We start from the raw sequence: 139,123 nt of genomic DNA on the forward strand, positions 1-139,123 counted from the left end.
ACTCTAGCTAGCAAATGACTGCAAAAAAAGTAAACTAGACTAGGTTGTCTGGTCTAGAGTTGAACTTACAATCTTACAGTTATTAAGTCAACAGTCTGACCAACTTGGTTAAGGTTGTTCCTTATTAAAATATATAAAACAATTAATTTTAGGGCACTATGATTTGGGTATTTGATGAATTATATTAGAGTGTATTGTGTAATGAGAAAACTGTTTATTCAATTAATATAACACCAGATATGATTAGGCTGTTAAGTTAAGAAGATAAGAAACATTAATAATGTAAAAACATTTGACTCAATCTTGTATCGAATTTTGTCAACAGAGCAGGTGGTTGTCGATTTGTTTAATGTTTCCGCGTGCTTGGGTCACAAGCCAATATGAAAATATGACTGACCAAATCAAGCCTCCCGCCGACTCGTTATTATTGCTTGTACTGTCCTTGTCGGGAGCTATACGAAGTTTCTATTGTTAAGCTTTTGCTAAAGGGATTATCGATGACAATTGATGAGGATGCTCTAATATAATCGTGCACCGGTCTTTGCATTTGATCTCATACTTAGATGACTTAAATTTTTAATGTTTAATTGAGTTAATGTCTTTTGCTATTTTATAATCTTTACTTCAATTGAGAGCTTATTGATGCTCTAGTTGAGTGTGGGAATAACAATGGATCGAGAATGACTACATTTACTATCCGACCAATTTTCTCCATTTACTCTCATCTTGATCCGTAGCTGGTGAACTTTTACAAAATTCACCCTGCCCATTAGATGCTAGCACCCACTATAGATACCCACTATTTATTATCTTATTAAAAACTTCAGAATAATAAATACACATAATAAAATAATAAAATTTACTGATTAAATTAAAATAATAAAAATATTCAAATATAATAAATAAATTGTCAATTTTTTAAAAATTAAACTTATTAGCTAAGAACTACAAATAATAAAACATTAACGTGAGTTATAAAAACTATTAGGGACATAATTGTGACTCTCCGAAATGAGAGGTTACAAGTTTGAACTTCAGTAGGGACATTGACTCTATGTGCAATATACATTGTAACGAGTAAACTTACATTCAACCTGATCTATTATGGGTTTAATTTTTTAAGATCAACCCCAACTGAATTACCCACTATGACCCCAAAAAAATCCATGCAAGGTGAATATGTCCAAACGCATTGGAATTGCCATTCTTAGTTGAGTGACGGATGATGCATATGTATATGTTTAGTCATATTCTTGGCAATAATGTAAGGTTATGATGTATGTGAAAAAACGTTGAAATTCTTGCCCAAGTACTATACCGAATTGGATTGTACTAATAATTGGTTGCAGGATTAATATAATTAAGAGTCTTCATCAATTTGTACTGCTTTCAAACAAATCCTTTGTTGACTATTTATGCATGGCGAATTAAAAATTCTGGATTGATTGACTCCTTCATCACTTGTTAATTTCATGGGGCAATCAATACTACTTTTTCCTACCAACTCCAAGCTCTATAGGCAAGTCTCTTCCACTTGAACTCTATATATACTCACACCCAATCTCACATTTTCATCACAGCTAAACATTGGTTTCCAAGAGTATAATAGTTAAATTGAAGTTTGGGAACAATGGCCGGGTCAGTTAGCTGTTTCCTCATGGCCATTACTCTTCTTGCTTTCGCACCGCTTTCCCTCGGTTACAAGAGCTATGGTGGTAGCCTGTATCCACAGTATTACGAGAAGTCGTGCCCAAGGGCGCTAGAGATTGTCAGGTCTGAGGTTGCGAAGGCCGTGGCTAAAGAAGCACGAATGGCTGCTTCTTTGATCAGGCTCTCCTTCCATGACTGTTTTGTCCAGGTACTTACTTGCCAAAAACTTATGTTAGGACTTCAAATAATTTTGCATGGAGTTGTTTATTGCTAGTGTTACTAATAATTGAAGCATGTGTTCCATCTCAACTAAAAGTCTAAGCTGATAGTTGGATTGCACATTAATGGTTAATTATATGCTCAACACTAATTATAATATAAATGTATTAGGGGTGCGATGCATCTCTGCTTCTAGACAGCGGTAATGGCATAACCAGCGAGAAGAATTCTAACCCCAACAGAAACTCTGCTCGCGGGTTTAATGTGGTTGATGATATCAAAGCTGCCCTGGAGAAGGAGTGCCCTCAAACTGTTTCTTGTGCTGATATTCTGCAACTTGCTGCCAGGGATTCTACAGTTCTGGTAAATACCACCACCTTTGTCTCTACCAGATTATATGTAATTTTGCTCTGATACCAAATTGAATGATATATAGAGTGGTGGACCATTCTGGGAAGTTCCATTAGGAAGGAAAGACTCCAGAAGTGCCAGCCTGAGTGGCTCCAACAACAATATCCCTGCACCAAACAGCACATTTCAAACCATTCTTAACAGGTTCAAGAACCAAGGCCTTGATCTTGTTGATCTTGTGGCATTATCTGGTAAGTATATATGTATATATATTAACTAAATCTTTGATAGCTCAGAAACTGTACTTTTGGTTAAATGACTTAGAATCATGTGTTGTGGGTGACAGGGAGTCACACAATTGGGAACTCAAGATGTGCCAGCTTCAGACAAAGGCTTTACAACCAAGCTGGAAACAACAAACCAGACTCTACCTTGGATCAGTCTTATGCTGCTCAGCTGCGCAACAAGTGCCCGAGATCCGGTGGCGATCAGAACCTGTTTTTCTTGGACTTTGTGAGCCCGACAAAGTTCGATAACAGCTACTTCAAGCTCTTGTTGGCAAACAAGGGACTTCTCAACTCAGACCAAGTTCTGACCACCAAGAATGAAGCATCATTGCAGCTGGTGAAAGCATATGCAGAGAACAATGGGCTTTTCCTTCAACATTTCGCCTCGTCCATGATTAAGATGGCCAACATTTCACCTCTCACTGGCTCCAATGGAGAAATCAGGAAGAATTGCAGGAAGATCAACTCTTAATACAAATACTATAATTTAATATTTTGTGTCTTGGTTGTCATGTATTGTCCTTTTTTGTTTTCTTTTTTCTTTTTTTCCAGCTTTTGAGTGTCTGTATTTCCCCATTTTTTGATCGTTTTGTTTTTGAATAAGAGTAAAATATTACATAAAGCACCCATTTCCTCACTGCATTTCATCTGCCTACATTGAATAGGATGAATAAATGAAACACAAAAATAAAACTGATATGCTTCAAATTGGATTTAACTGCCACAGTTACGTATATTACATAACATGCATAAACTCAGAGGCTTCCCCTTTGCAAGTTACAGCCATTAATTAGTATTAGCACACATTAAAAACATTGACTTGTGTAAGGATTATTGGACGGAGCCCTGTAGTATCCTTGTTGTCGCATGTAGTGTCTATAGCCATCGTGTTGATTGGCCCTATAGGATTGAAAATTGTAATATATATCATCCTTGTGATGTTGCCATCCTTGGTCTCCATATTGCTCCTCTTGATGATATTGTAACTGAGAATACATGACATGCAAGACAAGCAAGAAACAAAGTTAGATAATAGAAAACATCAAATGCAAAAGTAAAAAACAAGATACACTGTAATTTCATTTTAGATACACTGTAATTTCATTTTAGATACACTGTAATTTAATTTTATTCCGAACACATCATAAATTCGGGATTAGTTAAGCATAACGGGTGCCGTTTCTTCATTAAAAGAAACGACAACATTTTGAACCATGGTCGTCTATTGTATAACGATTAGTCGATTACTCAATTATATGATAGGCTAACCTGCCCATTTGAGGCAAATTATACCATGGACTAGGGTTCACATTGCATTGTGGACTATGGTCCAAAATGACATTTAAATTATGTATCTACAATTAAAATATTATGTACATTCAATTATCATATTATTGTAACAAAGTCAATAGTACTAAATATTTTTTTTTTTTTTATCAAAATGGATCATTTTTTCTTTTACCAAAATGAATATATTTTAATTACTTCATTTTTTTTTTATTAATAACCAAATATTTTTTTAAAAAAATTAAAAATGACTTATAAGTTTCCAAACGGAGCCTAGGACTCGTGATCAACCATTTGCACTCCATTAAAACAAATCCTCTGTTGACTATTCATGGCTTATTAATAATTCTGGATTGTATGACTCCTTCACTTATTAATATCGTGGGGCAATCAATATTACTTTTTTATAACTCAAAACTCTATTGATGTATATGTATCTGTATCTGTACTCATACCCCATCTTACATTTTCATCAGAGCTAGTCATTTGTTTTCAGCACTGTTAAGCCTAGGTTTTCCAGAGAGTATAACTGCTGAAGTTAGGCAACTATGGCTGGGTCAATAAGGTCATTACTCTTCTTGCTTTACACCGATTTCCTCTGTTATGAGGGCTATGGTGCTGGTAGCCTCAGGGACGGATCCATAAATTTTTTTTATTGGGGGCAAATCATTAAAACAAAAAAGATAATTTGAAAAAAAAAAAATGAAACACTTCAGATTTTTTTAGTGAGGTCAAACATGTGTTTTACCAACTAGTCTAACTCACTCCTTCTTGAACGGATTTCTTGGCTCCAAATTTGACTAGAAATGCCTTCTAAACACTTCAGTTCCTTACATGTTGTAACTGGATATGCCTATAGACAAAACAACACAATTAAACCTTAATTCACACAAGTTTTGAAACATTTCATGCACAAAATAGGCTAAGTAAAGGGATAAAAGTATAGACAATAAAACACTTATCATCGGTTACAGCCACAAGGTAAGTTTTACCACGAACGCATCCTTGGATCGCCGTTATGGACTTCCCCGTAAATGAAAGATAATTAAAAATTTGCAAATTATTGCGTCATTGCTTGCATAATTATCTTACCCAGAAACAACCTTGGAATTGCATGCAATATAGATACATGAGTTACGAATTCTGCAAATGCTCTTTCTAATTTTTTGTGTTTTTGAAAGGATAAATAAAAATAGAGGAGCAGATCTCCTAATCCCTACCTGCCCAATAAATCATTCATTCGCGTGCTTCAATATAATCTCAAGCTAATATAAAAATATGACTGACCAAATCAAGCCTCCCGGTGACTCGTTATTAATGCTTGTACTATTTCCATGGATAAGCTTTTGCATAAGGGATCATCAAGCACTATAACACACCCATTCTGCACTGGTAACATAGTTAACTTATCAGCCAATTTTGACTTATTTGATCACTATTAAACATTCAATATAAGTGTATGAATAATTAGCTTTTTGTAACAACTTATTGTTTCAAAAAGCTGCTCAAATTAGCTTTTTCGATAAACGGTCTGAGAAAAGTCATTTTGCATGTAATTCACTATCAGCTAACAGCTAATTTATTAAACATCTTACTACAATCATCTAATGCTATCAACTAGTCAAACCCACTGACCCAATCAGCTAACAACTAAGAGCTATTTACGAAACACCCCAAAGTCTTTTGGAATTTTAGAATGATGAGTAACTGATGCACTGTGGATATGTTTAGTCATATTCCTGTTAACAATGTAATGTTACAGAATTGGATTGAGCTTATAATAGGTAGCAGGTTTAATGAAGAGCCATGATCAATTTGGACTGCATTAAAACAAATGGTTTGTTGACTATTCATGGCAAATCAAAACAAATTTGGACTGCATAAAAAAATTGGATTGTTAATTTGATGGGGCAATCAATATTACTTTTTCATATCAACTCCAAATCTCTATTGAACTCTATATATACTCACACCCCATCTCACACTTCCATCACAGCTAAGCCATTAGTTTTCAGCACTGTTAAGCCTCAGTTTTCCAGAGAGTATAACAGCTGAAGTTAGGCAACAATGGCTAGGTCAATCAGCTGTTTCTTCATGCTCATTAGTCTTCTTACTTTTGCACCACTTTCCCTCGGTTATGAGGTCTATGGTGGCGGTGGCGGTAGCCTGTATCCACAGTATTACGAGAAGTCATGCCCGAGGGCGCTAGAGATCGTCAGGTCTGAGGTTGCGAAAGCCGTGGCTAAAGAAGCACGAATGGCTGCTTCTTTGCTCAGGCTCTCCTTTCATGACTGTTTTGTCCAGGTACTTGTTAAAAACTTTATTCTGCAACGTCTCGAGGGGCCTTACTTTATGTTACGAGTTCAAATCTTGTCGAAAACATTGTGCATGGACTAATTATAACATGCATGTGTGGTGTATTAGGGGTGTGATGCATCTCTGCTTCTAGACAGCGGTAATGGCATAACCAGCGAGAAGAATTCTAACCCCAACAGAAACTCTGTTCGCGGGTTTAATGTGATTGATGATATCAAAGCTGCTTTGGAGAAGGAGTGCCCTCAAACTGTTTCTTGCGCTGATATTCTGCAGCTTGCTGCCAGGGATTCTACACATCTGGTAAAAACCACCATCTCTGTTTCTACCAGATTATATATAGTTTGCTCTGATACCAAATTGAATAATATGTTGTTACTATAAACAGAGTGGCGGACCATTCTGGGAAGTTCCATTAGGAAGGAAAGACTCCAGAAGTGCCAGCCTGAGTGGCTCCAACAACAACATCCCTGCACCAAACACCACATTCCAAACCATTCTTACCACTTTCAAGCGCCAGGGCCTTGATCTTGTTGATCTTGTGGCATTATCTGGTAAATATATATATATAATAATTGATAGATACCTCTGAGTATTGGTAAAATGACTAAGAATATAACCCTGTGGGTGGCATGCAGGGAGTCACACAATTGGGAACTCAAGATGTGTCAGTTTCAGACAAAGGCTTTACAACCAAGCTGGAGACAACAAACCAGACTCTACCTTGGATCAATACTATGCTGATCAGCTGCGTAGCAGGTGCCCGAGATCCGGGGGCGATGCCAACCTGTTTTTCTTGGATTTTGTGAGCCCGACAAAGTTCGATAACAGCTACTTCAAGCTCTTGTTGGCAAGCAAGGGACTTCTCAACTCAGACCAAGTTCTGACCACCAAGAATGAAGAATCATTGCAGCTGGTGAAAGCATATGCAGAGAACAATGAGCTTTTCCTTCAGCATTTCGCCTCGTCCATGATTAAGATGGCCAACATTTCACCTCTCACTGGTTCCCATGGAGAAATCAGGAAGGATTGCAGGAAAATCAACTCTTAATACAAATAATATAAACCCCCCAGAGAGGCAACAGAAAGAATAATATTTTGTGTCTTGATTGTCATGTATTATATTGTCTTCTTTTTCCAAATTTCCAGCTTTTGAGTGTCTGTATTTCCTTTTCTTTTTTTCTTTTTTTTTTTTGATCGTTTTGTTTGTTAGTTGAAAGTTAAGTACCCTGTTGTTTACTACTAAAGTAATGATAAGTGATAATTTGGCTGGTGTTGCAATAAAAAGATTGTTTTGCCCTTCATTTTCACGGTCAAGACGGAATATCTTAACGGAAGATGGTCAATTTCAAAACTTACAAGATTACCGAGGATCGATTTGAAAGTTTAAAACTAAAGATGGCGAAATGATATGTTTCAGTAGTTTGACTACACGTCACGGGTCTATAGCTAATAGAAGAAGAAGATGGTTTACCTATGGGGGCTGATGATAGTAAAAGAGAGGAGAAGTTGGAGGAAGAAACTTCATTTTGATTTTATTCAATTTCCAACTTACTAAGACAATATAATATCCTCTCTATATATAGGAGCTAAAAGCTTTAGACATAAGGAAACAATATATATTCTAAAATATGGTTACTTAAAGTAAAAAGGCAACTACTAATAAACTAGGGAATAAGATAACTAAATTGATTTTAGCAATTAGCAGCCCAGGATCTGTATTGTATCACGGAACCATCAAACTCGGAGGACCTTGGTTGGCATTTACTCAACAATAATATAAATGGTGGTAGTGATGGTAGTGGTGGTGGTGATTGTAAAGGTGGTAGTCGTGGTAGTGGTGATGGTGATTATATAGTGGTGGTGTTGATGTTGGTGATGGTGGTGGTAGTGTGGTAGTGGTATTGGTAGTGGTAGTGATGATCGTGGCGGTGGTAGTGTGGTAGTGGTATTGGTAGTGGTAGTGATGATCGTGGCGGTGGTAGTGTGGTAGTGGTGGTGGTGGCGGTGACATTGGGGATGGCGGCAGTGGCGATGGTGGTGGTGTAAAAATTGAAAAATTACTTCCCTTTTGGGAAGTCATTTTCCAAGAAAATGATGATATTTTCCTTTGATCAAACACACATTTTTCTTTCACTCATATTGTTCACTCTTTACCAAACATTGAAAACCAGTTTTCCCAGTTTTCAAACGCACATTAAGATTAAGCTGTTATCTCAACATACCAATTTATTTAATTAATATACATTAAGTAACTTCAGCAGATATGATTAGCGTGTTAGCAGGATAAGAAACATTAATAATGTAATTGGCGTACCAGCCTGGCGCCAAATAGACAATTGTAACTAGTTGACTTGGGGTACCCCTTCCGGTACATCCAAAAATAATGTAAAAACATTTGACTCATTCTGCAATCACTTTAAAAAAAAAATCAGTCACTATTTGAAGATGTCTATTAGGTAAACTCGTCTTGTGACTTTAATAGTCAAAGGATCACAATAAGGTAAATTAACTTAACTGTTCAGATCAAACCAAGAATGCGAATAGACTGATAATCACTAACAATTAAATTTGAAATCTTACAATTATCAAGTCAATAATCTAATCAACTTGTCTGGAGTTCTCCCATCCGCAATCACCTTTTGTCGACGGAGCGTTATTAATGCTTGTACTGTTATTGTCTGAAGCAGTACGAGGTTTACATTTATAATATAATAATGTTCTGGTGTTTGTGAGAAAACGTTGAAATTCTTGCCAAACTTGTACTAACAAGACTCACGATCAACCATTTCTACTGCATTAAAACAAATCCTATGTTGACTATTCTATTCATGGCTAATTAAAAATTTGTTAAAATGGTAATTTATGTCTCCCTATAATAGGTTAATTATCAATGTAATAGAACCAGTAACTTTCAAAAAAAAAGGTTAATTATCAATGTTACTTCTTTTGTCATTTTTCCAACTTGAGTGTCTGTATTTTCGTTTTGTTTTTGAATAAAATAAAACTGATATGCTTTGAATTGCATTCAACTGCCACAGTTACATATATGACATAACATACATAAACTCAGAGGCTTCCCCCATTAATTAGTATTACCACACATTAAAAAACATTCTTAGTCTAGTAATTATATGGATTTAGGATTCAGAAAAACACGAGTCTCTGCTAATCCTACTATTCCCCTCCTGGATGAACCCCATTCCAACATTCATCTCTAAGAGAGAAAATTCACTCCCACAAATTCTCTCACCAGTAAACACACTATATTAATCTAGTAATTATCTTATTCTCGGGAATAGTATTTCCGAGAATAAATTAGTAATAACTTATACCGAAATACTGTATCATTCTGTGAACCAAACGTGTTGTATCTATCAGTTCCCAATTTGCTTCCCCCTATTAGCTTTGGCTCTTCTCAGCCTACCAAGGTTTTTCATCCTGGCAAATATTCTCCTGATCTGGGAAAGCTTGTGGCACTGCTGAGAAATCAAATTTGCAGTGGAAGTCCTCTGGCTTAGCAATATCTCATACCCATCCCGGAAGTTGTCCATTCCGTCGGTTAACAGTTGCCAGAAAAGGCCTCCGGCGGCTGCGCCGCCGCGCTTTGCCGACGAGTATATGGTGTAGTATACAGTTCTGTAGAGAGCGTCCCTCTGGGTTGGGTTAAAGCCTGGGTCTTTCCAGGATTTCCCAAACTCTGCAATTAGCAATGGCTTCTTGAGAATGTACTGAGAGTCTTCGATGTGGGCATTCAGCCAGTTTCTCAGGAAAGCTAGCTGGCTTTGGTCATCTGAGCTGGACATCCTAGTAATCAAATCAAGAAACAAATTAGTCTATTACATGTACTCCCAAATGTTATGAATACTGATCTTAACCAGTAAAGGATAAGTAAACTAGTTTAAGTTGCTGGTTAATCAGACTTAAACTAAGAAGGCTAATAGACAGTTTCTAGAAAAAGTTGAATTTGAAACCTTGTGATTATCAAGCAACTGTTCGACTAACTTAGCTGGGATTGTCTTACCATTGATCGGGATAGGAGTGGGTGGTGGCGAAATCGATGGTGGGGATTTGATTGTTTGCAATGAAGTCTGTTCCTATGTTGAATGCATTGAGATGAGTTCTCTGGGGTGATGTTCCACCATAGAACCCTTCCAACCCAGCTTCCAGCAGATGGTTGTTGTCTATTGACTTCACATAGTAGGCCATCTCCATTATCCAGGACTGCCATTTATTGAAGAAAACTGAATTATTAAGACCTGAACTTTTATCCTAGCCGAATTTAAATTAGTCTCACAGTGTTAAGGATATCGAGACTGCAGAAGAACCTGAATGGTTTTTCCTGATGGATCAGAGGTGCATCTGGGCTCATTCATCAACTCCCAAGCCATGATTGTTGGGTCATTTTTGTAGACCACTCCAGTAAATGTGTTGCGCCTGTTGAGCACAGTCTGCAGATTGAAAAAAAGTGTCAAAAAGTTAGAACAATCCCAGTCAAATTGGTTAAACCGTTGACTGATAACCACAAAGTTACAAGTTCAACTCTTAATGGGAACAGCTTATTGACAAGAGTAACCTAAGTTGATTTACATTCTTGTGATCCTTTGTCAACTAGTATCACAAGGCGAAATTTACCCAGTGCACATCATCGGATTGTAAATAAAGACAAACAAATCAACCTTAAAAAAGCATTGTTATCTAGCTTTTACCTTAACATGGTTCTTGTAAAACCCCTTAACAAGAGAATTCCTAAAGAAATCATCATCAGATGTCAGATATTGTCCCTTTCCTCTAGCCCAATCCACATACTGTTTCTTTCCTCCAAAGCTCTCATAATTATTTGCTAAGCTCAAAATCACCTTCAACCCATACTTTCTTGCCTCAGCTATCACAAAATCCAGCCCCTTCAAATTAATCCAAAAAAAAAAAAAAAAAAAAAAAGTCACAAACAAGAAAGAAACGAATCGAAAACAATAGCAGAAAGTAAAGAAGACTCAATTCCGTCCAACACCTATCATCTTCCAGTACATAATTGAAGAACATATACCTTAAACACATCTTCATTATAAGAGCCAGGAGCATACTGAAGAGCCCTGTAGCCACCATCACTGAAAGCCCAAGTTCTTGCAACAGTGAGGCCATGGCTAGAAGCACCTCTGAAGGCTTCAGAGACTTTGTACCTCTGAGAAGGGTCAGATGCCACATACATCAACCAGTAGGCATTGAATCCATTTGCATAGAAAGTGTAGCCATTGATCATGAAATGGATCCCTCTTGTCTTTATGAACCCATTCCCAGCCGCTTTAACCGAACCAGACAAGCTGCTCTGCTGAACAAAAAGGATTGCAAGCAGTGCTGCTAGTAATCCTAAGTGCTTCATCCTTTGTTGAGCCTAAACCACAAGAAATGTTTTGTTTCTCTTTCTCTGAGTCAATCTGAGTGAAAGAAAAAGGTAGGAGGTAGTGTATATAAAGGCTTAGGCAAGAGGATGTGGGGCTGCTACACTTTTATCCTTGAGAACAAAACAAGAAAGTCTGGTAACTCCAGCCAAGTTGATTATTCTGTTAGGTTAGTAATCACAAGTTTATAAGTTCAATTCTTAAGAAAGCGGGCGTATTGATCTTTTTTATTTGAGTTAATCAACACAACCTAAATTGGTTTACATTCTCTCTTAAGATCACAAAGCTGAGTTTACTCAATACACACCCTCGAGTAGTGACTGCCGATTTCTCTCATCATCAAAAGAATTTATAAGAACACCTAACATAACTACAAACTTAGGAAATAACCGCAAACTACCATCACTAACATCGATCTACGGGTTCTCCAAAGTACATCCTACAACGACCACCAACAAAGCAGAATCACTGACAATAGAGTTGTTGAAACAGGCTAGCGGAGGCCAGGCCCGTTCACCCTGCCAAAGCCTACCATTTTGGTGGTAGTGGATTAAAAAATCCATCAAAATACGAGTCATTAAATTCAAAGTCAGCCCCACCTTTTTAGCAGGGTAGGACAGGCTAAGCCCGTTTTGACACTCTACTAATAAACATTATTGCATCCTACGACCACCAACAAAGCGAGTCACTAAACAATTTACACGTTCTTCAAAATACTTAAACATTGCACCTTATAACAGCGAGCAAAGCAGAACTATTAACTTTTTTTTTTTAATGTAAATATGAAGCAAAATAGGGAGTGCCGACAGTTTTTAAGGAAGATTAAAAAGGTGAGTAAATGTGGAAGGTTGTGATGGTGCAATGCGTGCTGCTTTTTCATCAATGCTTGATTTGTGTGTACACGAAGGTACAACCACCGGTTCCACTCTACACATGGAATAGATTCAGCTAAGTCGGCGTGGGCTCTCGAAAAGTACTGGGATTTTGGTTAAGGTTTCCAACACCGACATTATGGTTTGCTTCAAACTTTTTTCATGAGAAAGTTAAAGTAGGTAAGTAATAAATTAAGGTCGCCCCCCTCACGCCACACAAGTGAAAATTAAACCCCCTCATCTTCTGCTCCATACAGTATAAATTTTCGTGTGAATTATAATTATATATTATGGGGACCATGTGAACTCCCCTAATAGATTAGATAGAAGTTTGAGTCCCAAAAACACTATAGTATATTATACGACATGGTATAAATGTTTTGTTGTGCATGAAGTTATTACATTGGGCTAACTTCATTGAATGACAATTCAATATAGTTTTTTAAAATTGATATTTATTCTTATGTATGAAAAAATAAGAAACTTTGTCATAGTGCATTGATCTTATCGATGAAAAATCACACTTAAATTAAGGCTTGCTTCATATAACAGGGCGAGGGTTTGATTTCTGTCACGAACATGAAGGGTTTGGGGTTGAACTTTTTATGCGTAAAAGTGTATAATTTGATGTTAAGTTTTGAAATTAAATTGGTTTGATTTTACCTACTCATGTGCTTGGAGAGGTTTATGATATAGTCCAATGAAATTGAATCATCTGATTTATCAAATAATAATAATAGTTAGAGACTTTTTTAGTCTTGAAGCTTCTTCTTCTTCATAAATTTAGAGGGCAGAAGCCACCTGGGCTCATATGGTGTCCCTTTCCAACATCACAGATTCAGAATCTGAGGCGTGAATATGTATGTGTGGCCTAAAAGATAGGGACGTGGGGACTGAATTAAACATGGCCATGTGATGGAGGATGGGAAGAGGATATAGTTATGGCCCCTTAACCTTTTTTGCTGTGCAATTGCATGTGACCACAACGGAGATCGATGATGATAAGTACACTCCTAAAACTCTAGACGTGAATTGAATGAAAATCACAACAATAATAATTGTATATAGTTTTTATTTGGGGAATGATTAGTGAGAAATGATGGCTAAACAGAACTTAGGAATTTATTATAAATTTAGTTTGGTAATATTTGTAAAATAAGTTAGTAGCTCAAAAAAATAAGATTTTATTTTAAAAAACGTTTTAAAAATAAGTTTGGAGCTTTCTAATTTTTTTTTTTCATTTTTATCATTATTATTATTATATAAATAAATGACATCTTGTATTCTTCTCAATTAAAATTCTTTGATATTTTCTCCTATACTTTTATTCATTCTCTGACGCAACTCTTCACCACCAAATAACTCCTTAAAGTTCTAACTCCAATCGCATGTTCATAAATAAATGACATCCTTTACCCTTAACAATTAAAAATATTTTTTCTTTTGTTTTAATTTAATATATATCTCATATATATTATAAAAACAATTTTTTATATAAATTGAATATATCTCATATAATAATATAATAAACCTATCATTTAAATTTTATGAAAATATTATTTTTAGTCATTTTACATTTATCAGCTTATCAAAAAACTAATTTTACCAAACACTTTTATGCATAATCAGTTATTTAACAGCTCTTCAATTTTCAGCTTCTAGCTTATATCTTTTCAGTTTTTAATTACCTTTTTTAACTAGGTTTGCCCAGGATAGTCGATATTGTAGATGGGGAAGTATTTTCTTCCAAACGTCGCATGGTCCCTTCCAAACCATTAACGTATAAATACAAGGATAACGTGCCATGTTCCCATTAAATTTCTTGTAGCCCCTATTAATAAGGACGGGGACGTATTAAATGTAAAGGCACATCATTTCGAAAATGTCATTTCCTCTCTTCATCGTGGCATATATTTTGGACTATGGATTAACATTAATCCATAATTCCATAAATAGATAACATTAATATAGATGGCATCGGGATGAATAAAACCGCCATTGGGGTATGATATTTAAACTTTAACAAATTCTTAAATAAGCGAATACTTGCTCGCTGCCCTTCAAAAATATTAGGAGCAATTTTAGAAGAAAAAAAAAAGTAATGAATTTCATGGTTTAGACATGGCATGTGGCGAGGTATGTCCAAGCACCTTAAACAACCGTCCTGAAAGAATCCAACAAACGCATCCGTGTGGGACTCACTTCCGCAGCTGAGCCGACGAACTACCAAATCTGATTCGCATGTCCTACCTCTGATTAGCATATATTGGAAGAAGATATCTCCTCCACCTTGTTTGTGTGAGCAAAGATTTCATCCTCACCACATCCATCCTCCTCATTATAATTTTTTTTAGATAAAAACCCAAAAATAAAAACATTCAAAGATAATAGTCTCAACTCTTAAAGTTTGAGAATTAATCAATAACTCAACTAAGGACAATACAAAGGTAACCGACCAAGCTCAGAGCAACTCCCCCAATTACCAAGAGCTTATTCATCACAATTATTCAATTCAATACCAATTCGTTACTTGTATCGTTCAACCCACAATTAATGTTAGGATTGTAGCATTCACATTAGCACCAACAAAGAACATATCAACCATTTTCTTTTGGCAAGTTAATATATGAACCATGCCATGTGGCTATACAAGTCCAACTTTGAATCCTAAATTTTTATTGCTTAGGAGCTATACATCCTGTAAAAGATATGTGAGAAAGGAAAAGGATTAAGTATTCACAAAGCAGTAGATTTGACCTCCTGTATTATTTTACTTTTATTTTTTACTATGTGAGTTCAATGCTGTAACCTATTACTGAGTTGAGGCTAATTGCTCTGTTTAACAGAGCCACTATCAGAAGTCTCAGATTGACCTGAGTAGGATGATCCTCTCCCTGCTGAAATATAAGACCATGCCAGGACAGCTGACCCAATTGTTAGGGAAGCAGCAACTGAACCCCATATCCACCTTACCATTCTCTTCCTTCTTTGCCTAAGACGCCGTGCTGTGTCTGCATAGATGGATGTAAAAACGAAATGAAGAAGCTTCTTGTAGAGATGTAAACACAAAAATGAGGAAACTTCACTTGAAGTTAATGTTTAAAACCACTGCTCTTGTACTAAATGGAATGCATCAACCTAGACAACCTTATTCCCAAAGCAATTATACTGCTACTCCAAAAACAGCAGATAAGGACATTCTTTGGATACTAGTAAAAAAATAAAGAAATATGGCACAAAAACTTACCTACAGCTTCCTGATTCCTCTGGGACATCTCCCGATTCACTGCTTCATAATAGTGCAATTTGTCCCACAATCGAGCGATCTCAAAGTTCTTAAGCTCAATTTGACCCTCCATCTCTTCTTCAGCCTCAGCTTTTGCCATTCCCCTCCCAATGGAATTTGACACAAACCGAACAACATATAGTTGTTCGATCATATTTTTTACAGCATCATCAAGGTGTCGATCCTCTTCTACAGTGACAGGAGCAGCAGGGAGAGTCAATCCTATAGGAAGTAGTTGTTCACGAATCCTCTGCCACTGCATTCGCATGAGATTAAGAGCTTCCTCTGCCTGTTTTTGCTTTTCTATCTCCTCCAATAAGCTCAGTTTTATTTCACTTAACTCAGCCTCAAAATCACGAGTAACTGGTTGCAGTTCATTGTCAGAGGTAATTTCTGAAGAGAAGGATGAAAATAAGGCAATTGAGTATTGATTATACAGTTGTATGAAAAGAAATAATGATGAACTGAAGTCGATAACTAAGGTGTCTCAGAGTGAATTCAACATTTCTTCCTGTTCATTATCAATTTATAAAGTCACTTAAAAATGCAGACAGCATATATTAAACATGTTTAGAAGTGGACACCTTAAACTTTCAGTCCAAAAAAGATTCTACATTATCAGTAACGGAAAAAAAGGAATTGAAGTACCTTCACAGGCATCATAGAACTCTGCAATATGTATGCTAGAACTAAAAGAATGTTGTAGTCCACCATTATTCTTAGAGTCAGCATTACTTTTGATGCTCATTGAATCTTGGGGATCAAAGAAATTGCCATCCTCAGTATTTCGCTGTAAATCAAAAGCCATAGAAGTCCGTATACCGTTTTCTGCAGCTGAGCTACAATCCAAATTGAGAACACTGTTCTCTTCAGCACTTGCGTCACTCATAGGATCCTCTTTACCAGGCTTATCAGCAGTGACTGAGAGATTATAATCCTTCACAGAATTGTCTTCTTTAGGAATCAAACCATCATCCTCATGTGCAGTTACAGCATGCTTTTCTGCATCTATGGCAGTCTCAACTTCTTTTCCATCGGTAGCACATTGGTGAATGGCAACATCATCATGGGACATACATTTCAGAAGCCGTGGGCCACGACGCTTGTGATTAATGATGTAAGGTGATGGAGGGTATGAAGAATGAGAATCTGGAAGTGGAGTTGACTGTGGAGTAGCATAGAGTGCAGGAGATATGCCAGTCCGGTGGTGCTGTCTATCTATTGGTATTGCTGGGTTACTGTTCCTCCGGTCAAGCCTTATAGTGGGAGCACTACTTTCGCTATCCAGCTTAGAACTAGAAGCACTTCGTCTCCAATCATTGTACCTTGAATTTGGAGCACTGCTTCTCTTATCTATCCTTGGGTCAGGAACATTTCGAGCTGTCACCATGGACTTCGAATGCCCAGGTTCTAACAGGCTATCCAAAGCTATTGCTGTAAACGTCGACATGGATTTACCACATCACACAATCTGCTCAAGCAGAAAGAACGAATTATGCTCCTAAAGTCCTAATTACTGTAAATGAAAACAAACAGCATATTGCAAAGTAAATGAACGAGTTCCATTTAAATTTGATAACCTTATATCCTTAATTTCCATAAAAGACATTTTATGCTACATTGCTACCAACATGTGTTCTAGATGTACCGAGTCTCAATCAGATTTAAGAACACTCTCAAATCAAATTATCAGTTTAAAAACACGATGATCAAATCAGCTCAGTAACTTGAATCAAAACCTCAAAAATATAAAAACCGATGATTAAACAATGCCGTGAATCCTATTCGCTTCAGCACTGACAAATTAATTCCAATTCAACAACCAATTAAAAGAATATCCTCCAAGTTAAAAATTCTAATCTCAAATAGAAAACACAAACAGACAGATAAGTTCATACATAACAGAACAAAGCGCGCGCGAGAGATGAAAAGTAATCTGACCTGATAATGAAGACGAAGAGGCGGAAGAAAACATTAAGAGGAGAGATGGGAGACGAATCGAGATTTACACATATACATCGTCGAAGATATTCAGCACGGAGAAGGTTGCGTAACATCCATCATAGCTTCTGTTTCTGTCTCTCCCCTTCTCTCTCTATCTACGCCTCTGGCCCTAACTTTCTGGAGAAGACGACGACGAAGACGGTGGCGTGCGCTGTTGCTTTTCCTCCCCAGAATTTCTCCGGTTCTCGTCGATGCAATCACCTCGCACAATTTTCTGTTCGTATTTATTAATTCGATGATTCGATCTTCGTGTCTCCATATTCTTCCCTCTCTCCTGCTGTATGTATCTCGTGTCGGTTTTCTTTCCACGTCTTTTGGAGAACCGGCCCATTTACTGGAACCTTCTCGTGGGCACATTTGACTGAGGACCATAGTCCAGTAGCAACATGGATCATGCAGTAATATCATTTTAATTACACTTCAGTTTCATTTGACAAATTATTATGTTTTCTTAGTTTTCATTTTCCTTCCACACTAGTTTTATTATAGTAATATTAAAGTATCATTTTAATTTTACTATAGTTTCATTTGATGATATACATTATTGCTTGAGCTCTATTTTTCTTTATTTCATTTTCCACACACTAGTTTAATTATAGTAATATTGAAGTATTATTTTAATTGTACTTCAAGTTATTTGATAATATATGTTATTATATGACTTTAAATTTTAGTTTCATTTTCCACGTACGCTAATTTCATTATAGCAATACTAAAGTATCATTTAAAGCATACTACGGTTTCATTTAACAATAATGTGTTATATTTTTTAGTTTCATTTTCAACCCACTAATTTTATTATAGTAACACTAAAGTACCATTATAATTATACTATAATTTCATTTATCGATCATGGTCCATACAAACACACGACAATGTGTTGACTATGGTCCACTGTATAACATCTGGCAAATTATGCCCTAGACCCGTGTCCACAGTGAATTGTGGACGCGGGTCCAAAACGACGTCGTTTTTTTTTAAAAAAACGCGTCATTTAGTTAAAAAAAAAAAAAAATCACGCGCGTTTTGCCGTTAACGACGTTATTTTTTTTTGGATTATGAATGTACAGTTATGCCGTTATGAATGTACAGTTATGCCGTTATGAATATACAGTTATGCAATTATGAAATTATGAACACAGAGCTCTAACATTATGAACATATATAGTGATAAAATTATGACCATGGAGCTTTAAAATTGTGAATATAGAGCTTCGAAGATTATGAATGTACAGTTATGGAGTTATGAATCTACAGTTATGGAGTTATGAATCTACAGTTATGAGATTATGAATCTACAGTTATTGAATTATGAATGTACAGTTATTGATCGAATTATGAACAAAGAGCTCTAACATTATGAACTTACAATTATGAACATAGAGCTCTAAAATTGTGAACATAGAGCTTCGAAAATTATGAATGTACAATTATAGAGTTATGAATGTACAGTTATGGAGTTATGAATGTACAGTTATAGAGTTATGAACGTACAGTTATGGAATTATGAATGTACAATTATTAATAATATAGTAATAAAATTATGAACATGTACTCCTATAACAAAGCGGTCTGAAATTTTTTTTTTTAAAAAAAAAAAAAAAAAAAGATGGAGATAATAGTGCCTAACAGCACTGTTACTCGTGTCCAGCATGCTTGCTGGACACGGGTCCAACGCATAACGATTGATAACATCTAGGAGTATTTCTTTCAATCGTTATATCCTACACCACGGCGCACATAGCACTGTGCGCCGCGCGCCTCCCAAAACGACGTCGTTTTGGGGTCGTGTTGGGAGGCGCGGTAGGAAGTTGCTGAGATTATGTGTATTCGTTCACAACGTTATGTGTATTGGTTCATACAATTATGTGTATTTTTTATACAATTATGTACATTGTTTTTATACAATTATGTACATCCGAATCAGAAAATTTGTGTGTATTATGTTAAGAGTTGATGTGTATTATGTTAAAAGTTTATGTTTATTATGTATTATGTTAGATTATGTGTATTATCTTTTAAAAAGAGTATGTATATTTTGTTATAACATTATGTGTATTCATGTATAACATTATGTGTATTCAAGTATAACATTATGTACATTCTTGAACAACGGGTTTTTTTTAAAGAAAAGCCTACTGCCATTCACTGGGGCGGGAAATTTCAAAAAAAAAAAATAATTAAAACGACGTCGTTTTGCATCTAGGCGCATAGTGCAATGTATGCCGTGGTGTAGGATATAAATTGCCTATTTCTTTTGAGCTTAGGTTGTAACCCATATGTCTTCAAAAAAAAAAAAGTTGTAACCCATATTATGTGTCTTGGAACAATGGCCCATTAGAGGGCGGAACCTATATTGGGCTTGGACTGTAACCCAGTTGTTGCTGAGTGGAACCTCTAATTTGATCGACATTCAAATTTTGGATAAATTATGCTGTGCATCTGTATACACCATGCATGGTGCATACGGATGTAAAAACGACGTTGTTTAATTAAAAATGCGCGTCTCATTTAAAAAGAAACCAATTTTGATTTCCAGCAACAACATTATATTGTGCATAATTTGAACTATATATACAGAATCAATGAATTAAAATTCCAGAATCTATGAACTAAAATTCCAGAATGAATGAACTAAAATTTCAGAATCGATGAACTAAAATTCCAGAATCTATGAACTAAAATTTCAGAATCTATGAACTAAAATTCCATAATCTATGAACACATAATGCTGTTGAGGGGAATCGAAATTGATTTTTTTTTTAAAGTGGGATGCGCGTTTTTAATAAAACGACGTCGTTTTTGCATCCGTATGCACCATGCATGGTGCATACGGATGCACAGCATAACGATCACAAATTTTGTACCTTGTATTGTGGATCCTAGTTCAAAACAATATTCAAGTTGTGTTTGAAGTTAACATATTACCTACGTTTAGTTAATAAATTTTGTGTATATACAATTAACATATTACGTGTCTTCAATTTATTTGTAAAAACATAATTTGAGCAAATTATACAATGAACCAGGATTCACCTTGCATTGTGGACATTAGTCTAAAATGACTTTCAAATTATATCTATGTAGTTAACATATTATGTGCATTTAGTTATTAAATTACTCCATATATGTATGCAGTTAACATATTTGTTTACTACAAACATATAATAGGTTAACTACATATTACGTGTCTGTTAAAATATCATGTGTCTATAGTTAATCTATTATGCGTATATAATTAATAAATTGTGTGCATTCAGTTAATATATTATTCAAAAATGTAATTATGAAAAAATTTTAATTTTGGTCATATAACTATTATAGTATTGTTAATTGCAGCCTGCAACTTTTAAAATTATCAATTTAGTAGCTTAACTATTTAATTTTTACCAGTTATACTAAATTTCTGACCAAATCTCACAAACTTTTAATTCACTTTATTTTGTTTAATCACAAAACCAATATGGTCTTTCTATGTTAATTTCTTGAGCACTATGGTCTTTCAAGAACCAGCCGCCGTCCTCCTCCGGGACAAAAGAACTACAAGCGCCGGCCGCCGGAGCAATAATTATGATATTCTAAGCAAGAACTCGTCCATGCACAACTCAGATGATCAAGTGCATGAAAAATTTCCACAACACACAATAAATTCATGAAAATAAAAAAGCTGAAACTTTTTAACTGGTCATAGAGGTGAAATTTTGGAATAATGACCAGGGATCGAGTCTTACCAGCGGCAGTGTGGGAGCAACCTCTCAAAGTGAGGGGGGCTCCTTGTGCCCAGTTAGCACCGGTCTAGCCTCTATGGTTCATGTTCGGTTGAGTCACCAAATATTTACATCCTCCCAAATACTCTGTCGGGCCGGGGTGTGGGGTTCGGTTGAGTCACCAAATATTTACATCCTCCCAAATACTCTGTCGGGCCGGGGTGTGGGGGGCCTTAGGGTTGGGGTTCAGCCTTTTGGAATAATGAAAATAAAAAAGCTTTTTTAATAAGAAGAATCAATAATAATTACAGGAAAATACATTAAATTAAAACAAAAGACACTTCATATATATTTCAGACATGAGAAGTAGCAGAGACCGTTGTCATAGTGGTGCCCATGTCCAACACACCTTCAAACCCACCTTCCCTAACATACTCAAGGTACCTTGAGAACTCCGGCCGGGCCGTCGCCTTCTTCTTCTTCCGGGAGTCGAAAACGCTGAAAATGGGTAGAATCTTGCTGACTTTCCTCATCTGTTTCGCCTGTGATTTCGCCGGAAAATTATGCAACTCTGATGTCGTCATCACTTTCTTCTTGGCTGAAGAGCCGCCTTTAGCCGCCGCAGCAGGCGGCGGCCAGCTTCTTGTTCTGCTCAACTTGGGCTCGCCGCCGTCATGATCGACGGCGACCACAGCAACATCGTCGGCTAATTGCTTATAGCTGTATGGGCTTTTGCGTTTAGTGAGAGATTTAAACATGGTAACGCAGAATCTGGGTTTCTTCAACAGCTAATTATTAGAATCAATGAGGATGGAAATGGGAAGAGATTGGCAAGTTTTACAATTTTATATACACGGTTTGGTGGCGGTGCTTTGGGAATCTTTCTTTTTGGAGTTGAAACTTTCTTGATTGACCATTTCATCAAGACAACGTACGCCCCGCCGTCGATCGCTTGGCCGGCAGCCGCTTAGATGATCAAAGGTGGTGATAGAGGTTAGCTAATGCTGATGATGGATGTTGTGTCGTATACATATAGATATACTCCGTAAGAATTATACTTCATTCATTTTGTCACTCATTTTAGGATATTAAAAAAAAAATAATAATAAGGGTGAAATAGACCATCGAACTACACAAGATAATTCAATTAGGCAACTGAACTTAAAAAATCAAGGGTCCCTAAACTAACCAATTTCAAACAATTATTCTAATTTGAAGGTTTCCAACAGGTCAACAAGTCATCCTTCCAAATTAATTATTAAAAAAAAAAACTTGTTCCGACCGGAGTCCAGTTTTTTTTTTAATTATTTAATTTAAAAATAATTAATTTTTAAAATTTATTTTTTTAAAAATAATTAATTTGAGAGATGACCTGGTTGAAACCTTCAAATTGGGGGAATTGTTTGGAATTGATTAGTTTATGGACCTAATTGTTGATTTTTTAGGTTCAGTGGCCTAATTGCATTATCGTGTGCAGTTTGATGGCCTATTTGACCCTTATTCCTAAAAAAAATAAAAAATTGTGGACTGAATAAAATTAGCATTGTGATTTTATTTAGTAAAGGATCACAATAAGATAAATCAATCTAGTTGTGATCAATTCAAATTAAAAAGATTAATAAACTATTCTTAAAAAGTCAAATTTATAACCTTTGTATAAATTTAATTAGCATTGTGATTTTATTCAGCCACTTAGTTTGATTGATTTAATTTCGTCCATTTCTCTTTAGTTTTTTTTTTTTGAAGGTCATTTCTCTTTAGTTTGATTAACCTTTGTATGACTTATTAAAATTAGTACACGTACACGCTTCAACGGAGGTTAGAAACTAAGAAACGTATTATGAGTAAGCGAAATTAAAATATAGAGCAAAAAATAAAAGTAAAATGCAAGTGGAAATATTGGTTATTGAAGTACCAACCAAATGTCAGACATAAATTAGTCACACATCACATGTAATATATATGTAAATACAAACAAGTCTAACAACGATAATAGCCATAACTAAAATAGATAGATGGAAACATTTTTATTCATAGTTAAATAGTAAAATCAATACTTTGAGACGACTAAATTTAGAATTGTCACAGAAAACAAGGGTCATCCGTTTAAATTAACTTTTATTTTTAACATTTTTTGTGTTTTTGAATGCGTAAGGGCCTTTTATATATATATATATATATATATATATATATATATATATATATATATATATATATATATATATATATATATATCGATAACCACTTTTAATTTTGAGATCTCTCGAACATTGTGAACGTTCTTCGTAGTTCTCATGATCAATCTTTGCAGTTCTAATGATTATTCCGTTTCTTATTCGATTATTCTTTGGTTTCTATGTGACTATGTGCATATTTGACTTGATTTGTTACTTGTGTTTGTTGATCATTTAATTTTGGTGACTATTTCTCCTTAAATATTTTCCGCAAACCAATGGGTTCTACCTATATTTTTTTATTTTATTTTTTATTTTTTTTAGATTGGCCACCTCTCTCCGTTTTAGATGATTACCATGTGCATTTTTGTTGTCTTCGTTATAAATTTTTAACAAAAAGACATTTTAAGTGGTTATTTTGTGATATAAATATATGTAGAGTTCACTACAAGTTTGAGTCCGATCAAAGTAGGTTCAGGATTCTTCGAAGTGAAACGAAGAAATTGAGATACTATAACTCAAAATGAATAATATCTGAATGAAAAAATAATTTTTTAAGTAGACACATTTGAATAAAAAATATAGAGATGGGAAGGAGTGAAAGAAGCCTTAGATTTGTTGTCCCACATTAAAAACAGAAGACTATTGACTGAGAAATATTTTCTTGTAAGTATTGCCTTTAAGAACGAGTAAGCTACACATGTAATATATAGTTTGGTAAAAAATTGATTAAGTCAATTTTGGCTTATTTGACCACTATTAATTACTTGATTTAGTTAAAATATCAATATAAATGTTTGATTAATTAGCTTTTTGCAACTCCAAAAGGCTAAAATTCAAAAAGCTACTCCAAACAACTTTTTTAATTAACTTTTTGAGAAAAGAAATTATACCAAACAACTATCCGTTAACAGCTAATTTACCAAACACTTTTTTTACAATCAGCTAATGTTATCAACTATTTATACCTTCTAATTAACACAATCAGCTAACAGCTAACAACTATTAGCTAACAACCATTTTACCAAACAGGACAAATGTAAATTATCATATAATCTTTAAGGTGGTTAGAAATGGTGGACGAATATATAATAATGCAAATTCAAGGAGTTTGAGTATTCTTGAATTAGTATTTAAAAATTCTTTCCAGTTTGTCTTTCATTATCATTTTCTCACTAATTTATTACACGATATTAGTAGCTTGTTTAAAGGTGCATTTGTCAAAGATAGATGTGGTAAAATTGAACAAGCAAGATAATAAATCACTATAAAATTAACACAAAAATTTGTATGACGCCACATGTAGTCTGTGGAAGCAACCTGTGGCGTTGACCAATTAAACTGTTGAGCATATATATAATATATAAAGTAATTGTGCAATTCAACTATGTGTGTTCAGCCAACTTAATGTCAAACGCCATGGATTTGAATTGACTATGATCCACGTATTGTTTGGATCCAATTAAAAAATAATCAGTCTGCATAGAGGGCGTATGTCAAACATCTATTAACTTAAGCTTGGTCATCAACCCATAAGACATATACACATGTTATATATTTTCTTATTTAATTTAAAATTTGATTTAAATACAAAATTTGTACTCGTATGCATCGAATTTCACAACACAAGACACATAAATTTATAACATTAAGACATACACAACTACTAATTTATGTCGAGCACAGAATTCATACTCTTAAAAAGGTACAAAATTTCATAACAAAAGACACAAAAACTCATTACATAAAACGCATACACATGCACCAATGACGAGGTATAAAATTCATACTTCTAAGGTACATATTTTCATAACACAAGACACAAGTCTGATTTAAGTACAAAATTTGTGTTCATAGGCATAGTTTTGCACAGCATAAAGACACAAAAATTCATAACATAGAACACAATTACTAATTTGTTTCAGATACATAATTCATACTCTTTAAGGTACAAAATTTCATAACACAAGACACAAAATTTCACAACATAAAATACATACACATGATCTATGGTATATATATGGATTAAATATATTGCTTTAGGCTGAATACTCAAATTTGTTGCTTGGCTCACCTAACCGGAGGTTGAGCACGTGTGTATCCTCCCAGGTTAACAAACAGTGGAACCAGCCCCGTCCTGAGCAACATTCTATAAAGATAGACGTGCTCCTACTATACACTTTCACCTCAAAACATTAATCACCTTATAAAAATTTCTTCCCTTTAATTTGTCTTTTTCACGTGCCTAAAAATGGTGGGCGGTAATCATACTCCTGCTTCTCCGGCACCGACCGTTTGCGTCACCGGAGCTGCTGGATTTGTCGGCTCTTGGCTCGTCATGAAGCTCCTCCAACGAGGCTACATTGTCCACGCCACTGTTCGAGATCCTGGTACATTTATAAAATATTCTAGCTAAGCTACTAGTTATTATTGACTATATATTAGACAAGTATAAAAAGAAAAAGTTACACAGCTTTTATTGACTATAACTTTTGACGTAGTGGTAAGGATTTGGTTCTGAAAATCTGTAGCTATGCAATTGAGGTTGACGGGTGCTGGGCAGGAGTTGTTGGGGACGGCTCAAAAGAGTCGAGTCCAGCCTCCTGCTAGCATCAAAACTAATAAAGTTATGTCTATGTTATTAGTTATAGCTTTTAGCATAGTGGTAAGCATTTGATACTGACATGTAGGGAACGCACAAAAGGTGAAACACCTGCTAGAACTGCCGAAAGCCGAGGGGAAGTTGAAAGTGTGGAAGGGGGTGTTGGAGGAAGAAGGAAGTTTTGATGAAGCCATTGCAGGGTGTGAAGGGGTGTTTCATGTCGCCGCTGCTGTGAATTTCGCCTCCAAGGACCCTGAGGTAATTAATGAATTGAAGTCCATTGCCATCATCCCATGCATGCATGCAAATAGCCAAATAGTATATAAATATTGTCTTTTTTTTTTTTTTTTGTTAATTGGAGTTAATAATATGTATGTATATATATATGGTAGAATGAAGTAATAAAACCAGCAGTTAAGGGGATCCTGAGCATCATAAACTCTTGTGCGAAAGCCAAAACCGTGAAGAAGCTGGTTTTCACTTCCTCTACTGCAGCTGTCCACATTAAGGAAACCCAACAACTGGAGTACGATGAGAGCAGCTGGAGCGACCTGGATTTCATATACGCCAATAAAATGGGAGGATGGGTTAGTTTTTTTGCTCTTCTATTTATTTATTTATTTATTTTTTAAATTTAGTAAACCCGTCTCCTGATCCTAGCTGGCAAAAGATCAAAAGTAGGTAAATTAATTCAGGTTGCTTAAATCTGATTAGTTCAAACCATAAAACCATTAGACCTGTTAGGAATTTGAACTTGTAATTTTGTAGTTAGTAGACGAAATTCTCTCACTCCCAGAGCCCTACATGATAGGGGAGGGGTAAATAATCATTGTGACTCATCAACTCATTAGGTCAGACGGGTGTCTGAAGGGTGCAACTCCCACATTATATATAGCTGTTAGTTTATCCACAATCTAACACATAAGAACCAACTGAGCTATATCCAGGCGGTAGTTGTCAGAACTCAGTTCTGTGTTCTTATTCACAATCTAACACATGAGAACCAACTGAGCTACCCAGACGGGAGGCTTTGAATGAGAATTGTTGCATATATGTTGTTCCTCTGCAGATGTATTTTGCATCCAAGACACTGGCGGAGAAGGAAGCATGGAAAGCAGCCAAAGAAAAGCAGATTGAGTTCATCAGCATCATACCACCACTAGTCATTGGCCCATTCCTCATACCAACATTCCCACTCAGCCTTGTCACTGCACTCTCACCAATAATGGGTATTCTATATATCAACTTATTCTCATCTTTCTGCAGAATTCAATATGTTATTTAATTTTGTTTTGTCTGGTTTTTGTTCTTAACTTTTCCTGCAAATAAAACAGACCCAGTAGGGAACGGACTTCACCACAACATCATAAAGCAAGGCAAATTTGTGCATCTGGATGATCTGTGCGAGGCTCAGATATTCTTGTACCAGCATCCCAAAGCAGGAGGAAGATTCATCTGTTCTTCCCACCATGCCACCATTCACGATGTGGCAAAGATGATCAGACACAACTGGCCTGAATACTACGTCCCTTCTGAGTAAGCTACACATAAAACATAATTCTACCCAACCAACACTCAAACCCATAGCTTATAATATAAGTAAACAATTTTTTAGTTGGATGTCAATTATTTTAGCCATTGCTGAAAATTATGGAATTTCCGACCACCTGAAAGTAATCTTAAATCGGTGTTAACTCACTAAAGCCTTGTTCCGACCATTTTTGGTTTCCGGAAAAACCTTTGTTGCTATTTCCGACCACTTTTTGCTTTGGACTTGATTTAAGATCATTTTCAGGTGTAAGAAATTTCATAATTTCCAATAGTGAGTTAACACCGAAAATTTTTAGAGTTAGGCCTACAAAATTTTGAGTCAATAAAAAATCAGGTCGATAAACTCCCAGCAAAGTTTTAGTTGAGCCCGCCTAGCCTGCCTGATAAGCTCCACAACCCAACAAAAAAATTCATTAGCTCAAGCTTATAACTTATAAGTCCAAGAATCTAATAGGGCTAGTCCGACACCAAATGGACTGATTGACATCCCTATTTTTTGGGCATTTTGACAGGTTTAAGGGCATTGAGAAGGAGTTGCCAATAGTGTCATTTTCATCCAAGAAGTTGCAAGAGATGGGGTTTCAATTCAAGTACACACTTGAGGACATGTACAAAGGAGCAATAGAGACGTTGAGGAAGAAAGGTTTACTTCCCTATTCTACTAAAGAACCTGCTGACATTGAACAAGAACAACATAGTGGGAAAGAACCAAAGAGTTGACATGAATGGATTGGAAGAGAATCACACCAATTGCAAATCTAAGGAGTTTGAAAAAACCCATCTTATTAATTTGTCTTTAATTTTCATTTTCTCAATAAATTATTGTTGGAAAAATAGCATAAAATGACATTTAAGTGGCTATTTTATGGTACAAATATTAGTGGGGTCCACTTCTGATTTGGGTCGGGTCAAAGTGGATTTGGGTTCTTCGTAGTGAGACGAAGAGATTGATATATTGTACGCTCAAAACGGATAATAGATGAATGAGAAATTGACTCTCAAAGTAGACCCATTTGAGTTTGAAAAATGAAGGGGGAAGGCTTTAAAGTAGTCTTTGTCTCACACTAGTTTGGGAAGTGGGTTTGCACCACTATTTATACAAGAGCCCTTCTAAGTTTTATTGAATTGTATAGCATAGAGGCTCTCTTTTGTGTGCATAGCGTGCAAATCAAGCCTGAGAAGGCTCGACTTGAGGGGCTAAATTTTCATATGTTTTTTTCCAACACAGAGCCACTCGGCTCGGTTGTGGTAGTGGGCTGCTAGTCTGCTACCATTCGATCAACTCGGGTTCGACCGAATGGTTAACCACTCGCAACGTCTCATCTCGTAACTACCATTCGGGTAGCTACCGTTTTGGGTTTTAATTCATCAGTTCCGGAATTAATTTTAAATTACAGAATTAATTCTTAGGTAACGGTCAGCTGTTACAAAGGTTACAATGACTGATTTATTATCAGTTTTAATGTCATTGTTTAATGCTATTAATTCCTCTTCTCCTATATATCTTTGGTTGAGCAGATGATTTTAGACACAACAAAAATTAGCCTTCTTCCTCACAAAACTCTGCTCTTCCTTCTCATCTACCTCCTGTATTCTTCCCACGCTCTAGTTCGTCGGGTTCTAAGTTTGAGTGCTCAAAACATAGAATCGCAGTACGTTTTATCCTAGCAGGAAACCTAGGTTGCAATGCTCCTAACACCTTTGGTAGACAGCAAATAAGATTTTAAGCAGAGAGTGCAACTCGACTCGTACTTACAACCTAACCAAAAGTTCCCTTTCGTCCTTGTGCTTTATTTCCCAATTTTTTTCCAGGAAATTAATAATCTTTTTCATAAGATTATTATTATTTTATTCGTGTATTTCCTCCCACAATTATTTCATGCTATTACTAGCTAGTGGCAATGTGTTATGTAAAGGTTAAAGCACTATATATGAGATCCCTAAATGACTATTTTTTTTGTCCAAAGATCCCTAAATGACTATTAGTTTTACTAACGTGACGTGCATGTTATATTGTTTACTGTCAATCATAACGTGACATGCAACTCATAACTTATTTATAAATAATGTATTTTCTACCACATTTTTTTAAAAGGAAAACTACATTGAATTAACTCAAAAACTGCAAGAGACAATCCGAGGAGAAGACTTCCAAGTAACATGAAATGAACAGACTGAGAGCCAGAGCTCCTAGCTAGGGAATGAGTCATCTGATTTGTTGAACGAGGAATAAAACAACAAATAGAGTCATGAAAAGATGTAAATAACAAATGACATTGATTTAAAATGGGGCCTGTATAAGAAAAATCTCAAACACTTTATTATATACTCATGTTATAAATTTATTTGCAAAAAAATTATGAAGGGAAAAATCAAAGTTGCAATAGATAATTTGAGAAAATAACAATGAAGAAGACACGAATTTTCACATGAAAAATTCCTAAATAATATAGGATAAAAATCACGGACAATGATAGAGGAATTTCACCATGAGAAAATAGGAGTTACACATTCTATATATCTAACCAGGAGAAAACAATGACAAATTATCTCTCAATAGAAATGGGAAAATTTAAAACAATTAAAGTATCTGTCAGGTCCTTGTAGTATAGTATTTTGTTTAATTTAATCTTTGTACTTAAAATTTGTTCAATTTAATCATGTACTTTAAAATTTAAAACAATCAAGCACAATATTTAACATCGTTTATTTTGTGAGGTGGCATATAATAATTTGATTTATTATTATTTAATGGTAAAAATTAAAAATTGGGATTCCATTACTGAAAATTATGAAATTTTCGACCACCTGAAAGTGATATTAAATCAAGTCGAAAGTATTGTTCCGACCACTTTTGGTATCTGGAAAAACCTTTATTGCTATTTCCGATCACTTTTTTATATCAACTTGATTTAAGATCACTTTCAAGTGGTCAAAAATTTCATAATTTTCAATAGTGTTCATATCCTTAATCTCCTAGATAATAAATGTAGTTCTGTACGTACTACCAAGCTACTTATAAATCTTGGTATGTAAATGTAAGAATAATTAAGTAATATTCTTATTCAATTGAAATACTAAAATATAAAATAGGAAAAGATATTTAAAGATGGGTTAGTTGCCAGTCACCTGTAACTTACCAAGTGAAATGCATAATTCAATATTAAATGTTGCAATCACGTATTTGTTAGATTATCCTGGCTAGCTTTATAAAAAGAAAATTAATTTTATGTGCTAAATGAACTGCCAATTAGTACTGTAAAAAAAATATCTAAGACAAATTTTTGTTCTATGATTCTATTTGTAACAAATAATTTATAATTGTTTATTAATTAGTCACTGGCATCAGCCATACTGAATGTCCAACATTCCTCAATCAAAAATCAGTATTCAACATGTCAATCAACATATTTTCATACTCTACCCGTAATAATTACAAGTCAACAACAAATTACAAATCTCTTACATGACGACAAATAATCAATAAATGTCATCCTTATTAACATTTTGTGTTTACTTTTTCGTCCATAAGTTATACTAACGTTGCAAATTTCGTCCCTAATATCTAAAAATACAATAAGTCTCAATCAAAGTTATACCCCTCATTTATGTCCATGTTTTTAATGCTAAACATTTTGTACATTGTGCTTTTAGAGTTGTACTATACAATTTTTTGGACAAAAATACCCTTATCCCGTTATAACTTCCGTTAACTTTTCCATTACTTTTACCATGCACATGCATCTACCATATCTTTTCTTATATTCTTTAATTATAACAATATTTGTAAAACATTATATATTCATTATATATTAGATTCATATAATAAATAAATTTTATTTTACTTAGACTATAATTAGTAAAAATTTGTTAACTATTTTTAAAAATATAAATATTGGGCATATGTTTTTGCGCATCGCGCATAGAAAAGACTAGTTTTGTTAATAAAGTGACAAAAAGTGCAACATCAATGATAGCTATAGGGACGAATGAAAAGTGAATACGATCAACAATTAGGAGCCAATTTTACAATTTTCTTATAACTTAGAGACGTAAAATGTAATTTTTCCATCAATAAATGATAAGGGAAAATGTCACTTTTTTCCTTTAAATTGCATGGCATGCTTATAGCACTTTTTTTCCTTAATTATTTATCTATATGATTATTTTGAATGCGGTGTTTCTCCATCTTCTATGTTAAATGGTCGTTTGAATTGTTAAAATATGATTATTTTGAAAGCGGTGTTTCTCCCTCTTCTATGTTAAATGGTCGTTTGAATTGTTAAAAATAAGGGCAAAATATGTATTTCAAGTTATTTTCTTTCTCCAACTTATATGTAGAAATTAGAATAAATCTGAAAAAAATAGGCAACAAATTAATGCACACTTTGGTTGTTGTTGTTGTTGTTTTTTTTTTTTTTTTTTTTTTTTTTTTTTTTTTTTTTTTTAATTCTCACATATAAGCAATAATTTGTTGGGGAAGAAAAATGACTTGAAATGCTTATTTTGCGCTTATTTTTAATCGTTCAAACGCTCATTTAATTAACATGAGGGGATTGCATGTCACTTTCAAAATAACTAAGATAATGTGAATCCATGAATAATTTAGGAGAAAAAAGTGCCATAAGTATAAAATCATAGACAAATATGATTAATAATTAATAATAAGAAAAAAGTGTCAAATTGGCCCATAAGTCTTCTAGCTCAAAAACGCTCCAATGAAGTACTCTAAATTAAAGCAGTAAAATAGTGCAATTAGTTATATTATTACCCATTAAGCATTGAAGTGTCGTTAGCCATGCTAACATGTGGTGTTTTAATATTTATTATTATTATTATTGTTGGAATAATAATATATAGTATATAAGGTTACGTTGTGTTGTTGGGTCACCAAACGGGGGGTTGATATCGAGTATGAAGCACGCACGTGCATCGACGAGCGGACCAAACAGTCATGAGCTTAACTAATAACGTGTATAAAACTTTGATCATTCTATAAGGCTTTTCACTTGCAGCAGATTAATTAGATCCACAATATACTTTAATTTCTTGGCTAGAAGCTTAGCTTATTGATCCGAGGAAAAATGGTGGACGGTAATCATCCTCTTCTGCCGCCAAAAGTGTGCGTCACCGGAGCTGCTGGCTTTATCGGCTCCTGGTTGGTCAAGACACTCCTCCAACGAGGCTACCATATTCACGCCACCGTTCGAGATCCTGGTACCATCATATTTTACTACTCACTTTCACAACATTTTTTTTTTTTGAGTTAGACTCTAAGACTATCTTTACCCTTACAATTCGATTCAGAGATAGAAATGGGGTAGGGAGTAATGGAATATAGTGTATACTTGAAATGTGTATTATTATCTGATTGAAATGTAGGGAACACAAAAAAAGTGAAACATCTGCTTGAACTACCGAAAGCCGACACGAATTTGACAATATGGAAGGGGGTGATGGAGGAAGAAGGAAGCTTTGATGAAGCCATTGCAGGGTGTGAAGGAGTGTTTCATGTGGCCACCCCTATGGATTTCGATTCCAAGGACCCTGAGGTAACTAAGTTCGTGGCCGGGGTAACTCAAGCAAATCAGAGTTAATCGACCAGCCAACTTAGTAATTATAAACTTCAAAATTAAAATTCTTTACAAGAGTTGGTTATTAGTTTTCTTGATTTGAGAGGTGATCAGATATGAGTAAACTAATTAAGCGTACTTTCTACGATAACTAAATCATAGTTTTATTTGTCCTTTTGGGCCATCCACTTGATAATAAATTGTTACATATATTATAACATATATATATGTGTAAATTGTGGTAGAATGAAGTGATAAAACCAGCCATCAATGGAGTGCTCAACATTATAAACTCTTGCGTCAAAGCCAAAACCGTGAAGAGGCTGGTTTTCACTTCCTCTGCCGGGACTCTCAACGTTCAACCACAACAAAAGCCTGTCTACGACGAGACCTGCTGGAGTGATCTGGATTTCATATATGCCAAGAAAATGACTGGATGGGTTAGTTTAATCTTCTCTTCTTTTTTTCTTTGTTTTTTATTTTTATTTTTATTTTTATTTATTATAGCTAGGAAACCCGCAACAACTATCCTAGGATATGCGTGCATGTAGTAGGTGTAACGTTTATCCGTTACTATTATTATAACATTAGGATAAGTTATGATAATATTCAGTATTTGATATGTGGTGCAACACTAATAACCTAATAGCTAGACTACCATTATGATTAGGAGTCTAGTTAGGGTTTAGGAGACCTAAAAACAATCAACCACAATGATGGCCAGTGGTTATATAAGGTCACTAGTCCTCTCACGGCTCACATTACATACCTCATACACCATCTAGAGAGAGCTGAGTAAAGTGAGAGACAAAATACTCGTTATCTCTGCAGCAGTCCGGATCGCTCAACCGTATCAAGAACTATGGCGGGAGGTTAGTCGATCCTATTATCACATTATTATAGTGATGCATGTGATATTTTAGTCTAACAGTTGGTAAACTCTGCCTTGTGATTCGATAGCTGACAAACGATCACAATGAGGTAAACCAACCTAGTTAGTAAAGGAAATCCCGCCTTGTGACCCTATAACTGGTAAAGAACCACAAGGAGGTAAGCCAGCTTAACTGGCAAAGGACCACAAAGAAGATAAACCAGCCTAGGAAAGTCGATAGACCGCTTTCACTATGAATCGAACTTAATGCTTGCGGTTACCAAGCTAACGAACAGTCTGACCAACTTAATTGGTGGTTGCTTCTTCTTTGGAAAAAGGTGATATATATGGACTGAGAATTATAGTGTTATATATTGTTGGTGTGATCTGCATGCAGATGTATTTTGCATCCAAAATACTGGCAGAGAAGGAAGCATGGAAAGTAACAAAAGAGAAGAAAATTGATTTCATAAGCATCATACCACCACTAGTGGTTGGCCCATTCATTACCCCAACATTCCCACCCAGTCTCATCACTGCACTCTCACTAATTACTGGTATTTTCTGAAATTAAACCTGCAAAAATTAACACAAGACATCTGTTTTTCTTCCCTGAAACTATATTTACTTTGTGATATAATAATATATAGGGAACCAAGCTCACTACTCCATCATTAAGCAAGGGCAGTATGTTCATCTGGATGATCTCTGTGAAGCTCACATATTCTTGTATGAGCATCCCAAAGCAGAAGGAAGATTCATCTGCTCTTCTCATCATACAACCATCCATGGTTTAGCGGACATGATCACACAGAATTGGCCTGAATACTACATCCCTTCCGAGTAAGCTACACATATATATACTAACATATTCATTCTAGCTATTGCTACTCAGAGGTGTCAAACGGACGTGCTTGGGCCGACCGGACCCACCCATAAGTCTGCTTATTTTTTGAATTGAGTCGGCCCAGCCTAATTAAATTTTGGATCAGACTTGACCCGGACACTCGGTTAAAAATAATAAGAACTAAAATCAGTGTTGATCTATAGTCTTATAAAATTTTAAAAAATTACGAAGTATTAAAAATTATATATCCACTCATTTAAGTTATGTTTTCTTTCTAAATTAGCTTTACAAGTTTACATATTTATTTTTAACTATTTAATTTATGAATTATAACAAAAAATAAGAAATCAATAATTAATAATGAGTAATAATATAATAACATTAATAAGAATAAGTTAATAACTTGCAACTACTAACTACTAAGTAGTAAGAATAATTTTTTACTTTTTTTTCAATTTGAAGCAAATAGAATTTTACAACTTTAAATTATATATTTTAAGGTAGTAATTACTAATTAATATGATAGTTAGACAATTAACTAGCTAAATAGTAAATGTGTAACAATTTGATAGTCATAAAACCAGTTTCAGAATTTCTAATGTGAAATTACTCCTTTAGACTATATATGTATATTAAATCTTTTAAGAAATATACGAATGAATGGACCGAATAATTCATACATCAAAAGTTAACGTCTAGCTAAGTCCGTAGTATAAAACAGACTAGCCCTTTCTATTATAGCAAATGGGATGGTCGAGCCAACCCGACCTAAATTGATCAGACTTGGACTGGATTTCACCTAACCCGCTTGTTTGACACCTCTACTGATACTCAACCCCAACCAAGCTAGGTGGCTTGTAATATAAGAATGCCATTTGTTGGTTATTTTGACAGGTTTAAGGGTATTGAAAAGGACTTGCCAGTGGTTTATTTTTCATCCAAGAAGTTGCAAGATATGGGGTTCCAGTTCAAGTACTCTCTAGAGGACATGTACAGAGGAGCTATAGAGACCTTGAGGAAGAAGGGGTTACTTCCCTATTCTACTAAAGAAGCTGCTGCAATTGAAGAAGAGCAAGAGACAGTGGCCTTAAAAGTGGAAAAGCCTACTGCCATTGAACAAAAGCAAGAGGCCAAAACAGTGCCCTTAAAACCTAGTGCCATTGAACAAAAGCAAGAGACTGCAGTGCCCTTAAAATTGGAAGAAGAACCCACTGCCATTGAACAAAAGCAAGAGGTAGTGCCCTTAAAAGCTTGAGAAGCACATTGATACACCATGGTGCAATGTTGTTGTAGTTACTATTATTATTGTTTTAAATATATGGACATGAAAATGACTAAGCCAGGAATAATATATTGAATTTGTTTGGAGACTTTCTGTTCTCTATCTTTCTCTTCTCTAAAGTTAGATTGCCACTCGAACCAGATTTATGTTTTTTTTTTCTTACTTTTTGAAGTATAACTTTAACGGAAAGAAAAACATTTCGATATAACCTCAGGATTGTATCACACACACATCCCCTTATTAAAATTGAAAAAGAATCAAAACACTAATTGGCTCAACATTATACATAATAAGAACACCAATGCCGCCATAGTCGTCTAAGGCAAGTCCAAGGAACTTGGGTATTATATTCTTGGTGCAGGAAAAAAAAAAAACAATCTTAATTTTTCTCGTGGGGCTAGATCAATTGGTTTGACCGATCACGTTAAAGTTTTGAGCGATCAAAGGTGATAAAAATTCCTTGTGCGTAAATGTACTGACAGAAATTGAGGATTGGACCACTGATGATTTAATTACCTCCTCTAGCGACTTTTGAACAGATGCTCTGAAGATTTAGAATTAGTACAGTCTAGCATAACTGCATAAGCTAGATACCTGATGTAATAAAAAAAATCATCTTTTTTTTTTTTTTGAAATACTCACAATTTTTTATAAAGCAGTATAAAGAATTACACTACATAATAGTTAACAAAAAAAAAAAAAAAGCATCTTAATTTGTCTTTAATTTTCATTTCTTTTCAATAATTTTCTTTACCGTACTGTTGTTATTACGTTTGTAACTCATGTTACTGGGTTGTTAATACGGAGTATAAAATAATGTTTGTGTTATTTTATTTGGGAGTTTCAAGTAATTAATGTCTTAAGCCATCCCCATTAGAAAGTTTCTTATGGTTTTTGAAAATCTTTTTGTCAACATGTAAGATAGAGAAGATAAAATGCCTCTTAGGTTTTTACAAAAATGTGAGGTCTACTTTATTTTTTTTTTAAATTTAAATAAGCTTTTGTTATTATTTTTTTTCCTTTTTCTCTTCTCCTATCTTCTCTTTCTTAAATCACACTTACAAAAACTTTTTAAAAATCATAACAAAAACTTTACTATTGAGCATACTCTTAGTAAATTTTAAAAAGTTTTGAACTTCAATAAAATTTTATTAAAAACTATCATTTTAAAAGTTTTAAGATATTGAAAATTTTTGTTTTCACTCATGTACTCTCTCAAATTCCAAGAAAACTTTCACTCCTAAAATCTAAATAGTATTCGCCTTGTTTAAGTTTGTTGATAGTAATATATCTTGAGTGCTCAACTATGTTGTTGTTTAAAAAAAAAATCACATAAATCCATTTTATAGTAGGAGATTGATGTTATAACGTTGCTAGCCCCATCAAGAGATAACAAATCAATTTTAAGAAAAGTATATGTTATACACCGAATTAAATTTTCCTTTTCTCTTAACATTTTTTTCCGTATCGGACTTATTTCATCTTTCTAGGAATTTTATTTTTCTGAATAAATTGTGAAAATTCTCAACATATGTTAGTAAATAAATTGTGAAAATTCTCAAGTGTTCACCAAACTGGGGGTTGAACACGCACGTGTGTATCCACCAAGCCTACAGAAGAGGGTTTATGAAAAATAAAAAGGACATTTCAAGCTGATCTCTTTCACTTCAAAAACACTCACCACCTTTAAGCTCCATCTAAGCCATCTAATTAAGCATACATTACTTGTATAAACAAAATGTCGGGCGGCGGCCGTCATGCCCCTACTCTTCCGGCACCCAAAGTTTGCGTCACCGGAGCTGCTGGATACGTCGGCTCTTGGCTCGTCATGAAGCTCCTCCAACGAGGTTACGTCGTCCATGCAACCGTTAGAGACCCCGGTACGTTCAATTCCTACATATATACTTATTCTAAACTAAATACGGAGTACTATTTATTTGTCAACTCTAATCTTTTTTTGGAGATGTTAAGGAAGTCAAGTCGAGTTTAATGGATAAGTGCACACAACATGAATGTTGAAACGTAGGGAACACGAAAAAGGTGAAACACTTACTAGAACTGCCGAAAGCGGCGGAGGGGAAGTTGAGGCTGTGGAAGGGGGTGTTGGAGGAAGAAGGAAGCTTTGACGACGCCATTGCAGGGTGTGAAGGTGTGTTTCATGTGGCGGCCACCCCTGTGGATTTCGTGTCCGACGACCCTGAGGTAAGCAACTTCATTCCCGGCCCCATACATGCTTGCATGCACAGGTTTCATTAGTACCAAAATAACAATCTTCTGGGAACAACTCAACCAAGTTGGTCGGACTGTTCACTTTCAGACGAGAATGACCTATTGACATAGCTATAGGTCTTCTTAGTTTGAATTGGTCAGCTTTGGACAACCTAAACTGATTATCTCCTTATGGTCACAATATAGGATTTACCTTGTACACACCCTCAGGTAGGGATTGCGGATTTCCCTATTGGATTTATAGGTCTATATATATATGGCAGAATGAGATAATCAGGCCGGCAGTTAAGGGGATCCTGAGCATCATAAACTCCTGTGCAAAAGCAAAAACTGTGAAGAGGCTGGTTTTCACTTCCTCTGCTGTAACTCTCATCGTCCAAGAAAACCCAAAACCTGTCTACGACGAAAGCAGCTGGAGTGACTTGGATCTCATATATGCCAAGAAAATGCCTGGATGGGTTTGCTCTCATCTTCTTTCATTTTCTCCTCGTTTTTCATATCACTGCTGATGTGGGGGTCTCGTAACAATATAACATCAGCTGCTTCTTGCGGTCCTCTGATCTGCAGATGTATTTTGCATCCAAGACACAGGCAGAGAAGGAAGCATGGAAAGCAGCTAAAGAAAAGCAAATTGATTTCATCAGTATCATACCACCACTAGTCATTGGCGCATCCATCGTGCCAACAGTCCCACTCAGCTTCACTATTGCACTCTCACCAGTAACGGGTATTCTCATGAATACTTGTTCTTTCTGCAAAATATAGCTCAAGAAATCTGTTTAATAATTACTTTGTCCGGTCTCTATAGGGAACGAAGCTCACTACTTTGTGATTAAGCAAGGACAATATGTGCATCTGGATGATCTCTGCGAAGCTCAAATATTCTTATTTGAGCATCCCAAAGCAGAGGGAAGATTCATCTGCTCTTCTCATGATGCTACCATTCACGATTTAGCAAAGATGATCAGACAGAATTGGCCAGAATACTATGTCCCCTCTGAGTAAGCCAGACACCTACAGTATATAATTATACTCACAACTCATAGCTTGGTGGTTTATAAGGTAGTTTTTTGACAGGTTTAAGGGTATTGAAAAGGACCTGCCGGTTGTGTCTTTGTCGTCCAAGAAGTTACTAGACATGGGATTTCAGTTCAAGTACACACTGGAGGACATGTACAGAGAAGTTATAGAGACCTTGCGGAACAAGTGTGTGCTTCCATATTCTATTAAACCTCCTCCCAAAGAACAAGAATGGGAGAATGGCAAAACCTTAGAAGCTTGAGTATCATTGGTCCTCTCAAAATGTTGTATTACATTTATAAAACTGGAAGAATAAGTGGGATGCTTGTCCTGATGAATAATTTTAATGAAGCGGTCTACCCTGTTTCTAGTTCCCTGGAAATTCATACAATTTGCACCCTTTTACTAAGCATTTCTTCTATTACAGGACCATCATGTTGGCAAATTAACTACAATATTCAGTCTCACGTTCAAAAGCTAATGATTAAATACACAAAGTGAACTTACAGGAGTTGTCATACAACAACAGCTAGATTAAAGCCTCAACTACCGCTCCTCTGAGGTGAACTTGTTCCAGGCATCCTAAAAGATGTACCAAGACAGAAGTCACTACAAAATACTTCAAAGAATAAAAATTTGATGCTTTTTTGCACCATGTCACATGAAACTGTTACTTAGTAATATCTATCAGGGAAGCTGCGTGTTTGGTCCTTAATGGTAGCGTTATAGTCAAATCAGTCAACTGAAGTGACCAAATCAAGTCCTGGTCTCACAAAAAATGGTAAAAAGATTGTAAAAATGGCACTGATAAACTCTTTCAAGATCCATTGAAGTAAGATACATAATAGAAGTTATAGATGAATATATGAATTACTCTACACATTGTGCCACTTTGCTACAAATGAGAGACTCATTTGGCCACTCTAGTTTCTAATAGTCTCTTAACAGATCTTGGCAGAGAGGAACTACCTGTGCAACTTTTTGTGAGAACTAGGGACTTGATTTGATCACTACATTTACCAAGGACAGAATTTGGCTATTTCTCAACCACTAATGGACCAAAAACTCACTTTCCCCAACTTATTAAGCTTGCTAGCTAAACTTTTTAGATTAAAAGGGATCTACCATACCATCATCACGTTGGAGAAGAAAAGTACAGATAAATCTGAAACACACCTTTAAAAGATCAAAGACCTTCTCGCATATATATTTTTGCTGAATACTTGCACCACGTTGTTGTAATTTGTCAGGGTGCACACAGAGGGTGGCTTTCCTAAAAGCTTTCTTAACAGCTGCAGAAGTTATTACTTCCGTTAATGGAATGGGATGCCAACTGCTTTCAGGTCCAAGAATCTGCAACAAGACCATCAAGTTTATAGTTGTCTCAGGCATGGTACTGATAAGGAAGGCACCTAGATAATCGCCTAAACTAGAAAAGAAAAGCTTCTGGATATTGCTTATTCACACCACAAAGATATAGTCATGCACCACTTCCGCTTTGGTCTTCTCTATCATTAATGATCAAATAAACATATCCCTCTATTTGTGAAGGAAAAAAAGAAAAGAAGCAGGAAGCTAGGATGCTAGGAATTCTTCAGTACAAGATGCCATCAAGATAACATAAAAATGTGAAGCCACAAATACACTAAAACATGCATTGTATAAGGATATCATACATATTGTAATGTTGAAAGCAATGCACGCAGATTCCCTTCTTTACCACTTGACCATCTCTTAACTTCAGCATCAAGAGTTTCTGCCAATCTCTGCAAACATATCATCGCATCAGACCATATGCAATAGATAGGTAAATATGTAAAATACAATTAGGATTGATGCATACATTCCTCTCCACTTTCTCTCTTTGAGCAAGAAGATCACGCATGTTTTTCTCAGCTAGAGCTTTGGCCTGAAATGGCACCACACAGAGATAGAGAAGACTGTAGAGAGAAAACTCAATAACTGTGGTCAAAGAGAAAGAAATCTCATACTGCACGCTCAGCTGTCCTCTGATATCTCTCTAGGCGAGCTTTACATCGTTGAGGTGATTCACCTTCAATGCCTACAAATAAATGCCTTCTGCTAGTTAAGATCAATACAAGGGAATAAGAATAATGCAAACTTCATGTACATACCTGCATTAGCTGAAGAATATGAATATCTCAATTTTGATTTCCCATGGTTCTTGTGTTCCAGAAGATCCTGTCATTATCCCTTGATTAATACTGTAGCTTTTAAATTAGTATCCAAATAAGGAACAAAAAGAGAGAAAAAAGGGTACTCACTGTGGAGAAAGAATCCTGTCCCATTAGTGTATTGTCAGAACTAGTATGAAATCTATGAGAAGATAATGTATCTACTCGTTCTCGTGTATCATGGGCAGTCTTCTTAGCTGTTGCCTTCTCAGAAGCACGCTGCTGAGCCTCTGCAGTTGCTCTCTCTACTGCACCAGGCTCTGCTCTGAGCCCAACCTCAGTAGATGCTTTTACTAATTTTTTCACATCTGCAGTTCCTCTTTGCCACATTTCTGATGCAGCCCTTTCTATTTTCCCATTGGCTTCAGCATAAGACTTTTCAAGAGTGTTGAGAGATACAGCCATCAGGTCCTTTTCTCTTTCTCTTTCTCTCTCCCTCTCAGCTTCTATCTTTCTGAGATGCTCATTCTTCGGTTCTTTTTCCTTTTTCAATATTTCAAATTTTTGCTCTACAACATTCCTACACTCATTTGAACTCATCTCTTTTCTTCCTCTGCAATAGTTTGTGCTTCTTTGGTCTATTCTTGATAAGATTTCTCCATCTTCTTGAACAACTGACAAAGCATCTCTAATTTTCTCTTGATTTTCAGCCCCATCCCTATCCATTTGATGCCGAGCAAACATTTCATTATCAACTTCCTTGTAAATGGTGAACTGCAATGCTGCAACATTGATCCTATTCTGCCCTTCATGAATTACTGTTTGTAAGTTTTCAGAATGACAAGCCATCTCAGAGGCAATCTTTTCCCTTTTAAATGATGAATTTTCCATGCCACTGACAACATCTTTTGAGTTTGTAAAATGTGCATCCAAACAAGGTGGCTTTCTGGCAACTTCTCTTACAACTTTACTTTTTCCATATTGCATGTTCTCTTCCTTATCTGTGAATGAGTTGAGTCTTTCTCTAGCCAGCAAGTTATTGGCTCCAATTTCTGATTCCAGTTCACCATTGTAACCTTCAGTTATTTTCACCTCATTTTTATCACATGAAAATGCGGCTTGAGTTGTTTCCAGCTTTTTAAAAATTTTCTCCACCTTCTCATGCATTAGGGGAACATGTACAGTTTCATCATTTGATACACATGCCCTATCAAGTGCTTCACCACTCTCGCAGTCTATAGTTATCTGCTCATTACAGCTGGCATTTTCATCCAATTCTTCTAGCTTACCACCATCTACAATCATGCCCTCAATTTCTTCAAGCTCATCAGAGTCTTCAGGTATGTTTTCAGATTCTGACTCTGAAGCTAAGGAAAAACTCTCCTCTTCTTGTACTTGCTTTGGAATCTTTGTGATTCTAACCTCACTCTCACCTCCTTTACTTTCCTCTTTTTCATGATTCACATTCTGTTCTTCAGGTTTCTCATTCTTGACTGTGAAGTGCTTGTGAGTTTGGTCCCACTTAAACATATCTTGCATCTCCTTATCCTCATCCTCTCTTTTACAAGCCAAATCTTGCTCTCTCTTATTCTGTACTTGTTCAAGATCCATCACAATATCGTTGATATTATTTTCATTTCCCTGATTACTTTTCTTATCAATCTTGTCAAGCCAAATAGACTCTTTTAGTTTATTTTCCTTCATGTTGCTTTCAAGAGCTCCTCTTTCTTCCTCCTTTTCTTCACCTTCAGGGGTCTCTTCATGTCGTAGATTTCTTCTTTCCTGTTTGAGCTCATTCCCCACTGTATTCTTTCTTGTTATTTTCCCAACAGTATCTTTGCATCTTCCCTCACATTCTTCCTTCTCATACGTGTCCCCAGGTGGGCAGGTTTCAATTTCAAAGAACTCCACTGCTTCTCTCCATGCAATAGTTCCTTCGATTCTATGAGCTTCTTGAGACAGCCCATATTCCTTACACTTCTTTCCCTCTGAAGACTTCCCATAAAAATTACTGTGCTCTCTGCCATCAGACAGGTCTAAAACAAGATCATCTTCGCCTTGACTATCTTCTCTTTCAAGTTTTCCTGTCACTCTGTGATCTTTACAATGGGCAGGCTCATCAAACATACCGTTTGTAACATCCTCTGTAGAAATGTCATCAGAATGTCCCTTACAGCTTTGTAGACCTTGCTTCTTTTTCTCCATTGATTCTTTCGCACGTTGACATTTTGCTCGTGCTCTTGCTATTGCATCTTTTAAAGCTACAGTAGGTGAACTTGTATCTACCTCCTCGCCAAAAGAAGGTGGTGAAGTTTCACCAGATATTCGTTCAAAAGCATAATCTGCAGAATCTTTGGAACTTGAATTTGGTCTATCAGATTGGCCACTTTTTATAGCAAAAGCTGACAGCGGTTTCGAGGGTGGTGGTAATTGAGAAGGTTTAGTTCTCGAGTTAATGTCAGTCACAGTGAAAAACTTATCAGAACTAAACAAACTCTGATGACCTTCAGAACAAGCCAAAGGATCAGATTCATCAGACAGCAGCTCACTTGGAGATGGACTCCTATGATCACAAGACACAGAAAAATGTGGTATTATCAAAATTCAAAGTTCAGCCAAATATTGCCATTCTTATTACACACAACTGTTTAATAGAAATAATTTTACAAACCTTTCAAAGTGCACACTGCAATGGCAATTTACAGAGAAATGTAACTAAAACAAAAACTTTAAATACTCATAAAGCATCCTTAATGAGCCTGTAACACTATCCCTACAACATTATAGCATAGAAGAAACAAAGCTTCCATCCTTCACCATAATCCTGTTATCCGAATCATACTAAAATCCCAAGAAGTGAAAAAATGGGGGGATTTCAAAATTAACCCCCCAAAAAATAGAGATTTCAACACAAGATTAACTCATTGTCTCAGTAATATTGGACATGGCTATTAATATTAAATCCGAAATGAGAAAAAAAAAAAATTAGCAAAAAAAAAGTGGAGTGATCATACCAGGCCTCATCAGAAGAATCATAACTAGCATTCGACTGTGGCAGCAAATCCTCATATGAAACAGCAAAATCTACAGCCCTGAAGCCTCCGAAAATCTCAGAATAGTCGAACCGCGAGCTCCGGACATCGAAAGGAAGCTCCACCTCGCCATTGCCGGCCACCGGGAGATCCAGAATCGGAATGCAGTAAGGTCGGGAGGAGTGGAAGCCTCCGAAAACTTCAGTGTAGTCCTCGAGGCGTGGAGAACGTGTAGGCACGTTGAACTTCGTCCGGCCTCCAAAAACGTCATCGTACGCTGCTGTCGCCGTGAAGCCATTTGCATTATGGTAACTCCTCTTCGAATAAGAGTGTGAGAGGTTTTCCATGGAACTCTCTCTCTGTCTGTCTCTCCCTCTGTATGAATATCACTCTTCTTCTGCTGAAGTGTGCTCGTCACTTTTCGCGGAAAAAAGGAGAAAGGCTGGAGAGGGTATGATGGGAATAATATGTTTTGGAGTTCCATAAAGGCAATTTCTTTATTTTTATCGGAATTCGAAAATACTACAAATTATTCCGTGGACCCGATTCACCTTACAATAGCGACTCGAGTTTAAAAGTACACAATTTACATAATGAATATTCATAGTGTAAATTGTGTATTTCAAATCTGGGTTCATGGTATAACTGTTGCAAAAATATAATACTAAAATTTTGTAATATTAAATTTTTTTAATATTATAAGAATATAGGACAAAAATGTTTGAGATGAAACATGATTTATGTATTAGAAAATCATAAGTTTAATTTTTATTAATACCTTTTCAATCGAGCTTATTATAGAGTTCCTAATATAGCTTTTTGTATTTGATTATAACCTAAAATATTTTAATATTTATTAATGTTAAATATAAGTTTTTTTAAAATTTTCGAAGCATGTTAACTATAAGTTAATTCAAAAGTAATCAAGCATGTTTTAAAATAAATAATAATATTTTGTTCGTTGAAAAAATTAAGCTTTTTTCACATTTATCTTTAATTATATTGAGCACACTTGTCTTTACCTGCCAATAAACAATGGCCACGTATCCAACAATTTAAAAATAAAGAGAAAAAGTAGGAATTTGAAATTATAGCACTCCGCAAATTTAGTCTAAAGAGCTTGCCTCTGGGTCCGTCACTCCGTTGTCTCGACTGTTGAGCTATCATTTCATGTCACCCGAAATTCACACTTTACATTTGCTTTTCTTTTCTTTTTTATAAAGAAAACTTGATGTCATTAAGGTATACTAAATAAACTCTATTTCTTCTTCTCCTACTTCTCGACCGGATAGAATATTTAGGAAGATATAAATCACGATGACAGGGTCGCACATCCCGACCCAACAATATAACAACTGAAATTCGAACCTTGGTCTCTTCTCTCAAATATTGTTTACTGAACCATTGAGCTTAAGGCTGTGCGGGCAACCAAAAAAGAAAAAACTAAACTTGATTGGTGGTTTGGAAGACAGATAAAGAGACTGAGCTATAAGAATAAGAGAAGAATGTTGTGCCTGTTGTTATTTGAAAGTAACACTCAAAGCCTGTTTACATTGTGGCGCTTAAAAAAAAAAAAAAATAAAACAAAAAATGGAGTCTGTGGTTAAGCAGAGGAGTACAAGACATGCAAAACTTGCATACTGGGATCAATCTTTGACAACTATGTCTGTCCCAAAAATTATTGGACATGAAACAAAGGCATTTCATTTCCTTTGTTAAACCTCAAAATCCGGGAGCTAACTCAAACTTAAGTAGCCTTTGCTGCCTTATCTGGTAGAATATTATCTGGCAGGATGAGCTCTTGGGGTGTTTCACGAACCACACCCAGCATCGAGTCGTAATCTTCATCCTTACGAGCAAATTTCTTCCGGAGCACCTTCTCAAATTCGATCTCGTCAAAGCTCTTTGCATTTTCAACCGCATGAACCTGTGCTAAATTGGAGTAATTGGCGGCCGACTGGGAGATGAACGCTATTTCTTCTTCTGTGAGCTTCCTTAGGAACTTTGCTGGATTTCCACCCCAGACCTGTGTTTATTAAGCACAGACACGAGCAATTCAAGGACACTCCTATATCTAACCATCTTGTTCATAAAACTCAAGATATCTGATAAAATCAAGCAGGAAAGGAAAGTAATCAAATAATCATTCTAGTGGCAGAATTCAAGGAAGCATTGAATAAGGGATTGACTGATTATGTAAATCCTTACTTATTTTATGGAGCAGATAATTAGGGATTGACTAACCATGTAATCAGAAATTGATGCTCCTACCTTATTTTACATATATTATAGAACTATAAATAGGAACCATCTCTTAGAAGAGAGGGCATCCAATCATCTATTCTAAGTTCTATTATAACTGTAACAGCTAGACAAGAGCCTGAAACTCTTGTTGGAGGGTGTCATAGTGACAGCCTTGTGCCTCTTTCCCATTCAATAAAACCATTTTATCTTTCTCTTCTTTTTCCCTATTCTTTACTCTAACAAATTGGTCCGACCTGCCGGATCCGAACCAGCGACCTAAGGATTGACGAACACACGAATGGATCCACGTTCATCGCACCAATTTGTTAGAGTAAAGAACAGGGAAAAAGAAAAGAAAGATAAAATGGTTTTATTGAATGGGAAAGAGGCACAAGGTTGTCACTAAGACACCCTACAACAAGAGTTTCAGGCTCTTGTCCAGCTGCTACAGCTATAATAGAAGTTAGAATAGATGATTGGATGCCCCCTCTTCTAAGAGATGATCCCTATTTATAGTCTATTACTATATGTAAAATAAGGTAGGAGCATCAATTACTAATTACATGGTTAGTCAATGCCTAATTATCCGCTCCATAAAATAAGCAAGGATTTACATAATCAGTCAATCCCTTACTCTATGCTTCCTTGAATTCTGCCACTAATGATTATTTGATTACTTTCCTTTCCTGCTTGATTTGTATCAATATCCTATTGCATTTACTAGAAGCTCTAGTACCACGAATTTAAAGAAACAACTTATTTGATATTGTTACTGAAATGTTGGTAAATGATGCTACAAGTGCCTTGAGCAATGCTATGATGCTAAAGAAGTCAGAAAAGTTGACAATTTAATGCTAGAAGGGTACAAACCTCTCCACATGGAATGCGTGTATTCTGTCTCACAAGGGCACCAGCAGCAACCATGGCATTTTTCTCAACAACCACCCCATCAAGCAATGTTGCACCCATACCAACAAACGCCTCGTCTTCAACAGTACACCCATGCAGGACCGCACTATGACCTTTATAATTCAATGTCAAAAGTTATTCTTCATTTTCAGCAACATATATATATATATATATATATATATATATATATATATATATATATATATATAATACATAGGAAACAAGTATATTGGATTTATTACTCACCAACAGTAACATTGTTGCCAATGACCGTTGACAAAACCTTTCCAGCTAGATTGGATTTGGCTACATGAACAAGAGAATTGTCCTGAATATTGGTTCCTGCCCCTATACTTATACTGTTCACATCACCTGCAGCAAACATTCAAATTTATACAAAAATAGGTAAATGAAACAATGGAGAGAAAATATAAAAAGATGCAAGTTGGAGGATAATATTTGTACATGCAGATACATCATGAGAGCTTAACATGAATATGTGATAAATCTGAAACAAAAAAGGATTGTCATTAGCAGTCATGAGTTACATGACTGAGGTCACTTGGGAAACACATGCTCTATAATTCCAATTTTTATTCATGCTCTGTTCTTCTCATCCCACTAAAATTACAAGTCACAATAAGCAATTTTGCTGAAAACACTTTCCTAAGACTGCATTACATTCTCTATAAGCTGTAAGTCTGACAAGAATACAGAACTAACCTTTAAACCATATGATCAATTAATAATTCTAGTTTGTATTTTACAAGCACCATTATCATCCTACTGCACAGTTAAACTATTAAAATGGTACTAGAGAGATCTTTATTCAAAACTAGTTTGTTTCAACACAGGTTCCTGCCTACAGCTATTGCTCTACCACTGATCATCTAGTAAACAAAATAATCACGCTATCCATTTTTGTAGTTCCCTTCTATTTTTCCTTTTTGAATCTATGATAAGTCATACCCACTGTTTTGGGTTTTCATGTATCCACAGTTCCACACCCACCAAAAAGTGAATGTCCATCTAAATAACCTTCCCTTTTCCTTTTTCTGTTGACAAAGATTCCTCTATCATAGTATAGGAATATATCTAATTTTTTAAAACTACCTGATGCCATGTTACAAGAACAATGATGAGATAGCTTGGGACTCTTTTAGTGATTTATTAAAAACACAAAAGCATCATGCATCTCAAGAAGGAAGTTGAAAAGATAAATTGGTAGTTGTCATCTACTGCTAACAGCATGAAATCTCTTCTAGATAAACTAAATGCAGACAATTGTTGAATGCTGGTTTTTTAATAATTTGTAAATCATACCTCGCAGAACACATCCATACCAGATAGAGGAATTGCGCCCAACTTGAACATCCCCAATGATAGAAGCACTTGGGGCAACAAATGCTTCTCTATGAACAGCAGGAGCTTTGTCGAACAAGTTCATAAGAGTTCTATGCCTAGACACTGGGGATAGGCAACAAAAACTAAGTTAAAAAGAGTCAGCAATTAAATCTTCTGCTTTTAGGTAGAGAAGGGGATAGTAGGGGATGGGAGGAGAATTACAGCAAGGACCAAGGAAACCCCAGCCCAAAGTTCACATATTTTCACTAGTAATCCAATGCACTTATCCACAAGTACACAACCGCATCAAAGAACGCATTTTTAAATTCTGAATTACAATCTAATATCATCATTTCCTTTCAAAAATCAATCAGAAGCAACAAAAATAGTCAAAACCAGCAGTCGGTGACAACATTAAACATATCATATGGTCAGGCAAATGAGCACACATTGTAGATACACCCGCTAACATCAGGTAATGGATGCCACTAATCACACAGATAAACCCTAACTTTCCACTTCCCTAGAAGATTCAGGAAACCATATAACCCTATTAATTTTGACACGCTAAATCAGAAAAAACGAATAATTTGAGGATCGAGAGTGGCGTACGTTGTTCATGGAAGTAGTAGTTGCCCTGGAGGCGGCAGCCCAGGCGATCGAGGGCTTGACCCGTTTCGCGGATCCAGAATCCGACGGTGTAGATTGCTTTCCCAAGCGAACCCATCTTCTTCGGCTTCTTCCTCTAGTACTCCGTTCCAGAATTGCTACGAAGTGTAATGATTTTTGGGGGAGAAGAGAGTGTGGATACCACAAGGTGTGAGAGAAAATGCGGTGAGCTGAACTGGAATAGTACCGAGTGAACTCGCTCTGCTGGCTCAGCTTTTCTTTGTATTTTACAGTGCTACGTGTGCCCATGTAACCGTATATTGAGTAATTTTTAAGGGGCGTTTGGTTCAGGTTATATAACATAACCAAGGGAATGTGACATTTCAAAGCTCACATTTCTATGTTTGGTTCATATTATCTCAGGGAATCTAACATTTCCCAGGAATGTCACATTCCCTCCACATAGGATTTTGAAGGGAATGTGATTCCCTTCAATTTCTAAGGTTATGTAAGATAACCTTGGTTATGTTAGTTTATTACACACACTCACACACACACACACACACACACACACACATATATATATATATATATATATATATATATATATATATATATATATTTGTAATTATATATTTTTTATTTTTATTATGTTAGGTTAGCATATAAAATAATTTTGTTTCTCAAGTTCAATATTTTAAAATCATGTAATTATATATGATACTGTTATCTTATTTATTTATTTTAATTTTTAAATTTATTAAAATATATGAAAATATATTAAGGATATTATAGTGTGTCAATAAAAGATAACCCTGAACCAAACATGATTATATTACATACTCCAATTTTAACTAAACACAGAAATCTAACATTCCCAGTAATCTAACATTCCCAGCAATCTAACATTTCCTAAGGTAATCTGACATTCTGTGAACCAAACCACCCCTAATAGTTAATTTATGATAAAATTAATTAATCTATGTATGATTAATTATCTAAATCTAAAAACTTTATAGGTGTAAATGTAAGTTCCATCCTTAATTTTTGCTAAAAGATTTGTATAATAAATGTATAATATGCGTAAAATGTCATACATTACACATTTTATTAATAGATTTGTCTTCACGTAATTAAGTAACATATTTACCGTCAAGACCCTGTGGTCTAATGACATCCGGGTTGAACTTCTATATGGGAGATTGAAAATTCTCGGCAAACATTGTAATAGAGTCAATAGCATTCAAAAAAAAATGTACTCCGTAACATATTTACCTATTATTATTATGCTAAGTGTTATTAATACATTTCACCTTTCATTGATTTCCTATAACTCTATAAGTCCGTAATCCACTTAGGGTGTGTCTGGTTCATGAGTTTACACACCAAGTATGAGAATCAAAATCATAGTTATTTTCTGGTTGACAACTTTTTAAAACACAACTATAGATTCGATTATCCATTCAATTAAAAACGTCCATTCCCTAATTAAAAATATGTATTGTTCCATCTTATCCCTCATCATATGTCACCTCCTCACTACATCCCTCAAATTTTTGTTTTGATTTTACATTATTTTGATACTTTTGATATTATTATATTAAGATAAATTGTATCGGTATGCGTTTTGTGAACCAATAGCAAGTGCACACTCCCGTTGGGCGCATAAACAACTATTTTTTTTTTCACTTTCTTCCTCTCTTTCCTCTTCCCACTCTCCTATTTAGCAAGCAAAAAATCTGACAAAAACCTTAGACTATTGTGAATGCTCTTAATCTCTTATATATGTAATCATAATAGTTATTTAAACTTTGGACACTAATATTGTGTCATTTTCACACATTGTGCACACATGCATGATATATAATGCATCTTAATCAAGACAAACATGGTTCATATGTGAAGTTCAGACAGGACATGAAATTCAGAACTCATAAAGACCCTATCAGCTTCCATAGAATTATGAACCAGCTGTTCATCGAAAATAATTTGTTTCGTGCTTCGACAAGGCAATGCAGTTCACTGCCTCAAGCTCTCCACAATATAAGAAGCATACAGATCCCTGCAATCACAAAAACAGAATGCCAGTCAGGAACGCCAGCTCTGTTGTTTAGGCGTTTTGGGGTGCTCGGGTTCATCTTACATGGAGTACTTGATAGCATCGACTGCAGAACCCGCAGGCAGGAAGTCTTCAACTGCAACGGATTTGTTCTCGTTCTTTTTGTCTATTGATTGATAGTAAGGAAGGCGGGCAATGAATAATAGATACATATCATAACCAGAAATTAGTAACAAGTGGATACAGTCTTCAAAGAAGCGGCGGATCTCAGCAAGGCGGTGTGGAGCAAGATCTTTGATGTCCTGGTAATGACGAAACTCTGGATCATCAGCGCACACTGCTATTATCTTGTCATCCCTTTCGCCCTGTAAAGGTTTCTCGTTGGCAATCACAACGGGTCAATCCAAATTTTAGCAGAAAGGATATAGTTCAAGATTGTTCACAAAGTGAATGGTTATGCTTATAGAATCACCAATAGCTACTAAAGTTTTCTGCAATTTCTCTGATTCTTGGTGAATATTGCTTGGTTATTAATCATTACGAGAAATCATAGGCTTAGACAGATACCGGTTTTCATGAATCAGAAAACGACCTGATCAATCATAGGCATGAGTCCAATAGCACGAGCACGAAGAAATGTACCAGGCAGCACAGGTTCCTAGGAGGAGGGACCAGTAACCAGTTAGTAGTTAAAAGCGCAAAAAAAAAAAAAAAGGCGAATTCGTTTTAAAAAATATACGATACCTGCATCAGTACCAAGACGTCCATTGGATCACTATCTTCGCAAATGGTTCTTGGGATGAAACCATAGTTATGTGGATAAACAACTGAGGAGTAAAGAATCCGATCAACCTATAGACAGAAGTTGATCATCAGGCAATAACAGTGGGAGATTGCATTAAATCGAGGCGGGAAAAGTGGATAAAAGATGAGAACAAAACCGCACTTTTATGAGGCCACTTGCTTTGTCAAGTTCATACTTAACTTTGCTCCCTTTTCCAATTTCAACCACCTGCCTCACAAATAAAGAGTTTATTCCAGGGAATACATTTGCAGCATACTGTAATGTTCTTTCTCTGCAATGCATAATCTCCTTCCATGTTGTTAAGAGATAAAATAAGAGAAAACATATGGGTTTATAAAGCTATGGGTTAGACTAACTAATTTGTTGGATTCAATCTTTTAGTGTGGTTTGGCCCATGTGCATTATAGCCCAGTTGAATCAATCTTATATATATGTTTTGCATAAGCACTTACACAGTTGAACACAGCTGGTGCACCAGGCCCTGCAAGCATCAACCAAGAATTTTGAACTATGAAACACAGAGATATAATGAAACAAAGAACAGTCAGACTCGAAATGACAATGCCATATACTGAAACTATTACCAATCTCTAAGTCATGCCAGGGGTGGGCAGCCACAGTTCTTCTTGACATAGAGGACAGAATCCTCTCATTGAGAACAGTGTGAGGGTTTCTTCCACTGCCTTGGGAATGGATCTCAGCCATTTTCAACTCAAGAAGCTTCACAAACACAACAAGAACATAAGCAAAGAGCTAGCTAGGAACCAAAATCATTACCATCAACATACATACAAACAAATAATGGTCACATTCGGGGGCAATTAAGCCAAGTTAGTCAGGCTGTTGACTTGGTAACCACGAGGTTACAAGGTTACAAGTTGACTCCCAACAGGAGCGTCCTATGAACTTCTTGGTTTGAACCGATCAACTATAGGCAAAATAAATTGGTTTACCTCCTTGTATTCTCTGCAGATCAGCTATGAACAACCTAAGTTAGTTTACCTCCTTGTATTCCTATATAAGCTAGGGTGCTAACCCTCAAGTAGTAGCCGCTCAATGGTTCAATAGACGATATTTAGGAGAAGAGACCCAGGTTTGAACCTCGGCGGGGTTGTAGTGTGTGGGAAACTAAGGATTATGCCAAAGTGAGCAAATCTCTTGTGCATATCCACATTTGGCACTATCTTGTTGAGCCATTAAATCACCGTGATTTATCCTCACAAATGCTCTGTCGGGATGTGGAGCCGACAGATAATATTAATAATAATAATAATAATAATAATAATAATAATAATAATAATGGTTACATGATCAATACATAGAGAAAAGAGCACATATCAACAAACACTAAAAATATTGCGCAAAAACCCAAAAGCAACAGTGAAAAATGGCATCCGAGGAAGAAGATGATTTCAGTAAAATCTGAAGAATTAAAGGAGTATCCATGAAATTGCTGGAAAGCTGAACATGGAAGGAAGCAGATTGAAGAAGCTAACAAGAAACATTAATGGAGTAATTGAAGGGGAAAAAAAAAAAAAAACTTACTGAAAAAGAAGAGTTTTGCGTTCCGATTGGCGTTGTGAGGTGGTGGTGGAGAGCTCTCTGCTGCCACCTCTTTGCTTTGCTTTGCTTTTTTTTGGGAGTGAAGAGTGATGACGAACGAATATTATGGTGTTTGTCCCTTCACGTTTTGGACTGCAGTTAATTTGAGTCGTTGGATTGTCAGCATACTTTGGATCCACGGCGTCCATGTTGCCACGCATATATAATTTTGTTAAAAAGTAAACTGCCACTTATTATGCTTGCTATAAATGGGATTCTGGGAATGAAAAAGAATATTCCAAAGCATCGTCTTCATTATTGTTTTTCTGAATATTAATGTTTAATCATTGCATGTTGTTATTCGCGCCAAACATTTTATCAGCATGAAAATTACTTAGGTGGAAATTGTTTTCTAACCGATGATGTAATTCATACTTTTCAATTTCAAATAATTTTATCTTCGAATTATTTAAAATTTAGTCAATTAAACTCTTTCAGAAATTAAAATTGTGATTTTGATGTAATAAATATAGGAAAGTGTTATTATTAGACCAAAACCTCAAACCTTTGGAAAGCTCCTATTGAACACCAATGGATTTATATGTTATGCAATTCCACATACATTTTCCCTCAAATATGCTCTGCCAAATCTCAACAAGAAAAAGAAGGGAAAAAAAACATCTTAAGATGGATGTGTACTTAGAATCTGTATTCAATCTGATGCTGCATTCTGGGATTCTTTTAACATCAATCAGACAACAGCAACTCTCACAGGAGAAATGGGGTGGAGCTGATGAAGGCAGCCAGCCAGCCATTATTTCCCTGCACTGCATCTTTCCTCCATGTGCTATTGGGCATATTGACTCCCACAGCTTTTTCTGTATATGCTCATAAATTTGGCCACAAATTCTGCAATGGTAAGCAACATGAGTTACCTTGCCAGCTCAGAACTCAACAACATGATCATGTTTTGTTGTACACTAGGTAAACCCGCTTTGTGTCCCTAGCCAGCAAAGACCACAAGGAGATAAACCAGCTAGTCTAGGTTGTTCATAGCTAAACCTTGTGGTTAACAAGTCAACAGACTGACCAACTTGGTTATGGTTGCCTCCGAGGGTGTGTATTGGGTAAATCGTGCCTTGTGACCCTAACAGGCAAAGGACCACGATGAGGTAAACCAGCCCAGGTTGCTCATAGCTGACCGGCTCAAACCAAGAAAGCAAATAGGCTACTCCCATTAGGAATCAAACTTGTAACATTTTGTTTACCAAGTCAACAACCTAACCAACTTGGCTAGGGTTGCCTCCAAGAGTGTGCCCTGGGTAAACCCAGCCTTGTGACCCTAGCCGGAAAGAACCACCACCAGAAGGTAAATTAGCATAGGTTGCCCAGCTGACCGGCTCAACCCAAAAAGGCCAATAGGCTTCTCCCATAGGGAACCGAACCTGTAACCTTAGGATTATCAAGTCAACAGTCTGACCAACCTGGCTGGGGTTGTCCCGCAACATGATCATGTTAGAGTATGGAGGATGATGCTTGAACATGCAAGCATCTCAATCAGTTTACCTTCTAATTTCAGTAAAGCACTTGTTCCGGTTGGCAGTCGTTTCTCCTGCAGATAGACATACATGGAGTTTATTCCTTGGTTAAAAGGGGTGGGGTGGGGGTGGGGGCAGGGGGGGCACATATTAAGGTAGAGGACAGCTTACATAATATGCATTCCAGTAATAAACTTCTCTTCTCAAACTAGGATCAATCCTTCTTAGAAACTGTTCAACTAGCTTCTGCAGGATTACAGAGTCACTTAGAAAACAACTCTTAGATTCATTTAGAACCATTTTTCAAAGTTAACTTAGTTTACCAGCAGAATCAACTTTGGGTGCACAAACTCCAGCAAAAGTTTTTGGAGCTTTCCCCGAATGGTAAACACTCTGATCAAACACGAAAATCTACCGTTAACCTTGATGTTTACTCGAAGCAACTCAAGAATGTGATGTAGAAAACGAATCATGGTCAGATAAATATTTCACCTTTTAGGTGAAGGATCAGCAAGAATTTCTGCAGCCATTTCTAGCACAGCCAATTCCCATCCCAGTGGAATTGGTTGGTCCTCGGTGAAAGGATAACTGTAAGGTTATTTTTTAGCATATAGTATATAAACATAAATGTACAATCCAACTATCAGCTTAGACTTTTAGTTGAGATGGAACACATGCTTCAATTGTTATCTCATCAGCAAGAGCAAAAAAGCGTAATTGAACATAAACCTTTCAAACATTACTATGCTTACTTGTGTGCATTGCAGGCTTCGAGAGCCATAATTGCTTGGCTCAGGTTTTGCTTTGATTTGGCCGCTATCTTAGCAGCAAAGCTCATCGGTAGTTCAAGGCCTTCTTTTCTCGCAATCTGAATCAGAACTTCCATGACCTAAGCAGTACAAAGAAAACAAATTCAACCTTAAATCTATCGAATCATATCCTATGGGCAATTGAACTGGCATGATACTTACTTCATGAGTCACAGGAGCTTCAACCTTAACAACTTTGCAGCTGTTCTTTACTGATTCAACGATGGTCGTGTCATCTTCACAGCATAGAACAAGCTTGCAAGAGTCTGAATAACAATCCATGATCCATTTTATTAAGTGCTGTATGTTCTGCGTCGCCTTATCCACATCATAAAGAACAAGTACTGTAATTTAATACAAGAAAACAAAAAATTATTAGCTCTAGAAAAAAAAAAAACCCGGTGCTATCTTTGATATATAGATGTAAATTAAACCTTTATGATCTGCCTTCATGTTCATGTTAGCCTTGCTGATCTCCGGGATAGCTGCATATTCAGTGCTAATATTCTTGACTAAAGCCATTAACGCATATCTAGAATTACGCTCCAAATGAACGTTGAGCTCAACGTGGTGAGGGCTCGAGGTTACAGGAACAACTACTTGCACTGGCTTAGTTTCCTATACACAATAATGGCATAAAAGACGGGTTTTTAAGAATTAATTCAGTTGGTAAAACGAGAAGCATTTGATTTCGGGGTACCTGAACACGAAAGTATCTCACATCATGCGATATCTGCAGGAAATAAAAGGAGGGATTGTGTCAAAGTGTCAAGTAAAGTAAAGCACCCAAGACTCTACCTTTAATGCAGTTTGAGATAAGAGAACATACATTGCTAATGGAATCCCCATAAACTTCGTGTAGAAGAGCCATTGCTAATGTTTTCTTCCCAGAACCGGGAGGTCCCTTGAGCAAAATGTGCGATAACGTTTCATCAGCTGCCTAAAACAAGAAAAAAAAAAAAAAAGATGAAATGAGTGGAACATATAAACTCGACTACTAGAGTAACCTAAGATATGATACACTACTTACTAGTCGTTTAAGTAGCAAAGCTTCTTGTTTGTGGCAAATAAATCCATCCAACGAAACAGGTCGATGTTTATCAGCCCAAAACTGTCTCAGACTCTCAACTACAAACGCCTTCTCGATAAACAAAGCTTCATCAACTGGTCTCCTTCGCTCTGGAGACTCTCTCGATGATCTCCTGCAATATCCCTTCTTGATACAAGAAAACCATGCCTCTCCCAGATGACTCTTTTGTCTATTCGCTGTGAACTTTTTCGCACTTATGGTCGTACTTCCACTTAGATTACTACTCTGCCTACTCACACCAGAGCTCGAATTCGAATTCGTGTGTGCAAGAACATTACTTGATGACAAAATCCGCCTTCCAGAACCCTGAATGGAATTGGAAGCTGTTCTGTCTAGAGAATCAAGATTATTATTATTCCCGTTATGCTTTGCACCATAAACGGGGCTGTCAAAACCGGTCTTGGGGAAGGTAATCTTCTGCATTGTGAAAGCTGCATATTCGCGAGAGAAGAAAATATCGCCCGGGGAGATTGAATCAGTGCTGTCAAACATAGGATTGATCCCGGCATTCCCTACCATTTCATTGATTTCTCCAACAGAAGGTCCATTGTTCTTGGCTGTTATCCTCTCCAATTTTCTTCTCTCCTTGTGATCATATTTGTGGTATGATGATCCTCTAGGAGCCGAAGTAGTTCTACGGCTAAGATTCGATTTCTCAGTAACTTTGATTTGATTATTCTGCTTCCTATAAGGGCTCAAAACAGTAGTTCCATTTTCAAGAAAATCATTATTCCCTCTATTCCTTCTTCTTTGTTCAGATTTTGAAAAGAATTCAGTATCAAGAACATTATTACCCTCCCCTGCCCACCTCCTATTCTCAGATTTAGAAAAAGGGCTAACATTTCTATTAGAGCTACGGTGAAGGGTATTATGGGTATTATGAACATCACCGTCGACGGCGGCGCGTGGTCTATACGGTGACTTGCTAGGCCTTCTCGGTGCAGCTTTAATGGGGGAAGCCGCTGTTTCGAGGTGGAGAATCGCCGCGTGGCGGTGGCTGAGATTGAAAGCTTCAGAGCTGCTGGTATCCTCCTCCTCGCCGTTTCTCATCGTCGTCTCCCGGGCCGGAGTTTCCGGCCAATCCGTTTCCGCGTCGGACGGCTCGTACCCGCTTCTCCGTTGCTTCATCGCAGACGAAATCTGGGCCTGGGTCTGCTTACTGTACCGCGGCATATTGATATCCGCCATTTTCAACGAAGATTTTGGAAATCAAGAAACTCTCAAACCAGCCTGAGAAATGCAGCCGGTGATGATAATTATACGAAAAGACCAGAAATTTATGGCTAACTTCAAGCTGTTGGAAATGGGGACAAGAACGATGATGATGAGAACTATGGCATCGAGCGAGGTGGCGGATTTGGGAGGTGATCGAGCGGCGATATCGTCGAAGCGAAGCCATCGATGAAGACGACGAGAGCGTTTGGCTTGGAGTGGCATTAGATGCCGTATCTTAATGGACAGCTATGTTGGTATACTAAGAAGTTGTTGGCAGTGATTTCCATGGGAATCGTCGAGGAGAAAGCGCGCCAATCATTTTGGCGGTTTGGCAGTTGGCTCAACTCCATCCGCAGCCGAATGAATTTCACTAAAATGCGCTAATAATTGGAATATACCAAATACGGACTATTGGGGTTTTTTTTTTTTTTTTTTAAATCCTCAAATTATATTTAAGAATAAATGAATCCATCTTCCTCTCATATCTCATATAGAAGAGGAAGAAAGACGAACCACATTCGTCTTCTTCCAAAACTAGAAGAAGGCCCGATTGAGGAAAGCTATTACACCTGTCATTAACAATAAAATTTATACAGTTTAAAGCTTAAGGTGTGTAAGTTTATAATTTTAAGTACCTAACTTTAAAGCTTAAGTACTTAAGTTTAAAGGTTAAGGTGCATAGGTTTATATATAGTTTAAGGTGTATATGTTTAAAATTTAAGGCGCATCACTTTCTAGTTTAAGATAGGTGCACCAGTTTAACTTAAGGTGCACGACTTACAGACTCTAAGGCGCATAAGTTTCAAGTTTAAGGTGCACAACTTTGATTCGTTAGGAATATCGACTTCCATACTCTTATGTGCATAAATTTAAAGCTTAAGGTGCATTATTTTCCAGCTTAAGGTGTATCAATTTAGTACTCAAGGTGCATCTCTTTGAAACTTAAGGTGTATCGTCAATTCAGTAATTAAGGTACATAATTTCGACACTTAAAGCGCATAAGTTCGAAGACTTAAAGTGCATAAATTCGAAATTTAAGGTGCATAAGTTCATAGCTTAAGATGCATAAGTTTGACCCTTAAGATACATATTTTGAGACACTTAAGATCATTCGCATCCATGTTATCAGGAAACGCGTTTAGAAAAAAATTCCTTCATTTTGAATCATTGATCTAATATAGATCAACGGCTCATAGTCCCATATATATATATATATATATATATATATATATATATATATATATATATATTACACTAACAATAATTATTATTAAATGTACTACATCCATTTTTAAAAGAAGTCATTTCCTTTATAATTCATTACAACAATTTTTTAAAGGAAAATTACACTTTTAGGCTTTCAATTTTTTTTTTTTTTTTTTGGAAAGAAACAACTTAATTCATATTAAGTCATCAGAAAGACAATGAACAAGACAGGGGGTTTAGCCTTTCATTTATGATCATTGTATATATTTAATTAGTTATTCAAATGCTTTAAAAAAAAGCATTAGTCATTCAAATATTTAAAGTCTAGATTTAGACACTCCACCGGGGTTCAATCCTGTGACCTTCCCTGAAGGGGAGCCATAGATGTGTCATCTAAGCATAAGGTGTTTGGTAGCTTATTCTTTTTTTAGTTATTATCAAGACGATGAATTCGGTATCAAAATGATGAATTTGGCATCTCAATAATTAAAATTGTCACTTTAATAATAATTGATTAACTCCATATGCATTATAAACAATTGAAAGATTAAATCTACACAACGGTTATGTATAATTGAGCGATCAAAAATGTTACTTTTTATAAAATTTAAATATATTTATTCTACAAGGTACAAATATATGTTTTATTAATTATATAATTAAAATGAGAACTATTATAGATCTTATCAACATTTAAATATTGAGTTAATACCCAAAATCGTCCTCGATTATAATGGTTTTTCTCAATTTCGTCCTAAACGACTTTGGTGACCTAATATCGTCCCACACTTTTGTGTTTCGCTCAATTTAGTCACAGACTTTTGTGTTTTTGCTCAATTTAGTCCCTCATTTGTTATTCTGTCCATTTGGTGTTAAATAAATAGACAATTCAGTAATTTTAAAATTGGCATCTCTTTACTCATAGACATGTGAACTGCGAAATCCCTTTTTTTTTACGAATTACTTCCAGAATTACTCCTAAAACTGCGAATATAAAATTTGATTCGCAGGTCCGGGAGTAATTCTGGGTGTAATTCGTACAAGAAAGAGGAATTTCCCACTTCACAAGTTGAAAGTAAAGAGAGATCAATATTGACATTACTGAATTGTCCCTTTATTTAACACCAATTTGACGGAATAACAAATGGAGGACTAAATTGAGCGAAACACAAAAGTCTGGGACGATATTAGGTCACCAAAGTCGTTTAGGACGAAATTGAGAAAAACCACTATAGTCGAGGACAATTTTGGGTATTAATACTTTAAATATTTGTGTACTTTCTAATTGTGATTGGTTGATTATAAAGAAAAAATAAAAAGGATTCCATAGCATTAACACCAATTAGGTAATTAGTCACGTCAAAACTAAAAAAGTCTTAAAAATGAAGTAAAAATATTGAATAAACTAATTAAGAGTCTTAAATGCCGTTTACTTTGCATTTCGAGCTATTTATAAATGGAAAAGTATCAAGTGTAACATTAGAAAGTATACTTTTATGTCTAACTCCATGATTATTTAAATAAATCAAATTAAATAATATCAACATCATTTGAAATGTATCAAGACCTAATTATGTTTAAATTCATGATATAATTATTTAAATAAATCAAATAATATCAATATCATTCGAAATACATTAATATCCAATTATGTCTAAATCCGTTATATAATTATATATTTGAACTATATCAAATTGCTTAAAATAAACTCAATTAATCTAATAAAGTAAGTTGTTTAAATTAATGAAGAGATTAATTAGTAAATATCAATTTTGGTCCTATGAATATTAGTAATTGACAGTTTTGACTCATATGTTTAATTTCTAACAATTTTTATTCATGATTACTGTGTTAGTATTAATTTTTATCAACGATTATTATTTTAATGTTAAAATTTATCATGCTAGTTATCACTTTGTTTAAGACATGTCGAAATATGAAATTATTAGGGGTATTTGTTTTGGATACACGTGAACGTTGAAGTCCAAAGCGGCGTGCTGACTGCTTTCCTGCCAACTAACCTTCTACTAACCAACCCAACTTCAGTTGGTTACTTCTCTTTTCTCTTGAAACACAGCAATCATAGCCGCCCCAATGGCGATAATGGAAGAGCAATCGGCGATCAACTCAACCTCGTCTCCGCTAGATTCATACGCCGCGGTGGTTCTCGGCGGCACTTTCGACCGCTTACACGACGGCCACCGCCTCTTCCTCAAGGTCCTTCAACTCCCATTCCTTCACTGCATAAATAAATCAACACAATCTGAAATTTGCACATAATTTTCCCTCTGTTCTTTGTTACCGAATATCTTTTGTCTAATAGGCTGCGGCCGAGTTGTCCCGGGAACGAGTCGTAGTTGGTGTTTGCGCTGGCCCAATGTTGACCAAGAAGAAGGTATTATTTTCTTTCTAAATTCTAACTCTGTTGTGTTTAGTTTAATAATGGGCAAGGGCTAGGCTTTGTTTATTGAAAATGCGAATAAAGATTTTAGCTTTATGTTTCTTTCATCGATGTGATCGCATATTATTCGCTTTAGCAATTTGCATATGAAAGGTGATCTGCTTATTGGATGATTGAGTAAATTCAATCACAGAGATGATTTGCAATCTTTCCACCTTAGTTCTTGTACTTGCCCACAAAAGGCAAATTCCCTGGTCCCCGGACCCACACCCCCACAAGATAATTTAGCAATAAATTACACTGATTCAGTATCGCATTAGGTGGTAGGACTAGTGTCTGGTGTCCACAAGGAACCCACCACATTGAGTGTCTGGTGTCACAAGGAACCCACCACATTGAGTGTAGCTCCCAGCGACGGCTAGGGCTTGATCCGGTGTCCTTGCCCACAATCTACTACCTTGGAATCAATCGAACTGCCCATGTGGGCATCTTAATTCTTTTACTTTGTTCCCAAAAGGTTGAATCCCCAACCCCAAGGCCCCCCACAGTCCCACACCCCGGCCCGACAAAGCATCTAAGAGGATGGGTAACTCAGCTGAACACAGAAGTTAGACCTTTGCTTTTGTGCACACAAGGAGCCCTCCTCACTTTGAGAGGTGAAGACTCAATCCCATGTCCTTGTTCCTAAACTTCACCCCTGTGACCAACTGAGCTGCCTATGCGGGCTTCTTAATTCTTTTACTTATTCTAGGGGGTGGATGTAAGGGGAGCTTACAAAAGGGATAGAAAATTTGGAAGAAAAGCATAGTGTGGTTATGTTTTGTGATATTTAGTTTTAAAATTTGCAGTGGAAATGTAGCAATGACTATTGATACTTAAGATTGTAGCAAACGGTTTAGGTTGCCAGGTTTTGTTTTAAGCAAAATTTATATTCTATCATTACTCTGATTGTGGTGTTTTGATCTTCTCTCTTCCTTCTATTTGAGATGTCAATGCGATGAAAATTTATGACTGTTTTCCTTCTGCAGTATGCTGATTTAATAGAGCCAATTGAGCAAAGAATGCAAAATGTTGAAAATTACATTAAGGTACTAATACTTATACTAATGACAATTTATGACTTTCTCTTTGGTGTTTTGCACAAACGGCTGAGGAGAGGCGCCTCCTAACTTAAAGGTTAGGAGTTTTGAGTTAAATTCCGTTCCACCTCAGGTGTACCAAAAAAGTGTTTTGTTCTTTGGCGTTTTAAACTGGTGCAGCAATGTCACTTAATCGTCAAATCTTTAATTGGAAAATGCTTTCTGCTTTAGGAATATCTGCTTTGCCGGAAGAAAGTAGGTGGGTTTAAGTGGCATGCCATAAGCTTCTGCTGTTCTTTGGCCTCTGCTAACCTCATAATAATCTACTAAGGTTGTGTTTGGAAGCCCAGAAAATGATTTCCAGAAATCATTTTCCGGGCTTCCCATGTTTGGCAAAGGAGGGGAAATTAGATTCAACGGAAAATGAGGATGAGTCAAAAGGGAAAATAGTATGGGTTTTCCGGAAAACAACTTCTCCTTAAATATTTAAAATTAAAAATTAAAAATAGTTCTGCTCATTTTCCAGAAAATGAACCAAACACACCAAGACAGTTTTTTGGAAAGCAACCTAACATTGGAAAAAAAAATGTTTTCCGGAAAATGACTCATTTTCCAGAAGTCATTTTTCTGGTTTCCAAACACAGCCTAAATGAAAAATGTGTTGTGTTTATAGAAAAAGACTAGGGTACATAGTGTACAAGTCCCAAAAATGACACAAATGAGCGCCTACCTAAACCATCAATCACTTGTCTATTGACCGTGTTAATGACGGACCAAGCTAGTTGTTTGGGAATGGTACGGGGAGCTTTCCCTCTTCAATTAACTGATAGTGATATGCTCCTCCGAATATTTTTGTCTAGAGCATCAAGGCAGAGCTGGTTGTACAAGCAGAGCCGATTGTCAATCCTTATGGTCCTTCAATCATTGATGAGAATTTGGAGGCTATTGTAGTCAGGTTCTTAGATTTTCCTACCTTCTCTATCCTTTCATGTTGTCTTTCACAAGTTCACTTTCTTTAAAATATGGAAATTTTGTTATAGCAAGGAGACATTACCCGGTGGATTATCTGTCAATAAGAAGAGGGCTGAGAGAGGTCTTTCACAACTAAAGGTCTGATCTATGGCTTAACGATAAACCTTTCTAGATAGAAACATCATTATCTTGTGTCATTATGTTTGCTACTTATCTTTTGAACTATGAAGTCTCAGTATCGAGTTTATTATGCAGATTGAAGTTGTAGATCTACTCTCTGAAGAATCGAGCGGAGACAAACTGAGTTCCACTGCTTTGAGAGAGCTAGAAGCCAAGAAGCTCACGAACACTCGCCCAGAAGGTTAGATATAATTTCATACGACTAATGATTTATTAAAGGGGCCGTTGAGTTTCACAGCTTTGATGCCCCTCTGAATTTTTGTAAATAAGAATTAGAGAACTCTATCTTCCTCAATAACAGCCCTCCATTCTATACTTCTTCCCTTCACTCTCTTCTTAGTCTACTTCTCGTTCTTTGTCACTATAGAATGTTTCGTGTTCCTTATCTTGTGTCCTCGTGGATTAACTGAAATTTCATATAAAGGCTCTTCCTTGAGGAATCACCATCGTTCAGCTTAAGATTTAGTAACACATCGAATTAGTGTACTATGATGTTCCTTAATTGCTTAACGAGTTGAGCTTGTATACGACATGAACATAAAGTTTCTATCTCGTTATCTGCTTTATCTCTTGGAACATTCGTCCCCGTGCAGGTGGTATGAACTCGTGACATCATTCCATGGAAGATAGAACAATATCATTACAATAAACTTATTTTCCAGAAACTACATTCAATCAATCATCTCGAGGCAACATCTTTGCTCTTACCTGAAAGCTTTTTTGCTTGGAGGACAACACAGAACACAGTATCATGTATGTGAAATGCTAAATGGAGAAATGAGAACAATCAAATTTTTCTGAAATTTTATTACATTTTTCGTGTTAAAACAATATATCCTGTGGTATATATGTCTCAAACATGTATGATACAGAATAATCCCTGTCGTTTAGTATCATCAGCACGATGGAAGATCCGCTGGAGGAGGTAGAATGTTGTGATCAGAACCCGGTCCGTCTTCTACTACAAACGCAGTCTTCAGCCCCCACCCTGTATGAAGCTCCAAATGGCAGTGGAAAAACCACACCCCTGAAGAAATGTTCAAAAGATAAGCCAAGAATGAAGGATTTCAAGACTAGCTAAGTTGATCAAGTTATTCAACTAGCTAAATTAAGCCGTCCATTGACTTTCTTGATTTAAGTCGATCAACTATGGACAATCTAAGCTGAACACACTTTCGAATAGTGATTACGGGTTTCTTTCGTTACTCAAAAAAGAATGAAGGATTTCACACTAATATGAATAAATGGTGTTTTCTGGTACCTGGATTATCAGCTCTGAACCGAATAGCAGCCCAACCACCGGTAGGAACACCGACGGTGTTTCTTTCCGGAGGATCAACGAGGTTGTAATTTGCAGGATCCTTAGTCGGATCGAAATTCCCGACACCGGTTCCAACTACAAAGAAGTTGTAGCCATGGAGATGGAAAGGATGCGATTCAACCGACAGGAGGTTGGTGTCTTGTATAACTAACTCAACTGAAGAATTGAAGGCAATCTTGCTTAGCCTAGTCCCTCGAACAGTCCGGAGATTCGCCGTGAGCGGCGCTCCGGTGTAGTTAAACGGAGTCGGAGGCTTGTCCGGGAAATCTAAAGTGTACACGTCGTTCATGTCGAAGTAATGAGCTTGGAGAAGGGCGGTTTCCGGCATCACAAATGAAATGTTGTTCAAAGACGCCACCAATTTTGTACCTGTTAAGTATATATAAGTTAGGGTTTGAGATTTAACTTTTTGAGAGAAGAAGATTAAGTTTTTAGTTAAAATGGATCACGTGCTTCAATTACCGTTCAAGCAGGTCGGACAAGGATTCACCCCCAAACCGATTGTGAAGAACAGATGCCTGTCGACGTTGAGGGGAACGTTGGCCGGAAAATTGGGAGTGTTTAGGCTTCTAAGCTTGGCGTTATAGGTCATGGCGAAATCGGTGTCGTTGGGAGCCGGGAGAAGAGGGAGCGTCGGTAAGATGGTGTCCGGGACGCCTTTGTATTGGAATATGGCGGTGGCTGTTTTATTGTCCACCGGAATCGGAACGTCCATAAATGGCCTGGCGGCCATGAAATATCTGCCAGGGATCTGGTTAGCGCGAACCAGAACGGTGGTTGTCTGTCCCGGCGCGATGAGTATCGCGTTCGTCGAGAACGGCTTCGTGTAGACTGCGTCAATTTCTACCACCGTCATGCTGTGACCGGAAAGCCCAAAAAACAGCTCGTCGTTGAGTGCAGCATTGATGATTCTGAGCATATATAGTTTTCCTTGTTCTACCTCCATTGCAAATGTATCTGTCCAAACACACAAACAATGTTAATACGAAGTACATAATTAAACCAGTTCATCCTAGGCATAAATTTACTCTCTTTTTTTCTTTTTTTTTTTTTTTTGGGATTGAAACCAGCAACTACTATTCTAGAGTATGCATTGGGTAACAGCTTTGTAACTCTAGTCAGTAAATAAATGTAATGAACTAAACCAATCATAGTTGACTGTTTCAAATAAAAAAGGCTAATAAACTGATTGGAACATGGTAAACTGGTAATCAAGTCATCAGCTTGACGAACTTGGCTGGTAATCCAAATTAGGTTGCTCATAACTAAACGGCTGAAACTAAGAATACGTTGAGAGTTGAACTTGTAATCATGTAGTTACCAAGTCACCAATAAGACGAATTTGGTTAAGGTTAGCCTCATTTTTCTCATTTTTTTTCTCCTAATGAGACCGGGGACGAGTATGAAGATGATGGGTTTCGAACTCCGGTCTACTACCATCACAAATTTCAGCAAAAAAAAATGACTTCTTTTATAGTATTGGTTACATACGTTTCTCAGAACATGGAAACAGAGGTCCAGGTTTTCCGTTGATGGTGTGAGCATCGGACATGTTTGGGGGCAAACCCAATTGGTTGCCTTGATTCTCCACAGATTCAACGTCTGCATTCCACCATTCTCCTGCAACGTATCAAAGCTAAATTGGATAAGGAAGGTCTAGACAACGTGACGGGAAAATATTAAAGTAAGACCACATGTCAATCATATGAGAATTAAGACAGAGCTAATTAAAATATTTATAAGCACGCAGAAAATATACTGTGGAATAAGAAAGACAAAATGACTTTAATTTACCGAGTACAATTACTTCCTCCCTATCGGGTTGAAGGAAAGGGAAGGGGGTTCCTTGTTGTGGCATGATCACAATCGCACCATACACCGTTGCCCTTAGCCATAGAATGTGTGCGTGCCACCACAAAGTCCCTCTTTGGCCCGTCACATTGAAATCATACACATAACTATTTCCTGTTTTGATGGGACATTGCGTTATATAAGCCGGTCCATCAGCCCAACCATTACGATACTGTTTGAGTCCATGCCTGCAACCATTAAGATACCAACATTAATTACATCAGTTTTGTGACAATCATATATATATCCATATATGGCTGTGTATTTTAATTACCAGTGGATGGAAATGTTGTATTGTGCATGGTTAGTAACATTGATACGAACTCTGTCTCCTTCTCTGGCATAAATGGTAGGCCCTGGGAACATCCCATTAACAGTCACAATAGGTTTTGCATGGCACAGCCTACTCACATTACTCTCTTGAATCTGCAAATAAACCCAAAAGTTAATTCGAGTGACGAGGGAAACCTATATTCAGTATTGGGTAAACTTTGCTTTGTAACCTTAACCGGCAACAGACCACAATGAGGTAAACCAGCCTAAACTGCTTATAGCTAATCGGCTTAAACCAAGAAGGCCATAGTTGAACTTGTAACCTTGTGGTTACCCAACCAACTGCCTGACCAACTTGATCAAGCAATTCCATATCATGAATAGAATATGATGAAGCAATTCAACTCACATCAAACTGGTAGGTCTTAATGGCGGCTTCAGTTGCAGAAAGACAAAAAACAAGACACAGAAACGCGAAGAACACGCCCCTTCTGACACTTTTCACCATTTTTGACAGATATATATATGAATATGCATATATATGATGGTGATAATGATGATGGGAATTGAAGAAGTGAGAATAATGTGTATATATAGATGGAAGGGTCGCTGTTGCTAGCAGGCAGAGTGTGATTATCAGTTTGTTAAGGGGGTAGAAGAGAAGGTGTAATTGCACTGTGAATATATAACAGATTAGGTAGACAGAAAAGGATTAGAGTAAGCCAAAGCTTGAAAGCAAGACGTTATATATATAAATTTTTAAAGGGATTCACTGACGTAGAGGCTTAGCAAATCCACCATGTACTCAAGCTAGAAAGCCAGTCAAGGATTGAAGAAGAAGATCAGATCATATATATTATACAAAAATTAATGGAGGGGATGAGAGATATGTACAACCAAACAGATCAGATCAGCTCTTGCCGCCATCCAGCAGGATCTTTACCTTAAAGAAAAAGAAATTAAGTGGTTTTTTAACCCTATTATTGTTGACACCATTTATATTACTGGCGACAAGCTAAGCAGTGTTAGTTGTCATATTTTCCCTATGATATACGTGAATAGTAACTAAGTACATAGTCCGTACCGGTAATTATTTAGCTGCATGGAATAACTAACTGGAAAATCCAACTAAGTTGGTTGCTCAATTAATTATGTAACTACAAAGTTCTAAGTTTAACTTTCTATGAGCTTTCTTGATTTGAGTCTGTCAGTTATTGACAACATAAGTTGATTTGCATTGCCTCAGTGTAGTCCTTTGTTGGTTAGGGTACATATGTAAATAGTAACTAAGTACGTTGTCCATAATGGTAATTATTTAGTTGCGTGGAATAACATAACGGGGTAATCCTAGTCAAGTTAGTTGGCTAGTTCGTTTGTTAACCACAAGGTTCCAATTGAAAGTTCGACTCCATGCTAGAGTGATCTATTATTGGTTTTCTTGATTTGAATCAATCAACTATGGATAACTTAAGTTGGTTTACGGTTTACCTTAAGTTCTTTTTATCTTTTACTTAGTAGGTCACAAGATAAACTTCACCTAATACACACATTTAATACCAGGAATGAGTTACCCTGTAAATCAAGGGAATTGAATAAAGTGTTACGGATCAAGAATATGCATATGTGTGATGCAATTAATATAAGATTATATTCTAAGTGTGGCATTTTTGAGTTCGTTGTGATTTTTGAAACATCTTCAACCTAATCCATGGGCCAGACATGGTTAGTCTTACTTTTAAGCTTTTGTTGCTTCTCAATTTTCCCTCCAACGTCGTCGTCTTGCTCAGAGAAGCCTTTCACCTTAATTCATATATATATGCTTTTGGACTACAATAAATTCCAAAATAGTAGATAAAATATGATATATACGGTGCATGCAAGTGTTCATTATATTGCAGCCCAATATAATAAAAACTAAAAAGTTAAATATAAATAAATTATAATGTTGAAAATCAGTATTCACTAGGGGCACGAGCGACTGCACAACTTGAAATGAAATATAATAGGCGTGTTGAGAAACAGTAGGTGAGGTATTAGGTAAAACGTTTATATGGGAAGACCTTAGAATTGACAGGATTACCAACATTAATAGACTAAATTGCGCTGCATTATTATTATTTTTGGTTGATTTTAATACATCAACGTGGATGAGTTTAAGAAATTTTTTAATTAATTTTTAGGAGACATAAATAATATAAGGGATAAGGGTCAAATAGACCCTCCAACTATATATCAATGTTCAATTAGACCCTTAAACTAAAAAGACATTCAATTAGACCCATAAACTTGTTAGATTTGTGCAATTAACTTATTTAATAGGTTACCGAAAGGTAACCTGTAAACTTTGCTTACATTGACTTGTAAAATTCTATTTAAAAATAAACAAAAATTAAATTAAAGTTTTTAAAAATTAATTTCCTTTAAAAAAAAATCATCTCCATTAAGTTTCTTCAAACTGCCATGGCGGGCTTCTGCAAGAGACAAGAAGCCATAGCAGCAGCTGCCATGGAGATGCCCATGGATTCTTTGTCCATGGCAGCCGGCAGCTGCTGCCATGGACAAGAAGCCATGGCAGCAGCTTCCATGGAGTTGCCCCATGGCTTCTTGTCCATGGCAGCAGCTTCCGTGGAGTTGCCCCATGGATTCTTCGTCCATGGCAGCAGCTTCCGTGGAGTTGCCCCATGGATTCTTCGTCCATGGCAGCAGCTGCCATGGACAAGAAGCCATGGCGGCTAGGCTGCCATGTTTTTTTTTTTTTTTTTTTTTTTTTTTTTTTTTTTTTTTTTTTTTTTTTAAATTTAATTTAATTTAACTTTTTATGAATAAAAATTATTATTTTAATATTTATAAAATATAATTTTAAAAAAATGTTAATCTAAGTGGCATCTTATGTGGCATGTGACCTAGAAGTAACATACTATCATAGGCCAAATAAGTTAATTGTATAAATTTAATAAGTTTAAGGGTCTAATTGGAGGTTATTTTAGTTCGAGGGTCTAATTACACTTTGATTTATAGTTAGAGGGTCTATTTGACCCTTATCTTATAATATAATTTACTCATACAACCATACCTATAACAAAGCTGTTTTTTAATGCCACCATCAAATCAAATCATTTTAAATAAGAATTTTATTATGAATTTTTTACTCACTCTGTTTCATTTACTTATTTTATTTACTATCTTTAGTCTTTTTTTTTTTAATAATTTTTATTTTTTAATATTTAATAGTACTTTGAATATAGTTTTTAAATATATAAATTTTATATATTAATACTAAACTTAATATTATGAAAATTTGAATTATAAATAACCACGACAGTCAAGTGAGTCAACCAATAACAGGGCGTTTGGTTGGAGGGATTTTAAATTCCCTTCCCACTTAATTCCCACATAATTCCAAAGACCATTAAATTCCGTAGTTTGGTTGGAGGGAATTGCAATTCCCCCATTTTCATGGAATTAAAATCCCAGGTCCCCCCCTGGTATTTTAATTCCTGGGAAAAAAAGATAGTGATGAGTCAAAATTACCCCTTCCTTTTTTAACCTAAAATTAATGTCTAACAACAATAATGGACATTTTTTACTTTATACTACTTATTCCCTTTCAATTCCCATGTATACCAAACATTGGAATTGAAATTCCCAGTAATTTTATTCCTGTCAACCAAACACTGGAATTTAAATTCTCACTTTATTCCCAGTAATTCAACTCCCATGGAATTACAATTCCTTTCCCACATAATTGGCAAATTATGCCCTGGCTCAATGTGGACACGGGCCCAAAACGACGTCTTTTTTAAAAAAAAACGCGTCATTTAGTTAAAAAAAAAAAAAATTCGCGCGCGTTTTGCCGTTAACGGCGTTATTTTTTTTTTTTTTTTGGATTATGAATGTACAGTTATGCCGTTATGAATGTACAGTTATGCAATTATGAAATTATGAACACAGAGCTCTAACATTATGAACTTACAATTATGAACATATATAGTGATAAAATTATGACCATGGAGCTTTAAAATTGTGAATATAGAGCTTCGAAGATTATGAATGTACAGTTATGGAGTTATGAATGTACAGTTATAGAGTTATGAATCTACAGTTATGGAGTTATGAATCTACAGTTATGAGATTATGAATCTACAGTATGGAATTATGAATGTACAGTTATTGATCAAATTATGAACAAAGAGCTCTAACATTATGAACTTACAATTATGAACATATAGTGATAAAATTATGAACATAGAGCTCTAAAATTGTGAACATAGAGCTTCGAAAATTATGAATGTACAATTATGGAGTTATGAATGTACAGTTATTGAGTTATGAATGTACAGTTATGGAGTTATGAATGTACAGTTATAGAGTTATGAACGTACAGTTATGGAGTTATGAATGTATAGTTATTAACATATAGTAATAAAATTATGAACATATTCTCTTACAATAAAGCGGTCTGAAATTTAAAAAAAAAAAAAAAAGAAAAAAAAAGAAAAAAGAAAAAGGAGATAACAGTGCCGGCACTGTTATCCGTGTCCAGCAAGCATGCTGGACACAAGTCCAACGCATAACGATTGCACATAATTCCCTCCCTCCAACCAAACGCCCTGTAAGGTGTTGAGAAAAACACATTTCTTTAGATTTTTCTTTCTGTTGTTCTTTTTTTTCCTCAAAATAAAGATGTTATTTTTCTGATGGGCCTTGATTTCCATATGAAATGTGTTTGTGGGCTAACTAGATGAACATTTTTACTAGTTTCTGGAAAGAGCCCAATAAGAATCATAGGCCTGAATTCATAATAATAATGAAAAAACTCAATAAATTCGAATACAATATTAAAAAAAATAGGGTAAATCATTGTTTTGATTTCTCAATTATTTTACAACTATCAATTTAGTTCTTAATTTTTAATTTATTTGTATTGACCTTCTAATTATTTTAAATTTTATCAATTAAGTTCCTTAACCACTAGTCCGCCAGTCAGCCATTAATTACCAAAACATTGCTTAGGAGATTTAATTAAAGAAATTTAAAATAACTAGAAGGTCGTCAATTCGATCAAATTAAAATTAAAAATTAAATTGACAATACAAAATAATTGAAGGACCAAAACAATAATTTTCTCAAAAAATAATAATAATTGCAAGTCGGCATTGCTCTTAAGACAAAATGGACTCGGGCGCACATGGTTACTATGCGGTCTGCAAGTCCGCATGGTTCTCAATGGTTATATCATGAAACAGGATCCATATTGCATTATGGAACTTTATTTAAAAATTATGTGTTTGTAGTTGACATATTTTGTACTTATAATTAACAGTTTATATGTCTGTAAATAAATTAAAGACACATATCATATTAATTACAAACACATAATATAATAACAATGTCTAAGAATATCTTGTTTGATTTTCATTAATACTAACCCGCCCCAAGGTCCCATTATATTCAAATGTGTGATCTATACATGTCGTTTAAATTCAAACAACAAAAATGTTCTTTTGAAATAATAACTCACATGACTATTATGTGAGAGACTTTGATTAATCAACAAAAATAATTAAAATTTAATAATTATACAAAAAATGTGAAAAACTAATAATTAAGAATTAGATGTTAAAGAAATATAATATAGTTTATTAGAAGCGAAAATAGCTGTATGAAAATATATGTAGGTGGAAATGATTGGGAATAATTATATGGGAATGGATAACCCTACCTATACAACCTTATCCCTGTCGAAGATGATATTATGATAATAATGCATAATGCATGCATTGCACGTACGTAATCGTAGCCACCCATGCCTTGAGAAATTTATAAAAGAAAGGTACTTAGCTGCATGCTAAGCTATAGCTTTTTATTTATTTAGTTATTTATTTATTTAAGGACGAGTGCTCAAATGTGACTATCTTGTAATAAAGTCAATAGTACTCAAAAAAAAATGAGAAAAACTTGTAGTTATTATTTAAAAGTGTGTGTAATAAGTAATTTGTAAATTAAATAAAAGAGATAAATTATATTAAAAATATCATGTTTGTGTTCCCAAACATTCTTAGATTACTTTTCTCTCAAAAGGTTGACTCAATGACTCAGTAAACAGAGTCAAATGTCAGTGCGCACAAATAATCTGTTCACTTTAGACATAATCTTACATTCTTACACTATATATCATTGTCGAGACTTAAATCTTAATCTCTTCTTTCAAATACTATCTAGTGAACTAAACCGGTGCGGGCACCTTTAGCTTACTATATATATATACTTTAGACATAATTCTACACTATCATTGTCGATACTTAAATCTTAATCTCTTCTTTCAAATACTATCTAGTGAACTAAACCGGTGCGGGCACCCTTAGCTTACTATATATATATATGGTTGTCAAAGCATTTATGGATATGGGACAACCTGATACAACTGCACATGGATGTTCACTCATGTGCCTGTTCACATTCTAGAGAGGCCCATCACCTTCCAATACAATTCAAATAAATATTCCATCCAACAGGGCAAATTATGCTCTGGACCCGTGTCTACATTGAATTGTGGACACGGGCCCAAAACGACGTCGTTTTTTAAAAAAAAACGCGTCATTTAGTTAAAAAAGAAAAATTCGCGCGTGTTTTGCCGTTAACGGCGTTAACGGCGTTATTTTTATTTTTATTTTTTGATTATGAATGTACAGTTATGCCGTTATGAATGTACAGTTATGCCGTTATGAACGTACAGTTATGCCGTTATGAAATTATGAACACAGAGCTCTAACATTATGAACTTACAATTATGAACATATATAGTGATAAAATTATGACCATGGAGCTTTAAAATTGTAAATATAGAGCTTCGAAGATTATAAATGTACAGTTATAGAGTTATGAATCTACAGTTATGAGATTATGAATCTACAGTTATGGAATTATGAATGTACAGTTATTGATCGAATTATGAACAAAGAGCTCTAACATTATGAACTTACAATTATGAACATATAGTGATAAAATTATGAACATAGAGCTCTAAAATTGTGAACATAGAGCTTCAAAAATTATGAATGTACAATTATGGAGTTATGAATGTACAGTTATAGAGTTATGAATGTACAGTTATAGAGTTATGAATGTACAGTTATAGAGTTATGAACGTACAGTTATGGAGTTATGAATGTATAGTTATTAACATATAGTAATAAAATTATTAACATATACTTCTATAACAAAGTGATCTGAAATTTAAAAAAAAAAAAAAAAAAAAAAAAAAAAAAAAAGGAGATAACAGTGCCTAACGGCACTGTTACCCGTGTCCAGCAAGCATGCTGGACACGGGTCCAAGGCATAACGATTGATCCAACAGTTCATTACTACTGGATTAGCATGCATGTAATAAGTACATTATATAGTTGTTTCTTTAAATAAATAAAAAATCATTTTTTTAGAGTTAGATTAAGTTCGAGATCAAATTTAATTGATTTTAAATTGGAAGTTGCAAAAATACAACAATATAATAATTGAGATAACAATGAGGAGTTTATATTTATATGTTTATATAGTTAGATAAAAAGTTAAATATAAATATTTAATAAAAATATCAAAAATTTCAATCGTATATGTTAAAAAAGCTCATACAATTATAAAAATCTCCACCGTACGTCATATGAGAGATTACTTTCAACACTATTTCTTCTTCTTCGATCATTTTCTTGCTATTGTTGTTGTTACTATATATTATATATTATTATTTGGATACAAGAGAGAGAAAAAAAAAAACTTCAAATTACAAAAATGGTACAAGATCATGTTACACCTACACAAATTCATTATGAAAAGCGGTCAAGGTAGGTTTTGGTTACCTATATAAACACAACCATCCAATTAAACATGACCACTTTTTAAACTATCCAATCATCGCACATCTTCAATTGCTTCAATAATTGAAAATGTCTTATCGTATACACTTGTTATTTTGTTTATAGATTTCGAATTTAAAATTATATTTAGAAGATATCAAACCTTCTTAAAAGATAATTACTTTTTTTGGAAAGCTACTGACTCTAATACATTGTATTATCTGTTCATACATATTTTTTCAATCTGTTGAAGCAGAAAGAGTCAACACCGCCTCCATTGAGACTCGATCTCATAACCTTCCAAATAAGAGAGACACTACATGTCATATGAGCACAAGGTGCTTGACAAAAGATAATTACTTGTACTAGCTTGTATGTGGTGATATAGAAGGCAAGATTTGACCCCTAAACAGGTTTAGATTTAACACAAGATGGTAACCAAAATATAGCAAGTCGGGTCACATAATTGCAATTATTTATGTAAGCAAGCATATTGTCATATTATTATACTATTCATGCCCCAATATATCTTCGTCCTTTTATGAGAACAAGACTTGCTGTGAGAAATGTGGACAAATACTAATTAATGATGATCTAGTCTCTAATAGTTAGAGAACAAAGAAAATTAAGAGGAAAAAAATAATGGGAAAGTAATTTCATAAATGTACAAACTTTATGAAATTGATCCTTCATTTTTTTTTTCTTATTTTCTAATCATTGATCATCCTAAATAAACAACTTAAATTAATTCATATTTATCCTGAAAAATATAGTTCTCATTTGATTTTATATATATAAAAGGAGGGGGGATATTCGTGTATGAATTATTGAGTAGGAATTGAAAAAGGTGGGGTGTTCATCATTTGTACCATCATGCCTAACTTAACATGACAGGGAGGGAGTGAAGGCAGATCAGAGCCTTTATGTTTGTTCCATTTTAATATAATCCAACAAAAGAGCAACTGACCGTTCTTAAGTTCAATTTCTTTCATTTGGCTTATAAAGCTTTTAGGTCACTTATACATCTCAAAGTCTAAATTAGGTTTTGTGCCTATCTAAAACTCATTAGACGATTTGATATAATTTCTTCAGCTAAAATTCAGTTAAGAATATAAGCGCGATTATATTCAAAAGTTATATATATATAAAAAAAAAAAAAATTGGCATGATTAAAAAGGTTGAACTTGCTTGTGTGGTCTTAGACCAACTACAACGTGTGGTTGGCCCAACAATCCAAATTTAGAGGTGTTTGGTTTGAATATGAGAATGAGAATCAGAATTAGAATCGGAATAAGAATTAAATAGTTGGTAATTGAAATGGATTTTGGAAAAAGTATTTAGCATGTTTGGTAGTACGGTGGAATTGAAATACTTACAAATATTGATGTTTGGTTATATATAACCTTATAATTGGAATAAAAGTTGAAAAAAAAAATCACAGTCAACAAACGGTCAAATAGACAGAGGACCAAATTGTGTTAAAATTACAAAGTTAAGGACTTAATTGGTTGAAATTGAAAGTCGAAGACCAATTTGTGAATTTAGCTATAGTCGATGGACTATACTTTAAAAAATTGCCAACCAAACAATGTGTATGACTTTCATTCACATTTTTTGTGTCTATAATCTCATGAACGTAACCAAACACACTCTTAATAGATCCAAGCTAGGCTCTTAGTCCACCGCACGAAATTCGTTCTATTCAAAATATTGATGTAAATTTTATGGTATTAAACTAATATTTGAATAATTAATAATACCCAATTGAAAATTCTCCATCCCTAAATATTTCCTTGTAGGAATAAGAATATGAAAATTTTCTATTCGTGAAAATTCTCAAATCCCTAAATATTCCTTTGTATGGACAATAATATGAAAAATATAAATAACAAAAAACAGTTCAAATTCATCGATAGATTTGGTTTCATATTAATAAACTTAATTGGATGGGTAAAAAGAAGATGTATCCAACCCAAAGTCATGATTGTGTCATGTTAGCATGTATATCATGATTGTTATGCACCACCCCTTTTTCTTTCTCATTAATTGATTCTTATCATAATAATATGTAGCCTAATTTTGGTAATGGTGATTATCATGCATGCATGCATGTCCAGCCTGCTACTTCCGTCAATTTAAAAAAAAAAAAGAAAATAAACAAAATTATTAAAAAGAAGAATCACATGTTACAGAGACAAAAGTTATAATAATAAATCTTACAGAAAAACTGCAAAAGTCCTCTTTCACTTATGTTGAGTATAAAATAATAAAATATATTAGAGAAAATGACACTTTCATCACTCTATACAATCACTATTTCTCATTTTTCAATTGTCTATAAAGTGATGCAATTTTCAACTCAATCTTAATAAAACTCAATGACAAAAAGTTATTTTACAAATAATTGAGAGATTAAAAGTGACAAGTATACCTAGGTGACACAAGATGCTATTTTCGTATAATTTAGAGACAAAGATATCATTTTTTTCAATATATGAAACAATGTATAATCTCACTATTTGTTTAAATTTTTAGTTAATACGTGACATATCATTTAATTTAGTATAATAATAAAACATGCCATAAAATTGCATTAATATAATTTAAAATATAGTATACTAGAATATTTACCTATGAGACATAAGTTGTAACTCCTTTATATGGGGAAGTATTATATTCTCTAAAGTTAGTTGGAATTTGAATAAAATCAATATGGAAGTTTCTTCCTCCAATTTCTGCTCTGCCTTCACCATAGAAAAACCAACTTCTTCTTTTGTTAGTCATCGACATGTGACGCGAAGCCAAATTTCTGACATATACCAATTGTTACTAATGATAAATACTGTAATACTTATAATTGACAGTGTAATACCTTTACGCAATAAATTATTTACAACTTGTCCGAATCACAAATCTGTTTGTGAGACGATCTCATATAAATTTTTGTTTTTGTTTTTGTTTTTTTTTTTGGGTTGATGAATATTAGTAAAAAGTAAATGCCGGATTCCTTTAAAATTACTCATTGTTGCGGCTCACGTCTTTCTATTTATAATAAGTGCCTGTCCATTTTAAATTTCTAACTTTGTGAGGAAAATTAGAAATCACGCTTCCCTCACCTTTTGTGGGTCCCATTAGCCTTTACATCAAGTGATGCACTGATGCCCTAGTTATTTGCCACGTCAATAGCCTGCTTTTTTTTTTTTTTTTTTTGCCATAAATAATAGTACCAAATATTTTCCATCAAATTTATTATTAAACTAATAAAAATGAAATGTTTTTTTTTTTAAATTATACTCGTATATAACTATTCTTCCAAAATATATATATAACTAGATAATAATTTAATTTAGATTTAATAATATTATCAAACATGGAGTATTAAATTTTAAAAAATTAATTAAAGTAATAAAACAATTTTTTTAATGAGAGAAACTGTAACTACTATTCAATGTATACACCGAGTAAATTGCATATTAGTGTAATAATCAACAAATCACACCAGAGAGGTTAAATTATCACACCGTAATCAATACTTGATTGTGGGTATTTGGTAAAACTTACATTGACTGTCTATAGCCGATTGACTCAAACTGAAAAAAAGGTAATAGATTGCTCTCACTCAGAGTCGAACTTGTAATTTGTGGTTGACAAGTCAGCCAACTTGGTTGGAGTTACAAAAAATAAATCACATTATTTATTTATAGATAATGTCATGATAATAAGTGATTTTAAGACTGAAAAAATATATTATAAAATATAATTATCGAAAATTAAAAATTTCTGGTTAGAATATATAAAAGAAAAAGAAAAGAAAAAAACTGGAGTTGTCTTGAAGTCTTGCTAAATTTTTGTTTGGTGCCATTAGAGATAGACAGAGAGGGTGGCTTTGTTTATCTTTCAGCTCGTGGCGTGACCTCTGCTTTCACCTTTTTCCAGACGGCGAAGGAGGAGACGGCGGCGTTGGTGGCGGCAGCGCTGGTAAGTTCCGGCAATGTGAAATCCGACCACCAAGAGATTAATGTGAAGCCGGGTCAAGTAATCAAGTCAGTGGGGGAGGACACGGTCTGCAATGGCCTGTTCGATCTATTTTGTTTTCTCACCGATCTCTGCATCTTCTTAGCTCAGGTTCACCTTCTTCTCCTTCATCTATCTCTCTAGCTTTCTGAATTCTGAGTTTCGATAAATTTCGAATTTGCTTTCTAGGTTGGTGTTATTTCCAGGTGTAAAGTTCGAATTTTTTTTCCTTAATGTTTTCTTTGTTGCCTTACAAGTGATAGAGTTGATTATCCCACAATTTTGATTTCCTAATTTTTATGTTTTTTTTTTTTTTTTTTTTTTTTTTTTTGGAGTGTTTCACACTTTCCCTAATAGTGAATGTTTAGCTTCTGGACAATGTTGCTTCTGATTTTGGTAAAAGATCAGACTTTTACTTATTCTACACTTGTTAAAGTAAATTTTGAAAGTTGAATAATGTTTGATTGTTGGGGGGTTGATTTTACCCCTGTCAAACTTCTGCCCCATTTGACCCACTTCAAACTTTGAATTCTAGGTCAGATGTTGCTTTCAAAACCTGGGAATCGTGTGGTTATATTAGTCTTAGACTGATGAAAATAAAACCAAGAATTGTTTTTGGGAGAAACATTCATCTAGGGGCTTTTTGGAATGCAGGAGAAAAGATGGGGGGTGCTTTTGATTTCTTGATTTAGTAGTATAGATCTTTCATTTAGGTGTGTTATCGAATATAGATATAGTATTTGAAATCTCTATAGATTAGGCAGTCTTAGGGATTTAGGCAGGCAGGCATATGGAAACTTGTTTTCTATTTATAGGGTTCTGTATTCTCTTTTCTATATGACAGTATAAGACATCAGAAACTCTCTCTTTACTTGGTGGTAAGGTTTTGATTGCCCGATTGGTATGATCAGTCGGGATGTCGTTCAAGAGCATTGTGCGCGAGCTGAGGGAGATGAAAGACGGGATAGGGAGCATGTCGAGGAGAGGGTTGGAAGGGAGGCAATGGCGGCGGAGTAGGACGCTATCACATATAGCTCCCGATTTGGCTCATTCTGATCCAATTGAGCAGGGGCGGTGGGCAAATCTACCGCCCGAATTGCTGTTGGATATAATCCAGAGAGTTGAAGAGAGCGAGACATCATGGCCTGCCCGGACTGTGGTTCTGTTTTGTGCATCGGTTTGTAAGTCGTGGAGGGAGATCACTAAGGCCATTGTCAAGACTCCCGAGGAATGCGGGAGGCTAACCTTTCCCATTTCACTTAAGCAGGTAACTATGGTTCAATTTGTTGAGCATATAGCCATGTGCAATCCAACTATCAGCTTAGGCTTTTAGTTGAGATGGAGCACATGCTTCAATTTGTTATCAGAGCCATGCCAAAAGTCATGGGTCCGAATCTCAGTGCCACCCATAAGTGTGTTTTTTTTGTTAATCTAATTGTCAATGGAATTTGAAACTGAAAACTGAAAAGTTCCTCTCTATCTATCTTCCATCAGCCAGGACCTCGAGACCCTCCAATCCAGTGCTTTATCAAAAGGGATAGAGCTACTTCGATTTATCGCCTCTACCTTGGTTTGACTCCATGTAAGCCATGTTCCAAGACTGTTTTTCACATTCGTATGTTATTTACTTATTTGCAATGTACACCGCTAAAGTGGCTAATCATATTAACACTTGTTCAGCTGAGGACGAGAGTGACAAATTGTTGCTGGCAGCCAAAAAGACGAGAAGGGCAACGAGCACCGACTTTGTGGTATCGTTGGTTGCAGGTGATTTTTCACGAGCCAGCCATACATATGTCGGGAAACTGAGGCAAGTATTCTCTCACGTAGTAGCCTTTAGCATTGTCTATTTCTTCGGTTCCTATGCTCTATATATAATTTGGCTGTTCACCAGGTCTAACTTTCTTCGAACCAAGTTCACCATATACGATAGCCAACCGCCAAACGATGCTGCAGTTCAGCAAAACAGCCAACTGAGTCGAAGATTTCACACCAAGCAAGTGTCTCCAATATTATCTGCGTGTAATTACAGTGTTGCCAGTATTTCCTACGAACTCAATGTCCTACGCACCAGAGGGCCGAGGAGAATGCGATGCATAATGCAATCAATTCCTTTCTCCTCGATTCAGGAGGGGGGCACAGCTCCCACGCCAACATCATTCCCACAAAGCTTTGATAGAACATCATCGTCCTTAACAGCTTCAATAGATAAAAAGCCAGCTGGTGATTTTACGGGCTCTCTAGAGTCAGCACCACCGCCTTCTGAAGAGCCACTTACCCTAAAAAACAAGGCCCCTAGATGGCACGAACAGTTGCAGTGCTGGTGCCTAAATTTTAAAGGCCGGGTCACAGTGGCTTCGGTTAAAAACTTCCAACTCGTGGCTGCAGTCGACCCGTCTCACAACATCCCAGCTGCAGAACAGGAGAAAGTGATCCTGCAGTTTGGGAAAATCGGGAAGGATATCTTCACCATGGACTATCGCTACCCTCTTTCCGCCTTCCAGGCTTTTGCCATCTGCTTGAGCAGCTATGACACGAAACTAGCCTGCGAATGATCTTAATGCGGATCGTAAATCCTCATCATCTTTTGTTTTTGTTGCTGGTAACACAGTAGAGTTCTCTGTTTATTCCCTATAAAAGATGCCACTGCCCATTAATTATTGCTGAGAATAATGCTGCTTAGTAGTAAGTAGCTTCTTCAGTGTTAGTTGCTCAGATCAAAGGAACTGCTCTTTTACTTCCCTGTTTATTGTTGAAATTGAGGAATTGAGGCAGAAGCTCAATATATGAAGACCAAAAGACAAAGATGTATATTGATAATAATACTAATATTTTGTTGTATACATTCTAACCGCTAGCACAGAGAGTCGAACTTGAAATCTTGTGATTATCAAACCAACTATCTGACCAATTTAGTTGGGTTTCACCCAAGTAGAGCATACTTAGTGCCTTATCTCATTATAGGGCGAGTAATGAACTCTTTAGAAGTGAATTGGAATGGTTGAAGAATGCTAATAAATAACTCCCTAAGGAGTCGAACTTAAAACTTTATTATAGTTGTTGGATCTGGGTGACTGCTAGAAGTCAAGCACGCTTAACTACATTCAAAATGAAAATCCGATTACTTTAGTTTATTTCAAACTGAATTAACCGAATAAACACATCTAGTTACAACGCAAAAGTACCTCAAATTTAGACAAAATTCAAATCCTAGTCACAAATGTGATTGTTGGACCACATTATGGTGGAATACCACTCTCTGTATTAAATATCCTAACAAGCCCCATCCATTTGATCATTTAAGAGAAGAAAAGAAATGATTGCAGGGTCTATAGGTCCATAGACTTTAATCTGCAGGATATGAATGTCCCTCCCAATTGAGAGATGATATGACAAAACTGCAACTTGCAACATTAAATGGTTGAAAGAGGTCTCACTACAACACACAAAAGTGACAAAACATGCATAATCAATGAGCATATTGTAGGGTATTTGGGGCAAGGCGGCCAGTTGAGCTACATCCCACAATTTATTTTATATATGTCAGTCTCTAGAGTAGGAGCGGTGAGGGGTCTTAAGTTTGAAATTCAAATTTATAAAATGAGAATATCGAACATGTCGATCAGTTGAAACACATCTTGCAATTTACTTCTTCCACCAGTCTTCAGAGTAATAGCAGTAAGAAGTCTTAATTTAGAATCTAATTCCTTACAATCAACCTCTGAGATTGTTGGAATCTAACGTAATCACGAGTATCCTCGACAATAACTGGAACTCAAATTAGTTAGAATCTAATATAATCACGAATCTACAACCACTGACGAGAATCGAGATATGCCAAAAGCCTTAGAACAAAATATGTACCATAAAAAGAAAAATATATATTTTCAAAATAGATTGTCATCATATACAAAACAGACTTCATTGATCTACAGCATATAATGAAGCACCCATCTCAAGAATCTGCAACTCTCATCCATTTGCAGATCACTATACTAAATGGGATTTTTCCACCTAATACTTCCAAACCTATACCCATCTACACTCCTAATTCATATACACAAATTTTACTTCACTAATAGCAATATCTTCTCATCTAACCACAATAACATAATAAGCAAATCCCACTTCATATTATGCAGAACTGTACATATTCGGCTTTAATCAATACCTTAGCGCGCGTTGAGTGGTCTTGCTCCTAGGTGTTAATCCCGAGGATAGTTAGTATCTTGTCCTAGAATAAGAAGAGAGGATATCCGGTTCCTACCTTCTCCTTTTTGCAGCGAACAATTTCCCGAGAATTCCTGTTGGCTTGGTTGATGGTCTTCTCTCCGTAGAGTCGTTGCCGCCATTGGCAGTGGCGGTGTATCTAGTGGCATTGGTGTCGGGTTGGGAAGGTTCTCCGATGCTGTGGCATTCGTCTCTCAAGATCCGCAGCATTTCTGAAGCCATTGCCTTTCCTTTGCTATTCCCGTTGAGGGATATACTAACGAGGTCGGGGATAACCCCCTCAGCCATAACGAGGTCGCAATATTGAGATCTTTGAGAGCACAATGAAAGAAGAACGGCCACTGCATGCTCTTGGTTCTCGAGATTTTCGCTATCCAGTAGCTTCGCCACAGAAGCAATGCACCCGTCGGTCTCAGCGACAGAGATTCTAGCATCTTGGTTGTTGCACAGGTTTTTCAAGATGGCTAAGGAATATCTCGCGAGACAGGCATCGTTGAAGAACGGAATCAATCTCGGGATCAGCTCGGAGGGCACGAATAAAAGCCGGATGTTGTCGTTTCCAGACAAGTTGAAGAGTATTCTGATGGACGGCTCCAACAAATCCCGGTTTTCGGAATTGAGCATGTCGAGGATGAGGTTGAGGGCACCGGATTCCGCAATTTTATATTGACAGAAGTTATGACACGACAGTTCCTCCAAGATGGCGAGAGCTTCTGTAGAAGCCTTGGTCGTAAGAAACAATACCAACAATTCGTATGCATCGTTATCCAAGAACCGGGCTGCATTGCTACTGCAAAAAGCAACCAAAAGTTAATTAGTATCCCGAAACATCTTAATATTTATAGTTGGATTGCACATTTATGTTTATATATATTATATGCTCAACACGCCCCCTCACGAGCAACATGTGGACCAATGACCTTTGGCATGGCTCTGATACCAATTGAAGCATGTGCTCCATCTCAACTAAAGATCTAAGCTGATAGTTGGATTGCACATTTATGTTTATATATATTATATGCTCAACAACTCGGGAGGTAAAGAGCGAGAGAGTACCTGCATTTCTTGAGGAACGTTAGCAACAACTGACACCCCAATATCTGGGCATTCTCGTCTTGTAAATCATGTGCGCCATTCAAAAATCTCATTAGCGGTTGAACATAGTTCTCAGATGAGGTCTGCTTGGGAGCTCGATTGCTATGTTGCAAACTACTCCTAACTTTTTCGACCAAGTCGCATTGCGATTCCCAGGAAAGTGATTCCAGACTGTACAAAGACTCCATGTCCATTTCATTCATGCTTCCACTGATCCGAGATTTACGAGAATTCCCATTAGCGTTATTCGAGTGACTCGTGATCTTGGGATATGAGGAGTCTGAGGATCCGAGTGACAAATTGCTGAAATCTATCGGAAGCCTCAGATCGTTCATAGAACTCCCGAGGCTAGCGATCGAAACGGACGAAAGCTCCCACGGGTGAGGTACTGCAGCCTGCATATTCGGGTCGGAAGGAGCAACTCCGCTCTCTACACACCACCTCGATATTAGGTCCTTCATCGAGTTATTCGGGGTTAACGAAAAGTGAGTCAACCTCGTCCCGCTCTTTGGACACGTACTATTGCCTTCATCAAACCACCTCTGGATCCACATTCTCTCGTACGTTTCCCCGGAAGCAATCACAACAGGATCATACATTAATCTCGACGATATAGGACATCTGAATTCATTCGGAGGCGAGTCAGATTCTCCAGCTCCACGTTTAACGGGCGATTCAACCTCGGTCGATGGACCATCAGAGCCGGCAGATGGAAAAGGATCATCAACAAGCTGTACCGAGCTATTCTCCGATTTCTCTTTCAGAATTTTGTTCCCGTACTTGTTAAGAAGATTTAGGAAGAACAACAAAATCTTCTTCTTCGACTGATTACCTTCAACAACTTTATCCAGCAGCATTTTATTGATAGATCTTTTCTCTATCACGAGAGCTTTAGGCGTGGAAATATTAAGCATTAACATCGCAACTTGAATCGCCTCGGGTGCACTCTCTCCCGCTAGACAAGATGCCGATGCGTAGTGATGAAGTAATTCTTTCACAGTCTTCCCGGCCTCTTCTTCCGATGGATCCAATCTAAATTTCGCTCCTCTAAGATCAGCAACTAACTGAGAAATCTGCAGAACAGCAGTTAATTAACTTTAGTTTTGATTCAAATAAACTTTAATCCAAATCTAGTCGGGTTAGTATAACGGTAGGATAAAAATGCTTAAAAATGGAATTTTTTTATTTCTTCTACCTCTGCAGCCAGCATAACGGGGACCATATGTTGCATCTCGCCTAAGCTTCGCTCCAGTAACTTCGTTGACTTTTTGCATCTTGCGAGTATAACATCACCCGTTAGAGCCTGCAAATACAATAGAAAATACCATACGGTTATAAAAAGAAAGAATTATAAATAACTGGCTAAGAAGATCAAATTATACGAAAGCCAAATAAACTAAACTGATCAACTTATACATTAGACCTTAATAAAACGAGATTAGTGACACTTTCTGATAATGTTCTTGTTGAGCATTTAACCATTAATGTGCAATCCAACTATCAGCTTAGGCTTTTAGTTAAGACGCAGCACATGCTTCAATTGTTCCAAGATACATAATTACATACAAAGCATAGCTTAACAGATGATCTAAACTTGCCGCTTGAAAACTATAAAGACGTCATCCTTTTTCAACAAAATGTCACACGATACGTACCAAATAGATCTTACTGGATTCACTGCATTGCTGAAGTATTAACTTGGCCTTGTCGATCGCTTGGTTCAATAGGCAAAGTGCCTCCAATCCCGATGTGCATCGAGGTCGAGATGCTTCTATTTCCGGAAGTATTTCCAAGGCTCGAGTAACAAACTTGATCAATTCCGAACACATTAGAAGATGCACCTGCAGTCATTTTAGCCACAGAGATATTAGACAAATCTAACATAGCGCCATATGACTCAAGAAAGACCAAATCCCGATCTCACAGGCTGACCGGATTAAAGTGAAACACGGACTAATTTCTTCATAAGTAGAGACAACCGAGATTTCAACACAGAACACATCAATTCTATACCTTAATAGACTGAGGAGACGGGAGTGCTTCTGCACCTTCAGTGGGATCACTCCCCATAAAGAAGGATTATCAGTGACACACAGATGTATGGTTAAACTGCAAGAAGCATAAAAAATGGTAAGTTTTCCTTGTTTAAATGATAGTTAAACTGTAATCACTAATAAAACAATATTTTTTTAAAAAAAAAAAACATTCAAGAACACAAAGCCCACATCTAATCTGTCTTACATAGCAATATAAAGACAAAAGATTACCACTTTAGTCATCTAATCTGTTTTACATAGCCTACTTTTCATCTAACACCAATCAATTTTGTATTCAAATGATAAATAGCCATGCCAAGATTCCAAGAACTACTTTAATCAGGAGAAATTAAAGAAAACTTATTCAACCAAGAATTTCAATTCACTGTAAATTATAAGCACAGTCCGAGCAAATGATCAGAAAATTCTTACCTGCAAACAGAAGAATCAGAAAGATGATGGATTCCAGGCAAAATTTCAAACTTGAAGCACTAAAACCTAGTTCAAACTCAAGAAAAGCTGCAATCTTTCTTAACTTGTTGCCCAGATAAGAAAACCCCACTCTTTTAAGATGCCCAAAAATGAAAAATCCCACTTGTCTTCCCAAGTGGATAAGCCTAGAGATTCTGGGTCACCACAACCGACGGTGCCATGTAAGAACCCACGAACTAGGAACAGCACATGAATTCACCATTAAAGCAACCACCTAACTCACATAGGAAAATCCAAAAGAATACCATTCAATTTCAAGGCCCCAACTACACCTCAGAGGCACAGAGGAGAGAGAGAGACCTGTGAAGTTGAAGTATAGTAGACTTTACGTAAAATAGCGGGTAACCTGCTAACCACTACTACGATACTACCCAGGGATAGAAGATTGGAAGTACAGAGAGAGAGAGAGAGAGAGAGAGAGAGAGAGAGAGAGAGATGGAACCGAAATAAAGAAGAAAAGGGTATATAGGGAGGATTGAGGAAGCATCCAAAAGCGCAGACTCTCTTGAATGCTTTTGTGGAAAAATAATCATTTCCCAAGTCAAATTTCTGAACCAAAAGATCCCCATAGGCTATTCCCCAAGAACGTAACAATGATCATCAATGCTCTACAATTTTATAATTTTTTATTTTTTACTCCTTTCATTTCATTTATTGTGTTTTATTTGATTTGATTCATTTAATAAAGTTTAATTTAATTAAATTATTTATAATTCAATTTTTCATTACATTAAATTTAATATTAGTATATAAAATTTATATATATTTATTACAAATTATATTAAAATATTATTAAACATAAAATAAATTAAATATAAAATTAATGAAAAAAGCATAAGAAAATAAATCAATGATAACAAGTTAATTAACAGATAAAATTGAATAAAATGATTAATATTTATATATAACTGTTAAATATTTTTAAAAAATACATTAAAATATTATATAACAAAATGTCAAATTTAAAAATTATAAAATAATATTTTGAAAAAAAAATAAATAAATAATTGTTTTGACTAAAGATTAATGGACACAACAATTAAAATTGGACAAAATAAATATTATTTTGTAAAATTTGGCCATCGAGTTTAAAGTAACTCAAATTTGGTTACACGACTATTGAAAACTTGTGTTTTTATTATTTTCTTTACACATTTTTAATAGTGTACAAATTAAAAGTAATATATTTTCAGGAGGTGGAGAACTAGATGTAGTTAATATTGTATTTGATGACTAAAAATTAAAAATACAAATAGTCACCAAAATGGAATTAAACCTATAAATTATTTAGTTGTAATAGACTTTTCTTTTGTGCGTATGATTTGTTTGTTAGTTTATAAGGGAAAACAATTCATTTTAAAATTAAAATTAATATTTTTATATTTAATTTTAAACACTTGTAAATTAAAAATAAATTACATTTGTTTAATTATTACCAACACACTTTCGATTGAGTCTATTACATAGTGTAGTTTATAATCTATCATACATGAATAGAATTTATGTAATATGTATCTTCACAACTTTATGTAGCAATTGTATATTCTTTCTTCATCTAATAATAATAATAATAAAATAAATAAACCAAAGTAGTGTGTGTGTGTGTGTGTGTGTGTGTATATATATATATATATATATATATATATATATATATATATATATATATATATATATTTATTTATTTATTTATTTATTTATAAAGGTTTGGAACAATCAAGACATTTGGATGGCAATTGAAGAAGAATCGAAGAAAGTGGAATCAGTCAATATTATTTATTTATTTTTGTTTTTTTGGTGGGAGTCTCTTTCTTTATTATTTATTTGTTTATTTATCTCTATTTCTTTTCTTCTTCATGGGGTTATTGATTTTGATGATTGGATTATACCTTTATTTATGGGACCATAAAAAAAAAAAAAAAAAAAAAAAAAAAAAGAAGAAACCCTGATGTGAAATGTCGGGACCATATATGATGTCAAAAATCCCATCCAATTATCCAAATAAATAACCACCAATTCAGTGACCTTATTATTATTATGAGTTAATACCCAAAATCGTCCTCGATTATAGTGGTTTTTCTCAATTTCGTCCTAAACGACTTTGGTGACCTAATATCGTCCCAGACTTTTGTGTTTCGCTCAATTTAGTCCCAGATTTTTGAGTTTTTGCTCAATTTAGTCCCACATTTGTTATTCTGTCCATTTGGTGTTAAATAAATAGACAATTCAGTAATTTTAATATTGGCATCTCTTTACTCATAGACATGTGAACTGCGAAATCCCTTTTTGTTTTACGAATTACTCCTAAAACTGCGAATATAAAATTTGATTTGCAGGTCCGGGAGTAAATCTGTGTGTAATTCGTACAAGAAAGAGGAATTTCGCACTTCACAAGTTGAAAGTAAAGAGAGATCAATATTGACATTACTGAATTGTCCCTTAATTTAACACTAATTTGACGGAATAACAAATGGAGGACTAAATTGAGCGAAACACAAAACTCTGGGACGATATTAGGTCACCAAAGTCATTTAGGACGAAATTGAGAAAAACCACTATAGTCGAAGACGATTTTGAGTATTAACTCTTATTATTATGGTTGTTGTTGTTTTGTTATTTGTTCTCTAAAATCCTGCGCAAAAATATACCACTTAATAATAATTCTTTTAAAAAAAACAAAACTAAAAGTATATTTTTAGTGGGTGACAAGTTTACTTTCAAGATGGAAAAGAATGAGACATTTGTGTTTGAAGTTGATGGGTTACATAGCAAGTTTATTGGTACAATAATATGATGATGGACTATATTTAGATGTTTTATGGTCTTTGATGTCAGGGGCTAGGGATCAAAATTAGGCATCGTCCGATAATAGGTTAATTTCATTATTACTATTCTAGATATTGCATTAGTATCCGAATACGCCATGACCAACTTGAGCCACCAGCATATACACATCGTCATGTCAGACTTATCAATGTGCTCCCTGCTCTAGCGTTTTTAATTTATTCTAGTTTGATGAGAGATTTGAAATTCATTTTTCCCAATGCACTCCAATTCCCAACTAAGAAGGGTCTTTCAAACTCACTTTGTATTATGAACGTTGTACTCAAACGCATTTTAATACAACTAATAAACACATAATTTGTATCTTATCTCAACCATCTTAACTAGTACTTTCATTTCCCAGTAAACGTCAATTCTATCGTTGTAGAATCACCTGCACTTTTGTTAACTTTATTAATTTCTTTTGTTTTTAATTGGTTTATCCACCTAATCAAAATACCTACCTTTTTCATTTCTTGAATGAGACACTACAATGTGTGTGTGTGTGTGTTTATTGCTTTTGGCAAATTGGCATTGTGAGCCCCCATTGCAAGCTCAATATTAGTTCAATGATAGTGTGTGCCTTTAATAATGTTGCTGTTGTGTTTACGACCTACCTTCAAACCGCAAAATCTTTCATACAATTTTGCATTCTTAATGCTTTTGGTTAGCATTTGGTTACGCAATGGCATTTGGTTATTAAGTTATTAGTATTATGATAGATGATGGATTAGTTTGGATGAAAATGCTAATTTTGATGGTTAACAACATCAGCAATAAAAGATTTTGGCTTAAATTTTGACTTGATTAGAAGAGATATGAGAACAACGAGAAAAATATGATTTTTCTTTTACGAATTGAGTTTGCATGGTGTTTGAGAAAAAAATGAATAGGTAATAGGTAATGTGTGCACCATGATTTTTTTGTTTTATTTTATTTTATTGTCTCTTTCTTTCAACTTGACAAGTTGGCATCAAATTTGATAAAGACCTATCAAAAAAATTTTAACCATTAATTTTACTCTAAGAACATTCCTAAAAATGAATTAGGCAAATTAGTGAGGGTCTCGCGCACTAGCAACGCCCAGCAAATGCATGCACCGCACACACTTCCCAATTAGCAACCACATTTATTAACTTTTTCCCCTATTTTTTCCCCTTCCTCTATTTTCTACCTAGTCTGGAAAAAAAAAAAATTTAGCACAAATTTAAACAGTTGAGATGAGTCTAAAAGGTTAAAAAGTGAAATTTTCAAAGTTAATTTAGTAAATTATATATTTTCAAATGTATAAGTAATATAGTAAATTTTTTTTTTCTAAAAAATGTAAACTTTTTTTCAGTTCGTAAACATATCCTAATAATTTTGTAATCACAAGAGTAATTTTACCATATTGCTAACAGTTTAACAATCAAATACAATAATATACTCCGTATATAATTAAGAGACTATATTTACCATTTATTTATCTAGAAATAGAAGACTAAAATGAGTAATACTTTTATAAATTATTTGGTGACATTTGAAAAATATGATCAGTTAACGAATACAATGTCATAAAAATCTGACAAAAAAAAAAAAAAAAAAAAAAAAAAAAACTCACCACGCACTATGGATACTCGAAAAAAAAAAAAAAAACAATTATAAAGTATTCATGTGAAGGGGCAGGGTTGATGCTTATCCACAAACTCAGTCATATCACCATCAACAAAATATCAAAGCGTAGCATTGCGCTTTTAATTAAACTAGTATTTTCACCCGTGCGATGCACGGAATGAATTTACTATAATATTTTAAGAATATTTGGAACGATATATTGATGGATTATATGAACTCGGGGGTCCAGATTATACAACCCGAATATATGATCGAATTATGACAAGTATAAGATTATATATATAATTATATAAATTATAACATCAAATATTATATAGTGTTATTATTATTAACACTTAATTACTTTTAGATATTATTATTACCACTTATATTATTATTATTATTAGTTTCTTTTCAAGTATTGTTAGTATATAATGGTCGTGAGGCACAATAATAATATAACCATAATTAAATATTCTTGTATTGTATTCCGGAGTTAATGCCATTTTTTGTCCTAGACTTATTGAGGCATTGACACTTTTCATCCAGCATAATAAAAATTGTCACTTAGTAGACACTGTTATTGGTCGTTGGACAGTTTGATCCTCCGTCAATGAAGTCGTTTGTTGACCGTGAATTAGAAGAGCTTTTCTGTCTTTTTATGTCTTATTCTTCTAATCTTGTTTAGACAAGCGCTGCTGTGACTCCTGTGAGGCGAGATGGCGAGACTTGGCGGCTAAGTAGTAACCGTCAGTAGTGAGTAGCAGCGAGGTTCTTCTCCGGCGAGTTGTGGGTACGGCAGCGAGCATACGAAGCAGTAACTCCTTCCAGCGATGGATCAGTAAGGCAGATCTGGCGGTGCAGCAACAGATCCGGCGAGGTTGGGGCCTTCACCGGTGGTTTTTTGGTTCCGGCGAAGCAGAGAGGGCAGCAGGTCGGCGAACCCTCCTATGGTAAATAGCAGTTGTAGATGGCGTGATGTAGAATTTGCACTTGTAAGTCCTCCCTTCCATATTGACCACAAATATCCTTCTCATCTCTCTCTCTCTCTCTCTCTCTCTCTCTCTCTCTGACCACAACTACTTGGTGCACAACTTCAAAAACTCTGTTATTCTACCTGAAATTCATTGAAGTTTCAAGCTGAAAATGTGGAATCCGCCGCTCCCCAAAAATCGCATTGTCTGAGGTGTTGGAATGGTCGGTGTTGACTTCCTGGCTGCTGTAGCTTCATTCCCCAACCCGGATGATAAAATTCGGAGCACCAGCTTTGAGGTTCAAGGAGGTGGTAACACTGGCAATGCTTTGATAAAACCCGGATGATAAAATTCGTCTTGGTCTTAATCCAAGGATCATATCTAAGGTTGCTGATGACTCGCATGGCGAAAGAATACTTTATGTGCTTGAAAGGGATGGTGTTGATACATCTTTTATTGTGGTGTCCAAAGGAGGAAACTCACCATTCACATATGTCATTGTTGACAACCAAAAAAAAAAAAAAAAAACTCGTATGTGCATTTTCACTCCAGGATATCCACCCATGATATATGAGGGTTTACATACCCAAATCAAAATTGTCTTCAGCGCTTGGAGTAAATATTGTCTACTTATATGGAAGGCTGCATGAGACTGCTTTGATTATAGTGCAGGAGGCAAAGAGTAGGGGCATACCTATTATAGTTGATGCAGAAAGGTTAAGGGAGGGGTTGGGTGATATTCCTGACTTTGCTAGTTATGTTGTATGCTCGACAAAATTTCCACAGGCATGGACTAATGCCCTTTCTATTCCAACTGCACTTGTTTCCATTATCTTGAGATTGATGTCAAATGTAAAATTCGTGATTGTTAGTTGGGTGAAGATGGTTTCTTAATGTTAGAAAGGACTGAAGCGGATAACCTCAGTTTGAAGAAATGGATGTAGCAGTGACCAATGGATGGAGAATACAAGGATTAGAACATAAAAAGATAGAAAAGCCCTTCTAATTCACGGTCAACAAACGGCGTCATTGACGGAGGATCAAAACTGTCCAACGATCAATAACAGTGGCTACTAAGTGGCAATTTTTATTATGGAGGATGAAAAGTGTCAATGTCCCAATAAGTCTAGGACCAAAAATGGCATTACTTGTATTCCATGAGTCACAATAATAATATAACAATAATTAAATATTGTTCAATTCTATATTCTTCTAGGATTTCTATTACCATCATTAATTATTCTCAAATTTACCATAATTAAATAATTTGACCAATTATAAAGAAAGATTATTAAATAATGCACGGAACAATTGTTTAATTAAAAATTTTAAAAATTCATTAATAAAAGGGAAAATGGCACTTTTTCCCCCTAAGTTATATACTTATAGCACTTTTTCCCCTTGAATTATTCATGTAAGCACATTAGCCCCCTCAATTATTTTAAAAGTGGCGGTTTTTCCCCCTAATATATTTTATTGACATTTCTACCCTTAAAGTAAACATTTTATTTATTTTTCATTTTCAATAAATTATTGCGTATACATAGGGACGACCACGGTTCGATTCGAATTGAACCAGACACTATAGCAATCGAATTAAAAGTTTCCGGTTATGATTCAGATTCAGAACCCAATATTTTAATTTCAATTCATTAAAATTATGAATCAAAAAAACTGGATCCTGAACCGTGAACCGGCGGTTCTAGATCCGGTTAGCGATTTTGAACCGTCTTTATTTTTAAAATTTTAATTTTTTATTTTAAAATAGTCTAAATTCAACAATAAATGTATTTTATTTTTTTCAGTTTGGACCATGAACCGGCCGTCCCGGTTCACGATTTTAATAAAATCTAAATATCGGGTTTCGATTCTAAATTGTAATTAGAATATTTCGGTTTGATTTATATAGTGTCTGTTTGGTTTGAACCAACTTGTGGTCATAATTTGTTAGAGAAAAAAAATAAATGAAATATTTATTTTAAGGGTAAATATGTCCATTTAACATTTCAGGGGGAAAAACAGCCACTTGAATAATTCAGGGGGGAAAAGTGCTATATGTATATAACTTAGGGGGAAAAAGTGCCATTTTCCCTTAATAAAATAAAAGGTTCTCATAGTTTTTTCTTAGAAACTCTTTAATAAAGTATTTTTTTTTTTTAGAAATTGGTGGGCCAAATCGCCTACGGCAGTTTGCGGTGGATAGATCTCGAAAAAATACGCGATTTCAAAAAAACATTTGTCCAAAACGGACAACGGAGTCAAAAGTTATGCCTTGCCGATCTTTGGACACTTTACAACTTAAAAAATAAAATAAAAAATTAAAGGCCGGTTCAGCTGGCGAGGCGGCCGCTGAGGAGGCCGATTCCGGCCTTCTTCGCCGCGGCCAGCGACACGATTTTTGCAACACTGATATATATATAGAATAGATATAGATTAGAATAGGAATAGTATTACACAATTTTATAATATTACAATAAAATTTTAACCCAGAATTATTGTAGAAATCAATATATTTTATTAGGAAGAGAGATTTTTTAGGAATTGGGAGGGAAGTTAAAATTTTAGGATTTTATTTTTATATATAGTATAGATTGTATTACACTATTTTATAATATTAGAATAAAATTTTAACGCAGAATTATTGTACGAATGGAAAAGTGGAAATCAATATATTTTATTAGGAAGAGAGATTTTTTAGGAATTGGGCGGAAAGTTAAAATTTCAAGATTTTGTTTTTATATATAGTATAGATAGAAGTAAAGATTGTATTACACTATTTTATAATATTAGAATAGAATTTTAACGTAGAATTATTGTACGAATGGGAAAGTAGAAATCAATATATTTTATTAGGGAAAGTAGAAATCAATATATTTTATTAGGAAGAGAGATTTTTTAGGAATTAGGCGGGAAGTTAAAATTTCAGGATTTTGTTTTTATATATAGTATAGATTGTATTACACTATTTTATAATATTAGAATAGAATTTTAACGCAGAATTATTGTACGAATGGGAAAGTAGAAATCAATATATTTTATTAGGAAGAGAGATTTTTTAGGAATTGGGCGGAAAGTTAAAATTTCAAGATTTTGTTTTTATATATAGTATAGATTGTATTACACTATTTTATAATATTAGAACAGAATTTTAACGCAGAATTATTGTACGAATGAGAAAGTAGAAATCAATATATTTTATTAGGAAGAGAGGTTTTTTAGGAATTAGGCGGGAAGTTAAAATTTCAATAGAATTTTAACGCAGAATTATTGTACGAATTGGAAAGTAGAAATCAATATATTTTATTAGGAAGAGAGATTTTTTAGGAATTGGGCGGGAAGTTAAAATTTCAAGATTTGGTTCTTATATATAGTATAGATTGTATTACACTATTTTATAATATTAGAATAGAATTTTAACGCAGAATTATTGTACGAATGGGAAAGTAGAAATCAATATATTTTATTAGGAAGAGAGATTTTTTAGGAATTAGGCGGGAAGTTAAAATTTCAGGATTTTGTTTTTATATATAGTATAGATATATTAATAACAATCCGAGTTTTTTAATCAAACATTACGTGTTCAATTTTATTTTAAATTAAATTAGGAGCTTATTTTGAAAATATTACCAAACAAAGTCTATATATTGTCAACATTTTCTTCGTTAGGTCTGTTACATAAGATATTATTAGAGCAGTTTCTCTTTCTAGTGTGATTTATAAGTTATTACACAAGTGTCAATTTATCTAATAATGCATATTTCAAATAATGACTATAGTTTTCATCTGTCATAAAAAAATATTTTTATTACACATTAGATAATAATGTATGGTCTCCTTTTTCAAATTTCAAAATGTTGAATGGTATACTTTTCCTTAATTATTATTTTAATACAATATGTTTTAAAGAGTGTTGCTATTTTTTTTTTGTTAGTATGATGTTTTTTCTTTAAATAGTACTCCCTCCATCTCTTTTTATGTGCCTAATTCGGTTAACATGACTTGACTAGAGTTAATTTAATTTAATTTAATTTTTCATAATATTAGGTTTAGTATTAATATATAAAATTTATATATTTAGAAATTATATTAAAAGTACTATCAAACACAAAATAAAATAAATTTAAAAATAACTAAAAAATACTGAAGAAAATAAGCAAAGAAGAAATAATTAGTTTGACCAATAAATAATAAACATGACTGGTAAAATGTGACAGAAAGAGTATTTAAATGTTATCTTATAAATCCATGCTTTAAAAATTACGAAGTATATTCTAAATTTTGTAAAATTGTAGTGATTTTTTATCCAAATGAAAACATAAGAGTTATTTCCTTTACATTTAATCATTTTATCCAACGTACAAATTAAAATGCTCATGAAAATATTTAAACCTTAACACAATATAATCTTATATTTCCATTTGCTAGAGAACTAAAATAGTCACAATATAATCTTATATTTTGACCTCATCACTTGCAATTTAATGACATAAGGGTGAGTTTGAAATTTAGAGACTCGTTAAGTGGTAAGTCAGCATGCCAATATTAATAATACTTTGCATTATAAATTAAATAATTTTGAATTTAAATTTTACCATTTTGAGTTCTTAAACTCTATACCATTTTGGATTATTTAGCCACATTATTGACTTTAAAATTTTGTATTATTATTTTATTATTAATTTTTAATTAAACATTTTAAAAAAAAATTAACCAGAAAGTCAGAAACCCTTGGTAGGAGTAGGATGGGTTAGCAGTATTTGGGGTAAGAGACCAAGGTTCGAATCTCGGCGGCGGCAGTGTCTGAATTATGTTCAAAGTGGGCAGATTCCTTGTGCGCACCGACATTTGGCCCTGTCTACTAACTCATTGAGTCACCGTGATTTACATCCTCCCACATGCTCTGATCTGTCGGGTTGGAGATTTAGCCTTTTGGGGTAAGAGTTAGCATTTTATAAACTCCCCAACTTACTATACCGTTCTGCCAAATGGCCGGCAAGCTTTGGTACATGAATCCCATCCTATACGGCCAATTTTGACAATACTAGTCACAATCTTACAAAAATAAAAATATACGGAGTATTTTGTAAATTTTAACAACATGAACAAACATAATCATTCTTGAATATTTAATTGGTCAAAAATATTTATTTTTCCTTAAAAAATGATTATTATTTGTCAATGGAGTAAATTTGTTATGATCAAGAAACAGCGTCGTACCGCGTGGAAACCATCTTGCGATCTAAAGTTGCATTCGGGCAGTCAATGCCCACAGAAGTATACAAATTGACACTTGACATAGTGTTTCCATGATTGGGTCACTTCAACCACCAATCCACCGTACCATAAATTCATAAACCTTTATTATTACCACTATATATGACTGTTATATTATGAGTAAACTCGTTTCACTTATGTATTTTACTTCAATTCATAAAATAAATTACATTAAGAATACTTTATGTTACGAGCCCGACGGAGGGGACAGTGAGAATTTATATCGTATCTGAATGTGCACTAATCCGACTTATGATTCTAGTTGGCAGAGAATCAATAAAGTAAACTAGTTTATGGTTGTCTATATTTAATTGGCTTAATCAATAAAAATAATAGACATCTTTTACAAAAAAAAAAAAAAAAAAAGTGAAATTTGAAACTTTATGAGTGTCTGACTAACTAACTAACTAATCACTCCCAATTTTTACTCCCAAATACAAAATTGATGTAGACAATTGTATTAGAATTAACATAAAAAAAGAAAAAAAAAAGTACCCATTATATTAAGAAGTAAAATTTAGAGAATAAAATTTGAGAAGCCATGTAAGTAAGACTCTATTGTTATTCTTATATATTCGTTGAAGTTGACCACCCACCAATCTTATGTTTTGAAATTTGAATAGTTTGGGAGAAGAAATTTGAATAGTCCGTCGGAATAAGTTATAATATATCCCCGCGGTTTCTTTTACATTTAACACACGATGAATACTTACTTTTCTGCATTTCGCCATTAATTAATTAATTAAGACGACGGCGTTAGTTGTTTGTTTTATTTATTAATAATTATCATATAATTAATTTCGGTTGATTTGTAAGCAAAATAAATAAATTCATACTTGTGACTGCTGTGAGAGTGTGATAATCATCATCAGTTGTCCGCATGACTAGACTTTTTTCAATTAGTAATGAATTAATTTACGAATAAGGCTCAAATTAATCATCGAATGTAACGTGAAAATGTAATTGGATCATTCAATTAAAAAAAAGTGTAACTAGATCATTCAATATTGTAAAACTATACCATTTGTCCTAAGTGACCTGCAGTGGCAAGTTACCAACAAGTAATTAATTAAAATTATTTTAAAAGAAATTAAAAATTATTTTAAAACAAAAGAATAAAAAGAGAAGAAAGAACGGCGGCGACTGCAGATTAGATTCAGAAGACCGTTGGAGACACCAAATCAAATCCATGGAGACTGTCTTGGCTCCATGGATGTGGAGAGAAAGAGGGGACAACGACGGCGAGGCTGGGCTTCTCGGCTCCCCTCTTGGCGACGGATAGCGTTACGACTAGGAGCAACGACGGCGACGGAACTCGAAGAAACACGACAACATAGCTTTGGGTGTTCTGCAAATTGTCAATTGGCTGGCATTGCGACGGCGGACGGTGGGCGGTGACCGCGAGGCAAATGGCGATGGCGTTGGCAGTAGGATGTTCGGGGATGGCGGTGGTGCTCTCCGATCTCCAGCTCGGCTCGGGGTGGTAGCACTAATATGGCTGTGTTTGGGTGGGAAAAAAGGCGGAGGGTTGATGGTGGCAAAGCAATACTGCTTTCGGCCGGTGACCTCTCTCTCTTTCGGTGGCGGCGGAGCAGTGCTGTCTTTTTTTTTTTGGTGGCAGAGCAGTGCTGTCTTTCGTCTCCAGATCCATGGAGACGATCGGAGAGTCTGAGACCTTTTTTTTTTTTAAAAATGAACTAATTACCTGTTGGTAACCTGCTACTGCAGGTCACTTGGGACAAATTGCATGGTTTTACAATATTGAATGGTCTAATTGCATTTTTTTTTTATTTGAGTGGCCCAATTACATTTTCACGTTACGTTCGATGGCTAATTTGAACCTTATTCCATTAATTTAAGATATATCGTGACGAACCATTTATTGGAATCAAGCGTTTACCGCTACGCCAAAAGTTATAGCTAGTAGTGAAAGCTCAACTTTATTTTCTTATGTCGTCACATATTTTCGAGATACTAAATGCTGGACTTGGCCTTTTAAGCGCGCCCTTTATCGATCTTTGTCCAACAATCTCCCAGCCTACGGGTGCTAGACTTGGTCTTAACCCGTGTCTCTGCTCAACGGGCCTCAATCAAGTAGTCGGTGCATGTGTTGAGCAGATCATTTACTTAGTTTTTGTATTGAAATTGTAATTGTCAAACAATAGATGAGGGCAGTTACCAATTTACCATATTGTACATTGTTATAGGAGTTACGAAATATTTGTAAAAATGCAGAACCTCAAAGCAATGAGAATGGGAGTTGTAATCATCAATTAGAGTTGTCAAAACAGATTTTGTCAACCGAGCCAACACGCTTTGCCCCTTATATAGGTAGGGATGGGCTTCAAAATTTACAGTTTATTAAATTACTCAGTGCACACATTTGAATAGTCCAACAAAATTAAGATCACCTAAGTTTTTAAACAAATTGATGGATTTAATTCACCCGCGGTAGTCCGAATTATTAAACCTGGATAAGAACACGTACGAAATAAATAATATAATGCAGAGATATCGTAAGGCCGCAAGGACCGTATATTGTATTAATTGTCGCTAATAAGCTATTACAAGACTTGATTAGGACAATAATGCTAGAAGATAGTAATTCAGGAATATGTTGTGTTGTGTCCGTTTAGGACAAGAGGGAGGCTTTTTATATCAGCTCAAACCCCCCAACCGCACCCCTAGGACCGGGGGTAGTTGGATCGGTCCGCTTTGACCGCGTTCCCTCCGGGACCGGGTCCAAGGCGGACCGACTCGGCATGGCCGAGCTGGGCACGTGCCGAGCTCGGCCTAGCCGAGTCCACCATGGACCGGCTCGGCCACTGCCGAGTCCATGGTGACGGGCTCGGCCCAAGGCCGAGATGCTTTGGGCTGACCCGGCCACGGCTCAAGGGATTGGGCCGAGGCTCCTCTTCCCGGGTCCGTCTCTCCGGGTTGGTTCGTTCCGGGTCCAATATATCCATTACAAATAAAATAAAATAAGTTTATGAATTTATGGTATCAATGAAATTAAAATATTATATCTTAAAATATTATAGTATTGTATTAGAATATTACAATAGGTTATATAATAGAGATTTAAATTATATCAAAAAATAAAAATACAAATTAGGAGGTTAGCCCGCACCCTGCCCCGCCTTAAAGGTGGCAGGATGGGCCAACTTAATCGATCTAGGCATGTTGAGTAGCTGGCCTTAGAGGCTCAATCTGCATTGACATTTCTACCGTCGATTGATGTATGTGTAGTAATTTAAAATATAATTAAAGAAGACACTAGATAATCGATTCTTATATAATAGCTCACAATTGTACACATCAGTTGCATGTGATCATGCATTCTTAATTCTTAAAATACAGTGACTGCGCTTTAAATGAAGGCACGAGGCATAGAAGATAAAGGAGCAAATGGTAGTCCGTTGGGTACGTAATATCACTTTCATGGACACCTTCTATAGTTATATACTATGAGATAAATGTTTGCAAAATATTAATTTTCGATATTTAAATAGTGGGGTTATAGGCAAGTTATATGTAACCATCATTAAATTAATGCAAACAGATTTTTGCAAAAGGATATTTTATCATAAATTAATGATATTTTAATCCAAGGAATTTTCTTCACATAGATGCTTTTGTTGATAGAATTAATAAACGTACTCTCGATAGCAATTAAATTCTTTGAAAAATAAAAGTTATTGAGACATTTGGTTCATTTAAACTTTCCATTATTTATAGGAAAACATGTAGGTTGTCATGATTGACCGGCTCAAATTAAGAAGGCCAATATAATTTGAAATCTTGTGATTATAAAGCTAACTATCCAATCAACTTTGGGGTACGGTTACACTTTAAAAAAAAAAAAAAAAAAATTCCAATATATCTTTGTCATGTTTAAACAAAAAAATACAGTCCAAACGCAAATATAATATTTTGTCACTGTCATAGAGAAAAACACATACAGTTGTAGAGATTTACAATGTGATACACACACAGTTGCATCTCTAGTACGTAAAGCTTGCGGCACATTGGCACAATGAGGAACCCATGGAAAAACAAAATAAATAAATAAATAAATAAAAGTACGTACATATGATCTCTAGAAGCTTCTCTTTAATTTTTTTTTTTTATACATAGATTTGAATGTAAATCGCGAGTCGAACGAGCAATATTTTGGTCAGTCTCTCTTGTTATTGTGAACACAAAGAGCCCAACCTATACCATACCTCCTCGAATCAAATTTGGAACCAGTAAGAAGTGTGAAATTATTCCACCAAGCATTTAGGTTTAACACTTATTTTTTAGTCAGACCAGGAGGTGTCTTGAGCATGTCCTAACTATTGAAAACACTTTTAAGCCTGTACCATACTCAGACTAATCTCCGTTTGCACTGAGCCGGCCTAATTAAGCGACAAAGTGCTGGTCATATTGATTTTTCCATACGAGAGGGGATTCGAAATCCCGACCTCTCTTAGGTTTAACACTTTAACCTACTGTATTAGATTCTAAATCTAATAATAAAGTGTAAAATTCTTGCTAATAATCTTCCAAAGTCAGATTTGTATTGGTGTGTTTTTTCTCCGGACGCGGTAGAAGAGTGGAATATGGTACGACCTGCTCAAAACTGCAACTAACGGCTGCATCATCGTCAACCGTACGATTTATCTTGGTAGTGCAGATATTTGAACGTCACATATTATACGAACCAAGCTGTCGGCTTTCATAGAAGTGGTCGTGTCTATGCCATTGACTTGTTTCTTTGGTCATTGTCTGTATCTTAATGCCACCAAACTTAAAACTAACCCACTTTTTTAGTAATGATTTTATTTGATTATCAGCTCACGGGCGAGGCTGCTTGTTACAACCTTTGACCATTTCTCCAGGCACAACAAACATAAATAGTCGTTTAGCTCATCCTAATAATTCTGCCCCGCATAATAAGTTGAAGTATTAATAATAAGCAGCGGATTTTCATTTAAATCTAAGTCTTGCTTGCATTTAATTTGCACCCAAAAAAAAAAAAAGTCTTGCTTGCATTATTTTCGTTTGTTTATGCTAATTGATCTGATGTGATTGGGTATTGGTAATTAATTCTTGGTTTGAGGTTATTTGTCGACTAAGGTTATAGAACATGATTCACCTAGAGCGCCATATACCTACGAATAGCAACCGTGGACTATTAAGCAAGGCAATTGATGTATATATTAATATTCGAAGGTTGTAATTTCTTAAACTTTGATTTATGAAAGAGAACCCACAATTGCTATCCAAAAGTGTACTATGTTGAAGTTCACGGTGAACAAAAGACCCCAAGGATGTAAATTAAATCAGCTTAGATCGTTTATAGCTAATCGATTGAAACTAAAAGGTAAATTATTTATCTTTGCATCGAGTCTACAAAATAATTTGCCGAAATGGAGAGATAAGGCTTGTGAAGCCATGACTGAACCATATTAGTTAGTGTGGCAAATTTTCGTATGGACCATGGTGTACACAATATTGTATGAACCATTACAAAAAGTACATTTTTAATATATTAAATGTACATTATTTTTGTACTGAATGTACACTCAGTACACAAATAATGTACATTTCTTAAATATAATGTACATTATTTTTATATTGAAAGTACATTATTTTTGTACTGAATGTACATTATTTTATAGTATATAAAATATGGTCCATACATGTCCACACAATAATGATTGTAAAGGTGGGCCATATGGGTTCTCAATTATATTAAAACCCAGAAAAATCATTTGTTGAAGCCCAATAGAAAGCTTGAATGAGATGAATTCATAGGCTCTATTGTAGGCCCATAAATCAGAGTAAAATAATTAACTGATACCCGACCCGTGACCGACCCGCCCAGATTCTCGAATCCCTAATTCGGTAAACCCTACTTGGAGAGGAAGTTTCAGGTTCAAGGGGTTTAAGGGAAGCTCCTCCAGGACTAACTGCCAGCGAGGATTTTGATTGATGAGAAATGGCAGCTTCAAGGCTATCTTCTATGGCGGCCGTCGCCGCTGCCGCGGCGGTCGCCAGTTCAAGCTCCAATCTGTCGAACCGCGCGTACGCTGATTTTCCGTTTCGCTTCTACCCTTTCTCTTCCTCACCCTCTCCTCCTCCTCCACCTTCTCCGGCCGCCGATTCTCCTGCTTCGGATTCCAAAGCTCCCGCAGAGGATTCTAGAGGCGGCTTCGATCACCAAGCTCTAGAAAGGGGCGCGAAAGCCCTCAAGGAAATCAACAGCTCTCCGTATCACAAACAGGTGAATTATAATACATTCATTGCATGCTAAACAGATTCGTATACCTATTACCTAATATATTGATATTGTTTTTTTGTCAAGGTGTTTGAAGTAATGAGAAAGCAGGAAAAATCGCGTCTCGCTGAATTGGATGCGGAGAAAGCTCATTTTGAGGCTATCCAAGCTCACGCTGATATTGTGAGTCTCTTCGTTTAGCTGAACTTTCCTTCTGGATTTTCTATTTTGATTGGTTAGCCCTTTATATGTTTTTTTGGCCTGAAATACTAGTAACTTCTTATTAGAAAAATGAATAAAAATAACCATTATAAAGACTCCTAAGAAACATGGAAAGAAATATACAAAGCAAAGCAAAGATAAAAACTGTGTGAAGTGGAAGAAAGAGTAAATGTTCACTCAATGCTGAATTTTTTTTTTTGATTGAAGTTCAAGGGCATGCTTAAGATGTGGTATATTACTGAACATGGTTTCATTTCACATGATATATGAAGCATGTGGTGCACTTGATTTCATTAGTCTAGTTGCATTGATTGCATCCTCTTTGTTCTTTTCTTATGTAGGAGAAGCAGCAAAAATGGGGAGAAAATCAGCGGGAGCTTTACCAACAGCAAGCACAAGCAAAGGCACAAATGCTGAGATATGAAGATGAGTTGGCTAGGAAAAGAATGCAGGTGTGATTCTCAGCTTCTTTTCTAAATCTTTTTCTAGAGTCATGCAATTGAAGAGTTGAGGCGAATCTTTGGAGGGTAACTAATTTAGTTTCCTGACAAGTGTAGAGTTTATTGTATTCAAAATATGTTTCACTGGAGTAGCACAACCTTCGTCATATTCGGAAATTTAGACTTGTTTATCAAGCATTGGTTATAATCAGTTAAATTCGATTTAGAAGGGAAGCTTTTGATTCATTATTGCTTAAAAGCTTTTCCGTGATTGATTGTTCAATACATCATTTACCACTATTACAGACAGATCATGAGGCTCAAAGACGTCACAATGCCGAATTGGTTAAGATGCAAGAGGAGTCATCCATACGAAAAGAACAATCAAGACGAGCAACTGAAGAACAGATCCAAGCTCAGCAACGGCAAACAGAGAAAGAGAGAGCTGAAATAGAGCGAGAAACTATAAGAGTCAAGGCCATGGCTGAGGCTGAAGGCCGAGCTCATGAGGCTAAATTGACTGAAGATCATAACAGGCGGATGCTAGTTGAGAAAATAAATAGCGAAAAAGAGAAGTGGCTTGCTGCAATAAATACGACTTTCACTCATGTTGAAGGTACTCAAGAAATGTGGTGTGTATTGTTTACTACATGATCTTTGCCCATATGTCCGTATATGCACAATCTCATCAACAGAAACTATTGATACAATTTAGCAGTGTCATTTGAACTTGCCTTGTGCTGGCAAGGGCAAGGACTGGATTGTTTGTTGGTTTTAAATGGGGACTATAATCGACATGGTTTTCATATTTCTAGTTTGCTATTTGAAAAATCATGATTTTTCTTTATATAAAGAATCTATTTATTTCTTCTCTTTCTGATTTTAATTGCCTGCATTGTTCTACAATTTCATTCAGTTATTTTTTAACAACAATTTGCAGAGGGATTCCGTATTTTATTGACTGATAGGAGTAAGTTGATTATGGCTGTGGGTGGAGCTACTGCATTAGCTGCTGGAGTTTATACCACCAGGTCAGTGAAATAATCAATGCAACCTCTTTTTTGTTATGTAAGCCAAGACAAATTCCTAAAAGGCACATTCTCCTCACAGTACAAAATGTTATCCTTTAATTCTGACCTCATTTTGGCAAAACTAAGTGGCTTCATTCCTATAATCCTATCAACATCAATCATCAAGAAAACTTGAAGGAATGTGTCCTGTAATTTCCTTAATTCTGTGTGCTCAAATGTTCATTCAGGGAAGGGGCCAGAGTTACATGGGGATACATTAATAGGATTCTTGGACAGCCATCTCTCATTCGTGAATCATCAATGAAAAAATTTCCTTGGTCAGAGAAGATTTCACAAGTTGCAACTAGAGCATTCAGATCTGGTACAGCTGCTGAGGCAGCAGCATCTTCACAAAGTAAATCTACTTTCAATAATATTGTCTTGCACCCCTCATTGCAAAGGAGAATAGAACACCTTGCAAGGGCTACAGCTAACACCAAATCTCATCAGGCACCATTTCGAAATATGCTATTTTATGGGCCTCCTGGCACTGGTAAAACAATGGTTGCCAGGGAAATAGCCAGAAAATCGGTATGGATTAACCATCCTTTATTTTTTATTGTCTTGGCAATTAATTTTCCTGCAATGCATTAGCATGGAAATACTTTTTGATGCCAGAGTAAGAATTTGTGGGTTCAAATTTGTAACAAATATACCATCTTCTATTTGTGGACTAATTAAAAGTTAAAGAAAAATGTTAAATACTTCCTCTATCCACTTTACTTGTCATGTTTAGTATTTGAATGTCAAACAAACTGTTCTTTGTTTTCTTATTTACTTCAATGTTTACTTATATGGAGTAGTTTTTAAATTGAACTTTATGTGTTTATTATAACTTTTTACATAGTTTCTGAATATATAATTTTTTCTTGTGTTCAGCTATTATGAAAAATGAATTGTAATTAACTTGAGTCATCCTACTTTTTTTTTGAAAACCGAGTCATCCTACTTTATTCCAACTGGACACAAAATGTGAGAGGGGACTAAGTAATAAAAGTAATATTACTGCAGTAGATGTAAAATAGGACTGTTTAAACCTCTTTTTTCCTAGGGAACGAACTCTCATGGAGTTAAAATGAACTCCATGTTCTAACAGTCACTGGTTCTAAATTCTGCAGGGATTGGATTATGCCATGATGACTGGAGGAGATGTTGTACCATTGGGTGCACAGGCAGTGACTAAAATTCATGAGATTTTTGACTGGGCCAAAAAATCCAAGAAGGGCTTATTGCTTTTCATTGACGAGGCTGATGCCTTCTTATGCGAGTAAGTTGGTGGTGTTAAAATGAAATTTTCTAGTTATCAAGATTTGTCTGAGTAAGATGCAATCGAATTCATAAACATCATATATCTATCCTCTTTCTGGTCTATGATATCAATTGTTCTTCATTCACAATATGTAAAATTTTATTTTATTTCCTGCAGGCGAAACAGCATACACATGAGTGAAGCTCAGCGGAGTGCTTTAAACGCTATGCTCTTTCGAACAGGAGACCAGTCCCGGGATGTGGTTCTTGTCCTCGCAACCAACAGGCCAGGGGATCTTGACAGTGCCATCACCGACCGCATAGATGAAGTCATTGAATTCCCTCTTCCCCAGGAGGAAGAGCGTTTCAAATTGCTGAAGCTGTATCTGAACAAATACCTCTCCGGCGAAGAAGGCAGCAACGACTCCAAGTGGGGAGGAGGTTTGTTTAATAAGCAACCACAAAAAATCACAGTAAAAGACATATCCGATGATATAATCAGAGAGGCTGCTCGGAGGACGGAGGGGTTTTCCGGCCGAGAGATCGCCAAACTCATGGCTAGCGTGCAGGCGGCCGTTTACGGCAGCCCTGATTGCGTCCTGCATCCCCAGCTCTTCAAGGAGATTGTGGACTACAAAGTTGCAGAGCATCAGCAGCGCATTCAACTTGCAGCTGAAGGTGGAGAGCCTGCTTTCTGCACCAATTAGCTGCCAAATTTTTTATCAAACTATAGAGATCTCTTGCAGAGTTATTCTTATCATCTCATCAGGCATAACTATGTAAAAGTAGAATCCAAAGTACATTACTCGATACTTCATGTGAGTATATACTTTTAGGATTCAAAACGTTTCAGTTTTGTGTTTGAAACCCTATATTGTATACATTTTATTAGTAATAATAACTGCACGATTTTGAATTCTTTGAAAAAGAGTTAATAATTTATTTAACAATTTGGTATGATTAGAAGAAACAATCACTATTCAAGAGAGTGCATTGACCGAAAGGTGAATTTCATTTTGTGATCTTAGTCAATAAAAATTGAAAAGTTTAGATTATCCATAACTGATTGATCCAAATCGAGACAACCCATTCTTCTCTCTAAAGGGTGAATTCTTAATACTTTACACCCTGGTCTGGTAGAGCACAATGACTCGAATTTATCTACTTTAAACATAATTTCAACACTATGACTCAAATTTATCTACTTTAAACATAATTTCAACACCACCACCGTCAAAATTCGAACAACATAATTTCAACACCACCACCGTCAAAATTCGAACCTTGATCTCTTCTCTCAAATACTGCATACTGAACAATTGTGTTAAGCTCGGACCATATATATTCCCTTATAGATGAATGGATGATGATCGCAAACTACCTGCATCACAGTCTCACAGTTGTTACCTGTCCAAAGGCCAAAAGCCTTTGTTTGACATGCCGCCTAAAACACGGCCGCGTGTCCAAAGGCCCAACGCACCTCCTAAAACGCCGCCACGTTTCTCACTCACTGCATGGCGGTTTTCATTCCCCCTGTCCCCTATCCCCTCGCTCTAACCACTGTTATATTTCCCTCAATCCGTTCCCCGGAGCTCTCAAAAAATCTCTGTTCTCTAATCATCGCCGGAAATGGAGAAGAGAAACGCGGAGTTGCTGTTACTTTGGCTGGCGGCGGCGGTGCTGTGCTGGTGTTCGCAGGAGGGAGCGGCGGGGAGTTCTAAGGATACACAGAATTCAGCCGCTACAGATATGGGGATCAACGCCTCCCAATATTCACAAGCGCAGCTGTTCCCAGGCCATAATCGCCAACCTCTTCGAGTAAGCCTTCCTTTTATCAATCACATATATCTTTCTGTAAATTTTACACCGTAAATCTTTTAAATTAGTATAATTTTTAAACTATATAAATTAATTTTAAAAAATTTATACTGTAAACCTCCACATTACTACATTACAGTATACGGAGTAAAAGGTTTTTTATTATTTATTTATTTTATTATTATTATTTTGACCTGCTATATATGGCGGTAAAATTTAAAATTTTGAATTAATTTCAGAAAATTTTGCCCAAATTTGCCTCGTAATTGGTTAAGTATTACTGTATGTATATTAGTGTCATGTATCATATAATCAATAGTGCATGCAATGATCTTTCGAAATAGTGAAAGTCCTGTATCTAATACTCTGATTCTGCACACGTTATATGATTAATAGCATAAAGGCAAGGCATAGAAATATTTGTGTTTTGAATTCGTCTTAATATGTGATGTTAATTTTGATTATCTTAACTAATTTATGGATTGTGCTTTGAAGCTGATTGATTTGGTTTAAATCAGGAGACTGAAGAAGATGGAGCGCAGAGATTGGTTCACAGTGCAGGTGCAGTAATTCCTTTCCTACTGCTTAAAGTGATAGATCGAGTTTCAATTCACTATCCTCTCATCATTAATGTTTATTGCCCTAGACTAGACCATTTCTGATGAGATTTTCATTTTTTTGCAGAAACACTAAGATATGCTTCTGGAAAAGCTAATGAGATGGGAGATATGGCATCTGAAAAACTATTAGGCTTCAAAAACATTGTTTCGGGCATGGCTGGTGGTTTGAAGGCAAAAGTGAAGGATAAAGCTTTTGATGCCTCTGCCTTTTGCTCCGAGAAAGCAGAACAAGGAATAGACATGGCTTCAAACGTATCCACCGATGCTTCAGACATTATGAATCAGGCTGGGGACATGAAAGATAAAGCATCTGGCAAAGCCAAACAAGCAATAAAACTGGGTTCAGATAAGGCTGCAGATGAAAAATCAGAAGCCTTTAAAAGATACCAGCATGCCAAATCAGAGGTTTATGAAACTTGTGCATCTGCCCAGGATACCATGACTGAACAAGCCAAGGAGAAATATGAACAAGCCAAAGAGAGAGCTTCACAAGCTACTGGTGAACTTGGAGCAAAGATGAGAGAATCTGCCCCCTCTTAAATCATAACAAGTTAATTACATCATATGCTGTACTATATATATTACTGTTCTTTGTCTAGCATGATGTCCTTTGGTTAATAGAACAAATTTTCATGGTTTCCTAGTTTCTAAGATCTACTATGCTTGATACTTCCTTTCATCTTGAAAGTGTCTTCATAATTAGGACCATAAATTAGTGTTCTTATTCCAGCTGAAAATGTCATATATGTTACATAGACTGCATAGCTAACAGTACTATACTACTACCAAATACAGAAGCTGCACTCAAATTTTGTTTAAGATCTTCCAACACTGCATTCAACAAGAACAAGGTTGTTCAACCTCAAACCTCACAAGAGAACTAGAGTTGGGTCTTGGGTCCCTACTTCACTGCAGCTTGCTGGTTCAGGTAATAATTTAACAAATTAAAACTGATCTCTTCATTTATCTTATATATATATTTGTATATGAATGTATTTATTTATTTCTTTCCCCAAGTTGAGGAGCATATGCCCAGCTTTGACTGTTGCATGTCTAAATCCACTAGGTTCTTAGCAGTTTTGGCTCTTACTTTCTTAACCATAAGATATCAAGTTCAACTCTTGATAGGAGCAGTTTATTGGCCTTTTTGATTTGAGCCAGTTAATTATAAGCAACTTAAGTTGGTTTATGGTCTTTTACTAGTTAGGGTCATACTACGATTTATGTAGTGCACATCCCTGAGTACATCCGATTTCCTTCCTCATCTATGTGTACTTTTCTTTATATTCCTAATTTTTACTCTACATAAAATCTTGATTTAGACACTTGTATTGGAATTTACATGAAAAAATAAGCTCTAAAAATAGCTTACCAGAACCTGTCAGTACATGTAGTAGAACTCCAAAAAGGCAATGCAACGTTAAACCCCCCCAGACAATTAAGCGAGACATATTTTGACTTGTATAAAACTGTTTGGTCCACCAGTGACCTGTCAAGATATTTGATTATCCCGGTGTCTAAGGCTTTTTTGAGTGGAGAAACATGACTTATTAGCAAGTCCATCGACAAGGATGCTTTCGTAGTGGTTGGGTTGCCAGCCGCAATCTTTACTTGACTATATATTCAACAACCTTGTCTTCTACCCCATAGTTTATTCTGACAGTAGGTGAAATATTTACAGAATGGTGTTGTATAATATACCAAGAAACCAATTCATGTTAATTGGCTCAATCTATAGTTGCCTCACAGTCTAGTACGTGCCCCCATTTTAGAAGTTATGGCTATATATATATATATATATCATGTCTACATACAAAATGACAAACTTCTTGCATGGTTTGTACAAATATAATTATATTGTACACGGCCCCAGTGAGGCTTAGCTTATAGCACTTGCTTCCAATCTTGATTAAGTAACTCTTGTATTGAATACAATAATTGAATGGAAGGTTTAATTTTGAAACTGAGCTCATATATATATATATGTGTGTGTGTGTGTGTGAGGGGGGGGGGGGGGGGGGGTGTGGGGGGTTTGAAAGGAGGGGTTAGTTTTTTTTTTTTTTTTTTTTTTTTTTTTATGACAAGAAATTAGCCGTCATTATTTTAAGGTGTGAATTGAGTAATTTTCATTTATGTGTAATAATATGTATTATACTAGAAAGATCTTGTGTTACTGATTTGACCTAAAGTGTGTTGAAAAAAATTCAATTTGTAATTTTTGTCCAAAAAATCATATTCTGTCGTCAGCTGTTCTTTTGAGAGGAGTTAAAGTTTTTCATACTTGTCTGAGGATAGTGGTCTAGTGGATGGGTGTTTGCACTTTTAGAAATACTTTTAGCAATAGGGTGGGAGTTCAATTTGAATCTCATCATGAACAATTTGGATATAAGTTTTACCAATTTGGTGTGAAATTGAAATTAAGGCGGCTCTATTTATTTTTTCATAAGTCCGGATGAATTTATGAGATTCGGATGAATTTATAAGATTCAAGATATAGTTCATCGGTAAAACTTGAATAATTTATTTATTTTTAGAAAGACGAGTTTTTCCTACTTTGAAGTTAGAGGTTTAATTTTGTACCAGTCTCGTAGTTAGAGGAATTTATGGCATATCTTCAATTCGCAATGGAAATTTAACATTACAGCGTCCATGTCTGATGTCTGTACCAAGGTTGTTAATTACTGGAGTACATTAGAAGGGAGTAGATAGCTGAATCGTACGTTGCCAAAATATCCTCACTGTAAAGCAAAACCTTTTAACTACCTCCTATAAACCTATAAAGCTATAGTATTTAATTGCATGGGTGTTCCTTTCAGTTGTGTTTCCAAGAAATCTTTAGCCATGTAATATTATATGTATTTTTTTTTATTACATTATGTATTCTAATTTTATTTATTTATTTTTTACATACACTATGTTAAAATGATATTTTTTGCTCGTCTTTGTTCACAATCAGTTATTGCACATGCTAAAATGACAAAACACAAAAATTTGGAAATAAAAAAGGTACGTGGGGATATGAAAATAGGACCATGTTATACCCCATAAAGATTAAAAAAAATTAAAATAAATAAATAAAATTAATATTTATTATTTTGTCATATCAATGAGTGATTATTATTATAGGGTAACATTTTTTTTTAAAAATAAAAATATGACCAGGGAAAAAAAAAAGAAATAATGGCATGTTTGGTTTGAAAGAAAAAGTTATTGCGAATATTTTTATTCTTAAAATTTGAGGAAAAATAATTTTATTTTATGTAATTAATGGAGAATTTATTCTATGAAAAGAATGAATTGTACTTTAGTCTTAGTTATTTTATTATTTTTTGTTAATGAGAGAAATTTACAGTTACTATTTGATAATGTAAATTAGATAAATTTTGTTTTTATATAATAACTCGTAAATTGCATATGAATATACACTAAGAAAGCCATGTACGATGAGTTAACCAAGAAAATTTTAATAAGAATTAAATTCATAATTTCTGACATAAAGAATCATGCTCTCCTATACTTTTTTGTTTTTTTTTTTTTTTTAGAGAAAACATACAATATGAATATATTATTGTCACATCCCCTTATTATTTAGAGATATTTGAGTTTTTAACAACTTATGTTTCATAGACCAAACAATGAATTGATTTCAAGTAATTTTTATTTTATTAGAATTTAAATTGAGTTTATTCTCAATTTCTTTCTTTTTTTTTTTTTTTTTTTTTTTTTTTTTTTTTTTTTTTTCACTATTCAAAGTGGCTTTAAGTGTTCTAATGCAATTTTTTTTTCAAGAAATGGATTTTCAAATATTTGTAATTACAAAATATAGTTCCGAAACAATTTTGAAAAATTTCATAAATTTTTAGAAAAGAAATGTGTTCAAAACGAGGAATCATCCTTTCATAACTTTATAGCAAGCATTTAGAAGCTAAGGGGTGCAATGTATAGCTCAGTAGTAACACTCTCAGATAGTAAATCAATAGAAGGGCCATTAATAAAATTAAATGAGCATTCATATATTCATATCTGCATAAAGTTGGGAATATATATATAATGTATCAAAAAATGGTTATATGAACTAGCTTTCCCTCTATGTACTACTAGCTATTATTATGCACAATATAACTATGATCTGAGATGTTAAAAATCACCTGTGTCATTTGCTTACATTTGTTTCTTCTTCTCAGCTTGTTTACTGTTGTGCATCCAGACCTTGAACACTTGTCTCTTCACACCCACTTCACTGCAAAACTTGTGCACTTCTTCATCATCTTGCTTCTGGATTCTCCACCCTATTTTCTCTGCAAATTCATGCATTTGTTGTTTCTGCTGCTGGGTGAACTTTGTTCTAAACCTTTTCTTTGATGAGGGCACTTGCATTAGCCCTTGCCCACCACCGGCATTGAGATCTTCACTTGATGATTCTGCCGGAGCTCTGACCGGCGGCGGCGGTGGGGCGGCCCCCCTGTAATGCTGGGGTGGCAGCATTGGTGGGTTTTGCGTCTGAAAGGTGATTCCTTTGCGGTGGAAGTTGCGGTGACAATTGCAAGCTGCACATTTTAAGGATTCTGGGGTGCCCTCTTTGCCGCCGGGCATGAATTCTCCGCAGCCGTCCACTACATGGCCGCCGGTGCTGGCGGCATGGTTCTTCAGGCATTCTCGGTAGCGAATTAAGGTGGTTGTATGACTTGTATCAGCAAATCTTTGAGGCAATAATACTTGCTGGGTTGTGGCTTTGTTGTTTAGTAAGGATGGTGGATCTGGATCTGGGTTTGAAGGACCTTCATGCATATGATGATGCTCTAATTCTTTTTCCCTCTGGGAATCTAGGGTTTGCTGGGATGATGATTCTTGGGCCTGCAGGTTGATTCTTGAAGGTGGAATCCCCTCAAACTTCTCTTTGCTTCTGGACTCCATTGATGCTAAATCAGGTATGTATAACCCTTTTGCTCTTGAATTCAGCTTCTGCTAGTCTAGGTTAGCATCAACATCATATTATAATACATTTATATACTAGTAATAGATCTGCAGAAGAGCAGATGAACATATAGCCATTAATGTACAATCCAACTATCAGCTTAGGCTTTTCGTTGAGATAGAACACATGCTTCAATTGACAGGCCAATTCCTTTTTCTCTTCTGAAGTGGAGATTAGTGGTGAACCCACAAACCCATTTCCTTAAAACTTCAACTACTCATCCTTACGTAAGCAAGAAACGATGGCCCAGATGACTACATGGTTTTTAGGCTTTAATCAAGAAACATGAGCTAACCTAAGCTAGATTAGAAAAGGAGATTAGAGTGGTAATTGTTTTTGGTCTCCTTTAGAGGCATCAAAACCCCTCCAAGAAACCAACCGGCAATAAAAGGAAGAATAAATGAATGAATGAATAATGGAGGAGTGGAGGTACTTACAGTGAGTGATGAGAAAGATGAGACTTAGCTCCACTAACAACCGACAGCTCCCTCTTCGTCCTGTTCTGCAGCCTGCACTCTCAGTACTGCCATTACTGCTTTCTCTTTCTCTTTGTTTCTTTGTTTTTCTCCTCCCCCACCTGAGTGGGTAGTGGGGGAGTTGATGGGATGGTACCTTTGGTTTGACTGGGTGTATCGGAATCTCAGGAAATATGGATAATGGAACCTTAATTAAGCTCGTTTTAGCTAGGGTTCAAGACATTAATCTCAGGTTATTAGAGTTGAATGTGAAAGAAGAGGAGAGAGCGATGGTGGAATAGTGGAACGTGGAAGGAAAAGAGGAGAAGGGGTGTAGACTTTTGTGTGGGTGGGAAATAAAGTTAAAATAGGACACCACAAATGCTTTTCTCCTGCCCCGGACCATCATTTATTTTAGAGTTAATACTCAAAATGGTCCCTCGACTATGCCATAATTATCAATTTGGTCCTCAACTACCATTCTTATCCAATTAAGTCATCAACTATGTAACTTTTACTCAATTAAGTCCTCAACTATACAATTCTTACCCAATTTAGTCCTCAACTATATAATTCTTACCCAATTTAGTCTTCTGTATTAATTTGACTGTTTGTTGATTGTCAAAAGTCGGGATAAAATTATAATTTTACAAGATTTCTCCTTCCTCTCCATTTAGCAGCGCCAAACCATGCAGCAATACACTCCGATCAGATTTCGATCGTCAAAAAATCGTTGGAAATCAAATTCATGGGCTATCCGATGCATAATAACTACTTCGATACTGACAGGTTTAGAACCCAACCGGAGCTTATTGCTACATGGTTTGGCGCTGCTAAATGAGGAAGAAGGAGAAAACTTGTAAAATTACAACTTTATTTTCATTTTTGACAGTCAATAAACAGTCAAATTGACAAAGGACTAAATTGGGTAAAAATTGTATAGTTGAGGACTTAATTGGGTAAGAATGATAGTCGAGGACTAAATTGGTAATTACGAGTTTATGACATAGTCGAGGGACTATTTTGGGTATTAACTCTTTATTTTAATTGATTTAGTGCTGATATTTTTCTCTCTCTCACTCCCGCGTCCACCAAACCCAACCTCGTAGCCACTCCACGATGACCAATTGACCAGAGTTGCTAATGACAGTATGACACTTTATGAGATGGTATAACTAATACTAAAAAAAAATAAATCTTGATCTAGGTGATTGTGTTTTTAGTTATTATAAAAAAAATGTCGAGGGTATTTGGTATAATGATCTACTTTTTTTTTTTTTTTTTTTTTTTTTTTTTTTTTTTGCCACAAGGTCACAAACTAATGGATTTTTCTAGTGGCTACGCCTCTTGTGTCTCTTTTAAATTATTATCAAATCATCAGGAGGTTGATCAAGGATTGACGTCCCTTACTCAGAGTTTTGATCCCGGTTAATAAAAAAATCAACACATCGGTTACTTTCTTGCAAAACATGCATAATCTTAACTTTCCGCATCTGTTTCAAGATGGCTCTACAATCCAAAAGCAATTTCAGGGCAAGAATCAATATCCCTAGTGATGGTGTGGATCATCGCCTCAAAGTCTGCCTCAACCACAATACAATTTTCTCCATTTCTTGATCTCTAGCAAGAAGCCAAGAAGGCAAGAATTAGTCCTTCTCCATCCGTACGGGTTTAGCTCAATAATTCAGTGGGCAGTATTTGGAAGAAGAGACTAAGGTTTGAACCTCGGCGGCGGCAGTGTGAGAATTATGTCTAAAATGGACAGATTCCTTGTGGACACCGGCATTTGACCCTGTCCGCTGAACCATTGAGTCACCCTGATGTAAATCACAAAGTGGTAAAACAATCAGTTATTCATTAATTGTTAAATATTTATAATAGAGGTGGTTGGCAATTAACTTACAAGTGATAGCTTATTGTGTTAATTGTTTTTTTTGATATTATTTTTAGTTATAAAAATATGTATGGTAAATTAGATGTTTATCCTTGGTTGATTACCTATAAACGGACATATAAAACGTAAGTATATTGCTTTAGTTTATTTACTTAATTTTTAAATTATTTTTATAATTTATTATTATTGTGTTATTATTAATTATTCTTAACTTATTATTAATAATGTTATAATTATAAAAATACTTCGTAGTTAATAATAGTAATTTAATATTGATGCTTATAAATTTAAATAAATATAGAATAAGCATACATTGTTAATAATGATTTAACATAGTTATACATATATAAGTGTCCTATTAAAAATGTAAATTTGAATAAATATGTACACTATAATAATTATAAAGGTAAATTATACCTTCAGTATGAAAATGTAATAAGCTGAAAAGTCATATTAACTTTTTCATTTTTAACTTATTAACATTAGCAAGTCAATCGAGTCAATTATTGCCGAATAGTCACTTTAGCTGTTTGATTAAGTTGGACAATCAAGTTATACTTTAGATGATAAATTATTTATCCAAATACTTATACGATATAGTATTATATTAAATATAATTAGTACGGGTGTCGATGAACACCAGAATCAACTATTTAATTTCTTAATTAGTAACATGGCATATGTCCTTCCAAAATACCTAATCTAAATATTTTTATTACAAATAAGTCACCGAAATTGAGTCGTGAACAACAACTACAATAATAATATGTTGATTAATGTATTTTCTGTATTTAATAAAAAATGTTGTATTTTCTTTATAATAAATTTACTGTAATTTTAAGAATAAGGAATGTTTCTGTTTGAGCATTAAATAAATAATAAATATTGAGTAGTATTTTAAACTCTTATTTTAAAAATATTTTAGATAATGAATTTATAAATATTATTGTGTTTATGGGATGCACAATTTTCGGGACATCGAGGATAATGTTTTACGGATAACTATGTTTTTTTGCTTCAGACATAGTGAAATTTTGGCTTTTTAAATATTAGTAGTCACATACATATATATTGTTCTATTTATAGTTATACTAATTAAGTAAAAAAAGACACCTTTACAATGCAGTATATCGCCTCCACTAAGGTTAGATCCTACAAGCTCCCTTATAAGGGAGCAACTTGGTGCTATTGGATTACAAAGGTCTTGGCATGAAAGTAATATTTTAATTATACTCTAAATTCATTTGACAATATATGTTATTGTATGAGTCTGAATTTTAATTAAATTTTCCATATACACTAGTTTCATTATAATAATACTAAAGTATCATTTTAATTATACTACAGTTTCATTTGACAATATATGTTATTGAATTAGCTATGTTTTTTAGTTTCATTTTCCACATACTAGTTTCATTATAACAACACTGAAGTTTTATTTTAATTCTACTACAGTTTCATTTGACGATCATAGTCCACAATATAACAACTGAATAATGAGGCATACGACCGACAAAAATTAATTATAGTGTGTTTGATGAGTGAAGCTGAGAGGAAACAAAATAAAAGAAGAGTTAATTCTATTTTCTGTCATAAATTTATAGGTGCAAGTCTACTTTTAGTTCTTTTTTTTTTTTTTTTTTTTTTTCCAAAACATTCACCTTTGATCTTTTGTGGCATGATCTTTGTTATTCTCCATCAACAAAATTATTGAAATGTCATTAAATATATTGACATTTTGATTTTTTATATAATGTGGGTTGACCCACTATATTTTTATTTCGTTTTTTTTTTAAAAAAAAAAATCATAATCGAACACCTAATAATATGTATTTTATAGAATTTAAATGATTTTTGTTAATGGAGAATAAAAAATGGTCATACCATAATAATATTAGGACTGAATGATATGTTCTAAAAAAATGACTAAAAATATATTACTATTTATAAATCTAGGACAAAAATTAGAATTAACTCATAAAGAAAGAAATTAAGTATAGAAGTTTAAGTTTTTATTTATTTTATTCTTTTGGAATAAAAAAGAAAATTACCGAAGATGTCTTCATTCTCTTAGATAAGTTTTTGACAAGATTACAAGAAACCTCTGAACAATATGCATTACAAACATTATAATTTCGTACGTAAAAATGTTGTATTATAAAAATTAAAACTCGTAAGTAAAAATGTCGTATTACACAAATAAAACTAGTACAATATTATGACATATAAATATTATAAATATGTTTTCGTTAAGTTTTATTATAAAAATATGACATTTATTGTAGAAAATCATTAAAATTTTCTGTGCACTAATCCAATTTTATACGTAGGAGAAAGTGTCAAATTAGTTTCTTAACCTTTATTTAATATAGTATAATTAGGTTATCCTTTTAAACTCGTAAAATAGTGTAATTAGTTTATAAGATCACTTTTTTCAATTAGTTACCATTGATGTGATGCAAACATTGATGCTTATATGGATTTTAATTAATTATATAATATTTATTTTATTTGTGATTTTAAACTTTTTAAATTTTTTATATAGTAATTTTTGTAAAAAAATGAATATTTTTTAAAACTAATTTTTCAAATATATATTTTTAAATACAGTCACTAGTCATCATTGACGGTCCCCTATACCTGAAAGATCTGTCCAAATTCGGAAATGAAGGTGGTTGCGACTACCTTTACTTTTAAGATCTTAATTTCTTAGATAGCCATGATTGTTTCTTCCATTATCGTCACCTTAAACTAATAATTTGATATTTTTTTGTGATACATCATATATCTCGATCTATGTTTCATCTTGTCAAATTTTTGATGCATCACTTTCTTTAATTTGTTTTCAATTCTCATCTAAATACAAACTTTCTTTTTCATTGTCTTTCTGTCACGATTTCTTCTCACTTTACAGCCATAAGGAATAATATATTATTGTTGAACATATAATATATATAAAATAATAAATATATGTCCTATTATTAATTTAATTTTTTAGTTGATATATTTGACAAAATGTGCCATAAAAAATATTGGCACGCACACATGACTTGTGTTGAATATATAATATATAAAATAATGAATGAGTAATTATATTAGAGGATTTTGAGTTTTTAGTTAATATGAAAAGCATCCTTCAATTCAGTTATTTTTTTATTTTTAAATATCATTATATTTACAAAAATTCCACTATACATTTTATTTTATTTATACTTATCTATTTATAATAATAGAAACAGTTTCTTTTTTTTTTTTTTATATTACAAAGGAAAGGGATACCCATACAATCTATGCCTACACTGAGGCTCGAAACCTAGACCTCCCACATAGGGGAGCAATCCAATACCAGTGGACCACAAGCCACCGGTATAGAAACAGTCTCTTTTATACGTTAAAGAATGTCCTAAGTTGAATTAACTATGGATTAATTAATTAAGGTGGAATTAAGATTCAATGAATAACTAGTACAGAGTAACTTAGGACAATACAAGATCCAAAGTTTCAAACATGAAACATGCATAATAAAATGTGTCACTTTACACGTGTCAAAAACCCAACGTTATGTGGGTGTGTGGCTGTGTGCATATATATATATATATATATATATATATATATATATATATATATATATATATAAAATTTTCATCTCTCTTTTTACGGATTTAAAAAACCAATAGTGATAGATGTCTTTATAAAAAAGAAAAGAAAAGAAAAAAGACTTATTAAAACTTATCACATTAAGGAGTGGCTATATTATGAGTAGTAGATGTATGGGTTTTAATATTAAAAAAATAATTTAAAACTTATAATATTACAATATATTGATCTACTATCTATACAATAATTCTTCTTGAGAAAAGTAATAAAAATTTACAAGGAAAATGAGTAACTTGAAAAATCAAATGTGACTTTTGAGCGAAATAATCCTAAATCGTTGAAATTAATTGTAAACTCAAAAATGTATAAATAATTTTGAAATCAGCTACTCTATATTGATACTTTGTGAATTTTGACTTTGTGGAATTGTCTTTTGATTATTCAAATCATTATACAATTTACAATTTTAGATGTTTTAAGGTTAATATTTAATATTTTAGTATTGACTATTAAAGTAATCAGCTACTCTATATTGATACTTTGTGAATTTTGACTTTGTGGAATTGTCTTTTGATTATTCAAATCATTATACAATTTACAATTTTAGATGTTTTAAGGTTAATATTTAATATTTTAGTATTGACTATTAAAGTATTAAATAGCTTATAATTATTAATTCTTTAAAAAAATTTAAAAAATATTAAACAAATTAATTTTTAAAAAATGGGGGCCTAGATGCCCCGAGCGCCTAGCGATTTTCGCAACCTTGATAACATGTGACAATAATTTTCTATTTATTTATCTTTTGGCAAGGAAAAAAAACATTGGTAATAGAATAAAATACATTGAAAAAATTCTCATAATATATATAATTTCAGATTTTATTATGAAGGAAATTATTGTAGTAGTGTGTACGGAGTAGTGGTTTTGTTTCTTGGTTGAACACAAATTTAAAGTTGTTGACATGTGAAGAAAAGGTAGGTCCCAACAATGGGGACATGTTGTTGATGGTATCTAATCTAAACTTTGAATAAGTCCAAATGAGCTAGCGAGGTGGCTTTTATTTTGTAGGGTTTCAATTTTGACAACATTATTACTAATGAATTAATTGCAAATTAAATTAGCAAAAAAGAGAAGTTTTGAGTGCTACTGGCTCTGTTACAATGTAGTATATGTTTATAACTACTTTTCCAAGCTACTGAAGTATGTTCATAACTACTTTCTCAACATATTGAAGTACAAAGAGCTAATAGTAGGTCCGCATCCACTGTGACTCGAACCTACAACTTTCCACATATGGGAGCAAAAAAGAGAAGTTCTGCATTCATTATATTTTCTCAAGAACATTAAGATTTTAAGAGTACTCTTGTCCACATTAAGACTCCTGCCCACAAAAGGCGAAATCTCTCTGCTCAGAATTCTCACATCTTAACTCCATAAGATTTGTGGAGGTGGTAAATCACAGTGATTCAGCGACTCATTAGGCGAAAGGACCAGCGTCTGGTGGCTACAAGGAGCCTATCACATTAGGTGTAACTCTCACATTGCACCTATATCAATGCTCGATTATATTATGTGTCATTACTCATAATCTGTTACTCATGAACCAACTAAGCTACCTATGTGGATACCATTAAGGTTACTCTCAACAAAGGGGTTGATGATTGTCATCAAGAGTGCAAAGACTCTTTGTACAATTGTACATTTAACCTTATTTGTCAAAATACAAACTCCAGGGTTAGACACATTAACTAAAGCAACTTTTGTGTATGTAGCGTTTTACCGAATTAAAAGACATTCAAATTATTCACATAATAGTATGTTTTAATTGATGATTTATTATCAAATTATGAGTCCTTTATTTTGATAACAAATTAATCAAAACATACCTTTAATTTATACGAAAACTCGCAATTGCTATCCAAAAGCACGTTTTAATTTAGATGATGCCGCCTTAGCTTGTGACCCACAGTCGACAAAGGACCACAATAAGATAAATCATGCTAGATTGTTCATAGCTAATCAGTTCAAACCGATAATGCTAATAGGCAACTTAAACAGAGAGTTAGTTAAACTTAAAACTTTATGGTTACTAAGTTAATTGCGCAAGCAATTTAGATTAGATTGTCCTTGATCAAAACATATCGTTCTCCGAAATTTGTACTAAAAAAATTGACTAACCATTTTCCAAGATTTATTTTAGTTTCACTTTGTACGTACTCGTTTGTTTCTGTTAAGACTTAATTAAGAATTATTAAATGATGAGAAGTCATCTGTTACAAATTTAATTTTGAAACTTTGTTATTTATGGAAAGGAAAAAAAAAAAAAGAAAAAGTAACAAGTGTCCTTTACGGTAGCTCAGTTAGTCTTGGAGAAAATTGCAACCACGATAAAATAATAATAATAATAATAAAGTGGGAAAGAAATTGTGAGGAAAATATAAGTGGAGTAAAGCATTTTTATGAGGTAGTCGTGTCAATATAAGTTGTGCATGCTTTGAATTGGGACACCATAGATATGATGAGATCTAAGAATGTCATATAAAACAAAAGTGTACTACACCCACGCATCACGTCAACTCTCTAAACATCCTCAATAGTAAAATTTTTATATTAAAGTAGTTTTTGATGAGTTTTTACATGTATGATTAAAAAAGAGAATATGAGAAGAAAAAAAAAATCAAAATTTAAAAAGTAAAAAAAAAAAAAAAAAAAAGATCTTAGTGGGACCCATAATTTTTGAAAAAATCAAGATCTTCCTTCAACACCTCCACTTCTTCGCTCTTTCCATCTCTCTCCTCCACCTATAAACTCTCACATGCAAAAATCATGTAAAATCTCCCTATTGGGGATGCCCTTAGTTTAGAGCAAGCTCAATAGTAGTGAATGATTTTAGATAATTTTTACAGTGCCAACAAGAGTTCCCATCTTTACATTCCCGCCAATTTGGGGAACTCAATATCTAGTCTAGAGAGTCTAAGAGCCTAAATTCTAATTTGAGGCAAATTATGCTGTGCAACCGTGTGCACCATGCATGGTGCACACACGACGTCGTTTTGACTAAAAACGCGCGTCCCACTTTAAAAAAAAAATAATTCAGTTTCGATTCCCTGCAACAGCATTATGTTGTATTGTGCATAATTTGAACTATGGTGACCTTCTCAACCGGAGAAGGCAACCCAAATCTGGGTTGCCTTCTCCACTGATCGTCGGAGAAGGTTTGTGACCGGTGACGGGTCGCCGATCACTTTTTGTCGGAAAATACGTCGGATCTTCAATGACCTATGATAACTCCTGTATTTGGGCTTCATTGCATTAAAATGCATTGTTCATGGGTGTAATTGCACCTTTAAAAAGTTGGAGGGTCTAATAGACTCTTTAGCAAAAGTTTGAAGGTCTATTACTCTATTTGACCATTTCCCTTTAATATATAAAGATTTATACCCCAAAAAGAAAACTTTTAATATTTCAATACATTAAAAATAAATCTCCAAAAAATAACATTCAATGCAGTTGTTATATTATAGACCGCGGTGCATAATCGATTATGCACCGCGGTCCATATACGGCGCTGTTTCTTTAAGTAAAGAAACGGCCCGCCGTTAGAGTTAACGGAGTCCGTTTGTTTGGTGTATTAAACACCAACTGACACTACAGTATATCCAAACCGACACTGCAGTTATATCAAAATGATACTGTAGTTATAGTGAAATGAAACTGCAGTGTATATAAATTGAAACTGAATAACATTTCACATATTTGAGTGTATATTGTACAATGAAGCTGTAATTATATCAAAATGATCATGTAGTTGTGTTTTAATAAAACTATAGTGTATATAAAATAAAATTAAATAACATTTTCACATATTTGAGTCTATAAATATCGAATGAAACTATAGTTATATCAAAATGAAACTGTAGTTGTGTTCAACTGAAACTGCAGTGTATACAAAATGACACTGAATAACAGAGTTACTTTTTGTAAAAGGGTGCGAAACGGCGGAAATAAACACTGTTAATTTTCATTTAAAAAAAAAAAAAAGACGCGCGGTGCATAATATAATTTGCCCATTCAATGTGTTAGAAATAAATTTTTAATATACTAAAAATTAACTTTATATTAATTATAAGATGGACCATGATCGATCTATGGTATAAATCTATAATGACTGTTTTTTTTTTTGTTTGTTTTTTTTTTTTTTTGAAAATAAAAAATCGAGATTTTAATTACTTAAGCCAGAATGACTGTTTTAAAGTTAGAAAGTTAGTTGTCAGCGGATATTATTCAGGTCATTGATTCAAATCTTGAAAAGAAATTAAATTGTTTGGAGGTGGCGTGCCCTGGAAATCTGGGATATATATATCATAACTTATAAGAATGAAAATCGAGTCAAAAATAATGTGCTGCCATTATTATAATCAATATGGATATCTTTTATATCGTGTAAAGTATGTATGGAGGTTGTAAGAAATATTTTTAGTATTAATGTTGATAATATTTGGTACAATTTCGACTGAGTTAGTTAGGTAGTTAATTAGTTAATTACGAAGTGCAGAGTTACTTTTGGTACGGTGAGAATTGCCTATTAGTCTTTCGATCTGAGTCAGTCAGTAATGAATAACCTATATTGGCCTGATTTATTTTATTGTAGTACGTTCTTTTCTGTTTAAGGTGACTCATAACGCACTCGGGTAGTGGTTGCAGGCGGCACTGCTTTTGTTCGACAATGTAGGGATTATTCCTATAACTTTTCTATTTTTCAATTCATTGTTTAGTTAGTGTGAGCTGGGACAAATAATAATATTTTTATGATGAAAAATGAAATTTTCTCGCCTTAAAATTTCTTTAATAACTCCCACATCACTTAATTATATTCATTAGGTGACATGAATTGATTGACTCTATATACTTTTTAGTCAAATATTAAAAAATCCAATTAAATAGTGTATTGTCAAAATAGAAAATTAAGAAAGGTATGTAACAATACTCTTTTGTGATATATAGTGAGATAAAAGTTGATTGAATAATATATAAAAATTATTATAATCATTTTCACATTCAAGCATGTAAATTTAAACAGCCAAAATATATAATTATAATAATTCAAGATATGAAATCATTCGATTGTATCTTAAGATATGAGTAAGGGTGTCAAAGTGGGGCCAAAATTCGCGGGTTAACCTACATCCGCCCTACAGTGGGGCGGATTAGGACCATGAAAACTATAGACGGCATAAATGCGGGCTTAGCCCGGGCCAAACATAAAATGCTAAATCCAAATGATTCATTTTAGATGCTAGGGCACTACAGCTACATGGCAGTATCATATATGATATATCTTGCAAGTATCTGCATGTCTCATGTCTGTATTTAGATTTTAGAAAGTTTCATTCTTCCCCAAGTTATAATTGTTAATTCTAATATTTTCATGTTAAAAATATTATAAACATATATATTTGTCTAACCCGTATGGAGTACAAGTTGGTTAGGGTTACTTAAACCCTACTCATTGGCTTCGTGGGTTGGCCTGCAAAAGTTTATTAAAATTTAGACTTAGAGTGGCGCATCCGGCAAATTATGCTATGGATTTGGGTGTGCACTTTGCAAGGTGAACTCGGGTTCAAAATGGCGTCGTTCGCCGTTTGATTTTTTTTTTTTTTTTTAAATTGCTTCATTCCTTGCCGTTAACTTTCCGTTTGTCTTCAGAATTCATTCTTCTATATTCACAAATTTAAAACGGAATATTCACAATTTTAGATTTCAATATACAAAATTACAGAACTCAATATTAAAAAATGGAAAACTCTATATTCACAATTTCATAACTCTATATTCACAATTAAAGAACTCTATATTCAAAAATATAACACAAATTTTGAATCTATATTCACAAAAAAAATATTATTAACTGAGGAAACGTGCTACTAACGATACTATTATTCCAGACGCGCAAAGCTGCGTCGTTTTTGACCTAGATGGACCCGAGTCCATTGCATAACAATTGAGCGCATTCCTAATTGGGGTGGCCCGACCTGTTTTGATAATACGTACTAGATTTAGGATTGGTGGTTTGATTTGTGGTTTCTTCTTCAAAATGAGTAATAAAATATTAGAAATATGAATGGCCCGGCCCAACTTAACCCAAGCTAGGGAAGAGGAGTAGGCCCAAAAAGGAGCCTAGAATTATATTGCGCATAAGGGCGCACAATGCATGGTGTGTTTTGACCCAAAATGATGTTATTTTGTATCTGTTTCCTTTTTTGTCGTTAATTTCAAAACAAAAAAAAAAATCATGTTTTGTATGTGCAGATTTGTATAGTATAGTACACATAAACTCTTAACATAATACACATAAACTCAATTGTTAAAAAATAAATAAAAAACTATAACGAGATTGGACGGACGGAACGGTATCCGTCGCATCAACTCCCCACCAACATATAGAAACGTCGTCGTTTTGGGGTCTACGTGGAGGTCATAAACCTCATTGCCGGGAGTTAGAGTCCTTCATACCGACTTCACTATCGCTATTGGAATCCAAGACACTAACAGGGTGTTTGGTTGGGAGTAAGGAATTAGGGTGGAAAGGAATTGCAATTCGGTGGGAAAAGATTAAGGTAAGAATAAAGTAGGAATTCAAATTACATTGTTTGGTAGGGATGAATAGAATTATTGGGTAGGTAATGAAAGAAGTTATATAAAGACTAAAATGTCCTTGTGTAATAATAATAATAGTAATAATTAAGGGTATTTACCCGCATAGGCAGCTCAACTGGTCACAGAGGTAAAACTTTGGAAGAATGACCATGGATTGAGTCTCACCAGCGGCTTCCTTTTTGGAAGAATAATTAAGGGTACTTTTGTAGAATAATTAAGGGTACTTTTGTTTATACGAAGAGATTCCATCTTTTGTAGGGATTCTATCATATCTGAAGGGGTTCAGCCTTTTTGGGAGAATAATTAAGGGTACTTTTGTTTATAGGAAGAGATTCCATCTTTTGTAGGGATTCTATCATATCAGGATTTTGCGAAATGAAGATTTTTATTCGTGGTGGTCGGGTTGGGGTTCAGCCTTTTTGGAAGAATAATTAAGGGTACTTTTGTTTATAGGAAGAGATTCCATCTTTTGTAGGGATTCTATCATATCTGAAGGGGGTTCAGCCTTTTTGGAAGAATAATTAAGGATACTTTTGTTTATAGGAAGGGATTCCATCTTTTGTAGGGATTCTATCATATCTGAAGAGGATTTTGCGGAATGAAGATTTTTATTCGTGGTGGAGTCCTACCGCGATGAGGTCGGCCTATTTCGTGCTTAGGACATTCGCGCTCTTTGTAACAATTGGAATAATGCTTGTATATCTATTGGGACTTAGCTTTTTGTGCCTTGGAGAGTGCTTGCAGTAGTTATAGGTAAGCCCATAAGCTATGGACTTCTTATCTAATAAATAAGGTCTTTAGTGTTTATAAATTCAGGAATTATTACCACCATTACTGCAGAATTTTGAAAATCCATGTATGTGAAATTCTTAATTTGTTTCCACCAACTTATAACTGGTGCCTATGCTTTTTTCATTTTTGGACTCATTTATCCTTAATGAATGGCATCAAAATTGATACTGTCCTTTGGGTTTGATACTCAAATTTTACTCGGTTTATTCACGAAGTTTTCTGCAATCTTTTGTCACTGTATGCAGGGATGATACCATGCACAGTATTGATACCTGGTCTGTTTTTCATGTAACGTTTATCCGTTACTATTATTATAACATTAGGATAAGTTATGATAATATTCAGTATTTGATATGTGGTGCAACACTAATAACCTAATAACTAGACTACCATTATGATTAGGAGTCTGGTTAGGGTTTAGGAGACCTAAAGACAATCAACCACAATGATGGCCAGTGGTTATATAAGGTCACTAGTCCTCTCACTGCTCACAATACATACCTCATACACCATCTAGAGAGAGCTGAGTAAAGTGAGAGACAAAATACTCGTTACCTCTGCAGCAGTCCGGATCGTGCAACCGTGTAAAAATTTAGCCCACAGGCAATTTTTATGGCATCCGAATTTATTTTTTGCATAATTTTACATTGATAATATTATGTACTTCAGTATCTCTATCTAATTTTTTGTGCCTCGAAAATTCTAACCAAGCATTAATTATTATTCTTTACAGCAACTCATCCTGTCACCCAAACACAAATTAATGTTCTAATCCTTAATGAAGATAACTACAAAGAGTGGAAAGATGCTATTCTCTTGCAATTAAGATTATTAGAGTTGGATTACGCTGTTCTCAATGAGGAACCCCCTGAGGTTACTGAAGAAAGCACTTGCGAAGCCAAGCAGCTTCGCGCACAATGGGAGAAATCCAATGGATGATAACGAAAGCGAAATTTGCATCTTAAGAAAGCGAAACCCTTGCTCAAAGCTATCGATGATAACTTCATTGAATCAAAGAAAGTTTTGGCAATGACTCTAATCATGAAGTTGAGAAATTTGCGTCTTTCCACTGTCAAGGGAACGCGTGAACACATTATGCAACTCAAGGATATTGCGGCTCAATTAAAGGAGTTGGAAATCATTCTACCAAATGATTATTTGGTGCTTTTTGCACTTGATACCCTCCCTCAGGAGTACAATCCTTTTAAGATTTCCTACATCACACATAAAGAGGACTGGTCTATCAATGAGTTGATAACCATGTGTGCAATGGAGGAACAAAGGCTTGTGGCTAAGCTTGGGTATGTTCCATCTTCTTTTGTTTGTTTCGAATCTAATATGTCAGAAGTTAATACTAATTCTTGGTGGGTTGACTCTGGTTCAACAATCCACATTGCAAACTCTTTGCAGGATTTGACAAAATTGAGACAGCCAACGGGAACTGAGTGTAGCATCTTCTCTGGAAACAAGATTGCGTCACCAGTCGAAGCTGTCGAAGTTTGCAATTTAGTTTTGGACAATGGTTTTGTAATGGCGTTAGAAAAGACATTTTATGTTCCTAGTTTTTTAGGAACTTAGTTTCAGTATCTAGACTTGTACCCTTCGGATATTCTTTTGAATTTAATACCAATAATATCAAGTTATTTCATTATTATACTTGTGTTGGTACTGGTACATTGTCTAATGGTCTTTTCCGTCTTAAATTAAAGAATGATTCAGTTTACAATTCTTTACATGTTCAAAACGGCACCAAACGGTGCAGTATTAACGACAATTCCTCAATGTTGTGGCATCGGAGATTAGGTCATATCTCCCTTGAGCGTATTAAAAGGTTGGTAAAGGATGGAGTACTTTCTACTATAGACTATACTGACTTTGAGACTTGCGTTGACTGCATTAAGGGTAAGCAGACAAACAAGTCAAAGAAAGGTGCCAATAGAAGTACAACGTTGTTGGAAATTATTCATACTGACATATGTTGTCCTGATATGACAATACCTGGTCAGAAATATTTCACCACCTTTATTTATGACTTCTCAAGTTTTTCCTATGTGTATTTACTTCATCATAAACATGAAGCATTGGATGCCTTTAAATCATTTAAAGCTGAAGTTGAAAACCAATGTAACAGGAAAATACACATAGTTAGGTCTGATAGGGGTGGTGAATACTATGGTAGATACAATGAGAATGGGCATGCACCTGGTCTATTTGCTAAGTTTCTTCAAGAGCATGGGATTGTTGCCCAATACACCATGCCTGGTTCTCCGGACCAAAATGGTGTAGCTGAAAGAAGAAATCGGACCCTTCTGGATATGGTGCGGAGTATGCTTAGCAACTCTAAGCTTCCTAAGTCGTTGTGGGATGAAGCACTTAAGACGGCAACGTATATATTAAACCGTGTTCCAACCAAGGCTGTCCCTGAGACACCGTTTGAGTTATTCAAAGGTTGAAAACTGAGTTTGCAACATATGCGTGTTTAGGGATGTCTGTCTGAGGTGAGGATATATAACCCACACGAGAAGAAACTTGACCCAAGGACGATTTGTGCTTTCTTTATTGGATATGCACAATCTTCTAAGGGTTATAGGTTCTATTGTCCATCTCATACTACTAGGATAGTGGAATCAAGGAATGCTAAATTTCTTGAAGATGACTTGATTAGTGGGAGTGATCGGTTTAAGGACTTAGTTCCTTCTTTCGATCATATTGACTCTCACCCTTCTACGTCATCTGGTGGTACTTATCCGCAGTGCTCCTTTAGTTCTGCCTGCAGATATACCACCTACCGTTCAGATTCCACAAACTGTTGAGGATCAGCCTTTGGAAGAACCAGTTCAGGACTTACAGCAACCGCTTGAACTAGATTTCGAACCAATGGTTGAACCAACTCAGGATATACAGCAAGATTCTGAGCCGATGCAGACTGAACCAATTCAAGAACTGCCACCAGTTCCTGAAGAGGTAGTTGATCCGCAGCCTGTGCAAGGCGGTGGGGGTCCAACCTTAAGACGGTCTACTCGGATAAGGCGATCAACAGTTCCTAGTTATTATGTTTCGTATCTACAAGAATCTGACATAGGGGCTGAAAATGATCTTGAAACATTTTCTCGAGCCACAAATTGTGCACAGTCTGACTTATGGTTAGAAGCCATGAAGTTTGAAATAAATTCCATAAAGGACAATGGAGTTTGGGATCTTGTTGAGTTGCCTAATGGGGCCAAGACCGTTGGTTGTAAATGGGTCTTTAAGGCTAAACGAAACTCATTAGGCAACATTGAGAGATATAAGGCCCGGCTTGTTGCCAAGGGATTTACTCAAAAAGAAGGAATCGATTACAAGGAGACCTTTTCTCCTGTATAAAAGAAAGATTCACTTCGGGTCATTCTGGCATTAGTTGCACATTTCAATCTTGAGTTGCAACAAATGGATGTGAAAACCGCTTTCCTAAATGGTGATCTAGAAGAGGAGGTTTTTATGATACAACCTGAAGGTTTCTCTTCTTGGGGTGGTGAGCATTTAGTATGTAAGCTTAAGAAATCCATATGCGGTTTAAAACAAGCCTCCCGTCAATGGTACATCAAGTTCGATGGGGTAATTTCTTCATTTGGTTTTGTTGAAAATCCCTCAGATAACTATATATACCAGAAGGTGAGTGGGAGTAAAATTTGTTTCCTTGTTTTATATGTGGATGACATCTTACTTGCCACCAATGATAAGGGGATGCTTCGTGAAACAATTTCTTTCTAAGAACTTTGATATGAAGGATATGGGTGATGCCTCTTACGTTATCGGCATTAAAATTCGTAGAGATAGGTCCTGGGGTATACTGGGTTTATCTCAAGAAACCTATATAAACAAAGTTTTAGAGAGATTTCATGTGCAAAATTGTTCATCTAATGTTGCTCCCATAGCTAAGGGTTAGACTTTTGGAGAGCTGTAAAGAGGGTTCTAAGGTATCTAAAAGGAACCAAAGGTTACAAGCTTGGGTTTAGGCAGACGGACAATTTAGATCTTGTCGGTTATTCAGACGCGGACTTTGCTGGCTGTGTTGATTCTCAAAAATCAACTTCAGGGTGCGTCTTCATTATGGCCGGTGGGGCTATTTCATGGAGAAGTGTTAAACAGTCCTTAATAGCTACTTCTACCATGGACGCCGAGTTCGTTTCCAGTTTCGAGGCAACTCCATAGGGTGTTTGGCTAAAGAATTTTATCTCTGGGCTTAGAATTATGGATTCCATATCTAAGCCATTGAAAGTTTACTGTGACAACTCAGCTGCAGTCTTCCTAGCTAAGACCACAAAAGTGGGAGTCGAATTAAGTACATCGACATCAAGTTCTTAGCAATTAGGAAGTGTGTCAAAAATAAAGTTGTATTCTTTGAACACATTCATACTGAGTTGGTGTCAGCAGATCCCTTGACTAAATGCATGCCTTCAGTTAAATTCAAGGATCTGGTTCAGAAAATGGGACTTTTTCCCACTATGGAATTTGTATATACATTCAGTTTAAAATTCTTTGGCATTCAGACATTTTCTCAATTAAGTGTGTACACCTTCATTTGCTTCATATTGATGAGAAAATGTACTTCAGGGACTTGGAATAAACATAGGGTTTATTTCGTTGGGTTTTGTTTCCTAATTAAGTGCTCAATGGCAGTTTGCATTTGATCATAATGGATACTACTCGTGCTAATGAGAACATATCATTATGGTTGGTGTTTTTCTGTTATTGAGTGGTAGTGCTTGCACCAAGTGGGAGAATGTAACGTTTATCCGTTACTATTATTATAACATTAGGATAAGTTATGATAATATTCAGTATTTGATATGTGGTGCAACACTAATAACCTAATAACTAGACTACCATTATGATTAGGAGTCTGGTTAGGGTTTAGGAGACCTAAAGACAATCAACCACAATGATGGCCAGTGGTTATATAAGGTCACTAGTCCTCTCACTGCTCACAATACATACCTCATACACCATCTAGAGAGAGCTGAGTAAAGTGAGAGACAAAATACTCGTTACCTCTGCAGCAGTCCGGATCGTGCAACCGTGTAAAGAGCTATGGCTGGAGGTTAGTCGATCCTGTGATCACATAATTATGATGCATGTGATATTTTAGTCTAACATTTCATACCGGAATCTCCTCGTTGGTTGGTAATGGGAATTACATGCTCACTAGTATCAATATTTATTTGGTGCTATATGGAACTCGATCGGCTTCAGCTATATATTATTCTATACACCTAACCAAGGTCAGGTGCTAAATCCATTTCATTATATTCCAAGGTCTCATTCATATGCTTACATTCCAAACTGTGCTAATGTAGTAAAGGTTACAGGCTGGGGAGCTAGGAAATTATATATGGCTTTCGAAAAAAAAAAAAAGGAACATACGTTTTGATATTTAGGACGGGATGGAACTGAAGCTTTGTTATCACTTTCGGGCTTTATCTACTTGGAGGGAAACAAGGAACTTCTTGAGACACCTGTTGTAGACGCAAGGTCGCTCCAGGTGAACCAGGTGACCTGCCTTCCTTATGCCTTCGAATGTTGTCTTGCTTCCTAGTTGTCTGTCATCATATACACATGTTTAGCATATTTCTGCATAGATATAATGTTCTTGTGTGTCTGTCTAATTAGCAGTGAAATGTTATATATAGGCAACCTTTTAAATGGTTAGAGTTTGACCTCTTTCCTTATTTTTGTTCATGAGTCCATTCAAATGGGAAATTAAAGTTCATTATAGTTCTTTGAGTGTCAATATGAGTTTTTTCTACTTTTACTTGTAGTTCCACTACTCTTGGACGATTTCCACATTTGGTCACACAGCTTTTAAAACCTTGTCACATTTGGTCCTCTGGCCTAATTTTCGGACACGATTGGACCCAAACGTAAAAATGGTTCAATAGTAGTTGGATCAAAAGTGGAAAATATTGTGCAGAAAAACTTACTCTTTCATGGCTTTAGCTAGCTCGACCTTGAAAATCTGATCATTCTCACCCCAAAGAAGATGTATTCTCTGTGAAAGAAAACCAAACATGCATCAATCAAGATATGCTGGAACATCATATCATATTCGACAACTTTTTCCCTTTTCTGGGACAACAGGACTATTAGAATTCTATGTATTTCAGTTAGATTATGATTCTCTATCCTAGTCTTCATGTGATTCCCTCACTATATAATATATATATATATATATATATATATATATATATATATATATATATATATATATATATATATATATATATATTCTCGTATCCTGTATCTTTATGAGAAGTTTATTCAATAAAATACATTCAGTTCTCATTAGGACATGTTGGATAAAATTAAAGTTACCTGGGGAAAGTGAGTGGTAGTATCGACATCATCGTTGTTGCTAACGATCAACCCTTCCAGCAGTTCACCTCTTTCTTTTCTGTTGCTGAACATTACCTGTCATCATCATTAGTAGCTGTTTAGCTCCTTTATTTGTCAAAACCTCAGATAATTAAAGTTCATAGTTGGTTGGATAGTTGGATATGTCCATTGACCAATGAAATGCATATAAAAGTGATGGTCAAATTGGTGGATATGAATCACAATTTGGTCTCCCACAACTGATCTCAACAAGTAGGTTTGGTTGGTTGAACAAACTAACTACATAGTCTCAAAAATAATACTCTTCTCTGTACACCTTATATTATTATTTTTTTTTTTTTAAAAAAACAATAATATAACCATATATTAGCATTGAGGGGTTACATATAGCAGGGATATACTGGACTTTAAATTAAGATGTCAAACCAGTACAAAAACACTGTTTCTTTTGATTTACAGAAAAGTCGCAACATGCACTTTGGGGGAAACCAAGTAACAATGCCAATAAATATTCTACATAAAGTCAAATTTAAAATCTTAAGATTACCAACGCAACTGTTTGACCAATTCGATTGGGATTTTAATCCTATTATTTGTAAATAGTCTTCTATAGTCTTCTATTATTATAATCAGCATTCAAATCGAGAAAAAGTTATATATATGTGAGTTATATAAAATATGTGTGTGTATAAATATATAGAGTAATTTCAATTTTTGGTCCTAAATTTATAGGTAATAATTCACTTTTAATCCTTTTTTATTAGAACATCTTTATTTGGTCTTAGTATTATTGTGGCATGACAATTTTTAGTTCTCTACCAACAAAATCGTTGAAATACTGTTAATACAAAGACATTTCAATTAATCTTTTTTATACAAAGTATGTTGAACCGCTATATTTTTAATGTTTATTTTTTTAAAACATCCATAATTGAAGACTGAAATGTACTTGTATTTAACGATATTTAAACTATTTTATCGATAAAGGTCAAAAAATGATCATGCCACATTTTCATACTAAGACTAAAAAGTGGATGTTATAATAAAAAATGACTTAAAATGGACCAATACATATAAATTTAGGACAAAAAAATGTAATTAACTCAAACCTAAACATGGAAGAATTTCTTGCTTATTAGCTAAGGAATAAGTTGAGTAATTAATCAAATTTTAACATATGAAGATGGAGAAGGAAGAAATGAGTTTGCAGGCCGGATTGCATGCATCATGCATGCATGGCAACTATAATACAAACGTAAATGGCATTTCAATATATATGTGTATATATCAGTATATAAAGAAAAGATTGAAATTAATCTAAATAAATAAATCCACTAACCTGAAGGAAGTCTTGGTGGAGGCGATTAGGGAACCAGTACTTCTTGTAAGCAGCAACCTTAAGAAGCCCCTTTAAACCCTTAACAGATGTCGGCAACAACAGCTCCGATGAATTGGAGAATCCTAGGCTGTGAAGCGTGGCGGCGCTGATCGAATCCGTCATCGCCAATATCGAACCGGAAATCACCATCGCCTCCACCAGCTTCGGGAACATCTCCGCCATCTTAAACGCCACCATCCCGCCGTAACTAAACCCAACCACCGTGCACCTATAAACGCCAGGAACTCATCAGTAAAAAATACAGGTATTTGGTAAATAACTGTTAGCTGATTGAGTTAGTTGATTTGACTAGCTGATAGCATTAGCTGATTGTATAAAAGTGTTTGGTAAATTAACTGTTAGGTGATTACATACAAAATAACTTTCTCAAAAGATGATCGAAAAAGTTATTTTGAATAGTTTTTTGAATTTCAACATTTTGAAAGAATAAATTATTACAAAAAGTTAGTTAATCAAACATTCATTGATTGTTTAATCAAGTCTATAATGATCAAATAAATCAAAATTAAATTGATAAAGTAACTATTTTACCATATACTAGTATAATATATATAATACCTTTCCACCCCGAGCCTCCTGAGCCCCTCTGCGACGCACTCCGCCTGGAAAGTCGGCGACCGGTCCTTGCTATCGGTGATGGAGCCGCCGAAGAAGAGGAGGTCCGGCACGTACACGGAAAACTTGTTCGTCAAGGCACCCACCTGGAACTGCCACGTGACGATGCCCTCGCCGGCGAAGCCGTGGATGAGCACCACCGCGGGCTTGTTGGGCTTGTGTTTCACGGTCTCGTACTTGTTGTTGTTGGTGACACCGCCGGCGCCGGCGGAGGTGGGAGTGGTGGTGGCTTTCTTGTGTTTCTTTGGCTTTTTTATGGTCTCCTTAGGGACCCAGAAGTTCATGACCGTGCCGGGCTCGATCTCAAAGGCGTGAGGTCTAATTCCAGCCATTTTCATCAACCCATGCAACAGTGGCTTCTGAGCTTCCACGAAGTTCACCATTTTTTCCGGCTATGCTGCGTTTCTGCTGTGGTCTCTGCTCTGACCGGTCGGGGACTCAAATGAGGGGTTAGTTCTTGAAGGCAATTCAACAAGTTTTGGGAAGTAAAGGTTAATTTTTGTGGGGAATTGAAGAAGAATGAGTGATCAGATCTCACACATATATATTACTAGTAATTACTATATAATACATTGAGTATGCATGTGATATATTTTCAATTGTATTCACGTACGTTGAATAAATAAATATAAGTAATATTGTATTTTATTATTTTAAATTTTTAATTGAATAATTGTTTTAAACCTATTTCATTGATATCCACACAATTCCACATAGACTCGATCTCATGACTTAACTTCCACATGAAAGAGATCATTACATGTCATCTGAGCATAAGGTGCTTGGCAGTTTAAGAATAAGAGAGTGACATTCTAGGCTACCATATGACACATAAAAAATGGGATAAAACATATCCTTTTAACATTGTAGCAAAAATCGGTCTAGGCACCCGCCTAGGCGCTAGGTGTACCTAGACCGTGGCGATTTCCTCCTAGGCGTCCGCATAGGTAATCGGCCGCCTAGCACCTAACTAGGCCGACTCGGCCGAGTTAACTCGTCCATTTCGATCAGAGTTAACCCAGTCGACTTGACCGTGCTAATCTTTTTTCATTATATATATACACTGTTTTGTAGTTTTAGTTAGCGGCATAGGCACCCGCCTAAGCTGTGTCTAGACGCTACTCTACCGTCCGACTAACACCTAACGCCGCCTACTGCAACCATCAGTAATCAATCAAATGAAAACAATTAAAATGAAGTTCGAGTATTTGTTTTTTCTATTCTATAAATATAAATCATTAAGATTATATAGCAGTTGAACGCCGAAAACACAACGGCAAGCAGACAACGACACGTACAGATGAGGCCATTAATGTATTAACAATGTTGGAGAATGGGGGCCAACCCAGCTAAATTGATTTAATTGTTAGTTTGGTAATCACAAGATTTCAAGTTCAACTATCAGAAAGAGTTACATATTGACCTTCTTAATTTGATCTGATCAATTATGAACAGTCTAAATTAATTTACTTCATTGTTGTCCTTTACTGGTTAAAGTCACAAGAATCCCCGCTAGCTTCTGCGAGTTTCTGTCACACACACACACACAAAAAAAAAAAAAAAAAAAAAAAAAAAAAAAAAAAAAAAGTTGTTACAACAACGTAACCTGCAGGGGGCTTATTGCTTATAGCATGGCAGTTCTATATTTGATGAGTGGTTTCTTGCACGAAATCTCTCAGTTCCTTTTTGGCCAGGCGTCGTTTCATGTTGCAAAAAGAAACATTATTGTCATCATCGACTTAAACAAGGTAAGGTTGTTCGAGTTCTGATCAACCACACTGCCTAATCACCGCCCATTTTGGAATGTCTTGCATGCTGTTTGGGGTGTTTAAGGAATTGAAAATTGAAGATGAACGTTGATTAAGAGTTGTGTCAACTATTTGTTTAACTTATAGAAAGAAGCTAACTCGAAGGGTGTGGTTGAGTAGAAGAGACTCATCCATCTTTAACCAAATGTCAAGAGTTGAATCATTGGTTTTGGAAATGGAGCAGTTTTAGATCTCCAGGTCAGCTGTCTCACCCAAAAGAAGTGTATGTCAACTGGTTTTGAGAATGGAGTCCTTAAATTTACAGGCCAGCTGCCTCACCCAAAAGAGATGTCTACAATCCAGCGAGAAGATTAGTATCCTAGGGTGAAAATCCAAGAAAAAAAAAAAAAAAAAAAA

General features: G+C 35.0%; 19 protein-coding genes across 32 annotated transcripts; 8 read left to right on the plus strand and 11 right to left on the minus strand.

Annotated features, from left to right (window-relative positions):
* The first annotated feature begins 1,574 nt into the window (after positions 1-1,574).
* LOC109177612 (peroxidase 49-like) lies at positions 1,575-7,349 on the plus strand. Of its 3 annotated transcripts, none has more exons than XM_019327018.1 (4): positions 1,575-1,858; positions 6,219-6,410; positions 6,496-6,661; positions 6,746-7,349. In XM_019327018.1, the coding sequence occupies exons 1-4, from the start codon at positions 1,631-1,633 to the stop codon at positions 7,156-7,158; spliced, it is 999 nt and encodes a 332-aa protein (XP_019182563.1). In that variant the 5' UTR covers positions 1,575-1,630; the 3' UTR covers positions 7,159-7,349. The 3 variants fall into 3 exon arrangements, with proteins under 3 accessions (XP_019182563.1, XP_019182564.1, XP_019182562.1); XM_019327019.1 differs by lacking the exons at positions 6,219-6,410; positions 6,496-6,661; positions 6,746-7,349 and adding exons at positions 2,041-2,232; positions 2,306-2,471; positions 2,567-2,985 and having other exon boundaries at positions 1,610-1,858; XM_019327017.1 differs by lacking the exon at positions 1,575-1,858 and adding an exon at positions 5,765-6,098.
* Positions 7,350-9,096: 1,747 nt separating this feature from the next.
* LOC109177610 (mannan endo-1,4-beta-mannosidase 7-like) lies at positions 9,097-11,563 on the minus strand. Its single transcript, XM_019327015.1, has 5 exons — positions 11,155-11,563; positions 10,817-11,011; positions 10,436-10,558; positions 10,132-10,331; positions 9,097-9,914 (listed from the first exon to the last, which is right to left on the minus strand). Exons 1-5 carry the CDS (start codon positions 11,485-11,487, stop codon positions 9,485-9,487), a joined length of 1,281 nt encoding a protein of 426 aa, XP_019182560.1. The 5' UTR covers positions 11,488-11,563; the 3' UTR covers positions 9,097-9,484.
* Positions 11,564-14,968: 3,405 nt separating this feature from the next.
* Positions 14,969-17,963, minus strand: LOC109177609. 2 transcript variants are annotated; one of them, XM_019327014.1, is made up of 5 exons: positions 17,606-17,963; positions 17,313-17,460; positions 16,313-17,135; positions 15,626-16,057; positions 14,969-15,389 (listed from the first exon to the last, which is right to left on the minus strand). In XM_019327014.1, the coding sequence occupies exons 3-5, from the start codon at positions 17,112-17,114 to the stop codon at positions 15,205-15,207; spliced, it is 1,419 nt and encodes a 472-aa protein (XP_019182559.1). In that variant the 5' UTR covers positions 17,115-17,135; positions 17,313-17,460; positions 17,606-17,963; the 3' UTR covers positions 14,969-15,204. The 2 variants fall into 2 exon arrangements, with proteins under 2 accessions (XP_019182559.1, XP_019182557.1); XM_019327012.1 differs by lacking the exon at positions 17,313-17,460 and having other exon boundaries at positions 17,606-17,962.
* Positions 17,964-21,728: 3,765 nt separating this feature from the next.
* On the minus strand, positions 21,729-22,133 carry LOC109177565. Its single transcript, XM_019326952.1, has one exon. The coding sequence runs from the start codon at positions 22,131-22,133 to the stop codon at positions 21,729-21,731; it is 405 nt and encodes a 134-aa protein (XP_019182497.1).
* Positions 22,134-25,735: 3,602 nt separating this feature from the next.
* On the plus strand, positions 25,736-28,752 carry LOC109177611 (dihydroflavonol 4-reductase-like). Its single transcript, XM_019327016.1, has 6 exons — positions 25,736-25,939; positions 26,240-26,409; positions 26,544-26,738; positions 27,221-27,380; positions 27,486-27,687; positions 28,215-28,752. Exons 1-6 carry the CDS (start codon positions 25,801-25,803, stop codon positions 28,420-28,422), a joined length of 1,074 nt encoding a protein of 357 aa, XP_019182561.1. The 5' UTR covers positions 25,736-25,800; the 3' UTR covers positions 28,423-28,752.
* A 3,955-nt stretch (positions 28,753-32,707) lies between these two features.
* LOC109177619 (dihydroflavonol 4-reductase-like) lies at positions 32,708-54,090 on the plus strand. Of its 3 annotated transcripts, XR_002053603.1 has the most exons (9): positions 32,708-32,919; positions 33,085-33,254; positions 33,521-33,715; positions 34,544-34,703; positions 34,797-34,989; positions 35,888-36,122; positions 36,171-36,300; positions 50,855-50,858; positions 54,078-54,090. XR_002053603.1 is itself a non-coding variant. In XM_019327030.1 (6 exons), the coding sequence occupies exons 1-6, from the start codon at positions 32,787-32,789 to the stop codon at positions 36,246-36,248; spliced, it is 1,212 nt and encodes a 403-aa protein (XP_019182575.1). In that variant the 5' UTR covers positions 32,708-32,786; the 3' UTR covers positions 36,249-36,553. The 3 variants fall into 3 exon arrangements, 1 of the variants encoding a protein (XP_019182575.1); XR_002053602.1 differs by having other exon boundaries at positions 35,888-36,300; XM_019327030.1 differs by lacking the exons at positions 50,855-50,858; positions 54,078-54,090 and having other exon boundaries at positions 35,888-36,553.
* On the plus strand, positions 37,945-39,898 carry LOC109177620 (dihydroflavonol 4-reductase-like). Its single transcript, XM_019327031.1, has 6 exons — positions 37,945-38,155; positions 38,302-38,477; positions 38,768-38,962; positions 39,072-39,231; positions 39,313-39,505; positions 39,582-39,898. Exons 1-6 carry the CDS (start codon positions 38,014-38,016, stop codon positions 39,784-39,786), a joined length of 1,071 nt encoding a protein of 356 aa, XP_019182576.1. The 5' UTR covers positions 37,945-38,013; the 3' UTR covers positions 39,787-39,898.
* Positions 39,907-45,073, minus strand: LOC109177613 (auxilin-like protein 1). Its single transcript, XM_019327020.1, has 9 exons — positions 44,674-45,073; positions 43,778-44,222; positions 41,810-43,417; positions 41,660-41,726; positions 41,516-41,586; positions 41,368-41,433; positions 41,201-41,290; positions 40,701-40,877; positions 39,907-40,106 (listed from the first exon to the last, which is right to left on the minus strand). The coding sequence occupies exons 1-9, from the start codon at positions 45,036-45,038 to the stop codon at positions 40,071-40,073; spliced, it is 2,925 nt and encodes a 974-aa protein (XP_019182565.1). The 5' UTR covers positions 45,039-45,073; the 3' UTR covers positions 39,907-40,070.
* LOC109177621 (gamma carbonic anhydrase 1, mitochondrial-like) lies at positions 46,181-50,083 on the minus strand. The gene is made up of 5 exons (XM_019327032.1): positions 49,801-50,083; positions 49,168-49,311; positions 48,091-48,216; positions 47,806-47,957; positions 46,181-46,717 (listed from the first exon to the last, which is right to left on the minus strand). Exons 1-5 carry the CDS (start codon positions 49,913-49,915, stop codon positions 46,439-46,441), a joined length of 816 nt encoding a protein of 271 aa, XP_019182577.1. The 5' UTR covers positions 49,916-50,083; the 3' UTR covers positions 46,181-46,438.
* LOC109177622 (soluble inorganic pyrophosphatase-like) lies at positions 51,574-54,357 on the minus strand. Of its 2 annotated transcripts, XM_019327034.1 has the most exons (9): positions 54,207-54,356; positions 53,246-53,381; positions 53,114-53,142; positions 52,803-52,868; positions 52,601-52,708; positions 52,449-52,514; positions 52,101-52,221; positions 51,941-52,022; positions 51,574-51,859 (listed from the first exon to the last, which is right to left on the minus strand). In XM_019327034.1, exons 2-9 carry the CDS (start codon positions 53,364-53,366, stop codon positions 51,817-51,819), a joined length of 636 nt encoding a protein of 211 aa, XP_019182579.1. In that variant the 5' UTR covers positions 53,367-53,381; positions 54,207-54,356; the 3' UTR covers positions 51,574-51,816. The 2 variants fall into 2 exon arrangements, with proteins under 2 accessions (XP_019182579.1, XP_019182578.1); XM_019327033.1 differs by having other exon boundaries at positions 51,941-52,221; positions 54,207-54,357.
* Positions 54,358-54,761: 404 nt separating this feature from the next.
* Positions 54,762-59,188, minus strand: LOC109177614. Its single transcript, XM_019327021.1, has 11 exons — positions 57,581-59,188; positions 57,380-57,490; positions 57,251-57,283; positions 56,985-57,168; positions 56,713-56,894; positions 56,494-56,630; positions 56,234-56,329; positions 56,065-56,134; positions 55,913-55,987; positions 55,770-55,815; positions 54,762-55,112 (listed from the first exon to the last, which is right to left on the minus strand). Exons 1-11 carry the CDS (start codon positions 58,826-58,828, stop codon positions 55,051-55,053), a joined length of 2,244 nt encoding a protein of 747 aa, XP_019182566.1. The 5' UTR covers positions 58,829-59,188; the 3' UTR covers positions 54,762-55,050.
* Positions 59,189-62,062: 2,874 nt separating this feature from the next.
* LOC109177623 (phosphopantetheine adenylyltransferase-like) lies at positions 62,063-65,898 on the plus strand. Of its 2 annotated transcripts, XR_002053604.1 has the most exons (8): positions 62,063-62,278; positions 62,385-62,456; positions 63,491-63,550; positions 64,402-64,496; positions 64,582-64,651; positions 64,769-64,874; positions 65,287-65,446; positions 65,566-65,898. XR_002053604.1 is itself a non-coding variant. In XM_019327035.1 (7 exons), the coding sequence occupies exons 1-7, from the start codon at positions 62,156-62,158 to the stop codon at positions 65,301-65,303; spliced, it is 543 nt and encodes a 180-aa protein (XP_019182580.1). In that variant the 5' UTR covers positions 62,063-62,155; the 3' UTR covers positions 65,304-65,496. The 2 variants fall into 2 exon arrangements, 1 of the variants encoding a protein (XP_019182580.1); XM_019327035.1 differs by lacking the exon at positions 65,566-65,898 and having other exon boundaries at positions 65,287-65,496.
* On the minus strand, positions 65,472-69,948 carry LOC109177617 (laccase-11-like). Of its 2 annotated transcripts, none has more exons than XM_019327025.1 (7): positions 69,872-69,948; positions 68,140-68,291; positions 67,809-68,053; positions 67,506-67,634; positions 66,477-66,971; positions 65,955-66,383; positions 65,472-65,720 (listed from the first exon to the last, which is right to left on the minus strand). In XM_019327025.1, the coding sequence occupies exons 2-7, from the start codon at positions 68,229-68,231 to the stop codon at positions 65,590-65,592; spliced, it is 1,521 nt and encodes a 506-aa protein (XP_019182570.1). In that variant the 5' UTR covers positions 68,232-68,291; positions 69,872-69,948; the 3' UTR covers positions 65,472-65,589. The 2 variants fall into 2 exon arrangements, with proteins under 2 accessions (XP_019182570.1, XP_019182569.1); XM_019327024.1 differs by lacking the exon at positions 69,872-69,948 and adding an exon at positions 68,548-68,808.
* A 9,866-nt stretch (positions 69,949-79,814) lies between these two features.
* Positions 79,815-82,847, plus strand: LOC109177618 (tubby-like F-box protein 5). Of its 3 annotated transcripts, XM_019327028.1 has the most exons (6): positions 79,815-80,113; positions 80,538-80,715; positions 80,878-81,269; positions 81,497-81,584; positions 81,683-81,812; positions 81,897-82,847. In XM_019327028.1, the coding sequence occupies exons 3-6, from the start codon at positions 80,919-80,921 to the stop codon at positions 82,555-82,557; spliced, it is 1,230 nt and encodes a 409-aa protein (XP_019182573.1). In that variant the 5' UTR covers positions 79,815-80,113; positions 80,538-80,715; positions 80,878-80,918; the 3' UTR covers positions 82,558-82,847. The 3 variants fall into 3 exon arrangements, with proteins under 3 accessions (XP_019182573.1, XP_019182572.1, XP_019182574.1); XM_019327027.1 differs by lacking the exon at positions 80,538-80,715 and having other exon boundaries at positions 80,886-81,269; XM_019327029.1 differs by lacking the exon at positions 80,538-80,715 and having other exon boundaries at positions 80,914-81,269.
* Positions 82,848-83,848: 1,001 nt separating this feature from the next.
* LOC109177616 (U-box domain-containing protein 5) lies at positions 83,849-88,267 on the minus strand. Of its 2 annotated transcripts, XM_019327023.1 has the most exons (7): positions 88,251-88,267; positions 87,796-88,155; positions 87,341-87,436; positions 86,983-87,168; positions 86,523-86,630; positions 85,289-86,400; positions 83,849-85,022 (listed from the first exon to the last, which is right to left on the minus strand). In XM_019327023.1, the coding sequence occupies exons 3-7, from the start codon at positions 87,395-87,397 to the stop codon at positions 84,266-84,268; spliced, it is 2,220 nt and encodes a 739-aa protein (XP_019182568.1). In that variant the 5' UTR covers positions 87,398-87,436; positions 87,796-88,155; positions 88,251-88,267; the 3' UTR covers positions 83,849-84,265. The 2 variants fall into 2 exon arrangements, with proteins under 2 accessions (XP_019182568.1, XP_019182567.1); XM_019327022.1 differs by lacking the exon at positions 88,251-88,267 and having other exon boundaries at positions 87,796-88,250.
* A 16,158-nt stretch (positions 88,268-104,425) lies between these two features.
* Positions 104,426-108,689, plus strand: LOC109177944 (ATPase family AAA domain-containing protein 3C-like). Its single transcript, XM_019327451.1, has 8 exons — positions 104,426-104,787; positions 104,869-104,964; positions 105,345-105,455; positions 105,750-106,059; positions 106,384-106,474; positions 106,702-107,044; positions 107,632-107,780; positions 107,940-108,689. The coding sequence occupies exons 1-8, from the start codon at positions 104,503-104,505 to the stop codon at positions 108,466-108,468; spliced, it is 1,914 nt and encodes a 637-aa protein (XP_019182996.1). The 5' UTR covers positions 104,426-104,502; the 3' UTR covers positions 108,469-108,689.
* Positions 108,690-109,082: 393 nt separating this feature from the next.
* On the plus strand, positions 109,083-110,850 carry LOC109177529. Of its 2 annotated transcripts, none has more exons than XM_019326906.1 (3): positions 109,083-109,579; positions 110,101-110,140; positions 110,264-110,850. In XM_019326906.1, exons 1-3 carry the CDS (start codon positions 109,391-109,393, stop codon positions 110,737-110,739), a joined length of 705 nt encoding a protein of 234 aa, XP_019182451.1. In that variant the 5' UTR covers positions 109,083-109,390; the 3' UTR covers positions 110,740-110,850. The 2 variants fall into 2 exon arrangements, with proteins under 2 accessions (XP_019182451.1, XP_019182450.1); XM_019326905.1 differs by having other exon boundaries at positions 109,084-109,579; positions 110,098-110,140.
* Positions 110,851-114,165: 3,315 nt separating this feature from the next.
* Positions 114,166-116,029, minus strand: LOC109177528 (zinc-finger homeodomain protein 2). 2 transcript variants are annotated; one of them, XM_019326903.1, is made up of 2 exons: positions 115,612-116,029; positions 114,166-115,161 (listed from the first exon to the last, which is right to left on the minus strand). In XM_019326903.1, the coding sequence occupies exon 2, from the start codon at positions 115,111-115,113 to the stop codon at positions 114,361-114,363; it is 753 nt and encodes a 250-aa protein (XP_019182448.1). In that variant the 5' UTR covers positions 115,114-115,161; positions 115,612-116,029; the 3' UTR covers positions 114,166-114,360. The 2 variants fall into 2 exon arrangements, with proteins under 2 accessions (XP_019182448.1, XP_019182449.1); XM_019326904.1 differs by having other exon boundaries at positions 114,166-115,169.
* A 17,780-nt stretch (positions 116,030-133,809) lies between these two features.
* LOC109177958 (monoacylglycerol lipase ABHD6-like) lies at positions 133,810-137,391 on the minus strand. The gene is made up of 5 exons (XM_019327474.1): positions 136,902-137,391; positions 136,284-136,551; positions 134,924-135,019; positions 134,533-134,600; positions 133,810-134,151 (listed from the first exon to the last, which is right to left on the minus strand). Exons 1-5 carry the CDS (start codon positions 137,339-137,341, stop codon positions 134,016-134,018), a joined length of 1,008 nt encoding a protein of 335 aa, XP_019183019.1. The 5' UTR covers positions 137,342-137,391; the 3' UTR covers positions 133,810-134,015.
* Between the last annotated feature and the right edge of the window lie 1,732 nt (positions 137,392-139,123).

The sequence above is a fragment of the Ipomoea nil genome, unplaced genomic scaffold (assembly GCF_001879475.1).
Source record: "Ipomoea nil cultivar Tokyo-kokei standard unplaced genomic scaffold, Asagao_1.1 scaffold0805, whole genome shotgun sequence".
NCBI lineage: Eukaryota > Viridiplantae > Streptophyta > Magnoliopsida > Solanales > Convolvulaceae > Ipomoea > Ipomoea nil.

Coding starts and splice junctions, on each gene's coding strand:
- LOC109177612 (XM_019327017.1), top strand. CDS start 5,862: ATGGCTAGGTCAATCAGCTGTTTCTTCATGCTCATTAGTCTTCTTACT. Junction 6,099..6,218: donor TTCATGACTGTTTTGTCCAG/GTACTTGTTAAA, acceptor GTGGTGTATTAG/GGGTGTGATGCATCTCTGCT. Junction 6,662..6,745: donor TGATCTTGTGGCATTATCTG/GTAAATATATAT, acceptor GGTGGCATGCAG/GGAGTCACACAATTGGGAAC.
- LOC109177610 (XM_019327015.1), bottom strand. CDS start 11,487: ATGAAGCACTTAGGATTACTAGCAGCACTGCTTGCAATCCTTTTTGTT. Junction 11,012..11,154: donor ATAATGAAGATGTGTTTAAG/GTATATGTTCTT, acceptor ATTAATTTGAAG/GGGCTGGATTTTGTGATAGC. Junction 10,332..10,435: donor CATCAGGAAAAACCATTCAG/GTTCTTCTGCAG, acceptor AATAAATGGCAG/TCCTGGATAATGGAGATGGC.
- LOC109177609 (XM_019327014.1), bottom strand. CDS start 17,114: ATGTCGACGTTTACAGCAATAGCTTTGGATAGCCTGTTAGAACCTGGG. Junction 16,058..16,312: donor GTTCTATGATGCCTGTGAAG/GTACTTCAATTC, acceptor CCTTCTCTTCAG/AAATTACCTCTGACAATGAA. Junction 15,390..15,625: donor GAGGAATCAGGAAGCTGTAG/GTAAGTTTTTGT, acceptor CCATCTATGCAG/ACACAGCACGGCGTCTTAGG.
- LOC109177565 (XM_019326952.1), bottom strand. CDS start 22,133: ATGTTTAAATCTCTCACTAAACGCAAAAGCCCATACAGCTATAAGCAA.
- LOC109177611 (XM_019327016.1), top strand. CDS start 25,801: ATGGTGGGCGGTAATCATACTCCTGCTTCTCCGGCACCGACCGTTTGC. Junction 26,739..27,220: donor CCAATAAAATGGGAGGATGG/GTTAGTTTTTTT, acceptor GTTCCTCTGCAG/ATGTATTTTGCATCCAAGAC. Junction 27,381..27,485: donor TGCACTCTCACCAATAATGG/GTATTCTATATA, acceptor CAAATAAAACAG/ACCCAGTAGGGAACGGACTT.
- LOC109177619 (XM_019327030.1), top strand. CDS start 32,787: ATGGTGGACGGTAATCATCCTCTTCTGCCGCCAAAAGTGTGCGTCACC. Junction 32,920..33,084: donor CGCCACCGTTCGAGATCCTG/GTACCATCATAT, acceptor ATTGAAATGTAG/GGAACACAAAAAAAGTGAAA. Junction 34,704..34,796: donor TGCACTCTCACTAATTACTG/GTATTTTCTGAA, acceptor AATAATATATAG/GGAACCAAGCTCACTACTCC.
- LOC109177620 (XM_019327031.1), top strand. CDS start 38,014: ATGTCGGGCGGCGGCCGTCATGCCCCTACTCTTCCGGCACCCAAAGTT. Junction 38,156..38,301: donor TGCAACCGTTAGAGACCCCG/GTACGTTCAATT, acceptor GTTGAAACGTAG/GGAACACGAAAAAGGTGAAA. Junction 38,478..38,767: donor TCGTGTCCGACGACCCTGAG/GTAAGCAACTTC, acceptor TATATATGGCAG/AATGAGATAATCAGGCCGGC.
- LOC109177613 (XM_019327020.1), bottom strand. CDS start 45,038: ATGGAAAACCTCTCACACTCTTATTCGAAGAGGAGTTACCATAATGCA. Junction 44,223..44,673: donor GATTCTTCTGATGAGGCCTG/GTATGATCACTC, acceptor TTGTGATCATAG/GAGTCCATCTCCAAGTGAGC. Junction 41,291..41,367: donor GAGAGAAAGTGGAGAGGAAT/GTATGCATCAAT, acceptor ATATGTTTGCAG/AGATTGGCAGAAACTCTTGA.
- LOC109177621 (XM_019327032.1), bottom strand. CDS start 49,915: ATGGGTTCGCTTGGGAAAGCAATCTACACCGTCGGATTCTGGATCCGC. Junction 49,312..49,800: donor CTACTACTTCCATGAACAAC/GTACGCCACTCT, acceptor GCCTATCCCCAG/TGTCTAGGCATAGAACTCTT. Junction 48,217..49,167: donor GTATGGATGTGTTCTGCGAG/GTATGATTTACA, acceptor TGTTTGCTGCAG/GTGATGTGAACAGTATAAGT.
- LOC109177622 (XM_019327033.1), bottom strand. CDS start 53,366: ATGGCTGAGATCCATTCCCAAGGCAGTGGAAGAAACCCTCACACTGTT. Junction 53,143..53,245: donor CTGGCATGACTTAGAGATTG/GTAATAGTTTCA, acceptor TGATGCTTGCAG/GGCCTGGTGCACCAGCTGTG. Junction 51,860..51,940: donor GATGCTATCAAGTACTCCAT/GTAAGATGAACC, acceptor TTGTGATTGCAG/GGATCTGTATGCTTCTTATA.
- LOC109177614 (XM_019327021.1), bottom strand. CDS start 58,828: ATGGCGGATATCAATATGCCGCGGTACAGTAAGCAGACCCAGGCCCAG. Junction 56,330..56,493: donor GAAGCCTGCAATGCACACAA/GTAAGCATAGTA, acceptor ATAACCTTACAG/TTATCCTTTCACCGAGGACC. Junction 55,816..55,912: donor ATTACTGGAATGCATATTAT/GTAAGCTGTCCT, acceptor GTCTATCTGCAG/GAGAAACGACTGCCAACCGG.
- LOC109177623 (XM_019327035.1), top strand. CDS start 62,156: ATGGCGATAATGGAAGAGCAATCGGCGATCAACTCAACCTCGTCTCCG. Junction 62,457..63,490: donor CAATGTTGACCAAGAAGAAG/GTATTATTTTCT, acceptor TTCCTTCTGCAG/TATGCTGATTTAATAGAGCC. Junction 64,497..64,581: donor TTGGAGGCTATTGTAGTCAG/GTTCTTAGATTT, acceptor ATTTTGTTATAG/CAAGGAGACATTACCCGGTG.
- LOC109177617 (XM_019327024.1), bottom strand. CDS start 68,646: ATGGTGAAAAGTGTCAGAAGGGGCGTGTTCTTCGCGTTTCTGTGTCTT. Junction 67,635..67,808: donor GGAGGAAGTAATTGTACTCG/GTAAATTAAAGT, acceptor GATACGTTGCAG/GAGAATGGTGGAATGCAGAC. Junction 66,972..67,505: donor GTTTCCATGTTCTGAGAAAC/GTATGTAACCAA, acceptor GTGTTTGGACAG/ATACATTTGCAATGGAGGTA.
- LOC109177618 (XM_019327028.1), top strand. CDS start 80,919: ATGTCGTTCAAGAGCATTGTGCGCGAGCTGAGGGAGATGAAAGACGGG. Junction 81,270..81,496: donor TTCCCATTTCACTTAAGCAG/GTAACTATGGTT, acceptor ATCTTCCATCAG/CCAGGACCTCGAGACCCTCC. Junction 81,813..81,896: donor ACATATGTCGGGAAACTGAG/GCAAGTATTCTC, acceptor GCTGTTCACCAG/GTCTAACTTTCTTCGAACCA.
- LOC109177616 (XM_019327023.1), bottom strand. CDS start 87,397: ATGGGGAGTGATCCCACTGAAGGTGCAGAAGCACTCCCGTCTCCTCAG. Junction 87,169..87,340: donor CGTCTCCTCAGTCTATTAAG/GTATAGAATTGA, acceptor AAATGACTGCAG/GTGCATCTTCTAATGTGTTC. Junction 85,023..85,288: donor ACGTTCCTCAAGAAATGCAG/GTACTCTCTCGC, acceptor TGCTTTTTGCAG/TAGCAATGCAGCCCGGTTCT.
- LOC109177944 (XM_019327451.1), top strand. CDS start 104,503: ATGGCAGCTTCAAGGCTATCTTCTATGGCGGCCGTCGCCGCTGCCGCG. Junction 105,456..105,749: donor TGGCTAGGAAAAGAATGCAG/GTGTGATTCTCA, acceptor CCACTATTACAG/ACAGATCATGAGGCTCAAAG. Junction 107,045..107,631: donor GGGAAATAGCCAGAAAATCG/GTATGGATTAAC, acceptor TAAATTCTGCAG/GGATTGGATTATGCCATGAT.
- LOC109177529 (XM_019326905.1), top strand. CDS start 109,391: ATGGAGAAGAGAAACGCGGAGTTGCTGTTACTTTGGCTGGCGGCGGCG. Junction 109,580..110,097: donor ATAATCGCCAACCTCTTCGA/GTAAGCCTTCCT, acceptor GGTTTAAATCAG/GAGACTGAAGAAGATGGAGC. Junction 110,141..110,263: donor GAGATTGGTTCACAGTGCAG/GTGCAGTAATTC, acceptor ATTTTTTTGCAG/AAACACTAAGATATGCTTCT.
- LOC109177528 (XM_019326903.1), bottom strand. CDS start 115,113: ATGGAGTCCAGAAGCAAAGAGAAGTTTGAGGGGATTCCACCTTCAAGA.
- LOC109177958 (XM_019327474.1), bottom strand. CDS start 137,341: ATGGTGAACTTCGTGGAAGCTCAGAAGCCACTGTTGCATGGGTTGATG. Junction 136,552..136,901: donor AGGAGGCTCGGGGTGGAAAG/GTATTATATATA, acceptor TGGCGTTTATAG/GTGCACGGTGGTTGGGTTTA. Junction 134,601..134,923: donor CTACCACTCACTTTCCCCAG/GTAACTTTAATT, acceptor TTTCTTTCACAG/AGAATACATCTTCTTTGGGG.